Source organism: Odontesthes bonariensis, chromosome 8, assembly GCF_027942865.1.
Source record: "Odontesthes bonariensis isolate fOdoBon6 chromosome 8, fOdoBon6.hap1, whole genome shotgun sequence".
Lineage (NCBI taxonomy): Eukaryota > Metazoa > Chordata > Actinopteri > Atheriniformes > Atherinopsidae > Odontesthes > Odontesthes bonariensis.
In genome coordinates, this window is record NC_134513.1 from 36,249,688 (window position 1) to 36,393,866 (window position 144,179).

Here is a 144,179-nt window from a genome sequence, read left to right on the forward strand (position 1 = left end):
TAAACATTTATTTCTCTCTGAATATGCAGCTTCTCTCCTGGTAGCTTCACTCAGATTTAAGCCACCTCCTGAAGGAACTGTTGTGAAATAAACCCTTAAGCAGAGTGTCAGTGACACTAAAATAATCTGTTTATCGTTCAGCAGCTGTGGCCCACTTATGGTCACTGGCTTGAGTCTCATGGTTGCTACACCTATAAAATAATGATTATCCGGTAAGGTGTTGCCTTTTGTCAAGTTTTTGAAAACGTAAATTGATTTCTGATCATTAAACGTGAGCCATAAAGTCAGTAAGTAGAGAATAATCCCAACCTATAAAAGCAGATCCAGATAGTTAAAAGGCTGTTTCCATCAGTTCAGGTTTGGATGTGAACACAAACTGCATTCTTCCTTTTTAGCCGTAAACTCTCAGATTTTGGGTGGTTTCCCCTTTTTTATGCATTTAAATGATTAATTATGAGCAGCACAAAAGAGCGAACCCCTCCAAGTCAGCAGTTCGAGTTCCAGCATCAATACCTCTTTTATTCAGACAGTGGCTCTTTATAGGAGAGCAATGAACAGAACTCACATCAGCAGATACTGTTCCTCAATAAAGGAAATGTTTGCCTTGGCCTTGGTGGAAACGGCTGACTCCCTCTTCCTCCTCTGACAACCTCCCAGGGAATGTCCAAGCTTACATGACACAAGTAGAGATTTCGCTCCAATCCAGGCCTGAAAAAAGAGAGTTTGTTCAAAAGAAGCCGGGGAGCTGCTTGGTGAACCGGATACAGAGAAATGTTCCTCTGTGGAAGGAAAAGGAGGCTTCAAAGGGCAATTTATACGAGCAGTATTATAAACTGTGGAGAAAATGACCACACGCAGCAGAGTGCTGACCCCAGAACTGCTGAACAAACAGCCAGAGCAGCGAGAAAGCAAAGAATTACTTAATTCTCCACTTAAAACATAAACCGTGAAATGGATTATTTCACAAAGAACAGCTAAATTACTCAGGTATCGGGTCACATCAGCTCCAAAGTTCCCATCTGATTACTTAGAGCTGCAGCCAGCTGACAATTTACACTCTGGTCCATGTGTTTACTCTGTATATGTTTCTCAGTAATGATTCCCATGCAGTTCGGACCCAGAGACACACATGTGAGGGAAGCAGAAGAAAAGCGTTGTTCAGCATCACCTCGTGTCCTTATCGGAGATCTGAGATGTTGAACTGTGCAGCGGCTGAGTGTAATTCACCAGAAAGGAACAACATTGGCTGAAGGTATTCCACTATAATCCAATTTCATGTCCGTGTACACTGCGGCCAGGAGCGAGTTCTCCCTCTGCAGCACCAATTCTCCTCATATTCACCCTGGTGTGGTGTTATTGTTGAAAAAGGTACAAGGGGTTAAAAGTGTCTGAATGAAAGTGAACAGACTGGACCGCAGTGTGATGACGTCTCAGAGAAAGAGAAATGATTGTGTTGAACTCTTCAAAGGAAGGTTTTTATGAAAAAAATGATCCCAAATTACAGGAAGGATCCAACAACACTAAGAACGGAACTCAAAGTAATGTTTGCATCCCATCGGAGGCGTCTGGGATGGAGTGTCACACGATGGAAACGTGTGCTGTGGTCAGAGCCATCAGTGTTCCAGATCTTTGTTGGAAGAAATGGAGCAAAGAGCCAAAGGAGCATCCAGCCTGCTGTCAGCAAGCAGTCCCTGCAGCCAGGCTCTGGGATGGGATGGGCTTGGATCAGGGCCCCAATGAGCAAAGCTCATTTCCACTTCTGTGATGGCAGCATTGATGCAGAAAAGCTCACTGAGGTTTTACAGCAACATGTGCTGCCTTCAGGACCACATCTGTTCCAGGGACGTCCGAGCATTGTTCAAGCAGACCATGGAAAAGCAGATTCTGCACACGTTCCAAAGGCCCGGCTGAGGAAGAAGAGGGTACGGGTGCTGGACTGGCCTGCCTGCAGTCCTGACCTGTCCCCAAACTCTGACGGAGAAGGAAACGCCACAGAGCGGGAGAAGGAAACGTTACAGAGAGGGAGAAGGAAACGTTACAGAGCGGGAGAAGGAAACGCCACAGAGCGGGAGAAGGAAACGTCACAGAGCGGGAGAAGGAAACGCCACAGAGCGGGAGAAGGAAACGTCACAGAGCGGGAGAAGGAAACGCCACAGAGCGGGAGAAGGAAACGTCACAGAGCGGGAGAAGGAAACGCCACAGAGCGGGAGAAGGAAACGCCACAGAGTGGGAGAAGGAAACGCCACAGAGCGGGAGAAGGAAACGTGACTGAGCGGGAGAAGGAAACGTGACTGAGCGGGAGAAGGAAACGCCACAGAGCGGGAGAAGGAAACGCCACAGAGTGGGAGAAGGAAGCGTCACAGAGCGGGAGAAGGAAGCGTCACAGAGCGGGAGAAGGAAACGTGACAGAGCGGGAGAAGGAAACGTTACAGAGCGGGAGAAGGAAACATCACAGAGCGGGAGAAGGAAACGTGACAGAGTGGGAGAAGGAAACGCCACAGAGCGGGAGAAGGAAACGTCACAGAGCGGGAGAAGGAAACGTCACAGAGCGGGAGAAGGAAACGTCACAGAGCGGGAGAAGGAAACGTTACAGAGCGGGAGAAGGAAACGTGACAGAGCGGGAGAAGGAAACGTTACAGAGTGGGAGAAGGAAACGTGACAGAGCGGGAGAAGGAAACGCCACAGAGCGGGAGAAGGAAACGTCACAGAGTGGGAGAAGGAAACGTGACAGAGCGGGAGAAGGAAACGCCACAGAGCGGGAGAAGGAAACGCCACAGAGTGGGAGAAGGAAACGCCACAGAGCGGGAGAAGGAAACGTGACTGAGCGGGAGAAGGAAACGTGACTGAGCGGGAGAAGGAAACGCCACAGAGCGGGAGAAGGAAACGCCACAGAGTGGGAGAAGGAAGCGTCACAGAGCGGGAGAAGGAAGCGTCACAGAGCGGGAGAAGGAAACGTGACAGAGCGGGAGAAGGAAACGTTACAGAGCGGGAGAAGGAAACATCACAGAGCGGGAGAAGGAAACGTGACAGAGTGGGAGAAGGAAACGCCACAGAGCGGGAGAAGGAAACGTCACAGAGCGGGAGAAGGAAACGTCACAGAGCGGGAGAAGGAAACGTCACAGAGCGGGAGAAGGAAACGTTACAGAGCGGGAGAAGGAAACGTGACAGAGCGGGAGAAGGAAACGTTACAGAGTGGGAGAAGGAAACGTGACAGAGCGGGAGAAGGAAACGCCACAGAGCGGGAGAAGGAAACGTCACAGAGTGGGAGAAGGAAACGTGACAGAGCGGGAGAAGGAAACGTCACAGAGCGGGAGAAGGAAACGCCACAGAGCGGGGGAAGGAAACGTTACAGAGCGGGAGAAGGAAACGTTACAGAGTGGGAGAAGGAAACGTGACAGAGCGGGAGAAGGAAACGTCACAGAGCGGGAGAAGGAAACGTTACAGAGCGGGAGAAGGAAACGTGACAGAGCGGGAGAAGGAAACGTCACAGAGCGGGAGAAGGAAACGTCACAGAGCGGGAGAAGGAAACGCCACAGAGCGGGAGAAGGAAACGTTACAGAGCGGGAGAAGGAAGCGTCACAGAGCGGGAGAAGGAAACGCCACAGAGAAGGAAACGTCACAGAGCGGGAGAAGGAAACGTTACAGAGCGGGAGAAGGAAGCGTCACAGAGCGGGAGAAGGAAACGTCACAGAGCGGGAGAAGGAAACGTCACAGAGCGGGAGAAGGAAACGTCACAGAGCGGGAGAAGGAAACGTCACAGAGCGGGAGAAGGAAACGCCACAGAGCGGGAGAAGGAAACGCCACAGAGCGGGAGAAGGAAACGTGACTGAGCGGGAGAAGGAAACGTGACTGAGCGGGAGAAGGAAACGCCACAGAGCGGGAGAAGGAAACGCCACAGAGTGGGAGAAGGAAGCGTCACAGAGCGGGAGAAGGAAGCGTCACAGAGCGGGAGAAGGAAACGTGACAGAGCGGGAGAAGGAAACGTTACAGAGCGGGAGAAGGAAACATCACAGAGCGGGAGAAGGAAACGTGACAGAGTGGGAGAAGGAAACGCCACAGAGCGGGAGAAGGAAACGTCACAGAGCGGGAGAAGGAAACGTCACAGAGCGGGAGAAGGAAACGTCACAGAGCGGGAGAAGGAAACGTTACAGAGCGGGAGAAGGAAACGTGACAGAGCGGGAGAAGGAAACGTTACAGAGTGGGAGAAGGAAACGTGACAGAGCGGGAGAAGGAAACGCCACAGAGCGGGAGAAGGAAACGTCACAGAGTGGGAGAAGGAAACGTGACAGAGCGGGAGAAGGAAACGTCACAGAGCGGGAGAAGGAAACGCCACAGAGCGGGGGAAGGAAACGCCACAGAGCGGGAGAAGGAAACGTTACAGAGTGGGAGAAGGAAACGTGACAGAGCGGGAGAAGGAAACGTCACAGAGCGGGAGAAGGAAACGTTACAGAGCGGGAGAAGGAAACGTGACAGAGCGGGAGAAGGAAACGTCACAGAGCGGGAGAAGGAAACGTCACAGAGCGGGAGAAGGAAACGCCACAGAGCGGGAGAAGGAAACGTTACAGAGCGGGAGAAGGAAGCGTCACAGAGCGGGAGAAGGAAACGCCACAGAGAAGGAAACGTCACAGAGCGGGAGAAGGAAACGTCACAGAGCGGGAGAAGGAAACGTTACAGAGCGGGAGAAGGAAGCGTCACAGAGCGGGAGAAGGAAACGTCACAGAGCGGGAGAAGGAAACGTCACAGAGCGGGAGAAGGAAACGTCACAGAGCGGGAGAAGGAAACGTCACAGAGCGGGAGAAGGAAACGCCACAGAGCGGGAGAAGGAAACGTCACAGAGCGGGAGAAGGAAACGTCACAGAGCTGGAGAAGGAAACGTCACAGAGCGGGAGAAGGACACGTTACAGAGCGGGAGAAGGAAACGTTACAGAGCGGGAGAAGGAAACGCCACAGAGCGGGAGAAGGAAGCGTCAAAGAGCGGGAGAAGGAAACGTGACAGAGCGGGAGAAGGAAACGTCACAGAGCGGGAGAAGGAAACGTCACAGAGCGGGAGAAGGAAACGCCACAGAGCGGGAGAAGGAAACGTCACAGAGCGGGAGAAGGAAACGTTACAGAGCGGGAGAAGGAAACGCCACAGAGCGGGAGAAGGAAACGCCACAGAGCGGGAGAAGGAAACGTCACAGAGCGGGAGAAGGAAACGTCACAGAGCGGGAGAAGGAAACGTTACTGAGCGGGAGAAGGAAACGCCACAGAGCGGGAGAAGGAAACGTCACAGAGCGGGAGAAGGAAACGTGACAGAGCGGGAGAAGGAAACGTCACAGAGCGGGAGAAGGACACGTTACAGAGCGGGAGAAGGAAACGTCACAGAGTGGGAGAAGGAAACGCCACAGAGCGGGAGAAGGAAACGTGACAGAGCGGGAGAAGGAAACGCCACAGAGCGGGAGAAGGAAACGTCACAGAGCGGGAGAAGGAAACGCCACAGAGCGGGAGAAGGAAACGCCACAGAGCGGGAGAAGGGTGCGTCACAGAGCGGGAGAAGGAAGCGTCACAGAGCGGGAGAAGGAAACGTCACAGAGCGGGAGAAGGAAACGTCACAGAGAGGGAGAAGGAAACGTCACAGAGCGGGAGAAGGAAACATCACAGAGTGGGAGAAGGAAACGCCACAGAGCGGGAGAAGGAAACGCTACAGAGCGGGAGAAGGAAACGTTACAGAGCGGGAGAAGGAAACGCCACAGAGCGAGAGAAGGAAACGTCACAGAGCGGGAGAAGGAAGCGTCACAGAGCGGGAGAAGGAAACGTCACAGAGCGGGAGAAGGAAACGTTACAGAGCGGGAGAAGGAAACGTGACAGAGCGGGAGAAGGAAACGTGACAGAGCGGGAGAAGGAAAGCGTCACAGAGCGGGAGAAGGAAACGTGACAGAGCGGGAGAAGGAAACGCCACAGAGCGGGAGAAGGAAACGTTACAGAGCGGGAGAAGGAAACGTTACAGAGCGGGAGAAGGAAGCGTCACAGAGCGGGAGAAGGAAACGTCACAGAGTGGGAGAAGGAAGCGTCACAGAGCGGGAGAAGGAAACGTCACAGAGCGGGAGAAGGAAACGTCACAGAGCGGGAGAAGGAAACGTTACAGAGCGGGAGAAGGAAACGTCACAGAGCGGGAGAAGGAAACGTCACAGAGCGGGAGAAGGAAACGTTTCGTTTCCAGTCGGAGGCTCTTTCCTGTTTGCTTCGTCATATCCAGACAGTGTAGATTCATCAGGACTTTTAATTAGCTCCCCAACTTTTTATCGAGTAGTTAAGAAGTTCTATCTGATGCGGCTTTCTGCCGACTGCAACTTCTTTCTTAGGTCTACTCTATCTGAAAAATGGCCTTGGATGCAGAAATATAGATTTTATTGAATTGATCCTGATCTCTTGTGTCCAAACTTCTGTTAGTTTTACTGCCTTCTCGTCGCACCTGGTTTCTATCGCTGCCGTTCATCTCTCCTGTTTGTTAACCTGAGCTCTTACATCATCGTTTATGTCAGTCCGTCCATCCTTTGCACCTTTTTCACATGAGTTTTATTTGTTTTATGGTTATTTATGGCCTCTGCAGCACTCATTTTGAAATAAATGCTCAAGCTGGATTTTATAAGGTCGTCTGTTTTCTTTACTTTTACAGAATCCCTAAGATCTAATATTTAAGTCAAAGGGACCTTTTAAGGAGCTGTTAAAGATGAGACCTAACAGGTGTTTTGTGCCTTAAAAATCTGTTGCACGCGTTTTCCTAACACAACATTCCAGCAGTAATGAGGAGATAAGAAGCTCAGAGGAACCGCGGGAGGAGCCTTTAATGTTGCAGAACCCCCACGCCTTAATATCTTTGCCCTCGGTGACCCTCTGGCATGTGATGCGGCTCCATCTCACCTGGCAGCTCTCTGTGAGCCCCTCATCCTGACGTCCCACTGATCCAGACTGTTTGAACGGAAAGAAACACAAATAATGAAACTGAACCTGAGCGTGATGGGCCTCCACATTGACCTACTTTTACATTTTCCCTGGCAGCAGCTTATCTGAGGCCGCTGAAATGTAGAAACGGCGTCGGCAGCCAACAGAACAAAGGATTCTGCTGAGAGAAACTTCGAACACCTGCAAACTTCAAGGGGCTAACAAACACAAACCTGACCTCTGTGAGACAGCAACAGCTGGACAGCAGTTTGCTTTAAAACCGCTGTCATCACACATGCTGAGGCTGACTTCTGTTCAGGCCCATCAAACAGCAACACAGATTATACAACAGCACCAGGATGATGATACAAGCAAAGACTGGACGTTAATGAACAGGATGTGTCAGTAAAAATATTAAAACTATCTCCAAATGGATTAATGTCTCACTGTGTTGTTCTTCCTTACATTTGGATATTTACAGACCCACTGACTGTGTCGATGCTGTGACTGCACATTCATTTCTAGGTTAGGTTGACATATCAGGACACACTGAATATCATATATAATTATCTCAAAGTTTAAGGCGTTCCGTTCAGTAACTCTGTTCTGTTTGGATCAGGTGTGTTTCCAACACAACACCGGTCCTCTCCTCACTCTCGCTGCTACAAAGCATTGTTTGCTAGTATCTGCTGCTAGCTTACAGCTACATGCTAAAGTATTTCTCTCTGGGGTCAACAGAGGAACTATCTGTATCTGTATATAGAGCTGGAGGGTTTTGACCAAAGCCTGTCTGATACATCTCAGTCAGACCTCAGAAAAATGTGTCAAAAAGGGAATAATTTGCCTCCTTTGAAAGAACAACAACATGACACATTTAAACTGTAAATATTTATTGAACAAAAACAAATTTACAAGAGGAACATTTTATCTGTCAAAATGTTCAGCTTGATCATAATTATGCTAACAAATGGGACTATTATCTGTATTTGGATTAGCATCCAACACAACATGCGTCATGAAGTCTGTGTTTTGGGTTTTATTTGGTTTACTTGTCTCCATTTGATTTTGTGATTTAGTTCTGCTCTTACCCCGCAGATGTGCTCAGTTGACTTTCTACCTTCTCCAAGTCACCACCTGTTCCTTATCACTGTTGCTCACCTGCACCAACCCGTTCAGTCATTCTCCCCGTATACAGGTTCCTTCTCAGTGTTCCCTGCCAGTTTATTGGTTCTTTTGATAGTGTAACGTCCCATGTTCTTATGTGGGCTGACACCTTCAGCAGCCACCAAAAATGTCAAGAGACGAGTAATTGAACCATCATCTTATGGATCAGATGTTTTAACCTCAACACAGCGACACGTTTCCATCATTTACTCTGTGAACGAGTTGGTAACCTGAAGTGAAAATCACATCTGGATGTTTCTTAGTTTTTACCTTAACTTGAATTATTCATTAAGAACTTTTCATGTAGTAAAACTGAATCAAAATGAAATGAAGTGAATGTTTGATATCTGCGTTGATTAAACATCAGGTTCACTCGGATGGAGGCCACAGCCAGAATAAAGCATTTCCTGCCAGAAAAGCACCTGCGACTGCCGGAGTTTCTATGCTACGAACAAAGGGAAACACTCAGCTGTGCACCAAGCAGTGTAGCGCTGACTGAACTGACTCTGAATGCATGCACAGTCTGTGGAACCGATGCATTTTCTGCTTCTCAGATAACGCCTGCAGCTGTCAGCTCTAACTCATAGTGCTTTTTTAATGCATTTATTATATTTTCTAATAAAGAAATACACATGAATTTAACGTGAGGCACAATACTGCAGTAAAGCAGCGAAGAACGGTAAAGAAACAAAGCAAATGTCCATGAAAAGCTGCTAATCCACCTGACAACAGTGGGGGTCAGGAAGAAGAGCCAACGCTGAGCACCAGGAATATTTCTTTCTGCCACAAACTCAAAACTCCCAGCAAACTGGTGACTGATTCCCTCTGAATCAGTTCAGTTTACATCCTGCAAGGCTTTAAAGCTTTGAATAAAAAGGGGGGAGCAGTTTCCTCCGTAAACCCAGCGAGGCTGCAGAGGAGACGTGAAAGCAACTCAGAGTGGGAGATGCTGCAGGGCTGAGAGGGCCAAATGTTTCGGGATGTGATTCAGAGATTGTGAGTGCACTTCTTGGCTCGCCGCGCCGCTCTGTGAGGCTGCGTTCATCAATGTATTTACTGTTCTCCCATGTCAGTTTGGAACAGCGAGGCCACCAGCGACTCGCCAATTTACTGACATCACCGGCTAAATAATACCACTTATGAGAATACAAGCCCCGCCCTGAAGTTGGAGCCGCTTCCCTGAGCTTAATTTAGCTCTGAATCACTGCAGCCATTATGAAAACCTCTCAAAAGTGTATTCATGCCTCGCGCCCCTCCAGCATCTTACCTCCTTTTTCCACACGACTCCTCACTTCATTCCACTTCTCTCCACACATCGCCACCACGGCGGCGGCAGCCTGCAGAGGGCCCTCGCTCCGGCGACTCATGATTGTGTCAGATTCAGCTGAGATGCACATCCAGCTGGTGACTCCAGCTGGATTGAAGAACACTGAGGAATCAGTTTGCTGCATTAATAACCAACTGCAGCTCAGGAGCCTCATGCACATGCAGCCAGCCAATCAGAGGCCAGCCAATCAGAGGCCAGCCAATCAGAGGCCAGCCAATCAGAGGCCAGCCAATCAGAGGCCAGGAAGAGGCGTGAACGAGCAACAGATACGGACTCTAATTTTGACTCGTGTCCTGAGAAATACCTTTCCTGAGGACAACAGTAACTGCATGAAAAGGAAACTTTGCTGGAGGATTTGGAGGCCAAGTGTACACCTCCTGAACCATTTTTGCTGCTGAACGAGGCAGCTGCCATCAGAGTTCAAAGTTGAATGGAGCGACAGTTGCTGTTAACAGGACTCCTGTCTGTGGAGGAGCCTCTGTCTGATGGCCAGTGTCCGACTGACGTTATGATGGATGGTGATGTGCCTCCCTTTGTTAGGATCGAGCTGCTTCTGGTTAACCTGTCACCTCACAGACAGAAACCAGTAACCAACAGTTTATCTGGCAGCGTGCGGACATCTTTCCAGCTCCGGACATTTTGGGCATGCTGGATGTTTTTACTGTATCTGCTTCTTCTGTTGCTTCCTGATCAAAGTCTGACACAGGATCTGTGTATCATGTGCAGAGCACCTGGGCAGGTTTGAGTCCAACTCGATCATCTGGGTGTGTTATTCGGACTGAAAATAACAAATTAAATGTAAATATATAATCATATATGTCTTGGTTACCAGGAATCAGATCAATGGACGTTCAGTTTTGTGTTCCTCTGTCAGACTGTGTTCAGGTTAATGAATATTTCAGGTTTTTCAATTCAGGTTTATGAAATATTTCAGTTTCCTCCGATCAGGTTAATTAAATATTTCCGATAATGAAGTATTTCAGGTTTCTCCGTTCAGGTTTATGAAGTATTTCAGGTTTTTCCGTTCAGGTTTATGAAGTATTTCAGGTTTTTCTGTTGAGGTTTATGAAGTATTTCAGGTTTCTCCGTTCAGGTTTATGAAGTATTTCAGGTTTCTCCGTCCAGGTTTATGAAGTATTTCAGGTTTTTCTGTTCAGGTTTATGAAGTATTTCAGGTTTCTCCGTTCAGGTTTACGAAGTATTTCAGGTTTTTCCGTTCAGGTTTTTGAAGTATTTCAGGTTTCTCCGTTCAGGTTTATGAAGTATTTCAGGTTTCTCCGTTCAGGTTTATGAAGTATTTCAGGTTTCTCCGTTCAGGTTTATGAAGTATTTCAGGTTTTTCTGTTCAGGTTTATGAAGTATTTCAGGTTTCTCCGTTCAGGTTTATGAAGTATTTCAGGTTTTTCTGTTCAGGTTTATGAAGTATTTCAGGTTTTTCTGTTCAGGTTTATGAAGTATTTCAGGTTTCTCCGTTCAGGTTTATGAAGTATTTCAGGTTTCTCCGTTCAGGTTTATGAAGTATTTCAGGTTTTTCCGTTCAGGTTTATGAAGTATTTCAGGTTTCTCCGTTCAGGTTTATGAAGTATTTCAGGTTTTTCCGTTCAGGTTTATGAAGTATTTCAGGTTTTTCCGTTCAGGTTTATGAAGTATTTCAGGTTTTTCTGTTGAGGTTTATGAAGTATTTCAGGTTTCTCCGTTCAGGTTTATGAAGTATTTCAGGTTTTTCTGTTCAGGTTTATGAAGTATTTCAGGTTTTTCTGTTGAGGTTTATGAAGTATTTCAGGTTTCTCCGTTCAGGTTTATGAAGTATTTCAGGTTTCTCCGTTCAGGTTTATGAAGTATTTCAGGTTTTTCTGTTCAGGTTTATGAAGTATTTCAGGTTTTTCTGTTCAGGTTTATGAAGTATTTCAGGTTTTTCTGTTCAGGTTTATGAAGTATTTCAGGTTTCTCCGTTCAGGTTTATGAAGTATTTCAGGTTTCTCCGTTCAGGTTTATGAAGTATTTCAGGTTTTTCCGTTCAGGTTTATGAAGTATTTCAGGTTTCTCCGTTCAGGTTTATGAAGTATTTCAGGTTTTTCCGTTCAGGTTTATGAAGTATTTCAGGTTTTTCTGTTCAGGTTTATGAAGTATTTCAGGTTTCTCCGTTCAGGTTTATGAAGTATTTCAGGTTTCTCCGTTCAGGTTTATGAAGTATTTCAGGTTTTTCCGTTCAGGTTTATGAAGTATTTCAGGTTTCTCCGTTCAGGTTTATGAAGTATTTCAGGTTTTTCTGTTGAGGTTTATGAAGTATTTCAGGTTTTTCCGTTCAGGTTTATGAAGTATTTCAGGTTTCTCCGTTCAGGTTTATGAAGTATTTCAGGTTTTTCTGTTCAGGTTTATGAAGTATTTCAGGTTTCTCCGTTGAGGTTTATGAAGTATTTCAGGTTTCTCCGTTCAGGTTTATGAAGTATTTCAGGTTTCTCCGTTCAGGTTTATGAAGTATTTCAGGTTTTTCTGTTCAGGTTTATGAAGTATTTCAGGTTTCTCCGTTCAGGTTTATGAAGTATTTCAGGTTTTTCTGTTCAGGTTTATGAAGTATTTCAGGTTTTTCTGTTGAGGTTTATGAAGTATTTCAGGTTTTTCTGTTCAGGTTTATGAAGTATTTCAGGTTTTTTCGTTCAGGTTTATGAAGTATTTCAGGTTTTTCCGTTCAGGTTTATGAAGTATTTCAGGTTTCTCCGTTCAGGTTTATGAAGTATTTCAGGTTTTTCTGTTCAGGTTTATTAAATATTTCAGGTTTTTCTGTTCAGGTTTATGAAGTATTTCAGGTTTTTCTGTTCAGGTTTATGAAGTATTTCAGTTTTCTCCGTTCAGGTTTATGAAGTATTTCAGGTTTCTCCGTTCAGGTTTATGAAGTATTTCAGGTTTCTCCGTTCAGGTTTATGAAGTATTTCAGGTTTCTCCGTTCAGGTTTATGAAGTATTTCAGTTTTCTCCGTTCAGGTTTATGAAGTATTTCAGGTTTCTCCGTTCAGGTTTATGAAGTATTTCAGGTTTCTCCGTTCAGGTTTATGAAGTATTTCAGGTTTTTCTGTTCAGGTAAATGAAATATTTCATGTGTTCTCAGTTTCGGTGTATCTATGAGGATAGCCTGAAACTTGTTGTTTTTTCGGATAAGCTCATAGTGAAAGTGAAAGATTCCGACCTGCTTTAGGGGGAATTCCTGATCAGTTGCTGGGAAGCAGAAAAGCGGGTGTGTCCCATCCAGACGGAGTAAAAACACACAAACATCCACTCATTCATGCCGTTTCCTGATGTCTGACATTCTTCTTCTCCTCTCGGCCTGTGTGGTCCGTCTCTGAGGACAGACTCGTCTCCTTCGTCATCGCTCGGATGGACAGAGACCTGGGCTGAAGCCTGGAGGAACTCTTTCAGCTGATGGCAAGTCATTTTAGGCTAAAAACATTCTAGGCTTAAAATCTGTTTTCATCTGGCTGTTAAGGAAAACAAAAGCTGAAAGCAGGATCAGTGTGGCTGGTTTTAAATCCACCAAACTGCATCAGCTGGTGTCTGTGTGTTCATGTCCACTACATCTGGTACAGCTGTGCTTTTCACTCTTTGAGCCATGGCACATTTTTTTACATTGAAAGAGTCGTGCACCAATCAGAAATGTGACAAAATGACTCTTTAGGCAGCATGTCTGATGACAGTTTAGTCTCTAAATCTGTGAATACTCACCAGGGCTGTTTAGATGAACACAAAGCTGATCTGCTGGCAGGAAGTGATGAAAGGCCCACAGCTTTCATACCTGTCAGATGGATAAACGAGGAGCAATGTTGAAATATCGCTGTTCAGTCAACCAAAAACTGACTCAACCTTTGGCTCCCGTCTCTGTTCGGTTAGTTAAATGAGCTAAAAGGCTCTCCGACCCAGTCAAAGGATTCAGTCAAGGTGAAACTCCTCCTGATGTCACAGAGCTGACTCTCATTGCCTTTTCAGGGGGAAGGTTGGCCCTTTCCAGATGTTGTTGCCAGAGGTGCAGCTCTGAGGGGAATCCATTTACTTTGTCTGTGCTTGTGAGCGGCTTCAGTTCATTCAGATGGTGAAATGTATCTGTCATGGATGCCAGCCGTGCACGCAGATTTGCGTCATCGTGGCTCTCATCAGGGCCAGTGCCGCTCCCATTTCCTCACGTAAAGACGCAGCTTTCCAGGGGTGTTGTCTTCCCAAAGTCTCCGATCATCCGCGCAGGAGCCTGGCCTCCCAGGGCAGAAACAGCCCGGAACTGCAGCTGCTTACCAAAGACATTCTGATGCTGGCCCTTCTGTCTGGCCAAGAGTCGAGCAGACTTAAAGATCTGGGAACATTACGGATAAGAAACCTCATTTAGAAGCAGAATGTGAAGCTGTGTGTGTTTCAGGAAACATTCCCTTCCATAAAGCCCCTGTTTCACCTGCTGGGCTTCAGGCAAACATCCTTAAAACAGAAGAACTCCTCAAACTCCTTAAAAAAGGCCCGGTGGTCCTAACAACCGTTGGGGTTAGTTAAACCAGATCTCCTTACTCAGAGGTTTTCAAAGTGGGGACCACCACGGAGCACTAGGGGGGCCTCAGAAAATTGGAGGGAAGATAAGAAAAAAATGCAGAAATAGAAATCCAATAAATCTAATTTTTTTTAAACATAATTATAAACAATTGTCACATTTTTTTAATCAGTATTGTAAAATACAATTTATAATAATATATCATATCGAAATGTTATTTGCCATGCTTGTCTTTCTGATTGGCTGCCAGTGAAAACATGGTAGACCTGGCGATTTGCGCCTGTTCTGAAGCTGCTCTGCTCCTCAAGCTAGCGTGTAGGTAGCTTAGCCAAAATGGACAGATTTTTGACTACGAAGAGACCGAAGGAACAGACCAACAGCCCTGCTGTGGAGGACACTGCTGCAGAAAAAAACTAAGAACTAAAATCAGAAAGTATGAGGCAGCATACATTAAGTTTGGCTTTACAGCCATAAAGAAAAACGGCCACGACTGCCCGAAATGCGTCCTCTGTCTGGAGACCCTCTCAGATGAGTGTTCAAAACCTTCGAAACTTCAGTGTCACTCGATACAAAAACATCCGTCAGAGTCCGAAAAAACGGTCGACTTCTTCAGACGTAAAGAAGAGCATTTAGTCAGGCTGCATTCACACGGCGAGCTGCTGTCTGTGAAGAAAAGAAAGAAAATACCTTCTAAAAGCTGATGTTTCTTTACATATTTTGTAGCATTGTCTGTGGTTTGCAAAGGGGGTCAGAAGCTAATACTGTTTGGGGGGCCTTGGCATGGAAAAGTTTGGGAACCCCTGTCCTAACTCCACTCTGGTGCGTTAAGGCTCCAGGTGACTGCAGGTGTTTCTGAAACAGATGTTTGGGGATGTTCCACATGCACACAGAGGGAGTTTCTGAGGAGACGGAAACGTTCCTGTTGGATGTTTCAGCCCACAGAGACGGACCCATGCACGCGGGTCTGAATCTGTGCAGCTTCTGGGCTCTGACTGAACCCCTCTGCGAGCTGATCAGATCCGAGCCTCTGCTGTCGGACGGGCCTTTAGCGCCTGGTCTTTAACGCCTGGTCTTTAACGCCTGGTCTTTTACGCCTGGTCTTTGGGGCAGATGTGGTCCTGTGGAGACACATCTGCATCCTGTGAATGTTTTTCTGCTTCTTCCCTGCAGCTGATCCGAGCTCCGGGGAGTATTCAGGTGAAGGGAAAACCACATTCTTGGAAGTAACAAACTGAAAAGGTGTGAGAGGTGCATTGTGGGTAAGCCGGCTTTATTTAGACTGGGTGCGCAGGCCATCACATACCAACAGAGCCTGGCTGCTGCTGCTCTTTGGTTCCAATGTTTTCTGGCTGGAAGAAAAGCTCTTTGTAGGCTGATCAGTTCAGTCTGCAGGAGGAGATCTGAGTTAAAGAGTGCTGAAGGTGAAACGTGTGAGTTGTTCTGTGTGATAGAACAGAACCGGGGACAGAAGCAGGTCACCGTGAGATAAAAGAATCCAGATCTGCACATTTAAATGTCTTTGCTCATAATTCAGCCAGATGAATCCGTCTTCAGAGCCACAAACAAGAAGCGGGCACACTTTGACGAGCTTTGATGCAGCCGGAGACGCCTCGCCATCGATGCTCTGAAAGCCCTGCAGATCATCTCACCACCTTCTTCTTCTGGCCTTTGCTGTAGAAGGAAGCCGTTCAGCACCTCACTCTGTCCTCAGATCCTGTTTTTTTTACAGCAGACTGTAATAAAACAAACGGGGGTAAAATAAAGTAAGAAGATTTTTGTGGGTTGGTTCTCTCTGCTGTCCCCATCAGCTGACTCCTGCCTCTGGACCGCTGTGTTACCATGTGTCCCCTGTTCTGAGGACCCACCGCAGCCCACCTGCCCCTCGCTTCAGTTCCTTGTGTTCCCGCCTCTGCTCCACCTTTTTATTGTCACTGAAGTCTTTGTTTCTTGCTTTCTTTGTGTTTTAGCCATTTTCATGATGACTGATATTCATTAGACTCATTCCTGCAAATGATTTGGTTCTTACCAAGAAAAAAAACCTTACATTTAGAAGTGCTAGATATTTTTTCTTGTTTTAAGAATTAATTTCTTATTTTAAGTCTTCAACTTAACAGTATAATCTTATATCAAGCAAAACTTTACTTTTTTGTCTCAAACAGGCAGGAAATCATAAAATGAGACAATTAACACTTAAAATAAGATGTATTACGTTTCTCCTCCAAAGTCTCATCAAAATAAATCTTGTTTTAAGATTCAACAACAAACTCAACATGCTTGATTCAAGAGTCACACAGAAAATATGTGAAAACACACTTTATTCCTTGGATTTTAAGCATATGACAAATGTTTGTTCACAAAACTGCCTTTGTTAAATCTAGAAACAAGACTCCTACAATCTTAATTTAAGAAATGTTGCCAAGTCAAATTATCTTGCTGCATGGACAGATTTTTTCACTTGTTTTGAGTACATTTTCTCTTAGTTTTAGTGTTTTTTATCTTGTTTGAAGACCCCTATTTTTTGCAGTGGATTCCTGCATACGGCTCCATGAATCTGCACTTAAAGGTGCACTTCTGCCTTTATGTGCACACATGTGACCTCTGACAGACCCTGAATAAACTCCTCTGACGGCTTCATTTGCTGCAGCTTTAGTAGTTGTTTCTCTGATATTAGTGACAGAACGACTGTCCTTCATCATCTTTGATTTGTTGGTGAACTCTGGGATGAACAGAGCTGGACACTCTGAGCTCCATCCCACCAACTCTTCAGTATATTTTCACTCGTCTTCTTTGCTGCTGGAGCTTTTGTTCCCTCTCGTTTCTGTTCTCTCATCCCGGTTGCTCTGCAGCTCTTTGCCCTCTTTTCATCCCCTTTTCCGCCTCTTTGCTCGCCTTTGTCGTGTTCTGCTCATCTTTGCGGGCAGACACTCCTTTTCACCGGCTCTTGAAGGTGAACGTGTTTGCAGGTGTGACGCTGCGTCGCTGACACCCGTCAGACCTTTACAGTTTCCTCCGTCAGCGGTCTGTAAATGAAACCGATCACTCACAAAGTCAAAGTAAGTTTTTTCCTCCTGAGAACAGGGACAAAAGAATCCAGCAGAAGGTGCCAGCTGCGGCCTTTGAAGTGGTGGAAATAACACTCGGCGGTGCATTAACATCTTCCACGGCCTGACGGCTGTTTGCCTTCTCACCACATTAATCCCGTCTCTTTCTTCATCTGTGATCCCTACAACAACACTGGCGAGGAGAACTAATAAATGGAAGGGTTTGATTTCCGTCTGCGGTGCCAAACACCACAGGCTCACCTTCACGGTGCGGGGTCAGGACAGAGGGCTCGGGCCCCTGAAGGCCGAGGGGCCAGATGTTTACCTACAGGGCGTCCACCTATTGATCTTATATCTCAGCGCAGGGCGGGGAGCCCGAGCAGATAAGCTGGGTGTTAGAACAGAGATGCTATCGCCCTGCTGAAGACGTTTCTGGGTGAGTCATCACTCCACACAGATGCAGTCATCCAACAACCTGCTTTAAACAGCGTGCACTGGCCCCTGAGGCCCCTGAGGCCCCTGAGGCCCCTGAGGCCCCCGAGGCCCCTGAGGCCCCTGAGGCCCCTGAGGCCCCCGAGGCCCCTGCTCGTGGGGAAAGGAAAGGTCGGTGTGGCCTTCAGCTTTCACTCAGGCAGCAGGAGTGACCAAACAGTGCCTGAAAGGAGAAGTAAAGAACAACAAGCCCCTCCCCCTGCAGCCTCTTGTTGACGGTTGGTCAGTTTAATCAGGTCATGTGACCCCTCTTTTGCGCTTTGTGCAGAAAACTTGAAGCAGAGAAGACGTTCCTGATGTTTCCTGGACAGAATAGATCAACAAGGATTGAAAGAAATCAGATTTGAAAGGGTTGGATGTGATGAGCACAAACTGGAGCCGTTCTTTTATTTACTGTGGGAAACGTTTGGTCCCAGAACCCTCCTGAGGCCAGACTGGCTCCAGACTGGGAGCGCCGACATCAGCAGCAGCCTGAGAACAGCGAGATGAGCGTCGGACGGATGGGCAGAGCCCGTCACACATTAGCTCAGAGTCAGGAGCGAGCCGAGCAGCGCCGGGATCTGGGATCCATGAAGTGCTGTTTGGGGCCGAGGCCAAGCGTGTGCTTCCTGTTACAGCCGGAGAAGAAGCCTGCTGCTGCTGCAGAAAGGTTCCCACGCATCACACCACCACCAGCCTTCAGCAGGAGCTCACAGGCAGCTGGATGCTCTGAGCAACCAGCGCTGCCCTGCTGGCCGTCCTGAGGACCGGTGGAGCCTCACCTCTGCCCTGCTGCTCTGTCACTGCGGGGGGGCTTCCATTTTCTATTTATTCCAGAGAATCTGCCGCTTCATTTGCATTAAAACGAGGCCTGAAAGTCTGAAAATGGTGAAGAAATATGGGGGCTTCTGTCGGCAGGGATGGTCCTTAGAAAACCTTCAGTTGGCTTGTTGGTGACCAATGATCATCACAACATTATTCATTTCGGGCTGTTTGATATATATCAGCTGCTAAATAAATGCCAGTTTATCCAGATCTGAATACATCTATTTTCTCACCGTATAAATCCTTCAAATGTCTGAATTGGTAAGCTAGCTAATTATTTTCCAAAATGTCAGACAAACTGTAAATTTAGTTGCTTTGTTTGCAATAATTTCATTCATAAGAATGCATTTTATGTTAGTTTTGAATTAGTTTTAGACTTTGAGTATTGATTCAGAGACATTTATTTACTCCTTGTAGCTCAGTATTTATCAGTTTTATTGAGAAATGAAATACAATTATTCTGTAAAACAATTAGTTTTAAAGGAGGCGAATTATCCTCAAAATGGGTTTGATTCAGATGAAAGATTAAAATGACTTTTTTTATAAGAAGCCATATTTTCAGAACTCTGTGATAGATCCATTCAAATAAGACACAATCTCATATTTCATTTGACTTTTGCCTCATTTTCTCTCATCTTGAGGACCGGATAAGTAAAACATGGCTAAGCAGCGCTGATGAGCTGGTTACAGCGGCACGTGGCAGTGGGAGGTACATATGAGGCAGAAAAGAAGGTTAAGTTGGACAGTTGGGTCCCAGCAGCTCCGTAGCTGCAGCTCTTCTGGGACGTGAGCATCAGAACTGGACCATGATGGTCAGATCCATGTGTGTCCAGAACCTGGAGACGACATGGCACCGGGATGCATTATGGGAAGAGGGGAAGCTTTGGGTCCTGCTGTTGATGCTGACGTCACTTTGACATGAAACAGGCCGTGAGGTTACATCAGAAAAGTGAATTATCGTGCCGGTTAAACTGGAGCCACAAACTAAGTGGTCTCCGTCATTTGGTGTAAGCTGGCCATGAAACTGTTTTAAGGCGGTATATCTCAAAGAATGTTTCATATCATCAGAAGTCTTTAGCCATGTTTTATGCTAACAGTGTCGGTCAGCGACTCGTTCTGCGTTTTAACCAACACGTGCACTGTTGTCACTTCCAAACAGGAAGCAGGGGAAGCTGTGTCTGATGGTAACCATGGCGATGAGGCAGAAAACATACGGTTCAGTTGGACCGAACTGTTAAACATCTTTGTTAAAGTTGTTTAGAGTATGGGAGGTTTTAGATTAAATCTGATTTCTAAAGGTCAGAATAACAGACTCTAAGTTCAGTTAAGAGTCACATTTACTCCTACATGTATCAGATCCTGCTTCATCATCCACAGATCCTGCTCCATCATCACCCACAGATCCTGCTCCATCACCCACAGATCCTGCTCCATCACCCACAGATCCTGCTCCATCATCACCCACAGATCCTGCTCCATCATCACCCACAGATCCTGCACCATCACCCACAGATCCTGCTCCAACATCACCCACAGATCCTGCTCCATCACCCACAGATCCTGCTACATCACCCACAGATCCTGCTCCATCATCCACAGATCCTGCTCCATCACCCACAGATCCTGCTTCATCACCCACAGATCCTGCTCCATCATCACCCACAGATCCTGCTCCATCATCACCCACAGATCCTGCTCCATCACCCACAGATCCTGCTCCATCACCCACAGATCCTGCTCCATCATCACCCACAGATCCTGCTACATCACCCACAGGTCCTGCTCCAACACCCACAGATCCTGCTCCATCACCCACAGATCCTGCTCCATCATCCACAGATCCTGCTCCATCACCCACAGATCCTGCTTCAACATCACCCACAGATCCTGCTCCATCACCCACAGATCCTGCTCCATCACCCACAGATCCTGCTCCATCACCCACAGATCCTGCTTCATCACCCACAGATCCTGCTCCATCACCCACAGATCCTGCTCCATCATCACCCACAGATCCTGCTCCATCACCCACAGATCCTGCTCCATCACCCACAGATCTTGCTCCATCACCCACATATCCTGCTCCATCATCACTCACAGATCCTGCTCCATCATCACCCACTGATCCTGCTCCATCACCCACAGATCCTGCTCCATCATCACCCACAGATCCTGCTCCATCACCCACAGATCCTGCTCCATCATCACCCACAGATCCTGTTCCATCACCCACAGATCCTGCTCCATCACCCACATATCCTGCTCCATCATCACCCACTGATCCTGCTCCATCACCCACAGATCCTGCTCCATCACCCACAGATCCTGCTCCATCACCCACATATCCTGCTCCATCATCACCCACTGATCCTGCTCCATCACCCACAGATCCTGCTCCATCACCCACAGATCCTGCTTCAACATCACCCACAGATCCTGCTCCATCACCCACAGATCCTGCGCCATCACCCACAGATCCTGCTCCATCATCACCCACGGATCCTGCTCCATCACCCACAGATCCTGCTTCATCATCCACAGATCCTGCTCCATCACCCACAAATCCTGCTCCATCATCACCCACAGATCCTGTTCCATCACCCACAGATCCTGCTCCATCACCCACAGATCCTGCTCAATCATCACCCACAGATCCTGCGCCATCACCCACAGATCCTGCTCAATCATCACCCACAGATCCTGCTCCATCATCACCCACAGATCCTGCTCCATCTTCACTCACAGATCCTGCTCCATCATCACCCACAGATCCTGCTCCATCACCCACAGATCCTGCTCCATCACCCACAGATCCTGCTCCATCATCCACAGATCCTGCTCCATCACCCACAGATCCTGTTCCATTACCCACAGATCCTGCTCCATCACCCAGAGATCCTGCTCCATCACCCACAGATCCTGCTCCGTCATCACCCACAGATCCTGCTCCATCACCCACAGATCCTGCTTCATCATCCACAGATCCTGCTCCATCACCCAAAGATCCTGCTCCATCACCCACAGATCCTGCTCCATCACCCACAGATCCTGCTCCATCATCACCCACAGATCCTGCTCCATCATCCACAGATCCTGCTCCATCATAACAAAGAGATCCTGCTCCATCATCACCCACAGATCCTGCTCCATCACCCACAGATCCTGCTGCATCATCACCCACAGATCCTGCTCCATCATCACCCACAGATCCTGCTCCATCACTCACAGATCCTGCTCCATCATCACCCATAGATCCTGCTCCATCACCCACAGATCCTGCTCCATCATCACCCACAGATCCTGCTCCATCACTCACAGATCCTGCTCCATCATCACCCACAGATCCTGCTCCATCACCCACAGATCCTGCTTCATCATCCACAGATCCTGCTCCATCACCCACAAATCCTGCTCCATCATCACCCACAGATCCTGTTCCATCACCCACAGATCCTGCTTCATCATCCACAGATCCTGCTCCATCACCCACAAATCCTGCTCCATCATCACCCACAGATCCTGTTCCATCACCCACAGATCCTGCTCCATCACCCACAGATCCTGCTCAATCATCACCCACAGATCCTGCGCCATCACCCACAGATCCTGCTCAATCATCACCCACAGATCCTGCTCCATCATCACCCACAGATCCTGCTCCATCTTCACTCACAGATCCTGCTCCATCATCACCCACAGATCCTGCTCCATCACCCACAGATCCTGCTCCATCACCCACAGATCCTGCTCCATCATCCACAGATCCTGCTCCATCACCCACAGATCCTGTTCCATTACCCACAGATCCTGCTCCATCACCCAGAGATCCTGCTCCATCACCCACAGATCCTGCTCCATCATCACCCACAGATCCTGCTCCGTCATCACCCACAGATCCTGCTCCATCACCCACAGATCCTGCTTCATCATCCACAGATCCTGCTCCATCACCCAAAGATCCTGCTCCATCACCCACAGATCCTGCTCCATCACCCACAGATCCTGCTCCATCATCACCCACAGATCCTGCTCCATCATCCACAGATCCTGCTCCATCATAACAAAGAGATCCTGCTCCATCATCACCCACAGATCCTGCTCCATCACCCACAGATCCTGCTGCATCATCACCCACAGATCCTGCTCCATCATCACCCACAGATCCTGCTCCATCACTCACAGATCCTGCTCCATCATCACCCATAGATCCTGCTCCATCACCCACAGATCCTGCTCCATCATCACCCATAGATCCTGCTCCATCACCCACAGATCCTGCTCCATCACCCACAGATCCTGCTCCATCACCAAAAGATCCTGCTCCATCACCCACAGATCCTGCTCCATCAACCACAGATCCTGCTCCATCACCAAAAGATCCTGCTCCATCATCACCCACAGATCCTGCTCCATCACCAAAAGATCCTGCTCCATCACCCACAGATCCTGCTCCATCAACCACAGATCCTGCTCCATCACCAAAAGATCCTGCTCCATCATCACCCACAGATCCTGCTCCATCACCAAAAGATCCTGTTCCATCACCCACATATCCTGCTCCATCATCACCCACAGATCCTGCTCCATCACTCACAGATCCTGCCCCATCATCACCCAGGGATCCTGCTCCATCACCCACAGATCCTGCTCCATCATCACCCACATATCCTGCCCCATCACCCACAGATCCTGCTCCATCATCACCCACAGATCCTGCTCCATCACCCACAGATCCAGCTCCATCACCCACAGATCCTGCTCCATCATCACCCACAGATCCTGCTCCATCATCACCCACAGATCCTGCTCCATCACCCACAGATCCTGGTCCATCATTACCCACAGATCCTGCTCCATCACCCACAGATCCTGCTCCATCACCCACAGATCCTTCTCCATCACCCACAGATCCTGCTCCATCATCACCCTCAGATCGTGCTTCATCACCCACAGATCCAGCTCCATCACCCACAGATCCTGCTCCATCATCACCCACAGATCCTGCTCCATCATCACCCACAGATCCTGCTCCATCACCCACAGATCCTGCTCCATCACCCACAGATCCTGCTCCATCATCACCCGCAGATCCTGCTCCATCACCCACAGATCCTGCTCCATCACCCACAGATCCTGCTCCATCATCCACAGATCCTGCTCCATCATCACCCGCAGATCCTGCTCCATCACCCACAGATCCTGCTCCATCACCCACAGATCCTGCTCCATCATCCACAGATCCTGCTCCATCACCCACAGATCCTTCTCCATCACCCACAGATCCTGCTCCATCACCCACAGATCCTGCTCCATCACCCACAGATCCTGCTCCATCATCACCCACAGATCCTGCTCCATCATCACCCACAGATCCTTCTCCATCACCCACAGATCCTGCTCCATCACCCACAGATCCTGCTCCATCATCACCCACAGATCCTGCTCCATCATCACCCACAGATCCTTCTCCATAAGCCACCGATCCTGCTCCATCATTCAGAGATCCTGCTCCATCATCCACAGATCCTGCTCCATCACCCACAGATCCTGCTCCATCACCCACAGATCCTTCTCCATCACCCACAGATCCTGCTCCATCATCACCCACAGATCCTGGTCCATCACCCAAAGATCCTGCTCCATCACCCACAGATCCTGCTCCATCACCCACAGATCCTGCTCCATCACCCACAGATCCTGCTCCATCATCACCCACAGATCCTGCTCCATCACCCACAGATCCTGCTCCATCACCCACAGATCCTGCTCCATCATCACCCACAGATCCTTCTCCATAAGCCACAGATCCTGCTCCATCATTCACAGATCCTGCTCCATCATCCACAGATCCTGCTCCATCACCCACATATCCTGCTCCATCACCCACAGATCCTGCTCCATCACCCAAAGATCCTGCTCCATCACCCACAGATCCTGCTCCATCATCACCCACAGATCCTGCTCCATCACCCACAGATCCTGCTGCATCATCACCCACAGATCCTGCTCCATCATCACCCACTGATCCTGCTCCATCACTCACAGATCCTGCTCCATCATCACCCACAGATCCTGCTCCATCACCCACAGATCCTGCTCCATCATCACCCACAGATCCTGCTCCATCACTCACAGATCCTGCTCCATCATCACCCACAGATCCTGGTCCATCACCCACAGATCCTGCTCCATCACCCACAGATACTGCTCCATCATTACCCATAGATCCTGCTCCATCACCCACAGATCCTGCTCCATCACCCACAGATCCTGCTCCATCACCAAAAGATCCTGCTCCATCACCCACAGATCCTGCTCCATCAACCACAGATCCTGCTCCATCACCAAAAGATCCTGCTCCATCATCACCCACAGATCCTGCTCCATCACCAAAAGATCCTGTTCCATCACCCACATATCCTGCTCCATCATCACCCACAGATCCTGCTCCATCACTCACAGATCCTGCCCCATCATCACCCATAGATCCTGCTCCATCACCCACAGATCCTGCTCCATCATCACCCACATATCCTGCCCCATCACCCACAGATCCTGCTCCATCATCACCCACAGATCCTGCTCCATCACCCACAGATCCAGCTCCATCACCCACAGATCCTGCTCCATCATCACCCACAGATCCTGCTCCATCATCACCCACAGATCCTGCTCCATCACCCACAGATCCTGGTCCATCATTACCCACAGATCCTGCTCCATCACCCACAGATCCTGCTCCATCACCCACAGATCCTTCTCCATCACCCACAGATCCTGCTCCATCATCACCCTCAGATCGTCCTTCATCACCCACAGATCCAGCTCCATCACCCACAGATCCTGCTCCATCATCACCCACAGATCCTGCTCCATCATCACCCACAGATCCTGCTCCATCACCCACAGATCCTGCTCCATCATCACCCACAGATCCTGGTCCATCACCCAAAGATCCTGCTCCATCACCCACAGATCCTGCTCCATCACTCACAGATCCTGCTCCATCACCGACTGATCCTAGTCCATCACCCACAGATCCTGCTCCATCATCACCCACAGATCCTGCTCCATCACCCACAGATCCTTCTCCATCATCCACAGATCCTGCTCCATCATTCACAGATCCTGCTCCATCATCCACAGATCCTGCTCCATCACCCACATATCCTGCTCCATCACCCACAGATCCTTCTCCATAAGCCACAGATCCTGCTCCATCATTCACAGATCCTGCTCCATCATCCACAGATCCTGCTCCATCACCCACATATCCTGCTCCATCACCCACAGATCCTGCTCCATCACCCACAGATCCTGCTCAATCATCACCCACAGATCCTTCTCCATCATCCACAGATCCTGCTCCAACACCCACAGATCCTGCTCAATCACCCACAGATCCTGCTCCATCACCCACAGATCCTGCTCAATCATCACCCACAGATCCTGCTCCATCATCACCCACAGATCCTGCTCAAACACCTACAGATCCCGCTCCATCACCCACAGATCCTGCTCCATCATAACAAAGAGATCCTGCTCCATCATCACCCACAGATCCTGCTCCATCACCCACAGATCCTGCTGCATCATCACCCACAGATCCTTCTCCATCACTCACAGATCCTGCCCCATCATCATCCACAGTTCCTGCTCCATCACCCACAGATCCTGCTCCATCACCCACAGATCCTGCTCAATCATCACCCACAGTTCCTGCTCCATCACCCACAGATCCTGCTCCATCATCACCCACAGATCCTGCTCCATCATTCACAGATCCTGCTCCATCATCCACAGATCCTGCTCCATCATCACCCACAGATCTTGCTCCATCATCACCCACAGATCCTGCTCCATCACCCACAGATCCTGCTCCATCATCACCCGCAGATCCTGCTCCATCACCCACAGATCCTGCTCCATCACCCACAGATCCTGCTCCATCATCCACAGATCCTGCTCCATCATCATCCACAGATCCTGCTCCATCATCACCCGCAGATCCTGCTCCATCATCACCCGCAGATCCTGCTCCATCACCCACAGATCCTGCTCCATCACCCACAGATCCTGCTCCATCATCCACAGATCCTGCTCCATCACCCACAGATCCTTCTCCATCACCCACAGATCCTGCTCCATCACCCACAGATCCTGCTCCATCATCACCCACAGAACCTGCTCCATCATCACCCACAGATCCTTCTCCATCACCCACAGATCCTGCTCCATCACCCACAGATCCTGCTCCATCACCCACAGATCCTGCTCCATCATCACCCACAGATCCTGCTCCATCATCACCCACAGATCCTTCTCCATAAGCCACCGATCCTGCTCCATCATTCAGAGATCCTGCTCCATCATCCACAGATCCTGCTCCATCACCCACAGATCCTGCTCCATCACCCACAGATCCTTCTCCATCACCCACAGATCCTGCTCCATCATCACCCACAGATCCTGGTCCATCACCCACAGATCCTTCTCCATAAGCCACCGATCCTGCTCCATCATTCAGAGATCCTGCTCCATCATCCACAGATCCTGCTCCATCACCCACAGATCCTGCTCCATCACCCACAGATCCTTCTCCATCACCCACAGATCCTGCTCCATCACCCACAGATCCTGCTCCATCACCCACAGATCCTGCTCCATCACCCACAGATCCTGCTCCATCATCACCCACAGATCCTGCTCCATCACCCACAGATCCTGCTCCATCACCCACAGATCCTGCTCCATCATCACCCACAGATCCTTCTCCATAAGCCACAGATCCTGCTCCATCATTCACAGATCCTGCTCCATCATCCACAGATCCTGCTCCATCACCCACATATCCTGCTCCATCACCCACAGATCCTTCTCCATCACCCACAGATCCTGCTCCATCACCCACAGATCCTGCTCAATCATCACCCACAGATCCTTCTCCATCAGCCACAGATCCTGCTCCAACACCTACAGATCCCGTTCCATCACCCACAGATCCTGCTCCATCATAACAAAGAGATCCTGCTCCATCATCACCAACAGATCCTGCTCCATCACCCACAGATCCTGCTGCATCATCACCCACAGATCCTGCTCCATCACCCACAGATCCTGCTCCATCACTCACAGATCCTGCTCCATCATCACCCACAGATCCTGCTCCATCACCCACATATCCTGCTCCATCACCCACAGATCCTGCTCCTTCAGCCACAGATCCTGCTCCAACACCTACAGATCCCGTTCCATCACCCACAGATCCTGCTCCATCATAACAAAGAGATCCTGCTCCATCATCACCAACAGATCCTGCTCCATCATCCACAGATCCTGCTGCATCATCACCCATAGATCCTGCTCCATCACCCACAGATCCTGCTCCATCACCCACAGATCCTGCTCCATCACTCACAGATGGACCGAACTGTTAAACATCTTTGTTAAAGTTGTTTAGAGTATGTGAGGTTTTAGATTAAATCTGATTTCTAAAGGTCAGAATAACAGACTCTAAGTTCAGTTAAGAGTCACATTTACTCCTACATGTATCAGATCCTGCTTCATCATCCACAGATCCTGCTCCATCATCACCCACAGATCCTGCTCCATCACCCACAGATCCTGCTCCATCACCCACAGATCCTGCTCCATCATTACCCATAGATCCTGCTCCATCACCCACAGATCCTGCTCCATCACCCACAGATCCTGCTCCATCACCAAAAGATCCTGCTCCATCACCCACAGATCCTGCTCCATCAACCACAGATCCTGCTCCATCACCAAAAGATCCTGCTCCATCATCGCCCACAGATCCTGCTCCATCACCAAAAGATCCTGTTCCATCACCCACATATCCTGCTCCATCATCACCCACAGATCCTGCTCCATCACTCACAGATCCTGCTCCATCATCACCCACATATCCTGCCCCATCACCCACAGATCCTGCTCTATCATCACCCACAGATCCTGCTCCAGCACCCAAAGTTCCAGCTCCATCACCCACAGATCCTGCTCCATCATCACCCACAGATCCTGCTCCATCATCACCCACAGATCCTGCTCCATCACCCACAGATCCTGGTCCATCATTACCCACAGATCCTGCTCCATCACCCACAGATCCTGCTCCATCACCCACAGATCCTTCTCCATCACCCACAGATCCTGCTCCATCATCACCCTCAGATCGTGCTTCATCACCCACAGATCCAGCTCCATCACCCACAGATCCTGCTTCATCATCACCCACAGATCCTGCTCCATCATCACCCACTGATCCTGCTCCATCACCCACAGATCCTGCTCCATCATCACCCACAGAACTTGGTCCATCACCCAAAGATCCTGCTCCATCACCCACAGATCCTGCTCCATCACCCACAGATCCTGCTCCATCACCGACTGATCCTGCTCCATCACCCACAGATCCTGCTCCATCATCACCCACAGATCCTGCTCCATCACCCACAGATCCTTCTCCATCATCACCCACAGATCCTTCTCCATAAGCCACAGATCCTGCTCCATCATTCACAGATCCTGCTCCATCATCCACAGATCCTGCTCCATCACCCACATATCCTGCTCCATCACCCACAGATCCTTCTCCATCACCCACAGATCCTGCTCCATCACCCACAGATCCTGCTCAATCATCACCCACAGATCCTTCTCCATCATCCACAGATCCTGCTCCAACACCCACAGATCCTGCTCCATCACCCACAGATCCTGCTCCATCACCCACAGATCCAGCTCCCTCACCCACAGATCCTGCTCCATCATCACCCACAGATCCTGCTCAAACACCTACAGATCCCGCTCCATCACCCACAGATCCTGCTCCATCATCACCCACAGATCCCGTTCCATCACCCACAGATCCTGCTCCATCATTACCCACAGATCCTGCTCCATCACCCACAGATCCTGCTCCATCATCACCCACAGATCCTGCTCCATCACCAAAAGATCCTGTTCCATCACCCACAGATCCTGCTCCATCACCAAAAGATCCTGTTCCATCACCCACAGATCCTGCTCCATCATCACCCACAGTTCCTGCTCCATCACCCACAGATCCTGCTCCATCACCACCCACAGATCCTGCTCCATCATCACCCACAGATCCTGGTCCATCACCCACAGATCCTGCTCCATCATTACCCACAGATCCTGGTCCATCACCCACAGATCCTGCTCCATCATCACCCACAGATCCTGCTCCATCATCACCCACAGATCCTGGTCCATCACCCACAGATCCTGCTCCATCATCACCCACAGATCCTGGTCCATCACCCACAGATCCTGCTCCATCATCACCCACAGATCCTGCTCCATCACCCACAGATCCTGCTCCATTATTCACAGATCCTGCTCCATCACCCACAGATCCTGCTCCATCATCCACAGATCCTGCTCCATCACCCACAGATCCTGCTCCATCATCACCCAAAGTTCCTGCTCCATCACCCACAGTTCCTGCTCCATCATCACCCACAGTTCCTGCTCCATCACCCACAGATCCTGCTCCATCATCACCCACAGATCCTGCTCCATCACCCACAGATCCTGCTCCATCATCAACCACGGATCCTGCTCCATCACCCACAGATCCTGCTCCATCACCCACAGATCCTGCTCCATCATCATCCACAGTTCCTGCTCCATCACCCACAGATCCTGCTCCATCACCCACAGATCCTGCTCAATCATCACCCACAGTTCCTGCTCCATCACCCACAGATCCTGCTCCATCATCACCCACAGATCCTGCTCCATCATCACCCACAGATCCTGCTCCATCATTCACAGATCCTGCTCCATCATCCACAGATCCTGCTCCATCATCACCCACAGATCCTGCTCCATCATCACCCACAGATCCTGCTCCATCACCCACAGATCCTGCTCCATCATCACCCACAGATCCTGCTCCATCACCCACAGATCCTGCTCCATCATCACCCGCAGATCCTGCTCCATCACCCACAGATCCTGCTCCATCACCCACAGATCCTGCTCCATCATCCACAGATCCTGCTCCATCACCCACAGATCCTTCTCCATCACCCACAGATCCTGCTCCATCATCACCCACAGATCCTGCTCCATCATCACCCACAGATCCTGCTCGTTCACCCACAGATCCTGCTCGTTCACCCACAGATCCTGCTCCATCACCCACAGATCCTGCTCTATCACCCAGAAATACTGCTCCATCACCCACAGATCCTGCTCCATCATCCACAGATCCTGCTCCATCACCCACAGATCCTGCTCCATCATCACCCACAGATCCTGTTCAATCACCCACAGATCCTGTTCCATCATTACCCACAGATCCTGCTCCATCATCACCAACATATCCTGTTCAATCACCCACAGATCCTGTTCCATCATCACCCACAGATCCTGCTCCATCATCACCCACAGATCCTGTTCAATCACCCACAGATCCTGTTCCATCATTACCCACAGATCCTGCTCCATCATCACCCACAGATCCTGCTCCATCACCCACAGATCCTGCTCCATCACCCACAGATCCTTCTCCATCACCCAGAGATCCTGCTCCATCATCACCCTCAGATCTTGCTTCATCACCCACAGATCCTGCTCCATCATCACTCACAGATCCTGGTCCATCACCCAAAGATCCTGCTCCATCACCCACAGATCCTGCTCCATCACCCACAGATCCTGCTCCATCACCCACAGATCCTGCTCCATCATCACCCACAGATCCTGCTCCATCACCCACAGATCCTGCTCCATCATCACCCACAGATCCTTCTCCATAAGCCACAGATCCTGCTCCATCATTCACAGATCCTGCTCCATCATCCACAGATCCTGCTCCATCACCCACATATCCTGCTCCATCACCCACAAATCCTTCTCCATCACCCACAGATCCTGCTCCATCACCCACAGATCCTTCTCCATCAGCCACAAATCCTGCTCCATCACCCACAGATCCTGCTCCATCACCCACAGATCCTGCTCCATCATCACCCACAGATCCTGCTCCATCACCCACAGATCCTGCTCCATCATCACCCACAGATCCTTCTCCATAAGCCACAGATCCTGCTCCATCATTCACAGATCCTGCTCCATCATCCACAGATCCTGCTCCATCACCCACATATCCTGCTCCATCACCCACAAATCCTTCTCCATCACCCACAGATCCTGCTCCATCACCCACAGATCCTTCTCCATCAGCCACAAATCCTGCTCCAACACCCACAGATCCTGCTCCATCATAACAAAGAGATCCTGCTCCATCAACACCAACAGATCCTGCTCCATCACCCACAGATCCTGCTGCATCATCACCAAAAGATCCTGCTCCATCACCCACATATCCTGCTCCATCACTCACAGATCCTGCTCCATCATCACCCACAGATCCTGCTCCATCACCCACATATCCTGCTCCATCACCCACAGATCCTGCTCCATCATTACCCATAGATCCTGCTCCATCACCCACAGATCCTGCTCCATCACCCAGAGATCCTGCTCCATCATCACCCACAGTTCCTGCTCCATCACCCACAGATCCTGCTCCATCATCACCCACAGATCCTGGTCCATCACCCACAGATCCTGCTCCATCATCAACCACGGATCCTGCTCCATCACCCACAGATCCAGCTCCATCACCCACAGATCCTGCTCCATCATCACCCACAGTTCCTGCTCCATCACCCACAGATCCTGCTCCATCACCCACAGATCCTGCTCAATCATCACCCACAATTCCTGCTCCATCACCCACAGATCCTGCTCCATCATCACCCACAGATCCTGCTCCATCATCACCCACAGATCCTGCTCCATCATCACCCACAGATCCTGCTCCATCATTCACAGATCCTGCTCCATCATCCACAGATCCTGCTCCATCATCACCCACAGATCCTGCTCCATCATCACCCACAGATCCTGCTCCATCACCCACAGATCCTGCTCCATCATCACCCACAGATCCTGCTCCATCACCCACAGATCCTGCTCCATCACCCACAGATCCTGCTCCATCACCCACAGATCCTTCTCCATCACCCACAGATCCTGCTCCATCACCCACAGATCCTGCTCCATCATCACCCACAGATCCTGCTCCATCATCACCCACAGAACCTGCTCCATCACCCACAGATCCTGCTCCATCATCCACAGATCCTGCTCCATCATCACCCACAGATCCTGCTCCATCATCACCCACAGATCCTGCTCCATCACCCACAGATCCTGCTCCATCATCACCCACAGATCCTGCTCCATCACCCACAGATCCTGCTCCATCATCACCCGCAGATCCTGCTCCATCACCCACAGATCCTGCTCCATCACCCACAGATCCTTCTCCATCACCCACAGATCCTGCTCCATCACCCACAGATCCTTCTCCATCAGCCACAAATCCTGCTCCAACACCTACAGATCCCGTTCCATCAACCCACAGATCCTGCTCCATCATAACAAAGAGATCCTGCTCCATCAACACCAACAGATCCTGCTCCATCACCCACAGATCCTGCTGCATCATCACCAAAAGATCCTGCTCCATCACCCACATATCCTGCTCCATCACTCACAGATCCTGCTCCATCATCACCCACAGATCCTGCTCCATCACCCACATATCCTGCTCCATCACCCAGAGATCCTGCTCCATCATTACCCATAGATCCTGCTCCATCACCCACAGATCCTGCTCCATCACCCACAGATCCTGCTCCATCACTCACAGATCCTGCTCCATCATTACCCATAGATCCTGCTCCATCACCCACAGATCCTGCTCCATCATTACCCATAGATCCTGCTCCATCACCCACAGATCCTGCTCCATCACCCACAGATCCTGGTCCATCACCCACAGATCCTGCTCCATCATTACCCATAGATCCTGCTCCATCACCCACAGATCCTGGTCCATCACCCACAGATCCTGCTCCATCATCAACCACGGATCCTGCTCCATCACCCACAGATCCAGCTCCATCACCCATAGATCCTGCTCCATCATCACCCACAGTTCCTGCTCCATCACCCACAGATCCTGCTCCATCACCCACAGATCCTGCTCAATCATCACCCACAATTCCTGCTCCATCACCCACAGATCCTGCTCCATCATCACCCACAGATCCTGCTCCATCATCACCCACAGATCCTGCTCCATCATCACCCACAGATCCTGCTCCATCATCCACAGATCCTGCTCCATCATCACCCACAGATCCTGCTCCATCATCACACACAGATCCTGCTCCATCACCCACAGATCCTGCTCCATCATCACCCACAGATCCTGCTCCATCACCCACAGATCCTGCTCCATCATCACCCGCAGATCCTGCTCCATCACCCACAGATCCTGCTCCATCACCCACAGATCCTGCTCCATCATCCACAGATCCTGCTCCATCACCCACAGATCCTTCTCCATCACCCACAGATCCTGCTCCATCACCCACAGATCCTGCTCCATCATCACCCACAGATCCTGCTCCATCATAACCCACAGATCCTTCTCCATCACCCACAGATCCTGCTCCATCACCCACAGATCCTGCTCCATCACCCACAGATCCTGCTCCATCATCACCCACAGATCCTGCTCCATCATCACCCACAGATCCTGGTCCATCACCCAAAGATCCTGCTCCATCACCCACAGATCCTGCTCCATCACCCACAGATCCTGCTCCATCACCCACAGATCCTGCTCCATCATCACCCACAGATCCTGCTCCATCACCCACAGATCCTGCTCCATCATCACCCACAGATTCTTCTCCATAAGCCACAGATCCTGCTCCATCATTCACAGATCCTGCTCCATCATCCACAGATCCTGCTCCATCACCCACATATCCTGCTCCATCACCCACAGATCCTTCTCCATCAGCCACAGATCCTGCTCCAACACCTACAGATCCCGTTCCATCACCCACAGATCCTGCTCCATCATAACAAAGAGATTCTGCTCCATCATCACCAACAGATCCTGCTCCATCACCCACAGATCCTGCTCCATCACCCACAGATCCTGCTCCATCACTCACAGATCCTGCTCCATCATCACCCACAGATCCTGCTCCATCACCCACATGTCCTGCTCCATCACCCACAGATCCTGCTCCATCAGCCACAGATCCTGGTGCATCATCACCCATAGATCCTGCTCCATCACCCACAGATCCTGCTCCATCACCCACAGATCCTGCTCCATCACTCACAGATCCTGCTCCATCATAACAAAGAGATCCTGCTCCATCATCACCAACAGATCCTGCTCCATCACCCACAGATCCTGCTGCATCATCACCCACAGATCCTGCTCCATCATCACCCACAGATCCTGCTCCATCACTCACAGATCCTGCTCCATCACCCACAGATCCTGCTCCATCATCACCCACAGATCCTGCTCAATCACTCACAGATCCTGCTCCATCATCACCCACAGATCCTGCTCCATCATCACCCACAGATCCTGCTCCATCATCCAGAGATCCTGCTCCATCATCACCCACAGATCCTGCTCCATCATCACACACAGATCCTGCTCCATCACCCACAGATCCTGCTCCATCATCACCCACAGATCCTGCTCCATCACCCACAGATCCTGCTCCATCATCACCCGCAGATCCTGCTCCATCACCCACAGATCCTGCTCCATCACCCACAGATCCTGCTCCATCACCCACAGATCCTGCTCCATCACCCACAGATCCTTCTCCATCACCCACAGATCCTGCTCCATCACCCACAGATCCTGCTCCATCATCACCCACAGATCCTGCTCCATCATAACCCACAGATCCTTCTCCATCACCCACAGATCCTGCTCCATCACCCACAGATCCTGCTCCATCACCCACAGATCCTGCTCCATCATCACCCACAGATCCTGCTCCATCATCACCCACAGATCCTGGTCCATCACCCAAAGATCCTGCTCCATCACCCACAGATCCTGCTCCATCACCCACAGATCCTGCTCCATCACCCACAGATCCTGCTCCATCATCACCCACAGATCCTGCTCCATCACCCACAGATCCTGCTCCATCATCACCCACAGATTCTTCTCCATAAGCCACAGATCCTGCTCCATCATTCACAGATCCTGCTCCATCATCCACAGATCCTGCTCCATCACCCACATATCCTGCTCCATCACCCACAGATCCTTCTCCATCAGCCACAGATCCTGCTCCAACACCTACAGATCCCGTTCCATCACCCACAGATCCTGCTCCATCATAACAAAGAGATTCTGCTCCATCATCACCAACAGATCCTGCTCCATCACCCACAGATCCTGCTCCATCACCCACAGATCCTGCTCCATCACTCACAGATCCTGCTCCATCATCACCCACAGATCCTGCTCCATCACCCACATGTCCTGCTCCATCACCCACAGATCCTGCTCCATCAGCCACAGATCCTGGTGCATCATCACCCATAGATCCTGCTCCATCACCCACAGATCCTGCTCCATCACCCACAGATCCTGCTCCATCACTCACAGATCCTGCTCCATCATAACAAAGAGATCCTGCTCCATCATCACCAACAGATCCTGCTCCATCACCCACAGATCCTGCTGCATCATCACCCACAGATCCTGCTCCATCATCACCCACAGATCCTGCTCCATCACTCACAGATCCTGCTCCATCACCCACAGATCCTGCTCCATCATCACCCACAGATCCTGCTCAATCACTCACAGATCCTGCTCCATCATCACCCACAGATCCTGCTCCATCACCCACAGATCCTGCTCCATCACCCACAGATCCTGCTCCATCACCAAAAAATCCTGCTCCATCACCCACAGATCCTGCTCCATCAACCACAGATCCTGCTCCATCACCAAAAGATCCTGCTCCATCATCACCCAGAGATCCTGCTCCATCACCCACAGATCCTGCTCCATCACCACCCACATATCCTGCCCCATCACCCACAGATCCTGCTCCATCATCACCCACAGATCCTGCTCCATCACCCACAGATCCTGCTCCATCACCCACAGATCCTGCTCCATCATCACCCACAGATCCTGCTCCATCATCACCCACAGATCCTGGTCCATCACCCAAAGATCCTGCTCCATCACCCACAGATCCTGCTCCATCACCCACAGATCCTGCTCCATCACCCACAGATCCTGCTCCATCATTACCCACAGATCCTGCTCCATCACCCACAGATTCTTCTCCATAAGCCACAGATCCTGCTCCATCATTCACAGATCCTGCTCCATCATCCACAGATCCTGCTCCATCACCCACATATCCTGCTCCATCACCCACAGATCCTTCTCCATCACCCACAGATCCTGCTCCATCACCCAGAGATCCTGCTCAATCATCACCCACAGATCCTTCTCCATCAGCCACAGATCCTGCTCCAACACCTACAGATCCCGTTCCATCACCCACAGATCCTGCTCCATCATAACAAAGAGATCCTGCTCCATCATCACCAACAGATCCTGCTCCATCACCCACAGATCCTGCTGCATCATCACCCACAGATCCTGCTCCATCACCCACAGATCCTGCTCCATCACTCACAGATCCTGCTCCATCATCACCCACAGATCCTGCTCCATCACCCACATATCCTGCTCCATCACCCACAGATCCTGCTCCATCAGCCACAGATCCTGCTCCAACACCTACAGATCCCGTTCCATCACCCACAGATCCTGCTCCATCATAACAAAGAGATCCTGCTCCATCATCACCAACAGATCCTGCTCCATCACCCACAGATCCTGCTGCATCATCACCCATAGATCCTGCTCCATCACCCACAGATCCTGCTCCATCACCCACAGATCCTGCTCCATCACTCACAGATCCTGCTCCATCATAACAAAGAGATCCTGCTCCATCATCACCAACAGATCCTGCTCCATCACCCACAGATCCTGCTGCATCATCACCCACAGATCCTGCTCCATCATCACCCACAGATCCTGCTCCATCACTCACAGATCCTGCTGCATCATCACCCACAGATCCTGCTCCATCATCACCCACAGATCCTGCTCCATCACCCACAGATCCTGCTCCATCATCACCCACAGATCCTGCTCAATCACTCACAGATCCTGCTCCATCATCACCCACAGATCCTGCTCCATCACCCACAGATCCTGCTCCATCACCCACAGATCCTGCTCCATCACCAAAAAATCCTGCTCCATCACCCACAGATCCTGCTCCATCAACCACAGATCCTGCTCCATCACCAAAAGATCCTGCTCCATCATCACCCAGAGATCCTGCTCCATCACCCACAGATCCTGCTCCATCATCACCCCCATATCCTTCCCCATCACCCACAGATCCTGCTCCATCATCACCCACAGATCCTGCTCCATCACCCACAGATCCAGCTCCATCACCCACAGATCCTGCTCCATCATCACCCACAGATCCTGCTCCATCATCACCCACAGATCCTGCTCCATCACCCACAGATCCTGGTCCATCATTACCCACAGATCCTGCTCCATCACCCACAGATCCTGCTCCATCACCCACAGATCCTTCTCCATCACCCACAGATCCTGCTCCATCATAACCCACAGATCCTGCTCCATCACCCACAGATCCTGCTCCATCATCACCCACAGATCCTGCTCCATCATCACCCACAGATCCTGCTCCATCACCCACAGATCCTGCTCCATCATCACCCACAGATCCTGGTCCATCACCCAAAGATCCTGCTCCATCACCCACAGATCCTGCTCCATCACCCACAGATCCTGCTCCATCACCGACTGATCCTAGTCCATCACCCACAGATCCTGCTCCATCATCACCCACAGATCCTGCTCCATCACCCACAGATCCTTCTCCATCATCACCCACAGATCCTTCTCCATAAGCCACAGATCCTGCTCCATCATTTACAGATCCTGCTCCATCATCCACAGATCCTGCTCCATCACCCACATATCCTGCTCCATCACCCACAAATCCTGCTCAATCATCACCCACAGATCCTTCTCCATCATCCACAGATCCTGCTCCAACACCCACAGATCCTGCTCCATCACCCACAGATCCTGCTCCATCACCCACAGATCCTGCTCAATCATCACCCACAGATCCTTCTCCATCACCCACAGATCCTGCTCCATCACCCACAGATCCTGCTCCATCACCCACAGATCCAGCTCCCTCACCCACAGATCCTGCTCCATCATCACCCACAGATCCTGCTCAAACACCTACAGATCCCGCTCCATCACCCACAGATCCTGCTCCATCATAACAAAGAGATCCTGCTCCATCATCACCCACAGATCCTGCTCCATCACCCACAGATCCTGCTGCATCATCACCCACAGATCCTGCTCCATCATCACCCACAGATCCTTCTCCATCACTCACAGATCCTGCTCCATCATCACCCAGAGATCCTGCTCCATCACCCACAGATCCTGCTCCATCATCACCCACAGATCCCGCTCCATCACCCACAGATCCTGCTCCATCATCACCCACAGATCCCGTTCCATCACCCACAGATCCTGCTCCATCATTACCCACAGATCCTGCTCCATCACCCACAGATCCTGCTCCATCACAAAAACATCATGCTCCATCACCAAAAGATCCTGCTCCATCACCCACAGATCCTGCTCCATCATCACCCACAGTTCCTGCTCCATCACCCACAGATCCTGCTCCATCACCAAAAGATCCTGTTCCATCACCAACAGATCCTGCTCCATCATCACCCACAGTTCCTGCTCCATCACCCACAGATCCTGCTCCATCACCACCCACAGATCCTGGTCCATCACCCACAGTTCCTGCTCCATCACCCACAGATCCTGCTCCATTATTCACAGATCCTGCTCCATCATCCACAGATCCTGCTCCATCACCCACAGATCCTGCTCCATCATCACCCAAAGTTCCTGCTCCATCACCCAAACATCCTGCTCCATCATCACCCACAGTTCCTGCTCCATCACCCACAGATCCTGCTCCATCATCACCCACAGATCCTGCTCCATCATCACCCACAGATCCTTGTCCATCACCCACAGATCCTGCTCCATCATCAACCACGGATCCTGCTTCATCACCCACAGATCCTGCTCCATCATCATCCACAGTTCCTGCTCCATCACCCACAGATCCTATTCCATCACCCACAGATCCTGCTCCATCATCACCCACAGTTCCTGCTCCATCACCCACAGATCATGCTCCATCATCACCCACAGATCCTGCTCCATCATCACCCACAGATCCTGCTCCATCATCACCCACAGATCCTGCTCCATCATCACCCAAAGATCCTGCTCCATCATTCACAGATCCTGCTCCATCATCCACAGATCCTGCTCCATCACCCACAGATCCTGCTCCATCATCACCCGCAGATCCTGCTCCATCACCCACAGATCCTGCTCCATCACCCACAGATCCTGCTCCATCATCCACAGATCCTGCTCCATCACCCACAGATCCTGCTCCATCACCCACAGATCCTGCTCCATCATCACCCACAGATCCTGGTCCATCACCCAAAGATCCTGCTCCATCACCCACAGATCCTGCTCCATCACCCACAGATCCTGCTCCATCATCACCCACAGATCCTGGTCCATCACCCACAGATCCTGCTCCATCATCACCCACAGATCCTGCTCCATCATCACCCACAGATCCTGGTCCATCACCCAAAGATCCTGCTCCATCACCCACAGATCCTGCTCCATCACCCACAGATCCTGCTCCATCACCGACTGATCCTAGTCCATCACCCAAAGATCCTGCTCCATCACCCACAGATCCTGCTCCATCACCCACAGATCCTGCTCCATCATCACCCACAGATCCTGGTCCATCACCCACAGATCCTGCTCCATCATCACCCACAGATCCTGCTCCATCATCACCCACAGATCCTGGTCCATCACCCAAAGATCCTGCTCCATCACCCACAGATCCTGCTCCATCACCCACAGATCCTGCTCCATCACCGACTGATCCTAGTCCATCACCCACAGATCCTGCTCCATCATCACCCACAGATCCTGCTCCATCACCCACAGATCCTTCTCCATCATCACCCACAGATCCTTCTCCATAAGCCACAGATCCTGCTCAATCATTTACAGATCCTGCTCCATCATCCACAGATCCTGCTCCATCACCCACATATCCTGCTCCATCACCCACAGATCCTTCTCCATCACCCACAGATCCTGCTCCATCACCCACAAATCCTGCTCAATCATCACCCACAGATCCTTCTCCATCATCCACAGATCCTGCTCCAACACCCACAGATCCTGCTCCATCACCCACAGATCCTGCTCCATCACCCACAGATCCTGCTCAATCATCACCCACAGATCCTTCTCCATCACCCACAGATCCTGCTCCATCACCCACAGATCCTGCTCCATCACCCACAGATCCAGCTCCCTCACCCACAGATCCTGCTCCATCATCACCCACAGATCCTGCTCCATCATCACCCACAGATCCCGTTCCATCACCCACAGATCCTGCTCCATCATTACCCACAGATCCTGCTCCATCACCCACAGATCCTGCTCCATCACAAAAAGATCCTGCTCCATCACCAAAAGATCCTGCTCCATCACCCACAGATCCTGCTCCATCACCAAAAGATCCTGTTCCATCACCCACAGATCCTGCTCCATCATCACCCACAGTTCCTGCTCCATCACCCACAGATCCTGCTCCATCACCACCCACAGATCCTGCTCCATCATCACCCACAGATCCTGGTCCATCACCCACAGTTCCTGCTCCATCACCCACAGATCCTGCTCCATTATTCACAGATCCTGCTCCATCATCCACAGATCCTGCTCCATCACCCACAGATCCTGCTCCATCATCACCCAAAGTTCCTGCTCCATCACCCACAGATCCTGCTCCATCATCACCCACAGTTCCTGCTCCATCACCCACAGATCCTCCTCCATCATCACCCACAGATCCTTGTCCATCACCCACAGATCCTGCTCCATCATCAACCACGGATCCTGCTCCATCACCCACAGATCCTGCTCCATCATCATCCACAGTTCCTGCTCCATCACCCACAGATCCTATTCCATCACCCACAGATCCTGCTCAATCATCACCCACAGTTCCTGCTCCATCACCCACAGATCCTGCTCCATCATCACCCACAGATCCTGCTCCATATTCACCCACAGATCCTGCTCCATCATCACCCACAGATCCTGCTCCATCATCACCCACAGATCCTGCTCCATCATCACCCACAGATCCTGCTCCATCATCACCCAAAGATCCTGCTCCATCATTCACAGATCCTGCTCCATCATCCACAGATCCTGCTCCATCATCACCCACAGATCCTGCTCCATCATCACCCACATATCCTGCTCCATCACCCACAGATCCTGCTCCATCATCACCCACAGATCCTGCTCCATCACCCACAGATCCTGCTCCATCACCCACAGATCCTGCTCCATCACCCACAGATCCTGCTCCATCATCACCCGCAGATCCTGCTCCATCACCCACAGATCCTGCTCCATCACCCACAGATCCTGCTCCATCATCCACAGATCCTGCTCCATCACCCACAGATCCTTCTCCATCACCAACAGATCCTGCTCCATCACCCACAGATCCTGCTCCATCATCACCCACAGATCCTGCTCCATCATCACCCACAGATCCTTCTCCATCACCCACAGATCCTGCTCCATCACCCACAGATCCTGCTCCATCACCCACAGATCCTGCTCCATCATCACCCACAGATCCTGCTCCATCATCACCCACAGATCCATCTCCATAAGCCACAGATCCTGCTCCATCATTCACAGATCCTGCTCCATCATCCACAGATCCTGCTCCATCACCCACATATCCTGCTCCATCACCCACAGATCCTTCTCCATCACCCACAGATCCTGCTCCATCATCACCCACAGATCCTGGTCCATCACCCAAAGATCCTGCTCCATCACCCACAGATCCTGCTCCATCACCCACAGATCCTGCTCCATCACCCACAGATCCTGCTCCATCATCACCCACAGATCCTGCTCCATCACCCACAGATCCTGCTCCATCATCACCCACAGATCCTTCTCCATAAGCCACAGATCCTGCTCCATCATTCACAGATCCTGCTCCATCACCCACAGATCCTGCTCCATCACCCACAGATCCTGCTCCATCACCCACAGATCCTGCTCCATCACCCACAGATCCTGCTGCATCATCACCCACAGATCCTGCTCCATCACCCACAGATCCTGCTCCATCACTCACAGATCCTGCTCCATCATCACCCACAGATCCTGCTCCATCACCCACATATCCTGCTCCATCACCCACAGATCCTGCTCCATCAGCCACAGATCCTGCTCCAACACCTTCAGATCCCGTTCCATCACCCACAGATCCTGCTCCATCATAACAAAGAGATCCTGCTCCATCATCACCAACAGATCCTGCTCCATCACCCACAGATCCTGCTGCATCATCACCCATAGATCCTGCTCCATCACCCACAGATCCTGCTCCATCACCCACAGATCCTGCTCCATCACTCACAGATCCTGCTCCATCATAACAAAGAGATCCTGCTCCATCATCACCAACAGATCCTGCTCCATCACCCACAGATCCTGCTGCATCATCACCCACAGATCCTGCTCCATCATCACCCACAGATCCTGCTCCATCACTCACAGATCCTGCTCCATCATCACCCACATATCCTGCCCCATCACCCACAGATCCTGCTCCATCACCCACAGATCCTGCTCCATCACTCACAGATCTTGCTCCATCATATCAAAGAGATCCTGCTCCATCATCACCAACAGATCCTGCTCCATCACCCACAGATCCTGCTGCATTATCACCCACAGATCCTGCTCCATCATCACCCACAGATCCTGCTCCATCACCCACAGATCCTGCTCCATCATCACCCACATATCCTGCTCCATCACCCACAGATCCTGCTCCATCATCACCCACAGATCCTGCTCCATCATCACCCACAGATCCTGCTCCATCATCACCCAGAGATCCTGCTCCATCACCCACAGATCCTGCTCCATCACCCACAGTTCCAGCTCCATCACCCACAGATCCTGCTCCATCACTCACAGATCCTGCTCCATCATCACCCACAGATCCTGCTCCATCACCCACAGATCCTGGTCCATCATTACCCACAGATCCTGCTCCATCACCCACAGATCCTGCTCCATCACTCACAGATCCTGCTCCATCATCACCCACAGATCCTGCTCCATCACCCACAGATCCTGGTCCATCATTACCCACAGATCCTGCTCCATCACCCACAGATCCTTCTCCATCACCCACAGATCCTGCTCCATCATCACACTCAGATCGTGCTTCATCACCCACAGATCCAGCTCCATCACCCACAGATCCTGCTTCATCATCACCCACAGATCCTGCTCCATCATCACACTCAGATCGTGCTTCATCACCCACAGATCCAGCTCCATCACCCACAGATCCTGCTTCATCATCACCCACAGATCCTGCTCCATCACCCACAGATCCTGCTCCATCATCACCCACAGATCCTGGTCCATCACCAAAAGATCCTGCTCCATCACCCACAGATCCTGCTCCATCACCCACAGATCCTGCTCCATCACCGACTGATCCTGCTCCATCACCCACAGATCCTGCTCCATCATCACCCACAGATCCTGCTCCATCACCCACAGATCCTTCTCCATCATCACCCACAGATCCTTCTCCATAAGCCACAGATCCTGCTCCATCATTCACAGATCCTGCTCCATCATCCACAGATCCTGCTCCATCACCCACTGATCCTGCTCCATCACCCACAGATCCTTCTCCATCACCCACAGATCCTGCTCCATCACCCACAGATCCTGCTCAATCATCACCCACAGATCCTTCTCCATCATCTACAGATCCTGCTCCATCACCCACAGATCCTGCTCAATCATCACCCACAGATCCTTCTCCATCATCTACAGATCCTGCTCCAACACCCACAGATCCTTCTCCATCACCCACAGATCCTGCTCCATCACCCACAGATCCTGCTCAATCATCACCCAAAGATCCTTCTCCATCACCCACAGATCCTGCTCCATCACCCACAGATCCTGCTCCATCACCCACAGATCCAGCTCCCTCACCCACAGATCCTGCTCCATCATCACCCACAGATCCTGCTCAAACACCTACAGATCCCGCTCCATCACCCACAGATCCTGCTCCATCATCACCCACAGATCCTGCTCCATCATCACCCACAGATCCTGCTCAATCATCACCCACAGTTCCTGCTCCATCACCCACAGATCCTGCTCCATCATCACCCACAGATCCTGCTCCATCACCCACAGATCCTGCTCCATCATCACCCACAGATCCTGCTCCATCATTCACAGATCCTGCTCCATCATCCACAGATCCTGCTCCATCATCACCCACAGATCCTGCTCCATCATCACCCACAGATCCTGCTCCATCACCCAAAGATCCTGCTCCATCATCACCCACAGATCCTGCTCCATCACCCACAGATCCTGCTCCATCACCCACAGATCCTGCTCCATCACCCACAGATCCTGCTCCATCATCACCCGCAGATCCTGCTCCATCACCCACAGATCCTGCTCCATCACCCACAGATCCTGCTCCATCATCCACAGATCCTGCTCCATCACCCACAGATCCTTCTCCATCACCCACAGATCCTGCTCCATCACCCACAGATCCTGCTCCATCATCACCCACAGATCCTGCTCCATCATCACCCACAGATCCTTCTCCATCACCCACAGATCCTGCTCCATCACCCACAGATCCTGCTCCATCACCCACAGATCCTGCTCCATCATCACCCACAGATCCTGCTCCATCATCACCCACAGATCCATCTCCATAAGCCACAGATCCTGCTCCATCATTCACAGATCCTGCTCCATCATCCACAGATCCTGCTCCATCACCCACATATCCTGCTCCATCACCCACAGATCCTTCTCCATCACCCACAGATCCTGGTCCATCACCCAAAGATCCTGCTCCATCACCCACTGATCCTGCTCCATCACCCACAGATCCTGCTCCATCACCCACAGATCCTGCTCCATCATCACCCACAGATCCTGCTCCATCACCCACAGATCCTGCTCCATCATCACCCACAGATCCTTCTCCATAAGCCACAGATCCTGCTCCATCATTCACAGATCCTGCTCCATCATCCACAGATCCTGCTCCATCACCCACATATCCTGCTTCATCATTACCCACAGATCCTGCTCCATCACCCACAGATCCTGCTCCATCACAAAAAGATCCTGCTCCATCACCCACAGATCCTGCTCCATCATCACCCACAGATCCTGCTCCATCACCAAAAGATCCTGTTCCATCACCCACAGATCCTGCTCCATCATCACCCACAGTTCCTGCTCCATCACCCACAGATCCTGCTCCATCACCACCCACAGATCCTGCTCCATCATCACCCACAGATCCTGGTCCATCACCCACAGTTCCTGCTCCATCACCCACAGATCCTGCTCCATTATTCACAGATCCTGCTCCATCATCCACAGATCCTGCTCCATCATCACCCAAAGTTCCTGCTCCATCACCCACAGATCCTGCTCCATCATCACCCACAGTTCCTGCTCCATCACCAACAGATCCTGCTCCATCATCACCCACAGATCCTGCTCCATCATCACCCACAGATCCTTGTCCATCACCCACAGATCCTGCTCCATCATCACCCACAGATCCTGCTCCATCATCATCCACAGTTCCTGCTCCATAACCCACAGATCCTGCTCCATCACCCACAGATCCTGCTCAATCATCACCCACAGTTCCTGCTCCATCACCCACAGATCCTGCTCCATCATCACCCACAGATCCTGCTCCATCATCACCCACAGATCCTGCTCCATCATCACCCACAGATCCTGCTCCATCATTCATAGATCCTGCTCCATCATCCACAGATCCTGCTCCATCATCACCCACAGATCCTGCTCCATCATCACCCACAGATCCTGCTCCATCACCCAAAGATCCTGCTCCATCATCACCCACAGATCCTGCTCCATCACCCACAGATCCTGCTCCATCACCCACAGATCCTGCTCCATCACCCACAGATCCTGCTCCATCATCACCCGCAGATCCTGCTCCATCACCCACAGATCCTGCTCCATCACCCACAGATCCTGCTCCATCATCCACAGATCCTGCTCCATCACCCACAGATCCTTCTCCATCACCCACAGATCCTGCTCCATCACCCACAGATCCTGCTCCATCATCACCCACAGATCCTGCTCCATCATCACCCACAGATCCTTCTCCATCACCCACAGATCCTGCTCCATCACCCACAGATCCTGCTCCATCACCCACAGATCCTGCTCCATCATCACCCACAGATCCTGCTCCATCATCACCCACAGATCCATCTCCATAAGCCACAGATCCTGCTCCATCATTCACAGATCCTGCTCCATCATCCACAGATCCTGCTCCATCACCCACATATCCTGCTCCATCACCCACAGATCCTTCTCCATCACCCACAGATCCTGGTCCATCACCCAAAGATCCTGCTCCATCACCCACAGATCCTGCTCCATCATCACCCACAGATCCTGCTCCATCACCCACAGATCCTGCTCCATCATCACCCACAGATCCTTCTCCATAAGCCACAGATCCTGCTCCATCATTCACAGATCCTGCTCCATCATCCACAGATCCTGCTCCATCACCCACATATCCTGCTCCATCACCCACAGATCCTTCTCCATCACCCACAGATCCTGCTCCATCACCCACAGATCCTGCTCAATCATCACCCACAGATCCTTCTCCATCAGCCACAGATCCTGCTCCAACACCTACAGATCCCGTTCCATCACCCACAGATCCTGCTCCATCATAACAAAGAGATCCTGCTCCATCATCACCAACAGATCCTGCTCCATCACCTACAGATCCTGCTGCATCATCACCCACAGATCCTGCTCCATCACCCACAGATCCTGCTCCATCACTCACAGATCCTGCTCCATCATCACCCACAGATCCTGCTCCATCACCCACATATCCTGCTCCATCACCCACAGATCCTGCTCCATCAGCCACAGATCCTGCTCCAACACCTTCAGATCCCGTTCCATCACCCACAGATCCTGCTCCATCATGACAAAGAGATCCTGCTCCATCATCACCAACAGATCCTGCTCCATCACCCACAGATCCTGCTGCATCATCACCCATAGATCCTGCTCCATCACCCACAGATCCTGCTCCATCACCCACAGATCCTGCTCCATCACTCACAGATCCTGCTCCATCATAACAAAGAGATCCTGCTCCATCATCACCAACAGATCCTGCTCCATCACCCACAGATCCTGCTGCATCATCACCCACAGATCATGCTCCATCATCACCCACAGATCCTGCTCCATCACTCACAGATCCTGCTCCATCATCACCCACATATCCTGCCCCATCACCCACAGATCCTGCTCCATCACCCATAGATCCTGCTCCATCACTCACAGATCCTGCTCCATCATAACAAAGAGATCCTGCTCCATCACCCACAGATCCTGCTGCATCATCACCCACAGATCCTGCTCCATCATCACCCAGAGATCCTGCTCCATCACCCACAGATCCTGCTCCATCATCACCCACATATCCTGCCCCATCACCCACAGATCCTGCTCCATCACCCACAGTTCCAGCTCCATCACCCACAGATCCTGCTCCATCATCACCCACAGATCCTGCTCCATCATCACCCACAGATCCTGCTCCATCACCCACAGATCCTGGTCCATCATTACCCACAGATCCTGCTCCATAACCCACAGTTCCTGCTCCATCACCCACAGATCCTTCTCCATAAGCCACAGATCCTGCTCCATCATTCACAGATCCTGCTCCATCATCCACAGATCCTGCTCCATCACCCACATATCCTGCTCCATCACCCACAGATCCTGCTCCATCATCACCCACAGATCCTGGTCCATCACCAAAAGATCCTGCTCCATCACCCACAGATCCTGCTCCATCACCCACAGATCCTGCTCCATCACCGACTGATCCTGCTCCATCACCCACAGATCCTGCTCCATCATCACCCACAGATCCTGTTCCATCACCCACAGATCCTTCTCCATCATCACCCACAGATCCTTCTCCATGAGCCACAGATCCTGCTCCATCATTCACAGATCCTGCTCCATCATCCACAGATCCTGCTCCATCACCCACATATCCTGCTCCATCACCCACAGATCCTTCTCCATCACCCACAGATCCTGCTCCATCACCCACAGATCCTGCTCCATCATCCACATATCCTGCTCCAACACCCACAGATCCTGCTCCATCACCCACAGATCCTGCTCCATCACCCACAGATCCTGCTCAATCATCACCCACAGATCCTTCTCCATCACCCACAGATCCTGCTCCATCACCCACAGATCCAGCTCCCTCACCCACAGATCCTGCTCCATCATCACCCACAGATCCTGCTCAAACACCTACAGATCCCGCTCCATCACCCACAGATCCTGCTCCATCATTACAAAGAGATCCTGCTGCATCATCACCCACAGATCCTGCTCCATCATCACCCACAGATCCTTCTCCATCACTCACAGATCCTGCTCCATCATCACCCACAGATCCCGCTCCATCACCCACAGATCCTGCTCCATCATCACCCACAGATCCCGTTCCATCACCCACAGATCCTGCTCCATCATCACCCACAGATCCTGCTCCATCATCACCCACAGATCCTGCTCCATCACCCACAGATCCTGCTCCATCATTACCCACAGATCCTGCTCTATCATTACCCACAGATCCTGCTCCATCACCCACAGATCCTGCTCCATCATCACCCACAGATCCTGCTCCATCATCACCCACAGATCCCGCTCCATCACCCACAGATCCTGCTCCATCATCACCCACAGATCCCGTTCCATCACCCACAGATCCTGCTCCATCATTACCCACAGATCCTGCTCCATCACCCACAGATCCTGCTCCATCATCACCCACAGATCCTGCTCCATCACCCACAGATCCTGCTCCATCACCACCCACAGATCCTGCTCCATCATCACCCACAGATCCTGGTCCATCACCCACAGTTCCTGCTCCATCACCCACAGATCCTGCTCCATCACCCACAGATCCTGCTCCATCACAAAAAGATCCTGCTCCATCACCAAAAGATCCTGCTCCATCACCCACAGATCCTGCTCCATCATCACCCACAGTTCCTGCTCCATCACCCACAGATCCTGCTCCATCACCACCCACAGATCCTGCTCCATCATCACCCACAGATCCAGGTCCATCACCCACAGTTCCTGCTCCATCACCCACAGATCCTGCTCCATCACCCACAGATCCTGCTCCATCACAAAAAGATCCTGCTCCATCACCAAAAGATCCTGCTCCATCACCCAGAGATCCTGCTCCATCACCCACAGATCCTGCTCCATCATCAACCACGGATCCTGCTCCATCACCCACAGATCCTGCTCCATCACCCACAGATCCTGCTCCATCATCATCCACAGTTCCTGCTCCATCACCCACAGATCCTGCTCCATCACCCACAGATCCTGCTCCATCATCAACCACGGATCCTGCTCCATCACCCACAGATCCTGCTCCATCACCCACAGATCCTGCTCCATCATCACCCACAGTTCCTGCTCCATCACCCACAGATCCTGCTCCATCATCACCCACAGATCCTGCTCCATCATCACCCACAGATCCTGCTCCATCATCACCCACAGATCCTGCTCCATCATTCACAGATCCTGCTCCATCATCCACAGATCCTGCTCCATCATCACCCACAGATCCTGCTCCATCATCACCCACAGATCCTGCTCCATCACCCACAGATCCTGCTCCATCATCACCCACAGATCCTGCTCCATCACCCACAGATCCTGCTCCATCATCACCCGCAGAACCTGCTCCATCACCCACAGATCCTGCTCCATCACCCACAGATCCTGATCCATCATCCACAGATCCTGCTCCATCACCCACAGATCCTTCTCCATCACCCACAGATCCTGCTCCATCATCACCCACAGATCCTGCTCGTTCACCCACAGATCCTGCTCCATCACCCACAGATCCTGCTCTATCACCCACAAATACTGCTCCATCACCCACAGATCCTGCTCCATCATCCACAGATCCTGCTCCATCACCCACAGATCCTGCTCCATCATCACCCACAGATCCTGTTCAATCACCCACAGATCCTGCTCCATCATTACCCATAGATCCTGCTCCATCACCCACAGATCCTGCTCCATCACTCACAGATCCTGCTCATTCATAACAAAGAGATCCTGCTCCATCATCACCAACAGATCCTGCTCCATCACCCACAGATCCTGCTGCATCATCACCCACAGATCCTGCTACATCACCCACAGATCCTGCTCCATCACTCACAGATCCTGCTCCATCATCACCCACAGATCCTGCTCCATCATTACCCATAGATCCTGCTCCATCACCCACAAATCCTGCTCCATCACCAACAGATCCTGCTCCATCACCCACAGATCCTGCTCCATCACCAAAAGATCCTGTTCCATCACCCACATATCCTGCTCCATCATCACCCACAGATCCTGCTCCATCACCCACAGATCCTGCTCCATCATCACCCACAGATCCTGCTCCATCACCAAAAGATCCTGCTCCATCACCCACAGATCCTGCTCCATCATCACCCACATATCCTGCCCCATCACCCACAGATCCTGCTCCATCATCACCCACAGATCCTGCTCCATCACCCACAGATCCAGCTCCATCACCCACAGATCCTGCTCCATCATCACCCACAGATCCTGCTCCATCATCACCCACAGATCCTGCTCCATCACCCACAGATCCTGCTCCATCATCACCCACAGATCCTGCTCCATCACCCACAGATCCTGCTCCATCACCCACAGATCCTTCTCCATCACCCACAGATCCTGCTCCATAATCACCCACAGATCCTGCTCCATCATCACCCACAGATCCTGCTCCATCACCCACAGATCCTGCTCCATCATCACCCACAGATCCTGGTCCATCACCCAAAGATCCTGCTCCATCACCCACAGATCCTGCTCCATCACTCACAGATCCTGCTCCATCACCCACTGATCCTGCTCCATCACCCACAGATCCTGCTCCATCATCACCCACAGATCCTGCTCCATCACCCACAGATCCTGCTCCATCACCCACATATCCTGCTCCATCACCCACAGATCCTGCTCCATCATTACCCATAGATCCTGCTCCATCACCCACAGATCGTGCTCCATCACTCACAAATCCTGCTCATTCATAACAAAGAGATCCTGCTCCATCATCACCAACAGATCCTGCTCCATCACCCACAGATCCTGCTGCATCATCACCCACAGATCCTGCTACATCACCCACAAATCCTGCTCCATCACTCACAGATCCTGCTCCATCATCACCCACAGATCCTGCTCCATCACCCACAGATCCTGCTCCATCATTACCCATAGATCCTGCTCCATCACCCACAAATCCTGCTCCATCACCAACAGATCCTGCTCCATCACCCACAGATCCTGCTCCATCACCAAAAGATCCTGTTCCATCACCCACATATCCTGCTCCATCATCACCCACAGATCCTGCTCCATCACTCACAGATCCTGCTCCATCATCACCCACAGATCACGTTCCTTCACCCACAGATCCTGCTCCATCACCCACAGATCCTGCTCCATCATCACCCACAGATCCTGCTCCATCACCAAAAGATCCTGCTCCATCACCCACAGATCCTGCTCCATCATCACCCACAGATCCTGCTCCATCATCACCCACATATCCTGCCCCATCACCCACAGATCCTGCTCCATCATCACCCACAGATCCTGCTCCATCACCCACAGATCCAGCTCCATCACCCACAGATCCTGCTCCATCATCACCCACAGATCCTGCTCCATCATCACCCACAGATCCTGCTCCATCACCCACAGATCCTGCTCCATCATCACCCACAGATCCTGCTCCATCACCCACAGATCCTGCTCCATCACCCACAGATCCTTCTCCATCACCCACAGATCCTGCTCCATCATCACCCTCAGATCGTGCTTCATCACCCACAGATCCTGCTCCATCACCCACAGATCCTGCTCCATCATCACCCACAGATCCTGCTCCATCATCACCCACAGATCCTGCTCCATCATCACCCACAGATCCTGGTCCATCACCCAAAGATCCTGCTCCATCACCCACAGATCCTGCTCCATCACCCACAGATCCTGCTCCATCACCCACTGATCCTGCTCCATCACCCACAGATCCTGCTCCATCATCACCCACAGATCCTGCTCCATCACCCACAGATCCTTCTCCATCATCACCCACAGATCCTTCTCCATAAGCCACAGATCCTGCTCCATCATTCACAGATCCTGCTCCATCATCCACAGATCCTGCTCCATCACCCACATATCCTGCTCCATCACCCACAGATCCTTCTCCATCACCCACAGATCCTGCTCCATCACCCACAGATCCTGCTCAATCATCACCCACAGATCCTTCTCCATCATCCACAGATCCTGCTCCAACACCCACAGACCCTGCTCCATCACCCACAGATCCTGCTCCATCACCCACAGATCCTGCTCAATCATCACCCACAGATCCTTCTCCATCACCCACAGATCCTGCTCCATCACCCACAGATCCTGCTCCATCACCCACAGATCCAGCTCCCTCACCCACAGATCCTGCTCCATCATCACCCACAGATCCTGCTCAAACACCTACAGATCCCGCTCCATCACCCACAGATCCTGCTCCATCATAACAAAGAGATCCTTCTCCATCATCACCCACAGATCCTGCTCCATCACCCACAGATCCTGCTGCATCATCACCCACAGATCCTGCTCCATCATCACCCACAGATCCTGCTCCATCACTCACAGATCCTGCTCCATCATCACCAACAGATCCTGCTACATCATTACCCACAGATCCTGCTCGTTCACCCACAGATCCTGCTCCATCACCCACAGATCCTGCTCTATCACCCACAAATACTGCTCCATCACCCACAGATCCTGCTCCATCATCCACAGATCCTGCTCCATCACCCACAGATCCTGCTCCATCATCACCCACAGATCCTGTTCAATCACCCACAGATCCTGTTCCATCATTACCCACAGATCCTGCTCCATCATCACCCACAGATCCTGCTCCATCACTCACAGATCCTGCTCCATCACCCACAGATCCTTCTCCATCACCCAGAGATCCTGCTCCATCATCACCCTCAGATCGTGCTTCATCACCCACAGATCCTGCTCCATCATCACTCTCAGATCCTGTTCCATCACACACAGATCCTGCTCCATCATCACCCACAGATCCTGGTCCATCACCCAAAGATCCTGCTCCATCACCCACAGATCCTGCTCCATCACCCACAGATCCTGCTCCATCATCACCCACAGATCCTGCTCCATCACCCACAGATCCTGCTCCATCATCACCCACAGATCCTTCTCCATAAGCCACAGATCCTGCTCCATCATTCACAGATCCTGCTCCATCATCCACAGATCCTGCTCCATCACCCACATATCCTGCTCCATCACCCACAGATCCTTCTCCATCACCCACAGATCCTTCTCCATCACCCACAGATCCTTCTCCATCAGCAACAGATCCTGCTCCAACACCTACAGATCCCGTTCCATCAACCCACAGATCCTGCTCCATCATAACAAAGAGATCCTGCTCCATCATCACCAACAGATCCTGCTCCATCATCCACAGATCCTGCTGCATCATCACCCACAGATCCTGCTCCATCACCCACATATCCTGCTCCATCACTCACAGATCCTGCTCCATCATCACCCACAGATCCTGCTCCATCACCCACATATCCTGCTCCATCACCCACAGATCCTGCTCCATCATTACCCATAGATCCTGCTCCATCACCCACAGATCCTGCTCCATCACTCACAGATCCTGCTCCATCACTCACAGATCCTGCTCCATCATCACCCACAGATCCTGCTCCATCACCCACAGATCCTGCTCCATCATTACCCATAGATCCTGCTCCATCACCCACAAATCCTGCTCCATCACCAACAGATCCTGCTCCATCACCCACAGATCCTGCTCCATCACCAAAAGATCCTGTTCCATCACCCACATATCCTGCTCCATCATCACCCACAGATCCTGCTCCATCACTCATAGATCCTGCTCCATCACCCACGAATCCTGCTCCATCATCACCCACAGATCCTGCTCCATCACCAAAAGATCCTGCTCCATCACCCACAGATCCTGCTCCATCATCACCCACATATCCTGCCCCATCACCCACAGATCCTTCTCCATCATCACCCACAGATCCTGCTCCATCACCCACAGATCCTGCTCCATCATCACCCACATATCCTGCCCCATCACCCACAGATCCTTCTCCATCATCACCCACAGATCCTGCTACATCACCCACAGATCCTGCTCCATCACTCACAGATCCTGTTCCATCATCACCCACAGATCCTGCTCCATCACCCACAGATCCTGCTGCATCATCACCCACATATCCTGCTCCATCATCACCCACAGATCCTGCTCCATCACTCACAGATCCTGCTCCATCATCACCCACATATCCTGCCCCATCACCCACAGATCCTGCTCCATCATCACCCACAGATCCTGCTCCATCACCCACAGATCCTGCTGCATCATCACCCACAGATCCTGCTCCATCACTCACAGATCCTGCTCCATCATCACCCACAGATCCTGCTCCATCACCCACAGATCCTGCTCCATCATTACCCATAGATCCTGCTCCATCACCCACAAATCCTGCTCCATCACCCACAGATCCTGCTCCATCACCAAAAGATCCTGCTCCATCACCCACATATCCTGCTCCATCATCACCCACAGATCCTGCTCCATCACTCACAGATCCTGCTCCATCATCACCCACAGATCACGTTCCTTCACCCACAGATCCTGCTCCATCACCCACGAATCCTGCTCCATCATCATCCACAGATCCTGCTCCATCACCAAAAGATCCTGCTCCATCACCCACAGATCCTGCTCCATCATCACCCACATATCCTGCCCCATCACCCACAGATCCTGCTCCATCATCACCCACAGATCCTGCTCCATCACCCACAGATCCAGCTCCATCACCCACAGATCCTGCTCCATCATCACCCACAGATCCTGCTCCATCATCACCCACAGATCCTGCTCCATCATCACCCACAGATCCTGCTCCATCACCCACAGATCCTGCTCCATCACCCACAGATCCTGCTCCATCACCCACAGATCCTTCTCCATCACCCACAGATCCTGCTCCATCATCACCCTCAGATCGTGCTTCATCACCCACGGATCCTGCTCCATCACCCACAGATCCTGCTCCATCATCACCCACAGATCCTGCTCCATCACCCACAGATCCTGCTCCATCACCCACAGATCCTGCTCCATCACCCACAGATCCTTCTCCATCACCCACAGATCCTGCTCCATCATCACCCTCAGATCGTGCTTCATCACCCACGGATCCTGCTCCATCACCCACAGATCCTGCTCCATCATCACCCACAGATCCTGCTCCATCATCACCCACAGATCCTGGTCCATCACCCAAAGATCCTGCTCCATCACCCACAGATCCTGCTCCATCACCCACAGATCCTGCTCCATCACCCACTGATCCTGCTCCATCACCCACAGATCCTGCTCCATCATCACCCACAGATCCTGCTCCATCACCCACAGATCCTTCTCCATCATCACCCACAGATCCTTCTCCATAAGCCACAGATCCTGCTCCATCATTCACAGATCCTGCTCCATCATCCACAGATCCTGCTCCATCACCCACATATCCTGCTCCATCACCCACAGATCCTTCTCCATCACCCACAGATCCTGCTCCATCACCCACAGATCCTGCTCAATCATCACCCACAGATCCTTCTCCATCACCCACAGATCCTGCTCGTTCACCCACAGATCCTGCTCCATCACCCACAGATCCTGCTCTATCACCCACAAATACTGCTCCATCACCCACAGATCCTGCTCCATCATCCACAGATCCTGCTCCATCACCCACAGATCCTGCTCCATCATCACCCACAGATCCTGTTCAATCACCCACAGATCCTGCTTCATCACCCACAGATCCTTCTCCATCACCCAGAGATCCTGCTCCATCATCACCCTCAGATCGTGCTTCATCACCCACAGATCCTGCTCCATCATCACTCTCAGATCCTGTTCCATCACACACAGATCCTGCTCCATCATCACCCACAGATCCTGGTCCATCACCCAAAGATCCTGCTCCATCACCCACAGATCCTGCTCCATCACCCACAGATCCTGCTCCATCATTCACAGATCCTGCTCCATCATCCACAGATCCTGCTCCATCACCCACATATCCTGCTCCATCACCCACAGATCCTTCTCCATCACCCACAGATCCTGCTCCATCACCCACAGATCCTTCTCCATCAGCAACAGATCCTGCTCCAACACCTACAGATCCCGTTCCATCAACCCACAGATCCTGCTCCATCATAACAAAGAGATCCTGCTCCATCATCACCAACAGATCCTGCTCCATCACCCACAGATCCTGCTGCATCATCACCCACAGATCCTGCTCCATCACCCACATATCCTGCTCCATCACTCACAGATCCTGCTCCATCATCACCCACAGATCCTGCTCCATCACCCACATATCCTGCTCCATCACCCACAGATCCTGCTCCATCATTACCCATAGATCCTGCTCCATCACCCACAGATCCTGCTCCATCACTCACAGATCCTGCTCTATCATAACAAAGAGATCCTGCTCCATCATCACCAACAGATCCTGCTCCATCACCCACAGATCCTGCTGCATCATCACCCACAGATCCTGCTACATCACCCACAGATCCTGCTCCATCACTCACAGATCCTGCTCCATCATCACCCACAGATCCTTCTCCATCACCCACAGATCCTGCTCCATCATTACCCATAGATCCTGCTCCATCACCCACAAATCCTGCTCCATCACCAACAGATCCTGCTCCATCACCCACATATCCTACTCCATCATCACCCACAGATCCTGCTCCATCACTCACAGATCCTGCTCCATCATCACCCACAGATCACGTTCCTTCACCCACAGATCCTGCTCCATCACCCACGAATCCTGCTCCATCATCACCCACAGATCCTGCTCCATCACCAAAAGATCCTGCTCCATCACCCACAGATCCTGCTCCATCATCACCCACAGATCCTGCTCCATCACCCACAGATCCAGCTCCATCACCCACAGATCCTGCTCCATCATCACCCACAGATCCTGCTCCATCATCACCCACAGATCCTGCTCCATCACCCACAGATCCTGCTCCATCATCACCCACAGATCCTGCTCCATCACCCACAGATCCTGCTTCATCACCCACAGATCCTGCTCCATCACCCACAGATCCTTCTCCATCACCCACGGATCCTGCTCCATCATCACCCTCAGATCGTGCTTCATCACCCACGGATCCTGCTCCATCACCCACAGATCCTGCTCCATCATCACCCACATATCCTGCTCCATCACCCACAGATCCTGCTCCATCATCACCCACAGATCCTCGTCCATCACCCAAAGATCCTGCTCCATCACCCAACAGATCCTGCTCCATCACCCACAGATCCTGCTCCATCAACCACTGATCCTGCTCCATCACCCACAGATCCTGCTCCATCATCACGCACAGATCCTGCTCCATCACCCACAGATCCTTCTCCATCATCACCCACAGATCCTTCTCCATAAGCCACAGATCCTGCTCCATCATTCACAGATCCTGCTCCATCATCCACAGATCCTGCTCCATCACCCACATATCCTGCTCCATCACCCACAGATCCTTCTCCATCACCCACAGATCCTGCTCCATCACCCACAGATCCTGCTCAATCATCACCCACAGATCCTTCTCCATCATCCACAGATCCTGCTCCAACACCCACAGACCCTGCTCCATCACCCACAGATCCTGCTCCATCACCCACAGATCCTGCTCAATCATCACCCACAGATCCTTCTCCATCACCCACAGATCCTGCTCCATCACCCACAGATCCTGCTCCATCACCCACAGATCCAGCTCCCTCACCCACAGATCCTGCTCAAACACCTACAGATCCCGCTCCATCACCCACAGATCCTGCTCCATCATCACCCACAGATCCTGCTCCATCACCCACAGATCCTGCTCCATCACCCACAGATCCTGCTCCATTATTCACAGATCCTGCTCCATCATCCACAGATCCTGCTCCATCACCCACAGATCCTGCTCCATCATCACCCAAAGTTCCTGCTCCATCACCCACAGATCCTGCTCCATCATCACCCACAGATCCTGCTCCATCATCACCCACAGATCCTTCTCCATCATTACCCACAGATCCTGCTCCATCACCCACAGATCCTGCTCCATCATCACCCACAGATCCTGGTCCATCATTACCCACAGATCCTGCTCCATCACCCACAGATCCTGCTCCATCACCCACAGATCCTTCTCCATCACCCACAGATCCTGCTCCATCATTACCCTCAGATCGTGCTTCATCACCCACAGATCCTGCTCCATCATCACTCACAGATCCCGTTCCATCACCCACAGATCCTGCTCCATCATCACCCACAGATCCTGCTCCATCATCACCCACAGATCCTGCTCCATCACCCACAGATCCTGCTCCATCATCACCCACAGATCCTTCTCCATCAGCCACAGATCCTGCTCCATCACCCACAGATCCTTCTGCATCACCCACAGATCCTGCTCCATCACCCACAGATCCTGCTCAATCATCACCCACAGATCCTTCTCCATCAGCCACAGATCCTGCTCCATCATTCACAGATCCTGCACCATCATCCACAGATCCTGCTCTATCATCCACAGATCCTGCTCCATCACCCACAGATCCAGCTCCCTCACCCACAGATCCTGCTCCATCATCACCCACAGATCCTGCTCCAACACCTACAGATCCCGCTCCATCACCCACAGATCCTGCTCCATCATAACAAAGAGATCCTGCTCCATCATGACCAACAGATCCTGCTCCATCACCCACAGATCCTGCTCCATCATCACCCACAGATACTGCTCCATCACCCACAGATCCTGCTCCATCATTACCCACAGATCCTGCTCCATCATTACCCACAGATCCTGCTCCATCACCCACAGATCCTGCTCCATCATCACCCACAGATCCTGCTCCATCACCAAAAGATCCTGCTCCATCACCCACAGATCCTGCTCCATCATCACCCACAGATCCTGCTCCATCACCCACAGATCCTGCTCCATCATCCACAGATCCTGTTCAATCACCCACAGATCCTGCTCCATCATTAACCACAGATCCTGCTCCATCACCCACAGATCCTGCTCCATCATCACCAACAGATCCTGCTCCATCACCCACAGATCCTGCTGCATCATCACCCACAGATCCTGCTACATCACCCACAGATCCTGCTCCATCACTCACAGATCCTGCTCCATCATCACCCACAGATCCTTCTCCATCACCCACAGATCCTGCTCCATCATTACCCATAGATCCTGCTCCATCACCCACAAATCCTGCTCCATCACCAACAGATCCTGCTCCATCACCCACATATCCTACTCCATCATCACCCACAGATCCTGCTCCATCACTCACAGATCCTGCTCCATCATCACCCACAGATCACGTTCCTTCACCCACAGATCCTGCTCCATCACCCACGAATCCTGCTCCATCATCACCCACAGATCCTGCTCCATCACCAAAAGATCCTGCTCCATCACCCACAGATCCTGCTCCATCATCACCCACAGATCCTGCTCCATCACCCACAGATCCAGCTCCATCACCCACAGATCCTGCTCCATCATCACCCACAGATCCTGCTCCATCATCACCCACAGATCCTGCTCCATCACCCACAGATCCTGCTCCATCATCACCCACAGATCCTGCTCCATCACCCACAGATCCTGCTTCATCACCCACAGATCCTGCTCCATCACCCACAGATCCTTCTCCATCACCCACGGATCCTGCTCCATCATCACCCTCAGATCGTGCTTCATCACCCACGGATCCTGCTCCATCACCCACAGATCCTGCTCCATCATCACCCACATATCCTGCTCCATCACCCACAGATCCTGCTCCATCATCACCCACAGATCCTCGTCCATCACCCAAAGATCCTGCTCCATCACCCAACAGATCCTGCTCCATCACCCACAGATCCTGCTCCATCAACCACTGATCCTGCTCCATCACCCACAGATCCTGCTCCATCATCACGCACAGATCCTGCTCCATCACCCACAGATCCTTCTCCATCATCACCCACAGATCCTTCTCCATAAGCCACAGATCCTGCTCCATCATTCACAGATCCTGCTCCATCATCCACAGATCCTGCTCCATCACCCACATATCCTGCTCCATCACCCACAGATCCTTCTCCATCACCCACAGATCCTGCTCCATCACCCACAGATCCTGCTCAATCATCACCCACAGATCCTTCTCCATCATCCACAGATCCTGCTCCAACACCCACAGACCCTGCTCCATCACCCACAGATCCTGCTCCATCACCCACAGATCCTGCTCAATCATCACCCACAGATCCTTCTCCATCACCCACAGATCCTGCTCCATCACCCACAGATCCTGCTCCATCACCCACAGATCCAGCTCCCTCACCCACAGATCCTGCTCAAACACCTACAGATCCCGCTCCATCACCCACAGATCCTGCTCCATCATCACCCACAGATCCTGCTCCATCACCCACAGATCCTGCTCCATCACCCACAGATCCTGCTCCATTATTCACAGATCCTGCTCCATCATCCACAGATCCTGCTCCATCACCCACAGATCCTGCTCCATCATCACCCAAAGTTCCTGCTCCATCACCCACAGATCCTGCTCCATCATCACCCACAGATCCTGCTCCATCATCACCCACAGATCCTTCTCCATCATTACCCACAGATCCTGCTCCATCACCCACAGATCCTGCTCCATCATCACCCACAGATCCTGGTCCATCATTACCCACAGATCCTGCTCCATCACCCACAGATCCTGCTCCATCACCCACAGATCCTTCTCCATCACCCACAGATCCTGCTCCATCATTACCCTCAGATCGTGCTTCATCACCCACAGATCCTGCTCCATCATCACTCACAGATCCCGTTCCATCACCCACAGATCCTGCTCCATCATCACCCACAGATCCTGCTCCATCATCACCCACAGATCCTGCTCCATCACCCACAGATCCTGCTCCATCATCACCCACAGATCCTTCTCCATCAGCCACAGATCCTGCTCCATCACCCACAGATCCTTCTGCATCACCCACAGATCCTGCTCCATCACCCACAGATCCTGCTCAATCATCACCCACAGATCCTTCTCCATCAGCCACAGATCCTGCTCCATCATTCACAGATCCTGCACCATCATCCACAGATCCTGCTCTATCATCCACAGATCCTGCTCCATCACCCACAGATCCAGCTCCCTCACCCACAGATCCTGCTCCATCATCACCCACAGATCCTGCTCCAACACCTACAGATCCCGCTCCATCACCCACAGATCCTGCTCCATCATAACAAAGAGATCCTGCTCCATCATGACCAACAGATCCTGCTCCATCACCCACAGATCCTGCTCCATCATCACCCACAGATACTGCTCCATCACCCACAGATCCTGCTCCATCATTACCCACAGATCCTGCTCCATCATTACCCACAGATCCTGCTCCATCACCCACAGATCCTGCTCCATCATCACCCACAGATCCTGCTCCATCACCAAAAGATCCTGCTCCATCACCCACAGATCCTGCTCCATCATCACCCACAGATCCTGCTCCATCACCCACAGATCCTGCTCCATCATCCACAGATCCTGTTCAATCACCCACAGATCCTGCTCCATCATTAACCACAGATCCTGCTCCATCACCCACAGATCCTTCTCCATCACCCAGAGATCCTGCTCCATCACCCACAGATCCTGCTCCATCATCACCCACAGATACTGCTCCATCACCAAAAGATCCTGCTCCATCACCCACAGATCCTGCTCCATCATCACCCACAGATCCTGCTCCATCACCCACAGATCCTGCTTCATCATAACAAAGAGATCCTGCTCCATCATCACCCACAGAACCTGCTCCATCATCACCCACAGATCCTGCTCCATCACCCACAGATCCTGCTCCATCACCCACAGATCCTGCTCCATCACCCACAAATCCTGATCCATCACCAACAGATCCTGCTCCATCATCCACAGATCCTGCTCCATCACCCACAGATCCTGCTCCATCACCCACAGATCCTGCTCCATTCTCACCCACAGATCCTGCTCCATCACCCACAGATCCTGCTCCATCATCCACAGATCCTGCTCCATCATCACCCAGAGATCCTGCTCCATCACCCACAGATCCTGGTTAATCACCCACAGATCCTGCTCCATCATCACCCACAGATCCTGCTCCAACACCCACAGATCCTGCTCCATCACCCACAGATCCTGCTTCATCATCACCCACAGATCCTGCTCCATCATCACCCACAGATCCTTCTCCATCACCCAGAGATCCTGCTCCATCACCCACAGATCCTGCTCCATCATCACCCACAGATCCTGCTCCATCACCAAAAGATCCTGCTCCATCACCCACAGATCCTGCTCCATCATCACCCACAGATCCTGCTCCATCACCCACAGATCCTGCTTCATCATAACAAAGAGATCCTGCTCCATCATCACCCACAGAACCTGCTCCATCATCACCCACAGATCCTGCTCCATCACCCACAGATCCTGCTCCATCACCCACAGATCCTGCTCCATCACCCACAAATCCTGATCCATCACCAACAGATCCTGCTCCATCATCCACAGATCCTGCTCCATCACCCACAGATCCTGCTCCATCACCCACAGATCCTGCTGCATTCTCACCCACAGATCCTGCTCCATCATCACCCACAGATCCTGCTCCATCACCCACAGATCCTGCTCCATCATCCACAGATCCTGCTCCATCATCACCCAGAGATCCTGCTCCATCACCCACAGATCCTGGTTAATCACCCACAGATCCTGCTCCATCATCACCCACAGATCCTGCTCCAACACCCACAGATCCTGCTCCATCACCCACAGATCCTGCTTCATCATCACCCACAGATCCTGCTCCATCACCCACAGATCCATCTCCATCACCCACAGATCCTGCTCCATCATCACCCACAGATCCTGCTCCATCACCCACAGATCCTGCTCCATCACCCACAGATCCTGCTCCATCACCCACAGATCCTGCTCCATCATCACCCACAGATCCTGCTCCATCATCACCCAGAGATCCTGCTCCATCACCCACAGATTCTGCTCCATCACCCACAGATCCTGCTCCATCATCACCCACAGATCCTGCTCCATCACCCACAGATCCTGCTCCATCATCCACAGATCCTGCTACATCATCACCCACAGATCCTGCTCCATCATCCACAGATCCTGCTCCATCACCCACAGATCCTGCTCCATCATCCACAGATACTGCACCATCACTCACAGATCCTGCTCCATCACCCACAGATCCTGCTCCATCACCCACAGATCCTGCTCCATCATCACTCAGAGATCCTGCTCCATCATTCACAGATCCTGCTCCATCACCCACCGATCTTACTCCATCATCCACAGATCCTGCTCCATCATCATCCACAGATCCTGCTCCATCATCACACACAGACCCTGCTCCATCACCCACATATCCTGCTCCATCACTCACAGATCCTGCTCCATCATCACCCACAGATCCTGCACCATCATCACCAACAGATCCTGCTCCATCACCCACAGATCCTGCTCAATCATCCACAGATCCTGCTCCATCACCCACAGATCCTGCTCCATCACCCACAGATCCTGCTCCATCACCCACAGATCCTGCTCCATCACCCACAAATCCTGCTCCATCATCCACAGATCCTGCTCCATCACCCAGAGATCCCTCTCCATCACCCACAGATCCTGCTCCATCATCAGCCACAGATCCTGCTCCATCACCCACAGATCCTGCTCCATCATCACCCAAAGACCCTACTCCATCACCCACAGATCCTGCTCCATCATCCACAGATCCTGCTCCATCATCACCCACAGACCCTGCTCCATCACCCACAGATCCTGCTCCATCACTCACAGATCCTGCTCCATCATCACCCAGAGATCCTGCTCCATCACCCACAGATCCTGCTCCATCATCCAAAAATCCTGCTCCTTCACTCACAGATCCTGCTCCATCACCCACAGATCCTGCTCCATCATCACCAACAGATCCTGCTCCATCATCACCCACAGATCCTCCTCCATCATCACCCAGAGATCCTGCTCCATCACCCACAGATCCTTCTCCATCATCACCCACAGATCCTGCTCCATCACCCACTGATCCTGCTCCATCACCCACAGATCCTGCTCCATCATCACCCACAGATCCTGCTCCATCACCCACAGATCCTGCTCCATCACCTTCAGATCCTGCTCCATCATCCACAGATCCTGCTCCATCACCCAGAGATCCTGCTCCATCATCCACAGATCCTGCTCCATCACCCACAAATCCTGCTTTATCACCAACAGATCCTGCTCCATCATCCACAGATCCTGCTCCATCACCCACAGATCCTGCTCCATCATCCACAGATCCTGCTCCATCATCAGCCAAAGATCCTGCTCCATCACCCACAGATCCATCTCCATCACCCACAGATCCTGCTCCATCACCCACAGTTCCTGCTCCATCACCCACAGATCCTGCTCCATCATCACCCACTGATCCTGCTCCATCATCACCCACAGATTCTGCTCCATCACCCACAGATCCTGCTCCATCATCACCACAGATCCTGCTCCATCATCCACAGATCCTGCTCCATCACCCACAGATCCTGCTCCATCATCCACAGATCCTGCTCCATCACCCACAGATCCAGCTCCATCATCACCCACAGATCCTGCCCCATCACCCACAGATCCTGCTCCATCATCACCCACAGATCCTGCTCCATCATCCACATATCCTGCTCCATCTTCCACAGATCCTGCTCCATCATCACCCACAGTTCCTGCTCCATCACCCACAGATCCTTCTCCATCACCCACTGATCCTGCTCCATCACCCACAGATCCTGCTCCATCATCCACAGATCCTGCTCCATCATCCACAGATCCTGCTCCATCACCCACAGATCCTGCTCCATCACCCACAGATCCTGCTCCATCATCACCCACAGATCCTGCTCCATCACTCACAGATCCTGCTCCATCCTCACCCACAGATCCTGCTCCATCATCCACAGATCCTGCTCCATCACCTACAGATCTTGCACCATCATCACCCACAGATCCTTCTCCATCACCCATGGATCCTGCTCCATCATCACCTACTGATCCTGCTCCATCACCCACAGATCCTGCTCCATCATCCACAGATCCTGCTCCATCATCAGCCAAAGATCCTGCTCCATCACCCACAGATCCATCTCCATCACCCACAGATCCTGCTCCATCACCCACAGTTCCTGCTCCATCACCCACAGATCCTGCTCCATCATCACCCACTGATCCTGCTCCATCATCACCCACAGATTCTGCTCCATCACCCACAGATCCTGCTCCATCACCCACAGATCCAGCTCCATCATCACCCACAGATCCTGCCCCATCACCCACAGATCCTGCTCCATCATCACCCACAGATCCTGCTCCATCATCCACATATCCTGCTCCATCTTCCACAGATCCTGCTCCATCATCACCCACAGTTCCTGCTCCATCACCCACAGATCCTGCTCCATCACCCACAGATCCTGCTCCATCATCCACAGAACCTGCTCCATCATCCACAGAACCTGCTCCATCACCCACAGATCCTGCTCCATCATCACCCACAGATCCTGCTCCATCACCCACAGATCCTTCTCCATCACCCACAGATCCTGCTCCATCACCCACAGATCCTGCTCCATCACCCACAGATCCTGCTCCATCATCCACACATCCTGCCCCATCATCCACAGATCCTGCTCCATCACCCACAGATCCTGCTCCATCACCCACAAATCCTGCTCCATCATCCACAGATCCTGCTCCATCACCCACAGATCCTGCTCCATCACCCACAGATCCTGCTCCATCACCCACAGATCCTGCTCCATCACCCACAGATCCTGCTCCATCACCCACAGATCCTGCTCCATCACCCACAAATCCTGCTCCATCATCCACAGATCCTGCTCCATCACCCACAGATCCTGCTCCATCATCACCCACAGATCCTGCTCCATCACCCACAGATCCTGCTCCATCACCCACAGATCCTGCTCCATCATCACCCACAGATCATGCTCCATCATCCACAGATCCTGCCCCATCATCCACAGATCCTGCTCCATCACCCACAGATCCTGCTCCATCACCCACAGATCCTGCTCCATCAGCATCCATCACAAAGGAGTCGGACACCGCCGGGTCATCACACAGATTCTCCTCCTCAGACAGCAGACCTGTTAACTGGCCTCTTTCAGCAAGAGGTGTTCACTTGGCCTCCAGATCCTACAGATCTCAGTTCAGCATCTGTGGGATGTGATCCACGGAGGCCACAACGGGTCAGGGCGGCTCTAACAGGAGCAGGAGAGCTGCAACGTTAGGCAGGTGGTCATAATGTTGTGGCCGATCTGGTTTGTAAATTTAATTCACAGAAATCAACACATAAGAACAGAATCTACCTGAAGCTTTAGCCTGAGGACACGTGCACACACGTGCACACATAAACAGGTTTAAATGGCTTTTAAGGGTGAGTTTCCACACTTTTCATCCAGGATGCTGAGCCGAACAGAGAGGGATCTCTCAAAGGACCTTAAAGAAAGGGAAGCTGAAGTCGATAAATAACAAAAAAAAAGGATTTAAAAAGAAAATTCCAGTCTGCAGCACAATAAAGAAGAAGGGAGGAAAAAGGGTTTCAGCCACAGCTGCCAGGAAAATTGAAATCGGTTGGGATGCGAAGAAAAATCCAGGAGTAGCTTGAAATGAAATACAGACATCCCACCTTAAGAAAGGACGCGGTGCATGGGAGTGTGTGATGGAGCGATCAGGATTCCACTGACTGGGAAATACTTCAGACCTGCAGAAAAACAGATGTGTGTTTACAGTCGTGTGAAAAAGAAAGTGCACCCCCCTTTTTAATTCTGAAGTTTCACATTTCAGAAGAAAATAAATAAAAAACAAACTTCCCATCAGGTGTTAAAACTCAGTCAATCCAACATTAATATGTCCTGATGTGTAATATGTGAGAGTTGCACTTTCTTTTTGACCTGACTGTAAAAGTTAGTGACTGAATACCTAAAACTTTTGCTAAAGTAGTGAAGAAAACTCTTCTGGAGTTCTATGTGAGTCACAAGCTGTTAACCTCGTGTTTTCCTCTAAATTCACCAGTTGTTTTTTGCTTTAACTTGTGTCCTTGTTTCCTTCTCTCACTCCTTCCTTCCTTTCCTCATGTGTGAAACCTCTCCACCGTGTTGGGGCTCCTGTTCATCAGAGCTTTGGCTTTGGGTACTTGAGCGCTTCACCTGTTTGGGAAGGCTGTGTTTTCCTTAAAGAGTGCTGGATTTTCCTCATAAATAACCCACCACAGTACAGTATCCCCATCTCCTTCCACATCTGCTCAAAAACCGATAAACACGGCACCAAACTCGGCTTCCAGTCAAAGGAATTTTCCGGTTGGTGCGGGCGTCCTGAGCTGCTTTCCAGAGAATCCATTTATTTGGAAAAGACACATCAGGAAGTGTGAGTCCAAACAAAGGCCAGCGATTGTAAATCTGCAGGTCTGTGGGCTACCTGCCCCATCAGGGTCCAGACGGAGGCGTGGGCACAGGTTTGTGTCAGATGGAGGTCTATTTAGGGTCAAAAAGAGATTCTTCAAAGCTCTCAAAGTAACAGGAAGGTGTGTGTCAGTGTTTATTATGCCACCCAGAAGACACACACACCTCAGAGTTTCCATCAAATTCCTTTCGTAAAATGCAGTCTAAATGTAGCTGTCACCTGACCTTAACCCAGTTAACCTACATCCAGCCCAAGCAGGCAGTACCCATCAGAACCTTCTGTGAGACAGCAGCACACACATGCATGTGTAACAGTATAAGATGCACACAGAAGGCTGAGACTGCTTTACAAAAACTCACCTCAGGAACTCATTTTGGATGTTTAAATGTTTTAATGCAACTATACGGCACCGACACACCAGCACGTGTTCAGACGTATTGATGGTGTTATTTAGTCATTTACAGAAAAACAAACAGTCATGACTCATCCTAATTACGTGTTCTAACTCTGGATCCAAGCAAACATTGGGCCTCATGCAACAACCGTTCATACGCACAGATTTGTTCTTAAGTCGTGCGTACGAGTGAGTTAAGAGAATTTGCGCATTCACCAATCTTTTCGTATTTTACGTTTTCTTTCAGGTACGAACAGAATTTACGAGTGATCCAGACCTGTCGTAGGAGTTTCCTAAAATAGTCCGCTGTTATTCCAATCAAGTTTGCTTGACTAATGGATTGTATATTTAATTACTTTGAAGCAAACATAAATAAATATACATTATACCCCATAATGATGCTGACATTATTCTGTTTGACCTAATTTAACCAGCGGCTGACATGCTACTTTTGGATGCCTTGGCGCGTCAGGCTCTTGGAAGAGAGCGTGTGTTCCGAGACGTGTAGATATCCTACGGAGACAGACGAATGGCTGACATCCCGATTTAGATTGCCAAGGACTGTGCTGCTGCAAATATGCAGCTTGCTGAGCCACAACTCCAGAGAGAAACACAGCGATCAAACCCAATTCCACCACACGTCCAGGTCCTCACCACCCTTGGATTTCTGGCCACTGGAACCTTTCAGAGGGAGATTGGAGACAGATCGGGGGTGTCCCAGTCCTCTGTGAGTCGTGCGCTCCCCTTGGTCATCAAAGCTCTCATCAGTTTATCACCCATGGTACATCAGATTCCCATACACCGCTGTCCAACAAGCACAAATTAAGAGGGACTTTCATCCCGTGGCTGGACTGCCAAACATAATCGGAACAATAGACTGCACACATATACGCATCAAAGCCCCCGTGCTGTTGTGGAGCGCACTGAGCTGAAGGCCAGGTGGGTGTGTCTCCATACAGCGGGGGGCAAACTGCTCTATAGCCCAGAGAAGGCATGCCAGATTTGCACAATATTGCCATGAACGAGGGTCTCCTACTACCTGAACCAGCCCAGGCAGACCAGAAGGTGTGGTGCCAGAAGACCCCCCTAATGGACCGCCCCATCAAAGAGCCATCATGATGAGGCAACAACTGATCGCACGGCTTTAGTTGCAGACATCGAGCGCCTGGCCATGGCGAGACGTTTTTTTTAAGCCATTTTCATATCAAACCATTTATTTTTTATTTCGGTGACATTACGAATTACAGGTGACACGGAATTAACAGCACTTGTAATAATTTCCCATTTCTTGGCTTTAGCAGGTCCCGTAATTCCACTGCTGACGCTGCTAAAAATGACAGATTTTCCTTTTTGGATCTCTGAAAGCAGAACTTCAGTCTCAGAGCCCTTAAAGTTGTTCTTTTTGCACCTTGATGCCATTCTCATGACTCAGCACTCAACACTTCCTGGCACAGGAGAGAGGAAGCACAGCCTTATATGGTATCATTTAGGGCGTGGAGTATGCAAATTTACTATCCTCGTGCACGTGCACTTAAATAGATACGCATGGCATTCATCATTTACGCAGCTCGTTTACACACTTTTTCCGAAGTTAAGAGCGTTTGTTGAATCTGACGTGACGTGTTCGTACGAAAAAAGTAAGAGAAATTTAGAATATAAATACGAAAATGTTCTTGCATGACGTCCATTGTCTTGAAATTCAAAATACAACAGAATGTTAGCCGCTAAGTTAGCCGCTAAGTTTTTCAAGGCTAACATTAAGAACTGTTGCTTGTGTGGTCAATATTTTACTGATGATTGCTTTTGTAACAGCTGCTTTACTGATGGCGTTTTCTATGACAAATGTGTAAACTGGATATTCAGACTCCAACTAGTAAAAAATTAAAGAACACCACTTTCTATTTTGTTCCATGATAAAAGTGGATCAAAACACGGACAGCAGGCAGTACCAAGTAGTTTAATAGACTTTAACAGAAGGCACTGCACAGCAGGGAATCCAAAAACAGTCCAAACAGGAATCCAAAAGAAAGGAAATATGAAAATATGAATCAACATCAAAATATGCAGATTCTTCAAAGACGTGTTCAGACAGTAAACTTTTCATTTGGCTCTGCCTGCGATCAGAGCTGTTTTCAACATGTCAAAGGAGGTCTGAGTTCTTAAAAGGGACCCGGGGGGGGGGGGCTAGCCCTAACCCTAAGGCTTTGTAGGGAGGATGCTGGTGGACCCTTTCTGGAAGTCTCTGAGCCCCGCCCCCTCTGAAGGACTTATTTCAGCCGCTTGCATCCACCACCTCCTTCTTTGGGTCACTACCCAGATTGACCCTGAGGTTCCAAACCAGACGCCCTCCCTTCCCCGACTACACCTCCAGATCCTGACCACAGACGGGACAGGTTCAGAATTAAAAGTAAAGAAAGTCCCTAAACAGACGCAGACCCAGCTGATAGGCTGATATATCTGCTCCTCCCAAAGCAAAGGGATGAACAGGTGCTCACCACGACAAGCCAAAAGGTGTTGCTGTCCGGCTCCGGTACAGTCTGTGTCTTATGTAAGTTTGTCTCGTGGGATTTCCCGTTGGAAACTGGTTTCCAGTGAGTGTGTAGGCTGAGCTGCAGGAAACCAGCCACCTCTGTCTGTCTGTCTTTGTCTCTTATGGGAATAGCTGAAATACTTTCTCTTGAACCTTTTTGTCCCTCAGCAGCTCCCTGTAAGCGGCCTCGCCTCATTAAATCCTCCAAACACCTCACACACAGCAGCACACACACATTCCTCCAGACACACTTTCTATTTTTAGGAGCTTTAAACTCCGGAGACGTGGAGGTAACGGGACGTCCCCCCGCGACCCAACAGATGTGTTTCCCATCCAGAGTCCAAACAGACGACTCCAGCAGATCCTGTGTTCTATTTAAAGAAAGGCCTCCTCACCTCACACACCTGTTTGTTTAACCGCAGCCACTCAGGACCGAGCAGGACCAGAACCTGCTGAAAACATGCTGAAAACATCCGTCCTCGCTGGGATTCTCTGCCTTTACCTTTAAAGGATCTTTTTCCTCTCTGATCCGATCCAAAACTCATTTCTTCTTCTTTTTTAGTTGGTTAAAATGTGCTTCTAAAGGTTGATCCATCGTCGTCAAGTGTAAAAATAAAGTTTCATCTTGAACAATGAATCTCAGAGTCTCAGAGTCTCAGACTTAAGAAGGAATTAAACCATCAGACCTCCTGCCGACTCACCACAGCTGCACTGTCCGGCTTCAGTCTTTATGCAAACAGGCTCATTATGTCACAGCTAACATACATTTAACAACTGGAGACATGAAACAAGTCATATTTAGATTGTAGAAACTGAATCGAGCAACAAAGCTCGCCTTTAAAACATAAAGTGGAAGTTTACAGGCTCACAGCCGTGTTGTTGAAGCAGGTCAAAACTATTCACGACACATGTTTTGCTCCAATTCTGGGTACGTTTTCCAGAAAGGCCAAAAAGCTCCAGCTGAGTGGAAATAAAGGAAACAAAAACCTGTACCCGTGTTCACCAGCACGGATACAAGCCCAGCGCATGTTGTTGTGGTTAAACTGGCTGAATGCAGGAAATATAAAGCAGACACGAGATTATCATCCAGGGGGAAAAAGTTTCTCTCTTACTTACCTCTGATGTCAGGTTTCAGCACCAGAACATCTACAGACCCAATTTTAAGAAAAATGATAAAAACAGAAACAAGGAAATCAATTTTTCATTCGCAATTTAACATAAAAAACATCAAATTGAGACATTTTACTGTTTCACTGAAAAATATCTTGAATCTGACGGCAGCAACACGTCTCATAAAAGTTGGGACGGAAGGCTGGAAAAGTAAGTGCTGCTAAAGAGAAACAGCTGGAGGAACATGTTGGAACTAATGAGGTTTATTTTCAGCAGCTCAGTAACACGACTGGGTATAAAAAAACAGCACCTTAGAGAGGCAGAGTCTCTTAAAGTAAAGATAAAAGTGTGAAGTTCATTAATCTGACGATGGATCAGTGCCTCTGGAATTGAAAACCTGCACATCTGGAAAGGCTCCATCAATGCTCAAAGGCATAAACAGATCCAATCTTGGAAGGTGAGATGCTGTTAGGACACGGAGGATGACGAGATGGGTGAGTACTGGAAACACAGGTTCAAGGTAAGCAAGTATCAAAGTATCAAAGTATCAATTTACAAAACTGCGTTCAAGTATTTAAAACATTACAACAATATTACTGGGCATGTATTGTTGTAATGTTTTAAATACTTGAACGCAGTTTTTCTAGAGAAGATAATTGTTTTGTATATGGGATTATCGTCCATTGACTCTTTTGGGCTTTCACATGCGCGAGCCTACAACCAGCCGGTGAGTTACATGCTGTTTATAAAGTTGTTTTGTAACGTCCCCATGCCAGTAATGTGAGAACCATGCATATGGTTTTGATGGTAAGGCTTGTGACTTTATTGTCGGATGGTTTATAAAGTGGTGTGACGTTTCTGCAGTGTGCAAGTTGTTGTTTTACGTGGAAGGTTTAGCACTTGCCCCTAGCCACCACGTAGTTGGCTAGCATGACAGGCTGCGCAAACAGCGCAATCGCTTCACAGGGAGCGCTGATTTGCACCAGTCTGTGTCCTACTGTCAGTATTTGACAACCTCTAGCAATGGGATTGCGCTTCAAATGCCCCGGAGTTCCCCTTTAAACTAAACAGAAAATAAAAATAAATTGTCTGTTGGGGAAAGTCCCACATTAAACAAATCCATTTAACATGAACTTAAATGCAGGGAGTGAAGAAGAAGCCGTTTAAACCAATAAACACCAGAATAAGACAAATGCTGTTTATGGAGACTGGAACCAAAGATTTCCAGCTGGAAGATTCATCTTCTCTGTGATTGGATGACACATTCAGTCAGTCATGATGTAAGAGCAAAGAGTCTGGTGGTAATCTTCTACCTGCATGTTCCCTTCTGCTTTTCATTGATCCACCTGATGACTCGAGGCAGCTTTAAGAACAGCTGATCTGTTCCTGTCAGAAAATAAATAAGTCTTAAATCATATCATTTGCCGCTGAAGGTTTGATGGTGAAACTTCCTGTTTTGTTACTGATCTGGGTCTTTAGAAAATATTTTGAATTGTGAGTAAAACTTTGAGTTTATCAAACTTGCACTCGCTGGTCTTATGCACATTAGTAAGTAATTAGCTGTCTGTAAACCTCATCTTGGCCTCCAGCTCACACTGCACACACTCCACCTTTAACGTGGTGGAGGGGTTTGAGTTCCCCTGTGATCCTGATCCTGAAGCATTAACCTCCGGCAGGGCCTGAGAGCGATCCAAAGACCCCGATGGAGGGGCATCGTCCTGGAAATGTCCGTGCACGGAGGAAAATGTTGGACAAATGGAGTGGGGACAGTTTTATCTGGCCTGAGTCATCTGCTGTGCCCCCTAGTGGAATCCTGTGGTAACAGGCGTAGTTCACAGGAAGCATGTGAACAATTACACAGAACAAGTTGTTTATGTGATTAAAAAGCAAGAATATTCCTGACCTGAGAGTGGTCAGAGCTGTGTTTTTACTCACACACATTCCCCACCCAGAACCACAACCTAAACTGAACATTAAACCTTCAGGAAGGAGGACTGTCGGTGTTATAAGATGTGGTAAACTGGTGTGTCCTTAAAAGCATCCCCTCAGTGAACATCTGGGTTCAGGTTTATTTTAAAAAACTGTCAACATAAAATCTTCTCTTAGGTTGACACTTTCAGCTCCAACACTAAACTTACACGAGAACTGAAGGACTCCAAAACCCACCAACCTGGACTCCAGACTGGGTTAATGAAGCAAGTGAGTCTGAACTTCCAAGCTTTTCCATCATGTTCAGGCTCAGATGGATAATGAGACGGCAGGGGCCAGATGCATAAAACTGTAAGCTCATAGAGGCTGAAACGCCTGCTTTTTTAAAGCTATGAATGGATATAGTCACTCAACTTATCATCCATTCACATGTAAATGTTTTGTGCGACAACAGAAAGAAGAAATGAAGAAGAAGCAGAATTTTACTGGATGTATCAGGATGTAGTGAAGTGCAGATCATTGAATGTGTTTTATTTGGCGTCACAGTTCTGGAAACAAGAACAAAACAAAAACTGCTGAATAAAAAAGAAACAAAAGATATGAAAGTGAGTTCAATCCGATGTCCAGTCAACACTCGATCAGGACGGAGAGACTCTATCCGATGTCCAGTCTGCACTCGATCAGGACGGAGAGACTCTATCCGATGTCCAGTCTGCACTCGATCAGGACAGAGAGACTCTATCCGATGTCCAGTCTGCACTCGATCAGGACAGAGAGACTCTATCCGATGTCCAGTCTGCACTCGATCAGGACAGAGAGACTCCATTCAATGTCCAGTCTACATTCGATCAGGACAGAGCGATTCTATCCGATGTGTCTACATTCGATCAGGACGGAGAGACTCTATCCGATGTCCAGTCTACACTCGATCAGGACGGAGCAACTCTATCCGAGGAAGAAGCTTCAGAGGAATCAGGGACCTTTTTTTGGCTCAGAAACCTTCACGTCTCTGATAAAGATGCCTCTGAGTCAGACAGAGACTCACTGTTAACGCACTCACGTCTGCTCTGTGTTTTCTTTTTCCAAAGGCAGGGATTGGTCAGGAGGCGGATCCTCTACCTGTCCTGCAGCAGGTTAGGTTTCCAGAGAAAGGCACCACGGTGATACTTCCAGGTAAGAAGTGAACCATCTTCATCATGCTGAAAATTCAGAGCTGCACCTTAAGGTACCACACCGCAGACCGATCCTGCTTTACAGTTTAGGCCCCAGCTGATGTTCGCCTGCTTTCAAACTGCCACAGGTAAGATGCCTGAGGTCTGATTATCAGACCACGCCCCCTCTGACAGGGACTCAAACACACCACGTGTCATATGTGATTGTTTCACCTCAGAGCTTCTGTTTGGTGGATCTTTACTCAGCTGTGTGTTCAGCTGATTTTCTGAGGACAGCAGCTGTTGTTCAAAGCTTTGTGGTCGGCGCCGGTCAAAGTGTGTTTCTGTTTGTGGTTTGAAAACAGACCGATGAGGGAACGAAGCAGGACAAATATTCACACATACAGAGGAGGGAGCTCCGACCAACCAGATCCCTTTTTTAACCTCAGATCCATCATTTTTATTTTTGTCAGAAATGACAAAGTTCTCTCTGAAAACATTTCAACTGAAACAGAAGCTCATCATTTGTCTCCTGAATCTGTGCAGATTGTATTTTCAGATGTTCTGATCACACGTTTGGGTCCCACCATGACATGATGTTTCTGATATCCTGTGAGTTTCACTGGCGCCGCTGACATCATGCACCGTGTTGTTGGTGGATGTTCTTACAGCAGCTTTTATTTTCACTAATTAAAATGAACATTTATACACAGAGAGGCTAAATGTCCCCTTTCTAAACAAAATACATCATGTGTGAGGTTGGAGATCTCTGACCAATCCCAGCAGTCTGATAGGTCAGGTTCCGAACTGGTTTTCATTGACAGGAGTTTCATGTTTCAACAGGAAGTTTTAGATCAACAAAAAACTTCTATCAGGGGTTCCACAGGGTTCAGTTCCTGGTCCACTTCTGCTCACAAACGGTTCAATTATGTGCCATTAAATGCTGGATGTCAAGAAAGGTTTTCAGACTGAACGGAGACAAAACTGGAATTCTTGTTGGTCCAAACAGAGGCAGAAAATCTCCATTTTCCTCCTGTGGATGTCCACCACAGTTGTTTTTTCCTCCTCCAGGTTTGTTTCCTATCAGAACAACTACTTCTTCTACTGAATTACATCAACAAACAACATAGCCTACAGTGCCCCCTCTGGTGACACCACACAGAGTTTATTCACTTCAAATCATCAGTGAAAACAAATCTGATTCATGTTTGTTTTTTGCGGATTTGATTTGCTGAAAAAGGAAACTTGTTGATTCAGACAGAAACGTCCAGTCTCAGAAGTATCTGCAGTCAACGTTCTTTTGAGCACATCAGATTATAGAGGGTGGGGAGGTGATTCTCTTCCTCTAACCTCCTAAAACTCAGCTGATGTTTGGTAATTTAGGAATAGAGTTGCAGTTCTGCAGAACTGCTTCCTGCATGTTTCTGCATGTTGAAACAGTGACTGGGAGGTTTGATTCATCTTCTGGAGAACACGATTCTTCTCAACAGACCGACTCACTTCCTGTTTCTTGTTCTGACGTCATGCACAGAGTTGAATCTGGTTGGTTTTTGATGTGAGCCTGTGACTGGTCATCTGTGTCTCAGTAATCATTCAGAGCAGCGAGGAGACAGATCTGAGATCACCTGCAGAACATAAAGCATCGGATCAGCTGCTCTCAGCTCAGAACTGCAATCTAAGAGCTGTTCCTGAGAAAGCAGGATCCATCGTACAGTGAGTTAAGACCTACTCTGGAGAAGAAGATACTCAGTGATTTTATCCCCCCAGCTCAGTGAGTGAAAACTAAAATAAGAATATGTAAAAAGATATAAATCCAAATCAAGAAATGAACAGCCTCCTGCTGGTTTCTGATTGTCTGACCTCTTCCTCCTCAGAACATCACCTGGCCAGCTGCTGTTGGCCCCGCCCATCTCTCATCACCCGGGAGACAGACAGTTTTTCCACAATGCAATCACCCAGGTTCAGGTGGGAGGAAGACGGTCATGGAAATGATTCATCCTGGAGCTGATAAAGAACCTCGTGGGTGGTGGAAAACTTGTATCAGGTCTGTGTCTGATATGCAGAGATTTACCTCCAAAAGACAAAGAAAACCCATGTTCTGTACCACCGTGAGGGAGTCGACAACCAGAGCCATCCCGTTCTACAGAACCAGAGCCATCCCGTTCTACTGAACCAGAGCCATCCCGTTCTACAGAACCAGAGCCATCCCGTTCTACACAAACAGAGCCATCCCGTTCTACAGAACCAGAGCCATCCCGTTCTACTGAACCAGAGCCATCCCGTTCTACACAAACAGAGCCATCCCGTTCTACAGAACCAGAGCCATCCCGTTCTACACAAACAGAGCCATCCCGTTCTACAGAACCAGAGCCATCCCGTTCTACTGAACCAGAGCCATCCCGTTCTACACAAACAGAGCCATCCCGTTCTACAGAACCAGAGCCATCCCGTTCTACTGAACCAGAGCCATCCCGTTCTACACAAACAGAGCCATCCCGTTCTACAGAACCAGAGCCATCCCGTTCTACTGAACCAGAGCCATCCCGTTCTACTGAACCAGAGCCATCCCGTTCTACACAAACAGAGCCATCCCGTTCTACAGAACCAGAGCCATCCCGTTCTACTGAACCAGAGCAATCCCGTTCTACACAAACAGAGCCATCCCGTTCTACAGAACCAGAGCCATCCCGTTCTACTGAACCAGAGCCATCCCGTTCTACTGAACCAGAGCCATCCCGTTCTACACAAACAGAGCCATCCCATTCTACACAAAAAGAGCCATCCCGTTCTACTGAAACAGAGCCATCCCGTTCTACAGAACCAGAGCCATCCCGTTCTACAGAACCAGAGCCATTCTGTTCTACACAAACAGAGCCATCCCGTTCTACAGAACCAGAGCCATCCCGTTCTACACAAACAGAGCCATCCCGTTCTACACAAACAGAGCCATCCCGTTCTACAGAACCAGAGCCATCCCGTTCTACTGAACCAGAGCCATCCCGTTCTACTGAACCAGAACCATCCCGTTCTACACAAACAGAGCCACCCCGTTCTACTGAACCAGAGCCATCCCGTTCCACAGAACCAGAACCATCCCGTTCTATGGAACCAGAGCCATCCCGTTCCACAGAACCAGAACCATCCCGTTCTACAGAACCAGAGCCATCCCGTTCTACAGAACCAGAGCCATCCCATTCTACACAAACAGAGCCATCCCGTTCTACACAAACAGAGCCATCCCGTTCTACTGAACCAGAGCCATCCTGTTCTACACAAACAGAGCCATCCCATTCTACAGAACCAGAGCCATCCCGTTCTACTGAACCAGAGCCATCCCGTTCTACACAAACAGAGCCATCCCGTTCTACACAAACAGAGCCATCCCGTTCTACACAAACAGAGCCATCCCGTTCTACACAAACAGAGCCATCCCATTCTACACAAAAAGAGCCATCCCGTTCTACTGAACCAGAGCCATCCCGTTCTACAGAACCAGAGCCATCCCGTTCTACAGAACCAGAGCCATTCTGTTCTACACAAACAGAGCCATCCCGTTCTACAGAACCAGAGCCATCCCGTTCTACACAAACAGAGCCATCCCGTTCTACACAAACAGAGCCATCCCGTTCTACAGAACCAGAGCCATCCCGTTCTACTGAACCAGAGCCATCCCGTTCTACTGAACCAGAACCATCCCGTTCTACACAAACAGAGCCACCCCGTTCTACTGAACCAGAGCCATCCCGTTCCACAGAACCAGAACCATCCCGTTCTATGGAACCAGAGCCATCCCGTTCCACAGAACCAGAACCATCCCGTTCTACAGAACCAGAGCCATCCCGTTCTACAGAACCAGAGCCATCCCATTCTACACAAACAGAGCCATCCCGTTCTACTGAACCAGAGCCATCCTGTTCTACACAAACAGAGCCATCCCATTCTACAGAACCAGAGCCATCCCGTTCTACTGAACCAGAGCCATCCCGTTCTACACAAACAGAGCCATCCCGTTCTACACAAACAGAGCCATCCCGTTCTACACAAACAGAGCCATCCCGTTCTACACAAACAGAGCCATCCCGTTCTACAGAACCAGAGCCATCCCGTTCTACTGAACCAGAGCCATCCCGTTCTACACAAACAGAACCATCCCGTTCTACACAAACAGAGCCATCCCGTTCTACAGAACCAGAGCCATCCTGTTCTACTGAACCAGAGCCATCCCGTTCTACACAAACAGAGCCATCCCGTTCTACAGAACCAGAGCCATCCCGTTCTACACAAACAGAGCCATCCCGTTCTACAGAACCAGAGCCATCCCGTTCTACTGAACCAGAGCCATCCCGTTCTACAGAACCAGAGCCATCCCGTTCTACAGAACCAGAGCCATCCCGTTCTACACAAACAGAGCCATCCCATTCTACACAAACAGAGCCATCCCGTTCTACAGAACCAGAGCCATCCCGTTCTACTGAACCAGAGCCATCCCGTTCTACAAAAACAGAGCCATCCCGTTCCACTGAACCAGAGCCATCCCGTTCTACACAAACAGAGCCATCCCGTTCTACAGAACCAGAGCCATCCCGTTCTACTGAACCAGAGCCATCCCGTTCTACAGAACCAGAGCAACCCCGTTCTACGGAACCAGAGCCATCCCGTTCTACGGAACCAGAGCCATCCCGTTCTACTGAACCAGAGCCATCCCGTTCTACACAAACAGAGCCATCCCGTTCTACAGAACCAGAGCCATCCCGTTCTACACAAACAGAGCCATCCCGTTCTACAGAACCAGATCCATCCCGTTCTATAGAACCAGAGCCATCCCGTTCTACACAAACAGAGCCATCCCGTTCTACTGAACCAGAGCCATCCCGTTCTACTGAACCAGAGCCATCCCGTTCTATGGAACCAGAGCCATCCCGTTCCACAGAACCAGAACCATCCCGTTCTACAGAACCAGAGCCATCCCGTTCTACTGAACCAGAGCCATCCCGTTCTACACAAACAGAGCCACCCCGTTCTATGGAACCAGAGCCATCCCGTTCCACAGAACCAGAACCATCCCATTCTACAGAACCAGAGCCATCCCGTTCTACAGAACCAGAGCCATCCTGTTCTACTGAACCAGAGCCATCCCGTTCTACAGAACCAGAGCCATCCCGTTCTACAAAAACAGAGCCACCCCGTTCTATACAAACAGAGCAACCCCGTTCTACGGAACCAGAGCCATCCCGTTCTACGGAACCAGAGCCATCCCGTTCTACAGAACCAGAGCCATCCCGTTCTACTGAACCAGAGCCATCCCGTTCTACACAAACAGAGCCATCCCATTCTACACAAACAGAGCCATCCCGTTCTACACAAACAGAGCCATCCCGTTCTACTGAACCAGAGCCATCCCGTTCTACACAAACAGAGCCATCCCGTTCTACAGAACCAGAGCCATCCCATTCTACTGAACCAGAGCCATCCCGTTCTACTTAACCAGAGCCATCCCGTTCTACACAAACAGAGCCATCCCGTTCTACTGAACCAGAGCCATCCCGTTCTAAGGGGTCAAGGGCACATGTAGAGGGTTTCATGGCCTTGACAGTGGCCTCAACTTCCTTCACACAGACCTCTGGAAACGAGCAAAAGGGGGGAGAGCTCCTGAGCTGTAAATTGGTAGTAGAGCTAAGTGCTGGGGGGAGAGTAGCGAGGGCTGATCTGATTGTCTGGATCTTATTTTGGAAAAAGGAAAGAAATTGATCACATAGGTCATTAGTAGGGTCAATGATAGAAGCTGTTCGTGGCTGAAGGAGTTGAGTGATGGAGGAAAAAAGTACTTTAGTTTCCTCCAGCGTGGGACCGACTTTTTGAAGTAAACAAATGAACCTTTTCTACTGTAAAACAGAAGCCAACTTCAGTGTTTTACTTCTGATTGTTGGCCCAACTTTGCTGAAGGATCACACAGGTGGAAGTGTAATCAACGACACCCAATCAATCACATTGATCAGGACATTGTTTATTCGTACATAGCTGCTGTAACTTCACCACCCACATCACCGCTGAGTTTTTCCAGGTGAAATGGCACTCAGGACAAATTTAAGACTTTTAAATCTTCTGTAACATGTGTCTCCTTTTGAGTCGGTTCTGTGATTAAATGGGATGAAATGAGGCTCGGAGTTCCTCTGGGATCAATGCTGGGTCCCCTTTACTTCTCTTTTTACTGACTGTTATTCACCAACGCAACATCTCCGTCAGAAAAAAGATGTTCGATTAAAGCTGAATTGCTTTTATATAAAGTTTCTCGTTTCACTTTATTAGAATAATTCAGAGGCTGAAACTTGGTGAGTTTATAACACAATTTATCAGTTTTGTATTTCTCACTTTATTTACCTCCAGCATGAAGCCATGAAGAAGAAGATATTTGTCATTATAAATTCTAAAGAATTACAGGGTCATAATATTGTGGCTGTTTTTATCAGCCTTCTGACATTTGTTGTATTTGGCGCTATATAAATAAAAATGAATTGAATTGAATGAATTCTGTCAGAGTTGTATTTATGCAGCTGCTCCACATGTTTATCCTGTATAATAGGATATATATATATATTATTCTATATTCCTATATAACACCGATTAGTGAGTAAAAAGAGGCATTTCTGGCACCTTTCGTTTAGCTGCTGATGACTCCTTGCCTTCTGTTGGGGTCCTCCTCCATCAGGGGGCGCTGTTCAGACTGAGCCTGAGCTCGCTGAGCCTTCAGATGAAATTACATAATCCCTGGAAAGTTTTGTTCAGTGTCGGTGTGGAAAACTTAAACGACGCTCCCTCAGTGTGAAGTTATTTTGGGCTCAATCAGAGGAGGTATTTTCTGAGCGACACAAACTCCTCCATCAGGAGGAAACGCTTCAAAATCTCCTGTCAGATTTACAGCCTGCTGGAAGATGTTTACAGTGAAACACACTTAATGCTCTGAGATTAACCGAGGAGAGACACACACACTCTCTCTGTATGAATGTTTTCAGCTGCAGCCCAGCAGATCTACTCAGGATCTCTGACAGTTTTAAAGCTGTTTTTATCTTCCGTCCATTGTCAGTCCAGCTCAGGGCTGCAGGGGGGCTGAAGGCAGGGAACACCCGAGAGGGGTCCATCACAGGGCCGACAGAAACACACCTAACGTGCACGTGAGAGGAGAGAACCCAAACGTGCACAGGAGTCAGAATCAGAACGTCTCAGCTTCCACACAAAAACAAACCAGATTTCCACTTTCAGAAAATAAAATCTGAATCTTTTCTGAGTTTCAGGTGAGTTTCTGAAGTTTCTGGAGCTCAGAGTGAAGACAATACGGTTCAGTACTGAGACACGTGGGGGGGGTATTTATTTATCTGTGAGTGTTTTTTTCCCTTTGATATGTGGGTGTACGTGGATGTCTGCGGCTTGAACTTGTTGTCCCCTGGCCCTCGCTCCCCCTCCCCACTGCTCGCTGCTGCACCCACCTGTGGGCGCATCTTGGTTCCCAGGGCCGGAGGCATCGGGGCGTGTGCTGAGCGGCTTTGTTTTGGCTGACCGGGGAGCCTGGCCCTCTCGGGTGTCATTCTTATCCCTGGGGTGTGGGGCGGTGGCCCTCTGCACTGAGGACTGAGCACAGTTCATATAAAACCTGTACCATGTATTTTGCATGTCACATGCTTATCATACAGCTGCTGTGTCGTCCTGTGGTAACCTACCATCAGTATCCGCAGTTATGTTATATGTACTTGCTGCTGGTGTTGTTGCTGTTTGTGTTTTATCTGTTTTTCTCTCTCTCTCTGTTTGTCTTCCTGCAGGCGCTCCTGATGGTTTCCATCTGGTTGCAGAGGCCGTAGGATGTTTTCTGTTTATTTTCTACAGGTGTAGCAGCTAGTTGTCTACTTTTGTCTTCTCATCTCTGTCTCCTTTCCCTTTCTTTCTCTTTGTTCTCCTTCTTTGCTTGTGCCCTCGTCAGGTCCATGATGCTGGACATGAAGAAAAGAAGTAATGAGACATCAGCAGGAATGTACAGTAACAGAAACTCTGTCAGTAACCAGGACAGAGCAGGTGATCCTGGGTGTGTTTAACCTGCCACGTCACCATGGCAACTGATGCTGAAACCAGGAAACGCTGGTTCTGTTTACTGAGGAGTTAAAGGATACCAGGGGGAAGGACAAGTGGAAATGAGGTCGGATGGATGTGAGGGTGGAGGCTTGGGAGGAGGAGACTCTGAGTTCTCAGGTGAGGCCCTTCTCCTGAAGCTAAGCAAACCTTATTATTGTGGAGGTGTGAGATTCAGCCCGTGTGGTTTGGGGCTCACCTGTCTGACAATCCACCCCTGTCAGACATCTTTTCACCTCTCAGCTGCACTGAGATGCAGCCCTTCCCTCCTGGGATCCTCAAGCTGTTCCAGTCGCAGCAGGAACAGTTTTCAGGATGAAAGTCCGACTCTTCTTTACATCTTACTTTGTGTCATTCCTTCCTCTCCCTGGATGAATTCCCTCAGTTTGATTCAACACTGACTCAGACAGCAGCTCTGAGCTCATGTAGGCGTGGCGAGCAGCCGCTCAGCGCCGCTTTCTGTTGTGGAACAAACATCCTCTGAGCCGCTGCGCTGTCACAGAAACCCAAAACATGCATTACAGCGCGAGGAGGGAATGCTGGGCCGGGATTGGCTGGCAGAGGCGGACAGGTATGTGACGCGTTCAGACCACACAGAGCCGGCGTGCCCACGCTGCACGTTGCTGCTGCTTCCTCTTGTAAATATTTGGAGCTGTGGAGTCTCCAGACGCACAGTTGGGAGGTGAAGCCCCGGGCGAGCTTTAATTACCCTGAGAGCTGCTTTCATGTGGCGCATACCTGTCTGCAGGTACTTGTGCAGGTTTATGAGCCGCCTTCAGCCTCTCAGCAGCAGCTCGGAGATGGTTCCTGTGGTTTCATTGCAAACTGGAGGAGCAGGATGAAGATGAGTGACATCCGCCTGCTGTTTGTTTCTCTTTCTGCTTCTTGTTTGTTCATAATTTGATCAAATACTCAAAGTCAGCTCTGCAGCCAGTTCAACAACAGGGTTGTTTTATGGGTTCCATCTGTTCCGTGTCTGGTTGCTTCTGCCTGTATATTTTCTCTTTGTCTGTCTGAGACAAGCTGATACACATCAGTGTAATAATGTGTGATTTCAGCAGAAATGACAACAAATGTCATCTCAAAGCACTTGAGTGATTCAGAGAAAGCGTGTTATGGTCTCCTTGCCCTCTTAGGTGCTGGCCCTCCTACCTTATGTCTTTCCTACTCTCACTCCTCCTTCTGTTTTGCGTGTCTGTGGGCGTGAGCACCAGCTCTGTGGACCCTCCCATAAGCAGGCGTGGCTGCCCCAGTTTCTCCTGCACACCTGATCATCATCATTCATCTACCACAGTATTTAACCTGGACTCTCCTTCCACTCATCGCCTGATTGTTAATCTACATTCTATGGTAGTGTGATCAAGGCCTCAAACTTTGGATCTTGTTTTTGACCTAACCTTGCCTGTTTTTTCATGTGTCCGATCCTCGTCTGCCACAGACCCAACTCCGGTGTGCCTGCTAACCTTCATGCTGACAAATCCTGCGCTGTTCTCACCTTCAAGCCTCATTAAAAGAAAATACTTTCTTTGCCATATCCCATTGTGTGTGTGTCCTGCTATTGAGTCCTTTTGCAACCACCCCTTGTGACGAACAGACCCTGGTCCCCGTGTTTTTACTTTTCCTCCAGCTACTCTTTCAAAGCCGGTGCTTGGATTTGATAGTTTTCAGGCTCTGCTCATCTCAGATAGCCAGGTGGAAGTTTGAATCAGGCAAATCTTCAATATAAAACATGAATGAAGGTGGTCCAAGAACAGAGCCTTGTGGGACTCCAACAGGAAGATTCGTTCCTGTCAACACAAACACACTTTCCTCCAAAGAAAGGCTTCTTCTGAAAAACCAAACATGGTATCAAATCTTTCAGATAAGAAAGATAAGATAACAGACTTTTATTCAAACTTTTCTTTAATCAAACGCCTCGTCGGCAGGTTGTGACCGAGTCTTCGGGGCATCTTTTGTATGTCTGCAGTTACTTGTGCTCATATTTCATCATTAGTTTGAGACATCAGTTTCTCATCACTTCTTGTGGCTAACTCGATGTTGAGCGCTTGAAGTGGTTCTGATTTATTCCGTCTCCTCATGACCGTTAGCTGTTGTTCCGTGGCTGTAGTCACATGATGTCAGATTGCACGTGTGAGTGGTCGTTTCTGTTTCTGTCCGTCTTCATGGCTGTGGAGGTATTTCACGGTGTTGAGCTCTGCTACAGTGTTCTGCTTACAGGACAAATATTAATGCTCCACATGTGTTTTCATGGGCTCTGTTTACACATCCCAAAGCCATGAATCTGAATCAATCTGTAACAAAATACAACAAAAGAAGAAAACATTTAGCTTTCCAACTGGATAATACAACAGTTTTAATGACATATTTCCACTGAAGAGGAGAATAAAACGGACCTTTAGAGCTCGGTGGGTCACACGGGGCTTGGACTGGGTTCTCCTGTTGGATGGTGTAACTCCACCTTCCAAGCCTCCATCCTCATCAACACAGCTGTGCAGTGTCACATCTGAAGATGCGATCCTATTAAAAACTGATTTCAACCTTTTTCTTTGATCTTTTTTTAATTTTTTAAATTTTCTGATCAGGAAAGTCTGACAAAACAATTCATTTAATTTTTTTGAAGTTGACCCACCTTCATATAGATTGAACATTCGGTCTAATGTTCCATAAATAGACTTCATTTAGGTGTGAGTCACGGTTCCTCCATTTTTCTACCAATCATTCAGGACCGGGTGGCACAGGCAGAACCCGGACCTGCTCCCCCCACAGGCCAGCTGACGGTCTGCCCTGAGGCCTCATCCTGGTGGGACATGTGTGAGGCATCCAGAGGACATCCTGTCCACTGCCTGAACCACAGCAGCACCAGCCTGGGGGCCCGTGACTCTCTGGCCCCCTGAGTCTGAGTGCTGGTGGCTCCTGAGCAGGTGCACAGCAGACTGCGCGTGGATCGGGGTTAAAGCAGTTTGAGACGCTCAGGATGAAACTGTGGCGACGGGGTTGTGACTGGAGGCTGTTACCTGCCCCACGGTCGGACGCTGCAGCTTCAGCCTCGCACCCTCCGGTGGCTCCTCCATTGTTCCTCTGCAGTAAAAGTGGGGCAACCTCAGCAAACTGTGTCAGGAGCTGGAAACTCACATAAAGAGCTCAGTAATTTACTGTGTACAGGCACACAAGTGTTTTAAAGGCAGCTTTCATTTCCTGACACGGAGGCTTTTTATGACCTCTGTCATTTTGGTGAGCCGCAGAGCGCCTGCAGTCAGTCACTGTCTTCCTCCACTTACCCTCCATAATTCATCACTTACAGGACTGACAGGCAGAAATATGCCGCATAAATACTACAAACTGCTTTTTATGGCAGGAAACTTTAATAGAAATGAGCGGGAATGTCCAAACACTCAGTTTCACCTCAAGAATGACTTCACCACCACTTCAAGTTAGAGACAAACTGCAGAATATGAGTGATCTGAGGGGGGGGTCAGTCCTGAGGCTTCAGCTGGACACTGAGAGGAGTTTAAACTGTCAAAGAGCGGCTAATAAATCCAGCGTCAGCACAGCCGCTCAGAACCCACGGGCAGGTCCAGGTCGTCAGAACAACAACCGTTAGCATTCAGGAGCTTCAAATGTGGGGGAACCAATCACAATGCTGAGAGATGAAGAACACATCTTTCATAACAAAGCAACATGCTTCTGTTTGGGCTGAGGGGGAAAAGTAGGCCCACTTTCCTCGGAGCGTGGGGAATGACGTGGCATCAGAACTGAGCAGACTTCAGCTGCATGCTGAAACCAGCAGCATCAGTGCATGTACAGGCTGTTTGGGCCTGGCTGTGGAACACTGGAGCGGGGCACTAACTGTCCTAATGACAGGGACGTGTCTAAGATTTAAAGACGGGGGGATGACAGGAAAATCTCTCCCCTGTCAGCTAGGGAGGTCAAAGAAGCAGTTAAAGGCAACAGATGTTCGCCTCCATCTGTGCTCTGATGAAAAGCTGCTGTTTTAAACTCATCAAGCCTGTGTGGGACGTGGAGAAAGTTCCCATGACCTGTGAGCAATGATATCACTGCTAAATGTTTGATGTTTGGCAGACATCCACCGTACCTAAGTCTTGTTAGATGAGCTCCAGGCGTATCCTTCCATCTGTTCTCTACACTCCTCACAGATGAACTACGGCACCATCGTGCACCATCGTGCACCCTGCTGCAGGTCTCAAGAATGTCTATCGCCCTGGAGAACCTGCAGTTTCATTCTTATACAGAACACAGTGAAGCTCACATTGAAATATGAGAAGATGAACAGGAACTTTTCTCAAATAACTGATGGAATCATGTTTATTTTTAAAAAGAGAAAGTCAGTGCTGACAGTTGAACTCAACAGGCTTTCATTTGATGAAGCAGCCAGCGTCTGGTTTGTCAGTAATTAGGGACTCTTTGCTGTTAATGAACTGGAGTTAGTTCATTACTGCTACCAGCAGGGTGATGACTTACCTTCTTCTTCAAAAATCTGTGTGTAAAAAATGAGTTAAAGCTAAGAATCAAGACATGAAAGTTAGGACTTCTAATGTGAACTTTAATGCACCCTAAGGCCAGCCCAACACGGCTCCATCCATCACTAACACCACCATCATTAAAGCCCATAGTGACATCAGTAAATACAACTTTTTAGCTGCAGCTTAAGAAAATTTCAGGGTAGCTTCAGCCCCCTGAAAACAGGCCTAACCAGCCTAACGGGCCTAACCAGCCGAACCAGCCTAACCAGCCTAACGGGCCTAACGGGCCTAACCGGCCTAACCAGCCTAACCGGCCTAATCAGCCTAACCGGCCTAATCAGCCTAACCAGCCTAATCAGCCTAACCAGCCTAACGGGCCTAACGGGCCTAACCGGCCTAACCAGCCTAACCGGCCTAATCAGCCTAACCAGCCTAACCGGCCTAACCAGCCTAACCGGCCTAATCAGCCTAACCAGCCTAACCGGCCTAATCAGCCTAACCGGCCTAATTAGCCTAACCGGCCTAATCAGCCTAACCAGCCTAACGGGCCTAACCGGCCTAACCAGCCTAACCGGCCTAATCAGCCTAACCAGCCTAACCGGCCTAACCAGCCTAACCGGCCTAATCAGCCTAACCAGCCTAACCGGCCTAATCAGCCTAACCAGCCTAACCGGCCTAACGGGCCTAACGAGCCTAATCAGCCTAACCAGCCTAACCAGCCTAAGGAGCCTAACCAGCCTAATCAGCCTAACCAGCCTAACAACCCTAAGAAGCCCAACCAGCCTAACCAGCCTAACGGGCCTAACGGGCCTAACCGGCCTTACCGGCCTAACCAGCCTAACCAGCCTAACGGGCCTAATGGGCCTAACCGGCCTAACCGGCCTTACCGGCCTAACCGGCCTAACCAGCCTAACCAGCCTAACAACCCTAAGAAGCCCAACCAGCCTAACCGGCCTAACGGACCTAACCAGCCTAACCAGCCTAACAACCCTAAGAAGCCCAACCAGCCTAACCGGCCTAACGGACCTAACCGGCCTAACCAGCCTAACCAGCCTAACCGGCCTAACCAGCCTAACCAGCCTAACAGGCCGGGCCCTGTAGGTAGTGACCGAAGGAAGGAGACTGAACACAATCAGCGGTTATGAGGTTCTTTCAAAGGGTTGCTGGGCTCTGCCTTTGGGATGGGGCTCAGAGTAGAGTCATTTGATGTGGTTGAAGCATCTTATCAGGGTGTTTTTGCCAGGGGGAGACCCCAGACCTTACCCTCTATGGGGGGCAGCAGGCACACTTTCAGCCTCCCATCCTCTGGTGACGTGCTCGGCTGCGATCAGACCTGTTCTCTGGTGACTCCTCCCTGTTCTGCTACATAAACACATTTCATCTCATCCCGTATCATTACCTGAAACAATGCTCCCACTGACTGCAGTGGGATTGGGACCATCAGCTTTAATTGTGCTAATCATCATAAACAGTGCGGGCGTGTGAGCTGCAGGATGTGTGGGCCGCCGTGTCATTAAGTTCAGCTCGCAGCTCAGCGCTGAACAATGACGACCATGAGCAGAGTAAACGCTCCGCTGAACATCAAAGACTTCCACCCGACAGCTCGCTCATTACCTGAAGTCTGAGAGGCGTCTCCGCTGAGGCCACTCAACAAAGGTGGCGTTCATGGAAGCTGACGAGCAGGAATGAATCAGACTCCATTACCTGCTCAGGTGAGCAGCAGGGAGCTGACGGAGGAGATCAGCGGAGTCGTGCATGTTAGCAGCAGGCTTCATTCTGCTTTCAGCCCATATTCAGGATGTCTGCCTTCATGTCTCGTCATATTTTACAGTTTTAGGTCAAATTAGTTACACTACAAGATGCAAAATAAGCTACATTTGACAGGATTTTAATTAACATTAAAAAATAACTTTGTAAATGTATTCATTCATTTCAGTTCAACTCATTGTATCCATGAAGCACAACAATAGTACTCCTAGGCACATTAAAGACAGAATAAACAAGTTCAGTCCTCCGACCTGAGCGTGGAAGCTGCTCGGCTGAGAGGAAGAAACCAAAACACAAAGTTCTGGACAATGATGACAGAAACAGGCATCGTTAAAAGAAAGTTCACCCTCCTCTAATTCAAAGGTTTTAGTGAAGTAGTTAAGAATATTAACACATTGAATACCGGCGGTTTTTACAGAATTATGTCTTAGAATCCCAGCGTTCTAAACAATTTTTTGCCGTTTTTTGTACAGTCACAGCATATTATGTGATAGGGCCACTGAAACATGTTATGGCTCGTTTGAAAGCTGAGACTTTAAACTCTTTGTGGGTCAAAACTGCATGTCTCTAGGTGCCGCCATTAGCGAGCTATCCTTAGCTAAACCAAGGCGGGTATCCACCAAAATCAACGACAAACTGAGATCGGGGCTTTTGTGAAAGGTGCGCTCTTTCAGCCTGTGGCACTTTAGATACATACATATCCGGGTCAGAGGATTTGCGTCGTGTCGCATGTTGCAAAGCTAACCTGTTCATAAGACCGCCTCCTTAGACTTGTCGCGTGTCTTCTTCTCCTTCTTGTTGTTTGTTTATGTTACTTTACCGTCACCCTCTGGAAACCGACACGTGTGATTGGACAAAATGCGGAAATGCACAACAATCAATGCCGCGTTATCAAAATTGTTCTTGAGTTGACGCAAAGCCATTGGCGTAATGATCAAAATGTCCAGATGATGACACCAGTTTTTGACTGCCATCTATGTCAGTTCTGTTCATCACATAATTACAAAAATCACACAGAATGTGCATTAGAATGTATAAATTCAGAATCCATAAAAAAAAACGTAAAAACGTAGCTTTAGCCTAAAAGCCACAAGTGACGTTGTGCAGCCCTAACCAGGACCTGTGCGTTTAGTGCGCTTACAGTAAAGTTGGGACACACGCACAGTACAGAATGAAAAATCAGAAAGCTTCAGGACAGGGTCAGTTAATAAGCTATGTATTTTTGTTCTGCTTGTTTGATAGTTAAGACCATACTATTTTCTTAACACGGTAGACTATACTTATCTTTTCTTTTTTTTTTTCCTTAAACTAGACTAAAACCCTTTTGAGTTTTCGTCGACTAAAACTGAACTAAAACTATCACATATAGAAGTGACTAAAATGTGACTAAAACTAACAAGCATTTTAGTCCAAAAGACTAAGGCTAAGGCTACGGCTACACGAAAACGTTTTTCACTGTAAACGATACTTTTTCTTATCGTTTGGCTGTCGCGGCCACACGGAGCCGGCGTTCCCACTACCCCAAAACGATAGTTTTTGAGAACGGGTTCCAGAGTGGGAAGATTTGAAAACGGGGTCGTTTTGTTTCCATTGTTACAGCGAAAACGGATTTGTTGACATCTGCACAGCCACATGGCTAACGCAGTGACTTATGCACATACGTCAGTGACCAGAACGAAATGCGGCTTCCATTCAAAATCCAGAAGAAGAAGACAACACAACAAGGACAGACAGCGATCATCATGGACCCCACAACATTGATAGCAGCACTGCTGCAGAAACTGTCAACTACAGCGGCGTTGTTGAAGGAACAACGTGAGCTTCGCGCTGGTAAGGTAGGGGCGTACACGCATGCGCATTGCTTCTTCTATTGTTCTGGTGTAACCGGTGGGGGTGGCTTACAGCGCACCTAGAGGTGTTTCGTGTGTACTGCATCGTTTTCAGCAAGCGTGTGTTCGAAATCGTTTTCGTACCCGTTTTAAAAAAAAAACTCGTTTCGTTTTCGTGTAGCCGTAGCCTGAGACTAAATCTAAGATGGTTGTCAAAAACAACACTGTAATACAGTGGGTGACACACCGGACATTGTAGCACCGGTAAGAAACGAAAACTACTTTCACCCCTGCAGCAAGGTCACCCCAAGGTCAGAAAGCCAATGCTAAATCTCAGACTCTTCAGGCCTCAGTTAGCATGTTAAAGGTTAAAGGTCACCCCAAGGTCAGGAAGCCAAGAGCTACATCTCAGATTCTGCAGGCGTCAGTTAGCATGTTAAAGGTTAAAGGTCACCCCAAGGTCAGAAACCCAAGAGCTACATCTCAGACTCTACAGGCCTCAGTTAGCATGTTAAAGGTTATAGGTCACCCCAAGGTCAGAAACCCAAGAGCTACATCTCAGAATCTACAGGCCTCAGTTAGCATGATAAAGGTCACCCCAAGGTCAGAAAGCCAAGAGCTACATCTCAGACTCTGCAGGCCTCAGTTAGCATGTTAAAGATTAAAGGTCACCCCAAGGTCAGAAAGCCAATACTAAATCTCAGACTCTGCAGGCCTCAGTTAGCATGTTAAAGGTTAAAGGTCACCCCAAGGTCAGAAACCCAAGAGCTACATCTCAGACTCTACAGGCCTCAGTTAGCATGTTAAAGGTTATAGGTCACCCCAAGGTCAGAAACCCAAGAGCTACATCTCAGAATCTACAGGCCTCAGTTAGCATGATAAAGGTCACCCCAAGGTCAGAAAGCCAAGAGCTACATCTCAGACTCTGCAGGCCTCAGTTAGCATGTTAAAGGTTAAAGATCACCCCAAGGTCAGAAAGCCAAGAGCTACATCTCAGACTCTGCAGGCCTCAGTTAGCATGTTAAAGATTAAAGGTCACCCCAAGGTCAGAAAGCCAATACTAAATCTCAGACTCTGCAGGCCTCAGTTAGCATGTTAAAGGTTAAAGGTCACCCCAAGGTCAGAACCCCAAGAGCTACATCTCAGACTCTGCAGGCCTCAGTTAGCATGTTAAAGGTTAAAGGTCACCCCAAGGTCAGAAAGCCAAGAGCTACATCTCAGACTCTGCAGGCCTCAGTTAGCATGTTAAAGGTTAAAGGTCACCCCAAGGTCAGAAAGCCAAGAGCTACATCTCAGAATCTGCAGGCCACAGTTAGCATATTAAAGGTAAAAGGTCACCCCAAGGTCAGAAAGCCAAGAGCTACATCTCAGACTCTACCGGCCTAAGTTAGCATGTTAAAGGTTAAAGGTCACCCCAAGGTCAGAAAGCCAAGAGCTACATCTCAGACTCTACACGCCTCAGTTAGCATGATAAAGGTCACCCCAAGGTCTGAAAGCCAAGAGCTACATCTCAGACTCTGCAGGCCTCAGTTAGCATGTTAAAGGTTAAAGGTCACCCCAAGGTCAGAAACCCAAGAGCTACATCTCAGACTCTACACGCCTCAGTTAGCATGATAAAGGTCACCCCAAGGTCTGAAAGCCAAGAGCTACATCTCAGACTCTGCAGGCCTCAGTTAGCATGTTAAAGATTAAAGGTCAACCCAAGGTCAGAAAGCCAATGCTACATCTCAGACTCTGCAGACCTCAGTTAGCATGTTAAAGGTTAAAGGTCACCCCAAGGTCAGAAAGCCAAGAGCTACATCTCAGAATCTGCAGGCGTCAGTTAGCATGTTAAAGGTTAAAGGTCACCCCAAGGTCAGAAACCCAAGAGCTACATCTCAGACTCTACAGGCCTCAGTTAGCATATTAAAGGTTAAAGGTCACCCCAAGGTCAGAAAGCCAAGAGCTACATCTCAGACTCTGCAGGCCTCAGTTAGCATGTTAAAGGTTAAAGGTCACCCCGAGGTCAGAAAGCCAAGAGCTACATCTCAGAATCTGCAGGCCACAGTTAGCATGTTAAAGGTTAAAGGTCACCCCAAGGTCAGAAACCCAAGAGCTACATCTCAGAATCTACAGGCCTCAGTTAGCATGATAAAGGTCACCCCAAGGTCAGAAAGCCAAGAGCTACATCTCAGACTCTACAGGCCTAAGTTAGCATGTTAAAGGTTACCCCAAGGTCAGAAAGCCAAGAGCTACATCTCAGACTCTGCAGGCCTTAGTTAGCATGTTAAAGGTTAAAGGTCACCCCAAGGTCAGAAACCCAAGAGCTACATCTCAGAATCTGCAGGCCTCAGTTGGCATGTTAAAGGTTAAAGGTCACCCCAAGGTCAGAAAGCCAAGAGCTACATCTCAGACTCTACAGGCCTAAGTTAGCATGTTAAAGGTCACCCCAAGGTCAGAAAGCCAAGAGCTACATCTCAGACTCTGCAGGCCTCAGTTAGCATGTTAAAGGTTAAAGGTCACCCCAAGGTCAGAAACCCAAGAGCTACATCTCAGACTCTGCAGGCCTCAGTTAGCATGTTAAAGGTTAAAGGTCACCCCAAGGTTAGAAAGCCAATGCTACATCTCAAACTCTGCAGGCCTCAGTTAGCATGTTAAAGGTTAAAGGTCACCCCAAGGTCAGAACCCCAAGAGCTACATCTCAGACTCTGCAGGCCTCAGTTAGCATGTTAAAGATTAAAGGTCACCCAAAGGTCAGAAAGCCAAGAGCTACATCTCAGACTCTGCAGGCCTCAGTTAGCAGGTTAAAGGTTAAAGGTCACCCCAAGGTCAGAAAGCCAAGAGCTACATCTCAGAATCTGCAGGCCACAGGTAGCATGTTAAAGGTTAAAGGTCACCCCAAGGTCAGAAACCCAAGAGCTACATCTCAGACTCTACCGGCCTTAGTTAGCATGTTAAAGGTTAAAGGTCACCCCAAGGTCAGAAAGCCAAGAGCTACATCTCAGACTCTGCAGGCCTCAGTTAGCATGTTAAAGGTTAAAGGTCACCCCAAGGTCAGAAACCCAAGAGTTACATCTCAGACTCTGCAGGCCTCAGTTAGCATGTTAAAGGTTAAAGGTCACCCCAAGGTCAGAAAGCCAAGAGCTACATCTCAGACTCTACAGGCCTAAGTTAGCATGTTAAAGGTTACCCCAAGGTCAGAAAGCCAAGAGCTACATCTCAGACTCTGCAGGCCTTAGTTAGCATGTTAAAGGTTAAAGGTCACCCCAAGGTCAGAAACCCAAGAGCTACATCTCAGACTCTGCAGGCCTCAGTTAGCATGTTAAAGGTTAAAGGTCACCCCAAGGTCAGAAAGCCAAGAGCTACATCTCAGAATCTGCAGGCCTCAGTTGGCATGTTAAAGGTTAAAGGTCACCCCAAGGTCAGAAAGCCAAGAGCTACATCTCAGACTCTACAGGCCTAAGTTAGCATGTTAAAGGTCACCCCAAGGTCAGAAAGCCAAGAGCTACATCTCAGACTCTGCAGGCCTCAGTTAGCATGTTAAAGGTTAAAGGTGACCCCAAGGTTAGAAAGCCAAGAGCTACATCTCAGACTCTGCAGGCCTCAGTTAGCATGTTAAAGGTTAAAGGTCACCCCAAGGTCAGAAAGCCAAGAGCTACATCTCAGAATCTGCAGGCCACAGGTAGCATGTTAAAGGTTAAAGGTCACCCCAAGGTCAGAAACCCAAGAGCTACATCTCAGACTCTACCGGCCTTAGTTAGCATGTTAAAGGTTAAAGGTCACCCCAAGGTCAGAAAGCCAAGAGCTACATCTCAGACTCTGCAGGCCTCAGTTAGCATGTTAAAGGTTAAAGGTCACCCCAAGGTCAGAAACCCAAGAGTTACATCTCAGACTCTGCAGGCCTCAGTTAGCATGTTAAAGGTTAAAGGTCACCCCAAGGTCAGAAAGCCAAGAGCTACATCTCAGACTCTACAGGCCTAAGTTAGCATGTTAAAGGTTACCCCAAGGTCAGAAAGCCAAGAGCTACATCTCAGACTCTGCAGGCCTTAGTTAGCATGTTAAAGGTTAAAGGTCACCCCAAGGTCAGAAACCCAAGAGCTACATCTCAGACTCTGCAGGCCTCAGTTAGCATGTTAAAGGTTAAAGGTCACCCCAAGGTCAGAAAGCCAAGAGCTACATCTCAGAATCTGCAGGCCTCAGTTGGCATGTTAAAGGTTAAAGGTCACCCCAAGGTCAGAAAGCCAAGAGCTACATCTCAGACTCTACAGGCCTAAGTTAGCATGTTAAAGGTCACCCCAAGGTCAGAAAGCCAAGAGCTACATCTCAGACTCTGCAGGCCTCAGTTAGCATGTTAAAGGTTAAAGGTGACCCCAAGGTTAGAAAGCCAAGAGCTACATCTCAGACTCTGCAGGCCTCAGTTAGCATGTTAAAGGTTAAAGGTCACCCCAAGGTCAGAAAGCCAAGAGCTACATCTCAGATTCTACAGGCCTAAGTTAGCATGTTAAAGGTTAAAGGTCACCCCAAGGTCAGAAAGCCAAGAGCTACATCTCAGACTCTGCAGGCCTCAGTTAGCATGTTAAAGGTTGAAGGTCACTCCAAGGTCAGAAAGCCAAGAGCTACATCTCAGACTCTGCAGGCCTCAGTTAGCATGTCAAAGATTAAAGGTCACCCCAAGGTCAGAAAGCCAATGCTACATCTCAAACTCTGCAGGCCTCAGTTAGCATGTTAAAGGTTAAAGGTCACCCCAAGGTCAGAACCCCAAGAGCTACATCTCAGACTCTGCAGGCGTCAGTTAGCATGTTAAAGGTTAAAGGTCACCCCAAGGTCAGAAAGCCAAGAGCTACATCTCAGAATCTGCAGGCCTCAGTTAGCATGTTAATGGTTAAAGGTCACCCCAAGGTCAGAAACCCAAGAGCTACATCTCAGAATCTACAGGCCTCAGATAGCATGATAAAGGTCACCCCAAGGTCAGAAAGCCAAGAGCTACATCTCAGACTCTGCAGGCCTCAGTTAGCATGTTAAAGATTAAAGATCACCCCAAGGTCAGAAAGCCAAGAGCTACATCTCAGACTCTGCAGAACTCAGTTAGCATGTTAAAGATTAAAGGTCACCCCAAGGTCATAAACCCAAGAGCTACATCTCAGACTCTACAGGCCTCAGCATGATACAGGTCACCCCAAGGTCAGAAAGCCAAGAGCTACATCTCAGACTCTGCAGGCCTCAGTTAGCATGTTAAAGATTAAAGATCACCCCAAGGTCAGAAAGCCAAGAGCTACATCTCAGACTCTGCAGGCCTCAGTTAGCATGTTAAAGATTAAAGGTCACCCCAAGGTCAGAAAGCCAATGCTACATCTCAGACTCTGCAGACCTCAGTTAGCATGTTAAAGGTTAAAGGTCACCCCAAGGTCAGAAAGCCAAGAACTACATCTCAGACTCTGCAGGCCTCAGTTAGCATGTTAAAGGTTAAAGGTCACCCCAAGGTCAGAAACCCAAGAGCTACATCTCAGAATCTACAGGCCTCAGTTAGCATGATAAAGGTCACCCCAAGGTCAGAAAGCCAAGAGCTACATCTCAGACTCTGCCGGCCTAAGTTAGCATGTTAAAGGTTAAAGGTCACCCCAAGGTCAGAAAGCCAAGAGCTACATCTCAGACTCTGCAGGCCTCAGTTAGCATGTTAAAGGTTAAAGGTCACCCCAAGGTCAGAAACCCAAGAGCTACATCTCAGACTCTACAGGCCTCAGTTAGCATGATAAAGGTCACCCCAAGGTCAGAAAGCCAAGAGCTACATCTCAGACTCTACAGGCCTAAGTTAGCATGTTAAAGGTTACCCCAAGGTCAGAAAGCCAAGAGCTACATCTCAGACTCTGCAGGCCTTACTTAGCATGTTAAAGGTTAAAGGTCACCCCAAGGTCAGAAACCCAAGAGCTACATCTCAGACTCTGCAGGCCTCAGTTAGCATGTTAAAGGTTAAAGGTCACTCCAAGGTCAGAAAGCCAAGAGCTACATCTCAGAATCTGCAGGCCTCAGTTGGCATGTTAAAGGTTAAAGGTCACCCCAAGGTCAGAAAGCCAAGAGCTACATCTCAGACTCTACAGGCCTAAGTTACCATGTTAAAGGTCACCCCAAGGTCAGAAAGCCAAGAGCTACATCTCAGACTCTGCAGGCCTCAGTTAGCATGTTAAAGGTTAAAGGTCACCCCAAGGTCAGAAACCCAAGAACTACATCTCAGACTCTGCAGGCCTCAGTTAGCATATTAAAGGTTAAAGGTCACCCCAAGGTCAGAAAGCCAATGCTACATCTCAGACTCTGCAGACCTCAGTTAGCATGTTAAAGGTTAAAGGTCACCCCAAGGTCAGAAAGCCAAGAACTACATCTCAGACTCTGCAGGCGTCAGTTAGCATGTTAAAGGTTAAAGGTCACCCCAAGGTCAGATACCCAAGAGCTACATCTCAGAATCTACAGGCCTCAGTTAGCATGATAAATGTCACCCCAAGGTCAGAAAGCCAAGAGCTACATCTCAGACTCTCCTGGCTTAAGTTAGCATGTTAAAGGTTAAAGGTCACCCCAAGGTCAGAAAGCCAAGAGCTACATCTCAGACTCTGCAGGCCTCAGTTAGCATGTTAAAGGTTAAAGGTCACCCCAAGGTCAGAAACCCAAGAGCTACATCTCAGACTCTACAGGCCTCAGTTAGCATGATAAAGGTCACCCCAAGGTCAGAAAGCCAAGAGCTACATCTCAGACTCTACAGGCCTAAGTTAGCATGTTAAAGGTTAAAGGTCACCCCAAGGTCAGAAACCCAAGAGCTACATCTCAGACTCTGCAGGCCTCAGTTAGCATGTTAAAGGTTAAAGGTCACTCCAAGATCAGAAAGCCAAGAGCTACATCTCAGAATCTGCAGGCCTCAGTTGGCATGTTAAAGGTTAAAGGTCACCCCAAAGTCAGAAAGCCAAGAGCTACATCTCAGACTCTACAAGCCTAAGTTACCATGTTAAAGGTTAAAGGTCACCCCAAGGTCAGAAACCCAAGAACTACATCTCAGACTCTGCAGGCCTCAGTTAGCATGTTAAAGGTTAAAGGTCACCCCAAGGTCAGAAACCCAAGAACTACATCTCAGACTCTGCAGGCCTCAGTTAGCATGTTAAAGGTTAAAGGTCACCCCAAGGTCAGAAAGCCAATGCTACATCTCAGACTCTGCAGGCCTCAGTTAGCATGTTAAAGGTTAAAGGTCACCCCAAGGTCAGAAAGCCAAGAGCTACATCTCAGACTCTGCAGGCCTCAGTTAGCATGTTAAAGGTTAAAGGTCACCCCAAGGTCAGAAACCCAAGAACTACATCTCAGACTCTGCAGGCCTCAGTTAGCATGTTAAAGGTTAAAGGTCACCCCAAGGTCAGAACCCGAAGAGCTACATCTCAGATTCTGCAGGCCTCAGTTAGCATGTTAAAGGTTAAAGGTCACCCCAAGGTCAGAAAGCCAAGAGCTACATCTCAGACTCTACAGGCCTAAGTTAGCATGTTAAAGGTTACCCAAAGGTCAGAAAGCCAAGAGCTACATCTCCGACTCTGCAAGCCTTAGTTAGCATGTTAAAGGTTAAAGGTCACCCCAAGGTCAGAAACCCAAGAGCTACATCTCAGACTCTGCAGGCCTCAGTTAGCATGTTAAAGGTTAAAGGTCACCCCAAGGTCAGAAAGCCAAGAGCTACATCTCAGAATATGCAGGCCTCAGTTGGCATGTTAAAGGTTAAAGGTCACCCCAAGGTCAGAAAGCCAAGAGCTACATCTCAGACTCTACAGGCCTAAGTTAGCATGTTAAAGGTCACCCCAAGGTCAGAAAGCCAAGAGCTACATCTCAGACTCTGCAGGCCTCAGTTAGCATGTTAAAGGTTAAAGGTCACCCCAAGGTCAGAAAGCCAAGAGCTACATCTCAGACTCTGCAGGCCTCAGTTAGCATGTTAAAGATTAAAGGTCACCCCAAGGTCAGAAAGCCAAGAGCTACATCTCAGATTCTACAGGCCTAAGTTAGCATGTTAAAGGTTAAAGGTCACCCCAAGGTCAGAAAGCCAAGAGCTACATCTCAGACTCTGCAGGCCTCAGTTAGCATGTTAAAGGTTAAAGGTCACTCCAAGGTCACAAAGCCAAGAGCTACATCTCAGACTCTGCAGGCCTCAGTTAGCATGTTAAATATTAAAGGTCACCCCAAGGTCAGAAAGCCAATACTAAATCTCAGACTCTGCAGGCCTCAGTTAGCATGTTAAAGGTTAAAGGTCACCCCAAGGTCAGAAAGCCAAGAGTTACATCTCAGATTCTGCAGGCCTCAGTTAGCATGTCAAAGATTAAAGGTCACCCCAAGGTCAGAAAGCCAATGCTACATCTCAGACTCTGCAGGCCTCAGTTAGCATATTAAAGGTTAAAGGTCACCCCAAGGTCAGAACCCCAAGAGCTACATCTCAGACTCTGCAGGCGTCAGTTAGCATGTTAAAGGTTAAAGGTCACCCCAAGGTCAGAAAGCCAAGAGCTACATCTCAGACTCTGCAGGCCTCAGTTAGCATGTTAATGGTTAAAGGTCACCCCAAGGTCAGAAACCCAAGAGCTACATCTCAGAATCTACAGGCCTCAGTTAGCATTATAAAGGTCACCCCAAGGTCAGAAAGCAAAGAGCTACATCTCAGACTCTGCAGGCCTCAGTTAGCATGTTAAAGGTTAAAGGTCACCCCAAGGTCAGAAACCCAAGAGCTACATCTCAGACTCTACAGGCCTCAGTTAGCATGTCAAAGGTTAAAGGTCCCCCCAAGGTCAGAAACCCAAGAGCTACATCTCAGAATCTACAGGCCTCAGATAGCATGATAAAGGTCACCCCAAGGTCAGAAAGCCAAGAGCTACATCTCAGACTCTGCAGGCCTCAGTTAGCATGTTAAAGATTAAAGATCACCCCAAGGTCAGAAAGCCAAGAGCTACATCTCAGACTCTGCAGAACTCAGTTAGCATGTTAAAGATTAAAGGTCACCCCAAGGTCATAAACCCAAGAGCTACATCTCAGACTCTACAGGCCTCAGTTAGCATGATACAGGTCACCCCAAGGTCAGAAAGCCAAGAGCTACATCTCAGACTCTGCAGGCCTCAGTTAGTATGTTAAAGATTAAAGATCACCCCAAGGTCAGAAAGCCAAGAGCTACATCTCAGACTCTGCAGGCCTCAGTTAGCATGTTAAAGATTAAAGGTCACCCCAAGGTCAGAAAGCCAATGCTACATCTCAGACTCTGCAGACCTCAGTTAGCATGTTAAAGGTTAAAGGTCACCCCAAGGTCAGAAAGCCAAGAACTACATCTCAGACTCTGCAGGCGTCAGTTAGCATGTTAAAGGTTAAAGGTCACCCCAAGGTCAGAAACCCAAGAGCTACATCTCAGAATCTACAGGCCTCAGTTAGCATGATAAATGTCACCCCAAGGTCAGAAAGCCAAGAGCTACATCTCAGACTCTCCTGGCTTAAGTTAGCATGTTAAAGGTTAAAGGTCACCCCAAGGTCAGAAAGCCAAGAGCTACATCTCAGACTCTGCAGGCCTCAGTTAGCATGTTAAAGGTTAAAGGTCACCCCAAGGTCAGAAACCCAAGAGCTACATCTCAGACTCTACAGGCCTCAGTTAGCATGATAAAGGTCACCCCAAGGTCAGAAAGCCAAGAGCTACATCTCAGACTCTACAGGCCTAAGTTAGCATGTTAAAGGTTACCCCAAGGTCAGAAAGCCAAGAGCTACATCTCAGACTCTGCAGGCCTTAGTTAGCATGTTAAATGTTAAAGGTCACCCCAAGGTCAGAAACCCAAGAGCTACATCTCAGACTCTGCAGGCCTCAGTTAGCATGTTAAAGGTTAAAGGTCACTCCAAGGTCAGAAAGCCAAGAGCTACATCTCAGAATCTGCAGGCCTCAGTTGGCATGTTAATGGTTAAAGGTCACCCCAAAGTCAGAAAGCCAAGAGCTACATCTCAGACTCTACAGGCCTAAGTTACCATGTTAAAGGTCACCCCAAGGTCAGAAAGCCAAGAGCTACATCTCAGACTCTGCAGGCCTCAGTTAGCATGTTAAAGGTTAAAGGTCACCCCAAGATCAGAAACCCAAGAACTACATCTCAGACTCTGCAGGCCTCAGTTAGCATGTTAAAGGTTAAAGGTCACCCCAAGGTCAGAAAGCCAATGCTACATCTCAGACTCTGCAGGCCTCAGTTAGCATGTTAAAGGTTAAAGGTCACCCCAAGGTCAGAACCCGAAGAGCTACATCTCAGACTCTGCAGGCCTCAGTTAGCATGTTAAAGGTTAAAGGTCACCCCAAGGTCAGAAAGCCAAGAGCTACATCTCCGACTCTGCAAGCCTTAGTTAGCATGTTAAAGGTTAAAGGTCACCCCAAGGTCAGAAACCCAAGAGCTACATCTCAGACTCTGCAGGCCTCAGTTAGCATGTTAAAGGTTAAAGGTCACCCCAAGGTCAGAAAGCCAAGAGCTACATCTCAGAATATGCAGGCCTCAGTTAGCAGGTTAAAGGTTAAAGGTCACCCCAAGGTCAGAAAGCCACAAGCTACATCTCAGATTCTGCAGGCCTCAGTTAGCATGTTAAAGGTTAAAGGTCACCCCAAGGTCAGAAAGCCAAGAGCTACATCTCAGATTCTACAGGCCTCAGTTAGCATGTTAAAGGTTAAAGGTCACCCCAAGGTCAGAAAGCCAAGAGCTACATCTTCGACTCTGCAGGCCTCAGTTAGCATGTTAAAGGTTGAAGGTCACCCCAAGGTCAGAAAGTCAAGAGCTACATCTCAGACTCTGCAGGCCTCAGTTAGCATGTTAAATATTAAAGGTCACCCCAAGGTCAGAAAGCCAATACTAAATCTCAGACTCTGCAGGCCTCAGTTAGCATGTTAAAGGTTAAAGGTCACCCCAAGGTCAGAAAGCCAAGAGCTACATCTCAGACTCTGCAGGCGTCAGTTAGCATGTTAAAGGTTAAATGTCACCCCAAGGTCAGAAACCTTAGAGCTACATCTCAGACTCTACAGGCCTCAGTTAGCATGTTAAAGGTTAAAGATCACCCCAAGGTCAGAAAGCCAAGAGCTACATCTCAGACTCTGCAGGCCTCAGTTAGCATGTCAAAGATTAAAGGTCAACCCAAGGTCAGAAAGCCAATGCTACATCTCAGACTCTGCAGGCCTCAGTTAGCATATTAAAGGTTAAAGGTCACCCCAAGGTCAGAACCCCAAGAGCTACATCTCAGACTCTGCAGGCGTCAGTTAGCATGTTAATGGTTAAAGGTCACCCCAAGGTCAGAAACCCAAGAGCTACATCTCAGAATCTACAGGCCTCAGTTAGCATGATAAAGGTCACCCCAAGGTCAGAAAGCCAAGAGCTACATCTCAGACTCTGCAGGCGTCAGTTAGCATGTTAAAGGTTAAAGGTCACCCCAAGGGCAGAAACCCAAGAGCTACATCTCAGACTCTACAGGCCTCAGTTAGCATGTTAAAGGTTAAAGGTCACCCCAAGGTCAGAAAGCCAAGAGCTACATCTCAGAATCTACAGGCCTCAGATAGCATGATAAAGGTCACCCCAAGGTCAGAAAGCCAAGAGCTACATCTCAGACTCTGCAGGCCTCAGTTAGCATGTTAAAGATTAAAGATCACCCCAAGGTCAGAAAGCCAAGAGCTACATCTCAGACTCTGCAGAACTCAGTTAGCATGTTAAAGATTAAAGGTCACCCCAAGGTCATAAACCCAAGAGCTACATCTCAGACTCTACAGGCCTCAGTTAGCATGATACAGGTTACCCCAAGGTCAGAAAGCCAAGAGCTACATCTCAGACTCTGCAGGCCTCAGTTAGCATGTTAAAGATTAAAGATCACCCCAAGGTCAGAAAGCCAAGAGCTACATCTCAGACTCTGCAGGCCTCAGTTAGCATGTTAAAGATTAAAGGTCACCCCAAGGTCAGAAAGCCAATTCTACATCTCAGACTCTGCAGACCTCAGTTAGCATGTTAAAGGTTAAAGGTCACCCCAAGGTCAGAAAGCCAAGAACTACATCTCAGACTCTGCAGGCGTCAGTTAGCATGTTAAAGGTTAAAGGTCACCCCAAGGTCAGAAACCCAAGAGCTACATCTCAGAATCTACAGGCCTCAGTTAGCATGATAAAGGTCACCCCAAGGTCAGAAAGCCAAGAGCTACATCTCAGACTCTGCCGGCCTAAGTTAGCATGTTAAAGGTTAAAGGTCACCCCAAGGTCAGAAAGCCACAAGCTACATCTCAGACTCTGCAGGCCTCAGTTAGCATGTTAAAGGTTAAAGGTCACCCCAAGGTCAGAAACCCAAGAGCTACATCTCAGACTCTACAGGCCTCAGTTAGCATGATAAATGTCACCCCATGGTCAGAAAGCCAAGAGCTACATCTCAGACTCTACAGGCCTAAGTTAGCATGTTAAAGGTTACCCCAAGGTCAGAAAGCCAAGAGCTACATCTCAGACTCTGCAGGCCTTAGTTAGCATGTTAAAGGTTAAAGGTCACCCCAAGGTCAGAAACCCAAGAGCTACATCTCAGACTCTGCAGGCCTCAGTTAGCATGTTAAAGGTTAAAGGTCACTCCAAGGTCAGAAAGCCAAGAGCTACATCTCAGAATCTGCAGGCCTCAGTCAGCATGTTAAAGGTTAAAGGTCACCCCAAGGTCAGAAAGCCAATGCTACATCTCAGACTCTGCAGGCCTCAGTTAGCATGTTAAAGGTTAAAGGTCACCCCAAGGTCAGAACCCCAAGAGCTACATCTCAGACTCTGCAGGCCTCAGTTAGCATGTTAAAGATTAAAGGTCACCCAAAGGTCAGAAAGCCAAGAGCTACATCTCCGACTCTGCAGGCCTCAGTTAGCATGTTAAAGGTTAAAGGTCACCCCAAGGTCAGAAAGCCAAGAGCTACATCTCAGAATCTGCAGGCCACAGGTAGCATGTTAAAGGTTAAAGGTCACCCCAAGGTCAGAAACCCAAGAGCTACATCTCAGACTCTACCGGCCTCAGTTAGTATGTTAAAGGTTAATGGTCACCCCAAGGTCAGAAAGCCAAGAGCTAAATCTCAGACTCTGCAGGCCTCAGTTAGCATGTTAAAGATTAAAGGTCACCCCAAGGTCAGAAAGCCAAGAGCTACATCTCAGACTCTGCAGGCCTCAGTTAGCATGTTAAAGGTTAAAAGTCACCCCAAGGTCAGAAACCCAAGAGTTACATCTCAGACTCTGCAGGCCTCAGTTAGCATGTTAAAGGTTAAAGGTCACCCCAAGGTCAGAAAGCCAAGAGCTACATCTCAGACTCTACAGGCCTAAGTTAGCATGTTAAAGGTTACCCCAAGGTCAGAAAGCCAAGAGCTACATCTCAGACTCTGCAGGCCTTAGTTAGCATGTTAAAGGTTAAAGGTCACCCCAAGGTCAGAAACCCAAGAGCTACATCTCAGACTCTGCAGGCCTCAGTTAGCATGTTAAAGGTTAAAGGTCACCCCAAGGTCAGAAAGCCAAGAGCTACATCTCAGATTCTGCAGGCCTCAGTTAGCATGTTAAAGGTTAAAGGTCACCCCAAGGTCAGAAACCCAAGAGCTACATCTCAGACTCTGCAGGCCTCAGTTAGCATGTTAAAGGTTGAAGGTCACCCCAAGGTCAGAAAGCCAAGAGCTACATCTCAGACTCTGCAGGCCTCAGTTAGCATGTTAAATATTAAAGGTCACCCCAAGGTCAGAAACCCAAGAGCTACATCTCAGACTCTACAGGCCTCAGTTAGCATGTTAAAGGTTAAAGGTCACCCCAAGGTCAGAAAGCCAAGAGCTACATCTCAGACTCTGCAGGCCTCAGTTAGCATGTTAAAGATTAAAGGTCACCCCAAGGTCAGAAAGCCAAGAGCTACATCTCAGACTCTGCAGGCCTCAGTTAGCATGTGAAAGGTTAAAGGTCACCCCAAGGTCAGAAACCCAAGAGTTACATCTCAGACTCTGCAGGCCTCAGTTAGCATGTTAAAGGTTAAAGGTCACCCCAAGGTCAGAAAGCCAAGAGCTACATCTCAGATCTACAGGCCTAAGTTAGCATGTTAAAGGTTACCCCAAGGTCAGAAAGCCAAGAGCTACATCTCAGACTCTGCAGGCCTTAGTTAGCATGTTAAAGGTTAAAGGTCACCCCAAGGTCAGAAACCCAAGAGCTACATCTCAGACTCTGCAGGCCTCAGTTAGCATGTTAAAGGTTAAAGGTCACCCCAAGGTCAGAAAGCCAAGAGCTACATCTCAGAATCTGCAGGCCTCAGTTGGCATGTTAAAGGTTAAAGGTCACCCCAAGGTCAGAAAGCCAAGAGCTACATCTCAGACTCTACAGGCCTAAGTTAGCATGTTAAAGGTCACCCCAAGGTCAGAAAGCCAAGAGCTACATCTCAGACTCTGCAGGCCTCAGTTAGCATGTTAAAGGTTAAAGGTCACCCCAAGGTCAGAAACGCAAGAGCTACATCTCAGACTCTGCAGGCCTCAGTTAGCATGTTAAAGGTTAAAGGTCACCCCAAGGTCAGAAAGCCAAGAGCTACATCTCAGATTCTACAGGCCTAAGTTAGCATGTTAAAGGTCACCCCAAGGTCATAAAGCCAAGAGCTACATCTCAGACTCTGCAGGCGTCAGTTAGCATGTTAAAGGTTAAAGGTCTCCTCAAGGTCAGAAACCCAAGAGCTACATCTCAGACTCTGCAGGCCTCAGTTAGCATGTTAAAGGTTGAAGGTCACCCCAAGGTCAGAAACCCAAGAGCTACATCTCAGAATCTGCAGGCCTCAGTTAGCATGTTAGAGGTTAAAGGTTAAAGGTTGTGACAGCACAGTTAGAAACAGGCTGAACAAGTATGGTTTGTGTGGAAGGGCTGCAGGAGAAAGCCTCTTCTCTCTAAAAAGAACACGTCAGCACAGCTTAGGTTTGCAAAGCAGCATCTGAACAAACCACAAGACTTCTGGAACAATGTCCTTTGGACAGACCAGACCAAAGTGGAGATGTTTGCTCATAATGCACAGCAGCACGTTTGGAGGAAACCAAACACAGCATATCAGCACAAACACCTCATACCAACTGTCAAGCACGGTGGTGGAGGGCTGATGATCTGGGCTGGTTCTGCAGCCACAGGACCTGGGCACCTTGCAGCCATTGAGTCCACCATGAACTCCTTGATACCAAAGTATTCTAGAGTCAGATGTGAGGCCGTCTGTCCGACAGCTGAAGCTGGGCTGAAACTGGCTCATCAGCAGGACAATGATGCCAAACACAGCAGCAGATCTATAGCAGAATGTGTGAAGAAGAGAAGAATCGAGAAGAAACTGCTCGAGCTAACTCTCTCTCCTCTGTCTTGATTCTCCTGGACCTGTCTGCAGCATTTGACACAGTGAACCACAACATCCTTCTCTCTACCCTGGAGGGAATGGGGGTTTCTGGCTCTGCACTCTCCATGTTCTCATCCTACCTGACAGATCGCTCCTACCAGGTCACACTGAGAGGGTCTGTGTCGAAGCCACGTAGGCTCACCACTGGGGTTCCCCAAGGTTCGGTCCTGGGTCCTCTTCTTTTCTCCCTCTACACATCATCTCTTGGTGCTGTCATCCACTCCCATAACTTTTCCTACTACTGCTATGCAGACGACACCCAGCTGATTCTGTCTTTTCTCCCTTCTGACACCCAAGTGGAGACATCTCGGGGTGGATGTCGATGCACCACCTTAAGCTCAACCTGGACAAGACTGAGCTGGTGTTTCTCCCGGGGAAGGGCTGCCCTTTCCGAGATCTGGCCATCACCATGGATGACTCCGTGGTGACATCAACCCGGACCGCGAGGAATCTGGGTGTGACCCTGGAAGACCAACTGTCGTTCTCGCCAAACATCGCATCAGTGACCTGTTCCTGCCGATTCCTCCTCTACAACATCCGGAGGATTCGCCCCTTCCTCACCGACAAGGCAGCGCAGGTGCTCATCCAGGCTCTTGTCATCTCCCACCTGGACTACTGCAGCTCCCTCCTTGCTGGCGCCCCGGCTTCTGCCATCAGACCTCTGGAAGCTTGTTCAGAAAGCTGCTGCTCGTCTGGTGTTCAACCTCCCCAAGTTCTCCCACACCTCTCCCCTTCTCCGCTCTCTACACTGGCTCCCCGTAGCTGCTTGCATCCAGTTTAAGACTCTGGTGCTACAGGACAGTGGAAGGAGCAGCTCCTTCATACCTCCAGGCAATGGTCAAGCCCTACACCCCCGCCCGACCACTTCGCTCTGCGGCCACCAGGCGCCTGGCTGCCCCGTCACTCAGGGGTCCCTGCACACACCATTCACACGGTCACGGCTTTTCTCTGTTCTGGCACCCCGATGGTGGAACGATCTCCCGACTGATATCAGGACAGCTGAGTCGCTGCCCATCTTTCGCCGCAGGCTGAAAACCCATCTCTTCAGGAAACACTACCCAGATCCGCCCTCTTAGGACATCACCTGCTCCGTCTTAGTTCCTTACGCACTTATTGTTTCCTCCACCACTGGCACCCTCTATATTTTCATTACCCCCTACCCGAACCAGGGTTTGAATCCCATTCCTGCTTTTCTTACCTTTTTTATTTCTTCCCCTACCCGAACCAGGGTTTGCATCCCCACCCCGCTGTGACTGGTGTGCAGTTGGTGAGAGGCTGAGGTACCTGACTTATCGCACTTACTCTAGCACTAGTTTTGCTCTTAGCTGTTTGGTTTTGGAAGGAAATGCACTTATGATTTCTTGTGACCTGAAGTTCTTTTGCCTACCGATGTTGAACGCACTTATTGTAAGTCGCTTTGGTTAAAAGCGTCTGCAAAATGACCGTAATGTAATGTAATGAAGAATCAAGGTGTTGCAACGGTCCAGCCAGAGTCCAGGTCTTAGTCCTTTTGTGCCTTTAAAGTTTGGTGTAGTTTTGTGGCTGTGAGTGTCTGTAGTTCATGGGTCTCTTTATATTCTTGTGCCTTCTCTTTTTCAGGTCATGTTGTGGTTGTTTTGTGGCTTCAGTCATGAACGGAGCGGACTCACTGTTGTTCACTGCAGGTTTAAACAGAGGGAAATGTCTCTCATTTGCATCTCCAGCTGCAGAGTGTAATCTTTGTCGGCTCAGTTTGTGTCACACAAAAATCGCTCACTCTGCAGCTCAACTTTCGGTACTTCTGCATTTCAGACTTCTGCAGCATAAGCAGATATACCTGGCCTCCCTGGCGCTCAAATCCTCAGGGTTCACCGTGACTCAGAGAGCCTGAGGCCTGCCGTGGGGGCAGGAAGCGGCGCTCAAGCCAACGCAGCGCTGATTTACAGGCTGATGAGTCGGGGAGCTTCCTCTGGGACTCTGAGCTCTCCAAACCGGGCAGGATTAGTTTCTTTCAGGAGAACTTAGTAATTAGGCCTACATGTGTCCTCTGGCTGCTCAGCCTGCTGGCAGACATAATTTACTGATGTGTGCGTGGAGGATAAATTCTTCTGGAGACACTGGGAAGAGGAAAAGAGTAGAGTTTCTTCAGCTATGATCCATCAGGTAGTGAGAGAAGCTGTTAGTGAGCTCAGCACCGACCCGGGGGCTGCAGATTTACCTTCAGCTTCAATTCATTCAGAGCAAAAGTCCTCCAGAACAGCTACTGATACTGAAGCTAACATGTTGGAAAAAGGCTCCGAGTTTCAACACGGTCACGGATCCAGAACCAGTTCTTGTGTCTCAGCAGCTTTAGAATCGACTCTCTGCAGGAAAACTGGTTACAGGTTTAAAATCAGTGAAGAAAGTACTTCCTGCCGGGCGTCACGCCGGCCGTATCACGCCGTAAAGACCAGGTCCAGCTGCTAGCCGGGATGCACCGTTAGGAGACGGAACTGAACAAGAGTTCAGGCTTCAAAAAAAGAAAAGAACGTCTGAAAGATTTGTTGCACATTTCATAAAATGGAAAAATAAACCTTCAGATTATCAGTCGCAGATACCGCAGTTCACACCACAAACACGGATTTGTTTCATGGTCGCTTGACATCTTTGTGGGCTTTTGATGGCGTTTCTCTTCACCATGACAACAGATTCAGTGCGTGGCTGTGCATGTGCAGGGCTCACACAAAGATGTTTTCTAACAGCCAAGCCACACCAGACACCTGGGCGTCCAGGCCTCTGGCATACCACAGCCCAAAGCAGATACAAGGGAAACAGATGAAAGTTGAATCACAAAGTCACCCATCTACGGTTATGGAGGGCAGCGGCCACAGAGAGCACTAACAACGTAGCCCATACCGCCCCCTCCGGTGACACTACGCAGCCAGGTTCAATGGGTAAACTGGTCTGATTCATGAGAACAGCAGATGTTAAAGATACTGATGTTACACGTGCTGGGTGGAAAGCCCAGGTTTGCATACTCAGCAGAAGGTAACATCAGATGTTAAAGATACTGATGTTACTCTCTGTTACACAAATTACCAATTAGTGAAACAGTACAAAGTAACTCCTGTAGTTGGAAGCGTCAGTCTTCAAGCGAAGGCTGTTGAACAAAGGCACTCGACTTTTTTAAGTCCAACTTCTTAAAGGACGATCTTCATCTGGACGATCTTCTTCTGGACGATCTTCATTTGGACGATCTTCTTCTGGACGGTCCCTGTAAGTGTAAAGTGCCATCTTTCGACTAACCATGTGCTTCATTCCCGTTCTTTCCTCTCGGCCTTGGCGACCACACAGACGCAGGGTCAGACCCAGAGGCCAGGACCCCACTAACCTTATGCACCCTTCTCTCTCCACTCATGCTGAGCAGGTGGTGGCAGGGGGGCTGTGGAACTGCCAGTCTGCTGTGCAGAAGGCTGAGTTTATCTCAGGCTATGCATCCATGCTCTCCCTTAACTTTCTGTCTCACAATTCTCTCCCTCCTCCTTTGAATTTCATGCTGTCACTGTCTCTCACTATCATGTCAAGCTCACCATCGCTGTACTTTATCGCCCACCAGGCCCTATTGGGGACTTTCTAGAGGAGCTAGACACTCTTTTCTCTCACTTCCCTGATGATGGCTCCGGCCTCATCCTTCTAGGTGACTTCAACATCCAGACAGAGAAGCTTCACCCTCTTGTTTCTTTTCTCTCCTTCTTTGACCGAGCTCTCTCCCCATCTCCTCCTACCCACAAGGCTGGCAACATACTGGACCTTATCTTCACCAGGCACTGTTCTACCGCCAACCTCTCTGTCACTCCTCTTCATCTCTCTGACCAATACTTCATGTCCCACACCCTCTCCCTCTCATCTCCCCACTGACTTCTCCTCTGCTCTGCCTGCCCCTGAATCTTTTTCTCTTGTATCCCCTGACACTGCTGCTGATCTTCTTCTCTTCACCCTGTCGTCCTCTCTGGACAAACTCTGTCCCCTCACCTCCAGGCCTGCAGGATCAGCTCCACCTCCCCCTTGGCCTGCAGGCTCAGCTCCATCTGCTCTTGGCTGTCGGACTCAGTGCGTACTGAAAGGCGGAGCTTGAGGGCGGCTGAGCGCAAATGGAGGAAAAGTAAACTCCCTGAGAACCTTCTTGCCAGGCTCGGACTGGCAATCTGTGCAACCGGGCAAATGCCCGGTGGGCCGGTCCACATCTGGGCCGGTGGCCTCCGATTTTTTTTTTTTTTTTTTTAAATATACAATTTTTAAATGTATTTATCTAGTCTACATTTGCTGGCATGGCCATGTGGCTCGTAATGTATTGTATAAATTTTTTTTGGGGGGTGGGGGTGGTGGTGGTGCACAGACCTTGCCTTTTCAGGACAAGTTCAGAAGCAGGTGCGTGTTACGATTGCGCCCCCTGCCCCCATCCCTCAAGTGGATCTGTCCATACCGCCATTACAGGATCTCCGCGGATCCTTAAAAAGTATTAAAAAGTCTTAAATAAAAAATACGTTTTTTAAGGTTTTAAAATGTCTTAAATTTCGCCGATTTTCGAAGAGTGGCATTAAATTTCATCTGGGCGGCATTCAATTTCATCTGGGCGGAATGAAAGAAAGATATGTCTGGAGAGACGATTTTCTATCGCTCTGTGCACAATATGGCGACCGTTGACGTTCGAGCTTTTGTGTGTGCGCCAGTACTTCCGGTGAAAACTTCCGGTGATTTGACAGCTAGCGCGTCAGGTTAGGGCCAGTGGCCGTAAACAAAGGTTAACTTATAGCCGAGAAGAAAGATGATAATATAACGTAGCCAAAAAGACTAGCTTTCTTCAGTAGCCTAATACTTACCGATTTAGCAAGCCTAGCAGCCTCGTTGCTAATGCTAGCCGCCGTAACGTTACCAACCATACCCGACGTCAAGGAGTTGGCTGAGCAGGGGCAAGATTATGGAGGGGCTGGCAGAGTTAACTTCATAATGGGTGAGTGCAGGTTTCATTCTTTCACAGGATTGATTCACTTCATTGGTTTATCCGATTGCTGGCCGCCGAGCCATTATGTGTCTGGGTTTGTGTAGGTTACTGATCATGGTTGTTAGCAGTCGATAGTCAGGTTGTGTGATGTCTGTGTGAGTGTGTATTTTTTCTATGGGTACATGCCATTGACTGTATGAGCGGTCTGTGCTCGTTTTTTTTTTAATTTAATTAGATTGGGGGGGGGTTGGTCCCGGGGAAAATTGCCAGGGCTGATTTTTTTTCCCAGTCCGACCCTGCTTCTTGCCTTCCAGTCCTTGCTTTCCACTTTCTCCTCCTCTCTCTCTGCTGCTAAAGCTGCCTTCTTCTGTAACAAAATTCAAACTTCTGCTTCCAACCCCAAAAAACTCTTTCAAACTTTCTCGTCCCTCCTCCAACCCCCACCCCCTCTTCCCTCCTCCTCCCTCACGATTTTGCCGACTTTTTTGATAAGAAGGTTAACGATATCCGATCTTCCTTCCCTCATCTCCCAGCTGTCCACACCACCCACACCTGTCGCTCTCCCACTCCTCTCTCTCTACCACCTTCTCCCTCACCTCCCTCTCTGTCCCGCTTCTCTCCCGTCCCGTCTGCAAATGAGGTCCTTCAACTTGTAACATCTAGCCGCCCCACCACATGTTCCCTTGACCCAGTCCCTTCCCCTCTCCTTCATTCTGCTGCACCTGATCTTCTTCCTTACCTGACCCACCTCATTAACACGTCTTTGACATCAGGCTCTTTTCCTTCTGCTTTCAGGACTGCCAGAGTCACTCCTCTTCTAAAGAAACCAGCTCTTGACCCTTCAGAGATCAAGAATTACAGACCGGTATCCCTTCTACCCTTCCTGTCCAAAACTCTTGAACGTGCTGTCTTTAAACAACTGTCCTCTTACCTCCACCAGAACAACCTCTTGGACCCCCACCAGTCCGGGTTCAAGGTGGGCCCCTCAACTGAGACGGCCCTCCTAGCAGTAACTGAGTCCCTCCAAACTGCTCGAGCTAACTCTCTCTCCTCTGTCTTGGTTCTCCTGGACCCTAACCCTAACCCTGGACCTGTCTGCAGCATCTGACCCAGTGAACCACCACATCCTTCTCTCTACCCTGGAGGGAATGGGGGTCTCTGGCTCTGTACTCTCCATGTTCTCATCCTACCTGACAGATCGCTCCTACCAGGTCACACTGAGAGGGTCTGTGTCGAAGCCACGTAGGCTCACCACTGGGGTTACCCAAGGTTCGGTCCTGGGTCCTCTTCTTTTCTCGCATTGCTGCGTGCCTGGCAGACATCTCAGGATGGATGTCGATGCACCACCTTAAGCTCAACCTGGACCAGACTGAGCTGGTGTTTCTCCCGGGGAAGGGCTGCCCGTTCAGAGACCTGGCCATCACCATGGATGACTCTGTGGTGACATCAACCCGGACCGCGAGGAATCTGGGTGTGACCCTGGACGACCAACTGTCGTTCTGGGAAAACATCGCATCAGTGACCTGTTCCTGCCGATTCCTCCTCTACAACATCCGGAGGATTCGCCCCTTCCTCACCGACAAGGCAGCGCAGGTGCTCATCCAGGCTCTTGTCATCTCCCACCTGGACTACTGCAGCTCCCTCCTTGCTGGCGCCCCGGCTTCTGCCATCAGACCTCTGGAGCTGGTTCAGAAAGCTGCTGCTCGTCTGGTGTTCAACCTCCCCGAGTTCTCCCACACGACTCCCCTTCTCCGCTCTCTACACTTCGCTCTGCGGCCTCCAGGCGGCCGGCTGCCCCGTCACTCAGGGGTCCCTGCGCACGATCCACACGGTCACGGCTTTTCTCTGTTCTGGCCCCCCGATGGTGGAACGATGGTGGAATGAGTCGTTGCCCATCTTTGGCCGCAGGCTGAAAACCCATCTCTTCAGGAAACACTACCCACTACCTTAGGACATCACCTGTTTCGTCCCAGTTACGCACTTATTTGTTTCCTAAATTGTCTTCCCATTTGTCTCGGTACTGCACTTACTCTAGCACTAGTTATGCTAGTTAACACTAGTTATGCTCTTAGCTGTTTGATTTCTTGTGAAGTTCTTTTGCCTACCGATGTGGAATACACTTATTGTAAGTCGCTTTGGTTAAAAGCGTCTGCAGAATGACCGTAATGCAATGTACACGTGCTGGGTGGAAGCCCCAGAACTGCGATCCTTAGATTTGCATACTCAGCAGAAGGTAACATCAGATGTTAAAGATACGGATGTTACTCTCTGTTACACGTGCTGGGTGGAAGCCACAGAACCATGATCCTCAGATTTGCATACTCAGAAAGAGAAAGTGTATTTGTGTGTGCCATTTCCTGAGATCATCCATACTGACTAAATGCACCAATCAGGACGTGTCTGTCAGACAGAGGCACTCATTCATGACTCAGTCAGGACTGTGCGCTCCCTGTGTGGTCCGGGACTCCACTTGTTTTGTAGTGTTTCTCATACCGAGCTGTTTGCTTTGGACCTGCTCTGCTGAATGTTTGAGCTGATTTCAGTGACTCATTGAGCTTCATTACAGATTGAGGATGTGCTCAGACGGGTCAGAGTAAACCTGATGTGTGTGTGTGTGGAAAATTTGAGGTCAGCTTTAGATCCAGAGGGGAGCTGAAGACACAAACACGAGCTCAGTTCTGCACAGCTCTGGGATCAGCTGCGTTTGCTGGTGTTATTCTGCCGCTGCCCGGTCCTCGTGTCATAACATGACAGAATCAACCCATGAAACGAGCTCTGAGCAGCTTCACCTCAGATTTGAACGTCTGAGACTTGGACTCCCTTTAGTTTGAAACCCATTTGAACTCAGTCGTGTTTCACATCTAACGAGCCTCTTTTGGGCCTGACTCTGGACTCAGACTCTGCTACTTTTAGGCTGAATCCTTTTAGTTTTAACTCAAAGTTTGAGCTTCATCAACCTGAACTCATCTCAGCTCTTTTGGCCTCTTGTAGGCCCGATGCATAAAACTATATTCACACATCTGTGTCTTTATACACGTCCACGAATCTGATTTCCACTCCTGCTTTTAGCCATTAATGTCATGAAAACTAAACAGAGATGATGATGAAATCAAGCAAATATTTCCCTGAATATGAAACTGAGACGCTGGTCAGGGAAGCAGGAAAAAAGAAACCAGGTTTATATCCTGGTCTCAGCTCCGGCATGAACAGAACTAAATCTGCTGAATTAAAACAGTAACAGGAGATGAGCCTCTAAAAAGAAACGTTTGGATTATAAAGCATCCGTTTAATCTGCAGCCTGTGTGGAGATGAGACTCTGATGCACTGATGCATCATGGGATATTTGCTGGTTTCTTAAAGAGCAGACATTCATTTTACTTTAACTCAGTTTCATACGAGGTCATTTGTCCTGAATGAATAGCAGGAAAGGCGCACGTTTTACCTGCTGGAATCACTCTGCTGAGCTGGAGGACCACTGCAAAAACCTCTGTACTAACAGGAAGTGGACCTCTGAGCCTCGTGTTGATACTGTGTGAGGATGCACTTTTACGTGGGTTTGAAACTGTTTTCCCGTCAGAAGTAAAACAGGCTGCAGAACGAGCTGGTGCACTGAGCAGAACTCACTTTATCTGAGCCCAGTCGCCTCTTTATAGGCAAGGCAAGGCAAGGCAATTTTATTTATAGAGCACAATTCATACACAGGGCAATTCAAAGTGCTTTACAGCTACATAAAATCACAAGAAGGCAATAAAACCATTAAAAAGGAATAAAAAAAATAAAAGAAAGAAATTAAAAAAGAAAGAAATTTAAAACCCATTAAAATAATCATTAACTAATTAAAAAGTGAAGAGTGCAGATAAAATACTTTCAGGTGTCATATGCACAGCTAAACAGAACTGTTTTCAGCCTGGATTTAAACATTGTCAGAGTTGAGGCCTGTCTCACATCTTCTGGAAGACTGTTCCAGATGTTAGGAGCATAAAACTGAAACGCAGCCTCACCTTGTTTAGTCCTGACTCTGGGCACCAGCAGGAGACCCCTCCCTGAGGTTCTCAGAGCCCAAGTTGGTTCATATGGCTCTAACATGTCAGAAATGTACTTTGGCGCTTGACCGTGAAGAGACTTGTACACAAGCAGAGCTGTTTTAAAGTCTATTCTCTGAGCGACAGGAAGCCAGTGCAGAGACCTGAGCACTGGACTAATATGGTCGCATTTCCTGGTTCTAGTCAGGACTCAAGCAGCAGCGTTCTGGATGTACTGCAGCTGTCTTATAGCCCGTTTAGAGAGCCCAGTGAGCAGGCCGTTACAGCAGTCTAACCTGCTGGAGACAAACGCATGGATCAGTCTCTCTAAGTCTGGTTTGGACACTATTCCTTTGATTCTGGCAATGTTTTTTAGATGGTAAAAAGCTGCTGATGTTACAGATTTAATGTGGCTGTTAAAGTTCAGGTCTGAGTCCAATATTACCCCGAGATTTCTAACTTGATAGTTAGGTTTTAGAGAGAGAGTCTCAAGGTGACTGATAACACTTTCTCTTTGTTTCTGTGGGCCACAGACAATGATTTCAGTTTTGTCTGAGTTTAGCTGGAGGAAATTGTTTTGCATCCACACACTGATCTGTTCGATGCAGCGACACAGTGTATCTACAGGCCCGTGTTCTCCTGCCGTCAGTGACACGTAGATCTGAGTGTCATCTGCATAATTGTGGTAGGACACATTATAGCTGCGTATTAGCTGGCCTAGTGGAAGCATGTACAGATTGAACAATACGGGTCCCAGGATTGACCCCTGGGGAACCCCACAGGTCATAGCCATTTGGTCTGAGACACAGTTACCAATTTCAACAAAATATTTCCTGTCCTCCAGATAGGACTTGAACCAGTTTAAAGCACGACCAGAGATTCCCACCCAGTCTTCTAACCTCTGTAATAAGATCGCATGGTCAACTGTGTCAAAGGCAGCACTCAGGTCCAGCAGAACTAAGACTGTGACTCTACTTGCATCTGTGTTCAGGCGGATGTCGTTTGTCACCTTGATCAGAGCTGTCTCAGTGCTGTGATGGGGCCTAAAGCCTGATTGGAAAGTATCAAAAGCATTGTTAGACAGGAGAAAGTCACTAAGCTGTTGGTATACAACTTTTTCTAGGACTTTGCCTAAGAATGGCAGGTTTGATATGGGCCGGTAGTTGTTCAGTACTGTGGCATCAAGATTGCTCTTCTTTAGAAGAGGCTTAATGACAGCAGTTTTTAAGGCCTTTGGAAATGTTCCAGTCTGGAGTGAGATGTTGACTAGATGAGCAAGTTGTGGTAACAAACTGCTCAGCACAGACTTTAGGAATCTAGTGGGCAACTCATCAAGGCAGCACGTTGATGAACTCAGACTGCAGATGATCTCTTCGACTGTTTTGTCAGTAACAGGTGTGAAATGTGTCAGCTCTAGGTGTCTAGCTGGCTGCAGAGTAGTTATTTGTGTTGTGGAAATTATTGCATTTTCAATGCCTTGAACTTTGTCATTAAAGAATGTTGCAAACTCATTACACTTGGATGTAGAAATGAGTTCTAAAGGCAGTGAAACTGGAGGGTTTGTTAATCTGTTTACTGTAGCAAACAGGACACGAGAGTTGTTACTGCAGTTTTTGATGATTTCAGAAAAATAACTCTCCCTTGTTCTACGCAAAGTCTGGTTGAACACACATAGCTTTTCTTTGTAAGTCTCATAATGAACCTGGAGCTTTGACTTGCGCCATTTCCGTTCGGCTCTCCGGCACTCCCTTTTCTGTGCCCTAGGAAGCCTGAGGTTCTCCCATCCGCCTGCAGATAAAGTCCAGGACCAGCAGACATGGGCTTCTTTAACAGCCAATGATTATTTACTATCTTACTTCATTCACAGTAAAGCTTTGGTCATGTTTAATGAATGTTTCATCTGTACAGATGTGCATCTATACGTACAGCTCTCTACATGTGGAATGCTGCACACCAAACTGCCAAAGATCACCGTGACCATGACCCCAGTTTAGTCTTGAACTCCTCTCCAACTCCACCTGGACTTGGCTCACTTCAGTCTCGACTCAGACTTTGACCCATGTTGGATTCGGACTCTGTTCTGTGACTCGTCTCTTTGAGTCTGCACTCGCAGCTGCTCAGGTTGATCGATCAGACCACATTAAAGGGGTGTTGACATCAGTCTGACACAAACTGGAAGCTGTGCACGTGAGGATTCCTGCACGTTTTGTTGAGCAGCTCCATGTTTGGAAACTCCCAGCACAGCCTGAATTTAGGACTAAAAACATCTCTGTGTTTTGACACAAATAGGCAAAAGAACATTAAATTGTAGACACACGCCCAAAGAAAACACTGATAACGGCCCCGGTGAGGAGTCTCCACGAGATGAGACGAGTCGAGGTGCATTCCCAAACCTCAGCTGCCGCTTCGCTGCCATCTGAACACTCTGAAGGACAATAAAGGAGACTCAAGGAATCTAAAGCCTCATTAACCCACATTACACAACTGAGCAAAATCTGGCGCTCCACCTTAAGTAGAGGTGGCGGCAGCACAGCAGAGTTAGACTCGAACCTGAAGACAGCATCAGATGAAATTAAGAACAAAATCAAGTTTATTAATTTTCCTTTTCCGGCTCCTTTAGAGGTAAATTCAGATGATTTATAGCTAAACTTAAGCTACATTCATATATTTAAGTGGTTTCAAAGTGTTTTCAGTATTTCTGGCATCTGTTTGTGTGTTCAGGGATTATTTAAATGTATAATGTGTGAATCGCTCTCCACGATAACTCGGGTTATTCTGCTGAATACCTCGTTCATGTTAGTGCTGTCCTTTGTTCTAAAGTTTCCAAAAAATGTTCATTCAATAAATGACAACAATGATAAATCACATGTTCATGGAGAGGAGAGAGAGCAGAGGGAGGAGAGGTGCATCATGGGAGCTCCACCAGCATTCTGGGCCTGTAGCAGCTTCACTATGGGATGTTTCAGGATCACCTGAGCCATCCCTAACTATAAGCTTTATCAGAAAGGAAAGTTTTAAGCCTGGTCTTAAAGGTAGAGAGGGTGTCTGCTTCCTGAAGCCAAACTGGCAGCTGGTTCCACAGAGAGGGGCCTGATAACTGAAGGCTCTGCCTCCCAAACTGGCAGCTGGTTCCACAGAGAGGGGCCTGATAACTGAAGGCTCTGCCTCCCAAACTGGCAGCTGGTTCCACAGAGAGGGGCCTGATAACTGAAGGCTCTGCCTCCCATTCTACTTTTAGAAACTCTGGGAACCTCAAGTAAACCTGCAGTTTGGGAACGAAGTGCTCTGTTAGGAAAATATCTTACAATGAGATCTTTAAGATATGATGGAGCTCGGTCATTAAGAGCTTTATATGTAAGGAGAAGAATCTTAAATTCTATTCTGAATTTAACAGGGAGCCAATGAAGAGAAGCTAAAACTGGAGAAATATGATCTCTCCTGTTAGTTCTCATCAGAACTCTGGCTGCAGCATTTTGGATCAACTGAAGGCTTTTCAGAGAATATGTGGGACAGCCCAATAATAAAGAATTACAGTAGTCCAATCTTGAAGTAACAAATGCATGAATTAGTTTTTCTGCATCACTCTGAGACAAGATGTTCCTGATTTTAACAATATTACGAAGGTGAAAGAAGGCCTGTTTTATATTTGAGTCAGAGGACAGATCCTGGTCAGAAATAACTCAGAGGTTCCTCACTGTAGGACCAGAAGCCAAGAAAATACCATCTTGAGTAACTATATTCAGTTTGTCTGAATTTCATCTGGTTTCATAGATAAGTACAGCTGAGTATCATCAGCATAGAGATTCATACCATGCTGTCGAATAAGATTTCCTAATGGAATACCCTCTTGATGTTGGTCTGTTGTGGAGGGGGAGGGGTCCTTCTGAAGTCCTCCAGCACCTGTTAACCTTCATCACTCTTCATCACTAATGATGACTGTTGTTTGTGAATTTTTGCCTGCTGGCTCCTGCACAGCGGACCCTCCAGGAGATGAAGTAAAGTGATGCCAGCATCCTCTACCGCCTCCCAGCTCTGTGAGAGGCCTGTGAGGAGGGTCCTGCACCTGCTTTAACAGTTCAGGTCATATATGTTGCATTCTGATGCTGCTCGCTCATATGACCCTGAACTGTAGACTTTAAAGTGTTGCAGCTTCTGCAGCTTCTACAGATTCTGCAGCTTCTGTAGCTTCTGCAGCTTCTGCAGCTTCTACAGATTCTGCAGCTTCTGCAGCTTCTGTAGCTTCTACAGATTCTGCAGCTTCTGCAGCTTCTGTAGCTTCTACAGATTCTGCAGCTTCTGTAGCTTCTACAGATTCTGCAGCTTCTGCAGCTTCTGTAGCTTCTGCAGCTTCTGTAGCTTCTACAGATTCTGCAGCTTCTGTAGCTTCTACAGATTCTGCAGCTTCTGCAGCTTCTGTAGCTTCTACAGATTCTGCAGCTTCTGTAGCTTCTACAGATTCTGCAGCTTCTGCAGCTTCTGTAGCTTCTGCAGCTTCTGTAGCATCTACAGATTCTGCAGCTTCTGCAGCTTCTGTAGCTTCTAAAGATTCTGCAGCTTCTGCAGCTTCTGTAGCTTCTACAGATTCTGCAGCTTCTGCAGCTTCTGTAGCTTCTACAGATTCTGCAGCTTCTGTAGCTTCTACAGATTCTGCAGCTTCTGCAGCTTCTGTAGCTTCTGCAGCTTCTGTAGCTTCTACAGATTCTGCAGCTTCTGTAGCTTCTACAGATTCTGCAGCTTCTGCAGCTTCTGTAGCTTCTGCAGCTTCTGTAGCATCTACAGATTCTGCAGCTTCTGCAGCTTCTGCAGCTTCTGTAGCTTCTGCAGCTTCTGTAGCTTCTACAGATTCTGCAGCTTCTGTAGCTTCTACAGATTCTGCAGCTTCTGCAGCTTCTGTAGCTTCTGTAGCTTCTACAGATTCTGCAGCTTCTGTAGCTTCTACAGATTCTGCAGCTTCTGCAGCTTCTGTAGCTTCTGCAGCTTCTGTAGCATCTACAGATTCTGCAGCTTCTGCAGCTTCTGCAGCTTCTGTAGCTTCTGCAGCTTCTGTAGCTTCTACAGATTCTGCAGCTTCTGTAGCTTCTACAGATTCTGCAGCTTCTGCAGCTTCTGTAGCTTCTGCAGCTTCTGCAGCTTCTACAGATTCTGCAGCTTCTGTAGCTTCTACAGATTCTGCAGCTTCTGCAGCTTCTGCAGCTTCTGTAGCTTCTACAGATTCTGCAGCTTCTGCAGCTTCTGTAGCTTCTGCAGCTTCTGCAGCTTCTACAGATTCTGCAGCTTCTGTAGCTTCTGCAGCTTCTACAGATTCTGCAGCTTCTGCAGCTTCTACAGATTCTGCAGCTTCTGCAGCTTCTGTAGCTTCTGTAGCTTCTGTAGCTTCTACAGATTCTGCAGCTAGCTTCTGCAGCTTCTGCAGCGACGTGAATATTCAGCATTCTGCTTCAGCTTGTTATGGCTGTTTCCATACACTCCAGTATGTTATGAAGAGTGATCAGATGAGCTGGAGAGCTCCAGTAAATAACACGATTAAGGAGGTGACCTCATGTCTGTTCCTTGGACCTTATTCTTACTTCATCTTTGTGTGGCTGAATGTTTTGAACTGGTTTGGTTAACTGGCTCAAAATAGAGCTCTAATTGCAAATAAAACGGACCTGAACGAAACCAGAGCAGCTTTTATGTCCATGTCGGTGTCGTCCCTTTTTTTATTTGTTCTTTACCTCGAACACTTTGTGCCTCATTTGTTTTTTCATAGGAGGCGTTTGTGTGTCTCTGCTTCTGTTTAACGACCGTGAGGAGAGTCTTTTCTCTGTTTTTCACAGATGTAAAGACAAACCACAGAGCTTCTCCCTGACACACACATTCATCAATTATTTCTGTGTTTCTGGTTTATTTGTGATGCTTACTTCCTGTAGAGGTTCTGCTGACTGCTGTTGTGGAGGCCCAGCTCAGCCAAGAAGAGAAACATTTCATTTAAAAGACTGTTTTATGCTCTTCTGAGAAAGGAAGTTAAGTTTGATATCTGACCTCCATCTTTCCTTCTCATAAAGTTGTAAAATATTAACCAAATGAACCCATGTTGCATGCTGGGACGTTAGCGCCCTCTTGTAAGGAAAACTCATTCATTTACGACCGTTGTTGCCTGGATGGATTTTATTTTGTTTGGCTAAAAACGGTCAAATCAACGAGATGTGGGAGGAAGAATCAGCTGAAATCTGATCCTTTGGAAAAGGAAACCAGTCATAAAACAACCAAACATACCCACACATGTGCATAGATGTGCAGTGGATTTATGAGTATTGGTTTTGTGATATTATTTTCTATCTTGATCATGATACAGTTATCAATGTTATCAGTTTGTTTTTAAGGTATTCTAATAATGACCAATGCCTCTTCACTCTTCATAGAGTTAAAGTTATCTTTGAGGAGTTCATCTTCCCAGCACAGCATCGTGTATCTTGCTATGATATATGAAACTGCTGTTGTAATCTCTTTGCTTCGCTCTGCAGACGTGCACGGTGTCAGCTTCAGACGATGCTTTTTTGTTTCAGTTGTGTATTTGTTTTCAAATTCAGTTATCGTGATGAGATGAGAAGGACTGAGAGGATTTTAGAAGCCGATCCTACAGTTTGAGCGCAGAGAAAATATCCTGACGTTAAATTTCATGGTCATAAGACATCGTCAGAGCAAGTGAGAATACAACATGGGGTCCAAACTAACCCACACTGCATCAGAACCTGACCTGAAATAATTAAACTCAAGTTTATAGGCTGGAAAACGTGTGATATTTGACTTCTTCCAAAGGTTTACTCTTACGGTAAAGACTTGAGACATCACATAACAAGACGACACAAGGAAGCTGGATGAACACTGCTCTGGTGGTCCTTTAAAATTTAATTCGAAAAACTGAACAAAGTTTAGATTCATTTAAGATATTTTACTGACATCATAGTAATCATTTTTCCCTGTTTTGGTACGAACTCAAGCCCAGTCTCACTTTAGTAAGTAGTTTATTATCCTTAAACTAGAGATCTGGGTTACACATGTAAATATGTTAAATAAACCGAAACCGAGCTTCTGAAACCTCAGCTGGTCCCAGCTGCTCTGTTCATGCTCAAACTTTCATCTTTCTGCATCTTTCAGTAAAAACAGTGAAGGGTTTATTAATCCAGCTGAATTCATACTAAAGCTGCTCTCATTCACATGTTTTTCTGTTTCTTCTGTCAGAAACTGGGACTGAAAATCAGCCCATTAAGACTACGAGTCAGCTCACTGAAAGCATTTCCAGACTGTCGCTCTGCTCTAATAAAATCCTAATGACTGGATTCTGCTGCTGTGCAGGTACACTGGGACAAGGATGCTGGTCCAGCTGAATCTGAATCTAATTTTTTTTAATTAAAATAAAATGCAACATGCAAATTACTGAGAATCACAGATAGTGTATATTATACACTAAAAATAAGATCATGATATTTTGAGTTTAATTTCTTTTTCATTTTCCAGGTTCTTCCAGGTTCTTCCAGGTTCTTCCAGGTTCTTCCAGGTTCTTCCAGGTTCTTCCGGTTCTTCCAGGTTCTTCCAGGTTCTTTCAGGTTCTTCCAGGTTCTTTTTGATGAAGGGTTTTTTATTTCCTGTTCCAGGCAGAAATGAGTCGTGTTCTTGTTTGTTTGTGTAGGCTTTTCAGTCTCTAAATGCAACCTTTTCTTTCCCTTTTACCTCCAACTTAAAGACTATAAAAGTGGGCTGGTGTGACTTTAGCTTGAGCTGAAGGACTGTGAGGGAACTGCAAACAGATTTGTGGTCTGTAATCTGTTTGACCACAGAGTCTGGACCGACACGGTCGTGGCAGCCGTCCAGGTCCAGCCCAGCAGACTGGGAGCTCTGGGAATTTGGAAGGAGTTTCCCAGTGAAATGCGTCAGCCGGTGGGCGGGAGAAGGCGCACCCTTCTGCAGCGACAGTTGCATCACTGCTGCGACATCAAACGAGGCGCCGCATGCATCTCTGCTGCGGGCGTGGGCGGCGTGACGCTTCCAAAATATCCCCTCTGACTCCTCACAGCTCCAGAAATAACCCAACGGCCTCCACGCAGGGCTCCACAGGCCACAAACCAAACAAAGCTTCCACGTTTTTACATTTCTTACACATTGTTTGAGCCAAGAGGAAAGAAACATCAGCTGCATATTTAGACCGGAGCACATTAAAAATAGATGCTTCGCCTTCACTTGTTTCCTCTTTGCTCCATGAAAACACGAAAATGCGTCAGTGACGGTGGAAGCCCTGCAGCTCCAGAGGCCCACACAGGAAAGTGTCGTCATGTTCCAGCAGTTATCTCCATCCAGAGGCATCGCTGCTCGTTCCCACCGAGCGGCATACCTGGCTGCAGACGCTCTGCAGGAGTCGAGCAGCTCCGGGAGAGACGTGCGACCGCAAGGTAATGGGCATTCCTGCAAGCTGAGCGCAGAGCGAGGCTTTGAAGAGGCTCAGACCACAACAGAGCAGACCCCAGGGCCTGATCCAATCAGGCCTCCATGGGGGTAAAACAAGCCAGATCTGCCTGCACAGAACAAAAAACACCTCAGTGTGATTATCCAGCCAGGAAACAGGGCGGCCACAGGCAGGCCGACACGGCCGTGAGGCTGAAATGTTCCAATGTGCAATAAAGTTCTACCTAATCAATTCATCTGCACAACATCTTCTTCAATAATCCACACGCTGGTTGATAAAAACATAGAAAACACAGCTATGTGGTGCTCGTAGAGCTGTTTTAAAATACATCTGTTCTTTCACTTAATCTCATAATTCAGAAACAAAAATAAAATTACACAAATTCATTTCCAAAAAAGGACATTTTCAGAAACATCAATCAGTTCATTCTTAGCTTTTGTGGTTCTAAACGTCATTATAACCGCGACTAATCAAATTAATGACCAAACGTTGTGGTTTCTGTTTCTGAGAACCTCTAAAAAACAATAATTTCACGTAATAACCACAACAACTCAGATGCATGACTAAAACCTGTAAAAAAAAGAACAAATATTTTGTCTAAAACGCACGTTGAAGCATTAAAAAAACAAAAGAAGTAGAACTGAAAACAGATTCCAGCTGCACAGAAATACAACATGTTACTATATTTATTGCCATAGAGGCTTTTGGAACTATCTTGGATGTGTGTGTGATGGTAGAATCAGCTGAATATCAGGGGTCCCAGAACTGAACCATGAGGGACTCCTCAGAATAAAGTGGAGCTTCTCATCTTCTTTTCCTCCCTGAATGTGTGACACAGAAGTCTCATTCATCTCTGACTGTTACAGTTTAACATGAAAAACACAATAATGCTGAGTTTTTAAGTCACGGGTAAAGTTCCACTCACATCCTGCAGAATGTTTTCTGCTGTACAACAGCCCAGATGTGTCATGATTTCACAGGAAACACATGAGGAAAATAAACTCTGATCTGCATTCAGACAAACTTCCATATATTCTCAAATAAAAACCTGGATTCACTCATTTAAAAGCTGGTCCTCAAAGGCCAGATGTGTCATACCTGTTTTTAATCACGTTGTGTAAGCAGCTTCCTGTGTACTGTTACCAGAGGATTCCACCAGGGGGCGCACTACATGACTCAGAACACAAAACAATCCCCACTCTGTTTCACCAACGTTTTCCTCTGTGCGCGGATGTTTCCAGAGTAGCATGCTGATGTGACGCGATGTGACACTGCGCAGTGCAAAGATTCTACGTAAAGATACGACAAAAAGGAAAGAAATCTTTCTCTATGGGAAAACTTCCCATCATCTTTACTGCTGCCGACCCTGTGACCCTCCATCCGGCCAAATTAGTCCCTCCACTTTTATCTGAGCAACTCAGTGAAATAACAACAACCTTTTAAACACGTTGCTGGACTGGATTTAGCGTTGATGGAAGTGTCCGTTTGATTCACTTATTTGAAGCCACTTGGGATCAGTCTGATGAGCTGCTGCATGAGATGGGGGTGCATTGGGGTAACAGTAACAGGCCCCAATGCAGGGGTAGCAGCTCTTCAGCCCCTTTTCTCCAGTTCTTTAGGCTCTTTATGCAGTGGTTGAACTTTTCATAGGAAACACTTTTGGATATCTTTGGAAATGAAGAAGATAATTTAATATTTCATCCACTGATGTGTGCATCACATCGTAGGGGCTGTTCTTTCCCCATGTGTGTCTGATGTTCAGTTATTGCCCTCCGTAATCTGTCCTGGATCAATCTGAGGAAAGAAAAGGCGTGTTTAGTTCTGCTGACTCTCACTGGGAATGATGCTAGCTTACCTGTTTGCTTGATATGTGCAAAAAACAAAAGCTGATGTTAACAATCTGAAGATGAGCAAAAACACACGACTTCAGACCTGCTGTGGCAAACTGAGCTGAGTCAACATGCCTTCAACAAGCGGACCAAGTCTCCCACCCTGCTGGCCGTTCACAGACGGGGAACACGTGAAAGAACCGCTAAGATATCAGAGCTTCAGGTTTTTACTACATTTCTATAGTTTCATAAATGCATCATAAAGGATCCTGTTTTTATGTATAGAATATAACTATGTGTAAACTGTATAAACTGTTATCTTTATTTAAGGGTTAACAGGTTCTGTGGCTCCAGATGAATTTGATTTGGTGGGTGGGGGGGGCAGGGTATTTTTTTGTGACTTTACCACTAAGACTGTAATGTTATAAATACTTTTGGCTCCATGACAGACATCTATGGCGCCTTCACTGGATGCCAGAGCTTGCAGAACTTTGGCTTCTTGCTCACAGTATCTGTGTGATGTGGCTGTGAGGCTTGGAATGTGACACATGATGGGCTGGTGTTGGTGGAGGTCAGAAGCACTGACTGCTGCCGTCACGCAGCCCACCAACATCTCACACCCGGTGACCATCCCAACTCCTCTGAGACAGGTCCACAGGTGATGACGCTTTCTGACCAATCGGCGCGCTGCAGTTGGTCCATCTCACCGGGAACGTCGGCTCTGGCTCTTTGGAACGTCGTGGTGTCAGTCAGGTGTCACATGGCTTTGGTTACGGGGGGCTTCGGCCATATTGTGATGGAAACACATGAGATAACTGTGAGCTTTTCAGATGCAGCAGCTCAGTACTGCGCAGGTTTCTGGGTCGGCTTGCATTCCATCTCCCAGATTCCTGCTGCAGCAACGCCGGCTCGTTTCATTCTGGGACTTACCCAGAGTCGTGTATAGAATCCTATGAATTGCTCCTATATTTGCAGATGGTTCTGATTATCTTTCTGCTGAAAGTGCTGCTGACTGAACTGTGATTGTGGCTGAACTGGGAGCAAGAAAAGGTCACACCCTCCATCACTGTGACACTTAAAAATAAATATTACCGAAGAGCCTGTGATGGAAAACATGAGCACAACGAAGAGCGAAGCGCTGCGGCGTGACGCCATGGCAGCCTCTTTGTAAGTGTGTGTGCACTTTGTGAAGGTTCATCTTTTATCTCGGGGTCTTTTCTGTAAAGTTTCAGGGCGTGGGCGCTGCCGTCATCGCCCCTCCTGATCAAACACCAAAACAAAGACACAGAAAGAGAGCAAACTCTATCCAAAGTCATTTGCCATCCCAATTTGTTTTGAGGCTGCGGAGGCATGTGTTTCGGTTTGCCTCAGTGAAGCTGTTAACACATAGCAGATTTTTACATGCTGCCATTAAAAGCCACACTCTTTAAAAAGGCCTGTTCTTATTTTTAGCATGTCTCCATTGAAAAAAGAAAAGTGGCTTTGGACCGCTTTAAACCTTTAGAGGGACTGCCAAAGGTCCACAAAAAGTAGGTCTTTTACGGCCGAGGAGCCAGATCCTGCAGGAGAATCCTCCGATTCAGCCTCTGCAGAGGTGCCCACCCACCTTCTCCACGTTTACCCTCCAAAGCCTCCAGCCCTGCACGCCCAGACAATGTAATTATGAGAAAACGCTCGCTAAAACTTAAAGCAGACAGGGACTTTTTTTCATCAGCTGGCAGAGCTCGAGGCCCAGACCCAAATCCACCCACCAACCAACCAAAAACCCCCCAACCCTCCACCCAGACCCATCATCTGACACCCAGACTCTGATCCAGTGTCGTGGGAGCAGCGACAGACTAACATGTGGTCAGAGGGAATGTGTGTTTGACCACAGAGTGTGTGAACCGACATATTCCTTCGTTTAACATCTGACACCAGAAGATAAACAGTCGACAGCCTTCGACTAAACTTTCCACATAAATGTGTCCCCTGTGGGCTATTTGCTATGTCTTTGTCATTCGTTTTAAAAATGTCAGATCTTTTTAAAAACTATTGTTTTGTTTTCCTCGAGAACAAACTTTGGTTATAAAAAGTTATGACCCAGCTTTCTTCTTTTCAAACCGAGCCCTCAGCGTTATTACATCAGAACACAATGTTCTGATGTAATAAACAGCTCCACATTTAGGAGTCCACGCTCCAGAGCCGAGGCCCAAACACGCTCGCCGTGTTTCCACCAGCAGGTACTTCTGAGCGGCTGGACTGGACTCGTGTCTGGAACAGAAGCAGTGAAGAGGAACCGATTTAGTGATCTAATCAGGAGCAACTCGGTCAATCAAAGGTAAATCAGAGCTAAATAAAATCTATTTCGTGTGATTTCTGTCACACTAACGCGTTTAAACGTGTTTAAGATGTCTGAATTAAATCAATAAAGTTGATCTCATCCTAAATGAGGAGGCGTGCTGTCTTCAGATCAGCAGGAGGTTATGGTGAGCATGAAGGGAAGTCCTGCGGGTGGAATGGCTGGAGATCAGAGTTTAACCACTTCAGCCAGGAGCTGAGCTTCAGGCCATCACGGAACTAACACAACATATTAACCTATAGAACTCTGTAGAGATAATAGCAGATGCTTTATTAAAGGCGTCCACCCTCAGCTTCTGGGATATGCAGATTGGTAAAGTTTATCATCATTAACTGTGTTTTCATTCACTTCTCAAGCTCATCTGAAGAAACAGAAAATGTGCTCCCATCACCTGATGATTCCATGACTGTAATTACCACAGTTCAGTTCATTCAGTCCTATTCATAGTGTGACCCTGTGCGTGTGTTCAACAGCTGCCAACATCAAAGATACTGTCCAGACCAGTTCAATCCAATTAGAATCATATTCATTAAATTCCACATTAGTCCAGTTCACACAGAGCCATTTAAAACAGTTTCCAGCTCAGGAAACCGACAGACTGCACTGAAACTTCTCTCTGATCCAATCCCCCGTCCTGAGCGTGCACGAGGCGACTGTGGAGAGAAAAAACTCCCTTTGAACAGGAAGAAACCTCCATCAAAACCAGAACCAGGAAGGCGGCCATCTGCCTGGACCAGCTGGGGGCTGAGAGGACAGGAAAGAGGGGACAACAAGCAGCGTAACACCAGGCCAGGGACACCTGCTGAGAGAGACAAACACAAGTTAATGACAACAATGATGTCATATGTACATGGAGAGGAAAGAGAGCAGAGGGAGGAGAGGTGCATCATGGGAGCTCCCCCAGCAGGCTGGGCCTACAGCAGCTTAAAGGTAGGGTAGGAGATCCTGGATTTTGAGTCCAGCGAAGCTGCATTTTGAAAATACACCGGTAAAAAGTCCCAACCCTTTTCTTCACTTTCCCCCCGAAGGCACGCCTCTAGAGTACATGAACGCGCACGAGCACAAAGGTGCACGAGCGTTGTTCTGACAGCAAGCATCAATCGTTGCCGTATTTAGTATTTAGTATATGCTAACTATACGTTTAATAATGCTAGGTGCTAGCCAAGCTGGCTCTAGTTTAGCTTCCTGCCAAGCTTCTGGACGCGTAATTCGTTCACGGAGCAGGGTACGCGCACAGGGGGGAGGAGGGGGAGGGGGAGGGGGGAGCAGATTGCAGTTTGATAGACGCATCAGAATCCAATCATTGTTAACGGTCCGTTCAGTATGATTGGATACTGTTTTTCCTAGATTGTACGTTCTAGAGGCCACTAAAACTTTTCATTTTTGTGTCAAAACTTTTAATTAATTGGTTGCAATGCAGGTGTGAAGAGTATTTCAAGCAATATGTAAAAAAATGCTCCAGAAAAATATCCCCTACCCCACCTTTAACTATGGGATGTTTCAGGATCACCTGAGCCATCCCTAACTATAAGCTTTATCAAAAAGGAAAGTTTTAAGCCTGGTCTTACAGGTAGAGAGGGGCCTGATAACTGAAGGCTCTGCCTCCCAAACTGGCAGCTGGTTCCACAGAGAGGGCCTGATAACTGAAGGCTCTGCCTCCCAAACTGGCAGCTGGTTCCACAGAAAGGGGCCTGATAACTGAAGGCTCTGCCTCCCAAACTGGCAGCTGGTTCCACAGAGAGGGGCCTGATAACTGAAGGCTCTGCCTCCCAAAATGGCAGCCGGTTCCACAGAAAGGGGCCTGATAACTGAAGGCTCTGCCTCCCAAACTGGCAGCTGGTTCCACAGAGAGGGGCCTGATAACTGAAGGCTCTGCCTCCCAAAGTGGCAGCCGGTTCCACAGAGAGGGGCCTGATAACTGAAGGCTCTGCCTCCCAAACTGGCAGCTGGTTCCACAGAGAGGGGCCTGATAACTGAAGGCTCTGCCTCCCATTCTGCTTTTAGAAACTCTGGGAACCTCAAGCCTGAGAGCAAAGTGCTCTGTTGGGAAAATATCCAACTGTGAGATCTTTAAGGTATGATGGAGCTCGGTCATTCAGAGCTTTGTTGTGGCAGGTTTCGTGCCACCGTGGGTTCCCCAACACACACACAGACCACTTGGTGAGAGTTAACCGTTTTTATTGGAGTCAACTCAGGCTCACTAGGCTGCACCCAGTGGATGATCGTCGTTTCCTCCACCACTTTGCTCTCCTCTCTCCTACCGTCTCTCCGACAGGTCATCTCCCGGTTCTCTCTCCTCGCCCGGACCAGCACGCTACTGAGAAAGGGGAGAATGATTAGCTGATGATGTGCAGGTGTGCCCATCATCTCCCCTCCCCCTGTCCTCTGAGCCCTTCCCACCTCTCCTCTGCACCTGATGCACCACGCCCCCCTCCACATACCTCCACCGCCCGACTTAGGCCGTGGAGCCGTCCGGCCTAACCTACAGAGGGTGAATGGACGTCCCAACAGGTAGTACCACAGAGCATCGACCGCCCACCGGATGGCCAGGCACTCCTTCTCCACGGTGCTGTACCTGGCCTCCCTCTCGGACAGTTTCCTGCTGATGTAGAGCACCGGGCGGTCGATGCCCCGCACCTGCTGGGACAGAACGGCCCCCAGCCCGTTCGATGCATCAGTCTGCAGAGTAAACGGGAGAGAGAAGTTAGGCGTGTGAAGAAGAGGCTCCCCACAGAGGGTCTGTTTTACCGTCTCAAGCGACACCTGGCACAGATCCGTCCACTGGACCGGATCTGAGGCACCCTTTCGGGTGAGGTTGGTCAAGGGGCTGGTCAGCTCGGCGAAGTTGGGAATAAACCGCCGGTAGTAACCAGCCAGCCCCAAAAACCGCCTCACCTCCTTTTTTGTCTTGGGCCTCGGGCAGGCTGCAATTGCTGCTGTCTTGTCGACCTGAGGACGTACCTGCCCGCCGCCCAAGTGGTACCCCAGATACCGTACCTCCCTCCGTCCAACTGCACACTCCTTCGGGTTGGCCGTGAGCCCCGCCTGCCTCAGTGACTCGAGCACCGCAGCCACCTGCTGCACATGCTCCGCCCAGCTGTTGCTGTGGATGATAATGTGATCCAGGTAGGCGGCAGCATATGCAGCATGCGGCCGCAGCACCCGGTCCATGAGGCGTTGGAACGTGGCTGGGGCCCCGAACAACCCGAACGGAAGTGTGACAAATTGGTACAACCCGTACGGAGTGGAGAAGGCCGATTTTTCCCTGGACTCTGGAGACAGGGGAATATGCCAGTAGCCCTTAGTCAGATACAGCATCGTAAAAAATCGAGCCGTGCCAAGGCGATCCAGGAGCTTGTCGACCCGGGGCATAGGATAGGCGTCAAACCGTAAAACATCATTCACCTTGCGATAGTCCACACAGAACCGAATAGTCCAATCCTTCTTGGATACAAGAAGGATGGGACTACACCAGGCGCTGTTGGACTCTTCTATTACCCCCATTTCCAACATGGCTTTCAATTCCGCCTGAACCACTTTTCTCTTGTGTTCAGGTAACCGATAGGGTCGTGAACGCACTGTCACACCCGGGTGAGTCTCAACATGGTGTTGAATAAGGCTTGTGCGTCCTTGCAGGGGGGAGAACACATCCGCGAACCGCTGCTGCAACTTGGCTACATCTGCTTTCTGTGACGGAGAGAGGTGGTTCTCACAAAGGAGCGAGGCGGGATTAGTCGATTTTGGCACCTCGGGCCCCAACTCATCTCTCTCTGCAATTGTCGTCACCAGTGAAACAGACTCTGCCTCCCTCCATGCTTTAAGGAGGTTGAGGTGGTAAATCTGAGTCGCACCTCCCCTGTCAGATCGCACAAGCTCATAGTCAACGTCACCCACTCGCCGTGTGACCACAAATGGCCCTTGCCACTTGGCGAGTAATTTTGAGCTGGAAGATGGGAGTAATACAAGCGCTTTATCTCCCGGTGAAAATTGTCTCAGCCTCGATCCTCTGTTGTACAGCCGCTGCTGACGTTCCTGGGCCCGGAGCAAATTTTCGCGTGATAACTGACCCAGTGTGGAGTTTTGCTCTCAGGTCCAGGACGTACTGAACTTTATTTTTGCTAGGGCTCAGACCTTCCTCCCAGCTTTCTTTTACCAGGTCCAAAACCCCACGTGGTTTCCTGCCAAACAGCAGTTCAAAGGGAGAAAATCCCGTGGAGGCCTGGGGAATCTCGCGCACTGCAAACAGCAGAGGATCTAGCCACTTATCCCAATTTGGCTTATCATCGTGCACAAACTTACGGATCATGGACTTCAAAGTCTTATTCAGGCGCTCGACGAGGCCGTCCGTTTGCGGGTGGTACACACTGGTTCGAATAGACTTGATGCCCAATAATCCATAAAGTTCCCTCAGTGTTCGTGACATAAACTGGGTGCCTTGGTCAGTCAGGATCTCTTTCGGGATCCCGACTCGGGAGATAACCTGAAACAGCGCTTGCGCCACACTCTTTGCCGATATGCTGCGCAGCGGCACTGTCTCTGGATATCAAGTTGCGTAATCCACGAGAACCAACACAAATCGGTATGCACGTGTGCTCCGGTGAAATGGCCCGATGAGGTCCATCCCGATCCGTTCAAACGGGACCTCGATCAGTGGTAGCGGGCGCAACGGCGCTCTCGGGATAGCTGGTTGGTTAACCAACTGGCATTCAGCGCAGGACGCACACCAGCGGCGAACGTCCGCTCTAATGCCAGGCCAATAGAATCGGGCCATTACACGGTTCAGTGTCTTCTCATACCCCATATGCCCAGCCATCGGGTTGTAGTGAGCCGCCTGGAAAACCATTTCCCGGCGGCTTTTCGGTACCAGCAACTGGGTAACTATCTCCTCATTCTGAGTGTCACGACTCACTCGGTACAACCTGTCCTTCCTTAATGAGAAGTGTGGATACGTTAACGCTGCGCCAGGGCGCACCATATGACCATCAATTCGTATCACTTGGTCAAAGGCAAAGCGCAGAGTATCATCACGAGACTGTTCAAGTGGAAAATCTTCCATGGAGTTAAACACTCCCCGTCTGCAGTGTCGGACAACCTCGCGTCGCCGCTGAGCACAGCACACATATCCCATCTCTCTGTCGGTCGTGAGCGCACCCCCACACACTGCCCCACTAGCTTATCTAACCCCGGCCAATCAGTACCCAAAATAAGAGGGTGCGCCAGGCGGGAGCTAACCGCAGCCTTCACACTATGCTTTTTCCCCTTGTAACGAATTTCCACTGAAGCAACAGGGTGTCTGTGAATATCCCCATGCACACATTTAATATCCACCCAGCTCGCCTCTATCAAAGCCCCGGGCCGAATCAGATTCTGGTGAACCGTGGACTGCATGCAGCCCGAGTCCACCATCGCCTGATGTGTACCCCCCTGGATCCTTACCGGAACGCTGTACGTCCCTCCTGGACCGGCGGAGGGTGCTGCAGGGCCGACAACCCGGATCACCTGGCCAACCTCCATGAGGGGACACTCCCGGCGAAAGTGTCCGGGCCGTCCACACCTCCAGCACTCCTGCACTGCCGCTTGAGGGACCGTCTGTGGGTTGAGGACCAGGTCCGCAGCGCGCTGGCCCTGTGGCAGGAGAAAAGGAAAAGGCTGGTTAGAGCGGGGAAGCGGGGTGGGTCGGGTGGCTGCGCTGACTGGAGGCCCGGGTGACTGAGGAGGCCTCCTGCGGGCTGCCGGTGTGGGACGGGCAGCAGGCGCCGGCCGGACCTCCGGCGCTTGGTCATAGGAGTGGACGGCCAGGTGGTCCTCTGCCAGTGTGATGGCCGTCACTAGGTCCGCCGGGCGATGGCACCGCACCCAGGCCGAGGTGCCGCTCGGGAGCCCCTCCATGAACTGTTCCAGCATGACCGTCTCCAGCATCCGCTCCTCTCCTGCCGACCCCCCGGGTTGCAGCCACCTGGTTGCTGCGTCCTTTAGCTGCTGCGCGTACACGAAGGGGCGGTCGTTTGGCTCCAGTCTTGCCCCCCGGAACCTCCGCCGATGGTCCTCCGTGGAGCAGCCAAGCCGATCCAGGACGGCCCGTTTTACCTCTCGGTACCGCCCTCGGCTGGAGGCTGGCAGGCAGAGCGCCGCCGTCTGCGCCTCCCCCGACAACAGTGGCAGCAAGCGCACTGCCCACTCCGCCTCGGGCCAGCCACACGCTGTTGCTGTCGCCTCGAACATCTCAATGTACGACTGTGGGTCATCCCCCGTAGTCATTTTGTGGATGGTCATCCCAGAGAGTGAGGGGCCCGGTGTCCCTGCCTCTGTCTGGGACAACATCGCCTCCAGCAGACGTGTCTGCTTTTCCGCCTGAGTGTGAAGAGCCGTCAGGTGCTGCCTGTTTGCGGCGGCCTGGTCGTGGCTCATCCTAGCCACTTCCCTCAGCATTTCTGCGAGTGCATTCACCGGCTGCTGTGGCTCTGTCATCTTGCGTGTTGAGGTACGTTAGACGCCATTTGTGGCAGGTTTCGTGCCACCGTGGGTTCCCCAACACACACACAGACCACTTGGTGAGAGTTAACCGTTTTTATTGGAGTCAACTCAGGCTCACTAGGCTGCACCCAGTGGATGATCGTCGTTTCCTCCACCACTTTGCTCTCCTCTCTCCTACCGTCTCTCCGACAGGTCATCTCCCGGTTCTCTCTCCTTGCCCGGACCAACACGCTACTGATAAAGGGGAGAATGATTAGCTGATGATGTGCAGGTGTGCCCATCATCTCCCCTCCCCCTGTCCTCTGAGCCCTTCCCACCTCTCCTCTGCACCTGATGCACCACGCCCCCCTCCACATTTATATTTGAGGATAATGGAGATATGGAGTTTAAAATGAAAACCAGAGGCCTCGGAAGTAAACAAGATAGAAAAATGAAGCGAGATGTTCAGGAATTCTTGTTTTGCGATGATTCCTTCAGAGGACGTTGGCTATGTTCATTTTCCAGAAGCTAAAACAGCTGATTATATGCAGAGAAACACAATGTTGGTGTCTCTGAACTGCTCCTTCTCTTTGGATTGTGATTTTATTTCCACATGATTATTATCATTATGACGAAGAACCGAGAACTGATCCCTGAGGAACTCCAAGCCTCATATTAGCTCAAACTGACTTTTATAGAAACACAGAGATAAACGCTTTTAATATCTCATATTTTCACTCTGCTGGAAATGGTCCACCCCAGAGTTCATCTTCAACTCTTAAAAACCACTCTCAAATGGATATGGTGCTATTAAAACTACAGTATTTTCCTCTGTGCTTCAATAAAGTCAAAGCATGAAGCAGCTGAAGCACCGAGGCCAAGCCGTGGAAGCTCGATTTCAGAGAACAAATGTCCCAACGCCATAATATTTGTGTTATGTTTAAAACGGGATAAAAGACACAGCCCACAGTGAATCCCGCGCTGTCCGGAGACAATAGGCCATTTATTGATGAGAAAACCATAAACAAGAAGTCTGTCTGTGATAATACTTTGGGCCCGGATCGCAGCAGAGAGCGCTTCAGTGACTCATGGAAACACTCAGAGTATGGATGGGAAAAGTGGCGCACAACAAAGGGAGTGATTCACAATAGAAAATGGGGGAAAATGCAGAGGAAACGCACAACAGATGGAGGCTGTAATCAATACTGAGGCTGAGTTTCACATCTGCATCAGCCTGCAGGGAAAGGAAGCATCTTTCTACCCGAGTAAAAGCAGAGAGCGGCGCTTTCATGGCCACTTTCCTCTGCATGCTGGCGCGAGCTGGTGGAAAAGGTCGTCCTCTTTTGATAAGATATTAAATGATAAAACATGAAAATGGGGGTAAATGGGTTTTCCTGCACTCTCTCACATTAAAGCAGGCGTTTTAAAAGCTGCGAGTGAAAATCCATCCTGAAGCCAAAGTCTGTTCCTCTCACTTTTTACAGGCCTCGACTGAAGTTAATGTTTCATTTAATGCGCAGAGTTTCTGATCCGTACACAAATACAGCCACGGGTCACTGATCATTGATCCTGTGGATCACTCAGGAGGTTTTACTGTCCTAGGCTGACTGTGATGCTGACTGTGTGACCTCATATCGTTTGGTCACCTGACGCCCAGGTGACGTAGATCACAGTGATTATTTCAGATGAAACACAAAGAAGAAGGTGGTGCCTCTCAGTCTGGCTCTTAGGAGACATTTGTGTTCCAGGGTTTCATTTTTCATTTATTCATTTTTATTTATATAGCGCCAAATGCAACAAATGTCATCTCAAGGCACTTAGATAGTAAGTCCAATTCAAGCCAATTGGAATTCAATTAATTAATAATAATCATAATTCATAAAATAATCCAATTCGTTCATATAGAGCCAATTCAAAAACAATTTCCTAGCTAAGAAAACCAACAGATTACACTGAAAACGTTTCATCTGGATAAAAGTCCTGGTTGCACGAGCATTTATCTAACTATTTATAAACTGTCAGCTTAACTGTTTCAGGTGTTCATTAGATTGAAAAAAGTCCTGATCAGCTTAATTTATTTACATATTTCATATAAGAACAGGAAGCAGCTGTAGAGATTCACTGAAACATGTTCCAACATGGGCAGAACCAGAGTTAGTTCAGTTCTGAGCAGCTTTAAAGTGAATATCTGCAGATGTTTCCATGGTAACAGCTGCAGAGATTCACTGAAACATGTTCCAACATGAACATAAACCCAGAATCTGAGTCAGAACCAGAGTTAGTTCAGTTCTGAGCAGCTTTAAAGTGAATATCTGCAGATGTTTCCATGGTAACAGCTGCAGAGATTCACTGAAACATGTTCCAACATGAACATAAACCCAGAATCTGAGGCAGAAGCAGAGTTAGTTCAGTTCTGAGCAGCTTTAAAGTGAATATCTGCAGATGTTTCCATGGTAACAGCTGCAGAGATTCACTGAAACATGTTCCAACATGAACATAAACCCAGAATCTGAGGCAGAACCAGAGTTAGTTCAGTTCTGAGTAGCTTTAAAGTGAATATCTGCAGATGTTTCCATGGTAACAGCTGCAGAGATTCACTGAAACATGTTCCAACATGAACATAAACCCAGAATCTGAGGCAGAACCAGAGTTAGTTCAGTTCTGAGTAGCTTTAAAGTGAATATCTGCAGATGTTTCCATGGTAACAGCTGCAGAGATTCACTGAAACATGTTCCAACATGAACATAAACCCAGAATCTGAGGCAGAAGCAGAGTTAGTTCAGTTCTGAGCAGCTTTAAAGTGAATCTCTGCTCTGAGCTCCTTTCTCCTCCAGCACAGCCTGAACCCTCTCAGACGAGCTTTCTGTCCTTTCTTTAAGGAGTCTTCAGGTTCCAGAATACACAGAATGAGGTGTTAATATTCTTGTGCGAACAGATACACTAAGTTGACATTAGGTGAATGGCGGATAGTGTACTTGAAGGAGAAATGAAGGCTCGTGACACAACCATCGACTTGAAGGGTGTTGAGTGTACGAGGCAGTTGAGGAGGAGGCTTTTGAGGAATTGTTGGTGGAGGTTGGTGGACTTGAGGGAGAAGGAATTTGCGGGTACGCATCCTCAGTAGTGTACCTCTGGGTCATGGGGTGTTTCGGCCTTTAACACTATACACCCTCTCCAGAGGCGGCCAGCTGCAGGGTGATCAGTCCTGAGCTTGCGTCCCAAGCCCAATTAGCCTGTTGGCAGACATCTCAGGGGACTATGCATGGCAGGGGCGTCCAGTTCCCTGAGTCAGGCCTAGGCTGGCTCTGACTCAGGAATAGTTCTCCAGGCTTCTTGAAGGACATCCCAAAGCTCTTCTTTGGATGTGGGCTGCCTTTTGTTCCGTTCTCTGCCAACATGATCCCACACTGCTTCAGTAATGTTGAGCTCCGGGCTCTGGGGAGGATTCATCCCTCCATCAGACCTTGTTGCTGCAGAAATCCTGTTTTCTGTCTGTCACACTGTGTTATCTTTGCTGTTTTTCACAGATGCAGCTAAAGAAATGGGAACAAATGATGTGTCTCTGTGACAGGCTGCTGGGAACAAAGTGCCTAAAGATCCAGTTTAAAACGGCTTCTTTGCTAAGTTGTCTGTTCTGTGTGGACACAACACTGGCCTGAATGACTGAATGACTATAGGCCAATAGCACTCTTCAATCATCATGAAGTGCTTTGAGAGAGTGGTACTGTCCCATATTCAGAGCTGCATACCGGACACTTCAGACCCTCTGCAGTACGCCTACAGGCACAACAGGTCCACCTCTGACGCCATCGCCACCGCCCTGCACGTCTTCCTCTCCCACCTGGAAAATAAAGACTCCTACATCAGGGTACTCTTTATCGACTACAGCTCTGCCTTTAACACGGTCATCCCCCACAAACTCACCCACAAACTGTCTGCCCTTAAACTCCACCCCACCCTCTGTGACTGGCTCTTGGACTTTCTAACTGGCAGACCACAGTCTGTCAGGATTGGGAACAGGACTTCAGCCAGCATCACCACCAGCATCGGTACCCCTCAGGGCTGCGTCCTCAGCCCCATCCTCTACACCCTGTTCACCCACGACTGTGCCGCCTCTCACCCCGACAACATCATCCTTAAGTTCGCTGACGACACTGCTGTGATTGGACGCATCACTGGCGGAGACAAGGCAGCTTACAGGAGGGAGGTGGACAGCCTGGGGACATGGTGTGGAGACAACAACCTCACCCTGAACACAGACAAGACCAAGGAAATGATAGTGGACATGAGGAGGGAGAGGAGACCTCATCAGCCACTGTCTATCCAAGGCCTGGAAGTGGAGAGGGTGAGCAGCTTTGAATATCTGGGGGTCCACCTCAGTAACGACCTCACCTGGACATTCAACACCACACAGGGGATAAAGAAGGTTCAGCAGCGGCTGTACTTCCTGAGGAGGCTGAGAAAATTTGGCATGTCACCCAAGATTCTCTGCAACTTCTACAGCTGCGTCATTGAATCCATCTTAACCACCTCGATCACTGTATGGTACGGCAGCTCCACCGTGAAAGATCGCAAACGCCTGCAGAGAGTGGTAAAGACTGCATCAAAAATCACAAGAACACCACAACCATCTCTGCTGAGCATCTACCAACGGAGAGTCCACAGACGAGCTGCCTGCATCATCAAAGACCCCACACACCCCCAGCACGGACTGTTCTCACTTCTGCCCTCAGGACGGAGGTTCAGGAGTGTGAAGTGCAAAACCACCCGTTTTAAAAACTCTTTTTTTCCCACTGCCATCAGATCACTGAACTCTGCCAAAGACTGAACTTGGGGTCACCTACTGCAACTGTCTTTTACTGACTACCTGAATGTACTTTCTATTTTGCACAACCACTTTACTGCTGACTACTGCACAAAGACAGCTAAGGCCGATTTCAGACCAGAGCGTGGCGTGGCGTCAGCGAAACGACGGCAGTCTTACGCCGGTTATCAGGCGGTGTGTTCAACTTGGCTTTTCACACCGGACAGTCCGCGGCCGCGGTAGTTCTGCTCCAGCCCTGTCTGCATTCCCCATTCATTTCAACGGGACACCGCCGGCCGCCGCCGGCCGCTGCCGTCCAAATTCTGCTCGAGTTCTATTTTCCAAAAGCAGTCTCCGCGCCGCTACCGCCCGACTACCGCCGCCTCGGTGTGCAAGGACAGATCTGTTTCCATGTATTTTCACCTCCGCCGGTGAAAATTGCTTCCGTTCCGCCACGCTTTGCCGCCCTGGTCTGAAATGGCCCTAATGTAGCGCACTACTGCACATTATGTATACAGGCCAGATTTATATATTTCTACTTCTATATTTCTATTTTATTTAAGAAACCTGTTAGAATATTGTTGTTGCATGCTTATTTTATCTTTATCTTATCTTTTATTATTATATATTTGGACATCCAGTGCTTGAAACAAAGAAAAGAATTTCATTGTTCAGGGAAACACGTTTCTAACTGCACATATGACAATAAACCTTTGAATCCTTGAATCCTTCATCCCTTGAGTTAGTTTTTCCTGCCTGAATGGTTCAGAGGTCAGAGTTAAGTGGCTTAACAAAGAATGAGGAGTGCCAGTTGTTCGTTAAACCTTTTTTTAAATGATTTCTCTACATCATGTCTGCCAAAGTACAATTCAGAGAAATGTCGGCCTTTTGGACGCCACTTTGCCACGACTCCATGGCTGTTTGAGCGATCACTGCCCTGCTCTCTTCACCTAACGTCTTCCTCCTCCATGTTTGCGTTCTCCGGTGTCTGAGGAACATATGGAGAAACACTGAACACACTTCCTTCCTTCACTCTCCTCTCACAGAGCTCCTTCGTTGCTTTCGCTGCACCTTCTCAAGACATTTTAAAACAATTTACAACCACAGAGTAACAACAAGGAAGTGTGTAACTACGCTCACGTATCTGTTACACGCCGCACACAGCATGGTTTTATCATCAGGAAGAAGCTGGCCCCGACACAACCTTCACTTCATTTTCTGCATACACTCTGACCCGTTTGTAGAAAACCTGGCAAACAGCAAACATTGCAGGTTCATAAAAATGTAAAAGAAGCCCACATCGACCCATTTTTCCGGGGCTTTTGTATCTAAACTAACTGGCAGAGATAATCGAGCCCGCGGCCACTGGATCCATCTGAGTGAGGATCTGAGCTGCTGCTCTGGAACGAGGGGAAAGTGCTGGAAGGCTTTTGATAAAAATCTAATTTAGAGACTACCAAAGGAGTTTGGCTCAATTGATCACTTTGAAAATACTTCATGTCTGAGCACTTTAAGGCCACATTACTGTGGATATTCAGGGAAAATCCCTTCACATCCAGAGGGTCAGGAGGCTGAAACAGGGCCCGTTAAAAGCTTCTTATTTATCTCTGGGACGTATAAACTGTGAGCATCCATAGGGTCAGGAGGCTGAAACAGGGCCCGTTAAAAGCTTCTTATTTATCTCTGGGACGTATAAACTGTGAGCATCCAGAGGGTCAGGAGGCTGAAACAGGACCAGTTAAACGCTTCTTATTTATCTCTGGGACGTATAAATTGTGGGCATCCAGAGGGTCGGGAGGCTGAAACAGGAACAGTTAAACGCTTCTTATTTATCTATGGTACGTATAAACTGTGAGCATCCAAAGGGTTGGGAGGCTGAAACAGGACCAGTTAAACACTTCTTATTTATCTCTGGGACGTATAAACTGTGAGCATCGAGAGGGTCGGGAGGCTGAAACAGGGCCCGTTAAACGCTTCTTATTTATCTCTGGGACGTATAAACTGTGAGCATCCAGAGGGTCGGGAGGCTGAAACAGGGCCCGTTAAACGCTTCTTATTTATCTCTGGGACGTATAAACTGTGAGCATCCAAAGGGTTGGGAGGCTGAAACAGGACCAGTTAAACACTTCTTATTTATCTCTGGGACGTATAAACTGTGAGCATCGAGAGGGTCGGGAGGCTGAAACAGGGCCCGTTAAACGCTTCTTATTTATCTCTGGGACGTATAAACTGTGAGCATCCAGAGGGTCGGGAGGCTGAAACAGGGCCCGTTAAACGCTTCTTATTTATCTCTGGGACGTATAAACTGTGAGCATCCAGAGGGTCGGGAGGCTGAAACAGGGCCCGTTAAACGCTTCTTATTTATCTCTGGGACGTATAAACTGTGAGCATCCAGAGGGTCGGGAGGCTGAAACAGGGCCAGTTAAACGCTTCTTATTTATCTCTGGGACGTATAAACTGTGAGCATCCAGAGGGTCGGGAGGCTGAAACAGGGCCCGTTAAACGCTTCTTATTTATCTCTGGGATGTATAAACTGTGAGCATCCAGAGGGTCGGGAGGCTGAAACAGGGCCAGTTAAACGCTTCTTATTTATCTCTGGCACGTATAAACTGTGAGCATCCAGAGGGTCGGGAGGCTGAAACAGGACCAGTTAAACGCTTCTTATTTATCTCTGGGACGTATAAACTGTGAGCATCCAAAGGGTTGGGAGGCTGAAACAGGACCAGTTAAACACTTCTTATTTATCTCTGGGACGTATAAACTGTGAGCATCCAGAGGGTCGGGAGGCTGATACAGGGCCCGTTAAACGCTTCTTATTTATCTCTGGGACGTATAAACTGTGAGCATCCAGAGGGTCGGGAGGCTGAAATAGGACCCGTTAAACGCTTCTTATTTATCTCTGGGACGTATAAACTGTGAGCATCGAGAGGGTCGGGAGGCTGAAACAGGGCCCGTTAAACGCTTCTTATTTATCTCTGGGACGTATAAACTGTGAGCATCCAGAGGGTCGGGAGGCTGAAACAGGGCCAGTTAAACGCTTCTTATTTATCTCTGGGACGTATAAACTGTGAGCATCCAGAGGGTCGGGAGGCTGAAACAGGGCCCGTTAAACGCTTCTTATTTATCTCTGGGATGTATAAACTGTGAGCATCCAGAGGGTCGGGAGGCTGAAACAGGGCCAGTTAAACGCTTCTTATTTATCTCTGGCACGTATAAACTGTGAGCATCCAGAGGGTCGGGAGGCTGAAACAGGACCAGTTAAACGCTTCTTATTTATCTCTGGCACGTATAAACTGTGAGCATCCAGAGGGTCGGGAGGCTGAAACAGGGCCAGTTAAACGCTTCTTATTTATCTCTGGGACGTATAAACTGTGAGCATCCAGAGGGTCGGGAGGCTGAAACAGGGCCCGTTACACGCTTCTTATTTATCTCTGGGACGTATAAACTGTGAGCATCCAGAGGGTCGGGAGGCTGAAACAGGGCCAGTTAAACGCTTCTTATTTATCTCTGGGACGTATAAACTGTGAGCATCCAGAGGGTCGGGAGGCTGAAACAGGGCCCGTTAAACGCTTCTTATTTATCTCTGGGATGTATAAACTGTGAGCATCCAGAGGGTCGGGAGGCTGATACAGGACCAGTTAAACGATTCTTATTTATCTCTGGGACGTATAAACTGTGAGCATCCAGAAGGGTCAGGAGGCTGAAACAGGAACAGTTAAATGCTTCTTATTTATCTCTGGGACGTATAAAATATGAGCATCCAGAGGGTCAGGAGGCTGAAATAGGACCAGTTATATGCTTCTTAATTATCTTTGGGACGTATAAACTGTGAGCATCCATAGGGTCAGGAGGCTGAAACAGGGCCAGTTAAACGCTTCTTATTTATCTCTGGGACGTATAAACTGTGAGCACCCAGAGGGTCGGGAGGCTGAAACAGGACCAGTTAAACGCTTCTTATTTATCTCTGGGACGTATAAACTGTGAGCATCCAGAGGCTCGGGAGGCTGAAACAGGGCCCGTTAAAGGCTTCTTATTTATCTCTGGGACGTATAAACTGTGAGC